The 105,911-nt window shown below is 48.3% G+C and overlaps 6 protein-coding genes across 10 annotated transcripts; 2 read left to right on the top strand and 4 right to left on the bottom strand.

The window, feature by feature from the left end:
* Nucleotides 1–6,805: 6,805 nt before the first annotated feature.
* LOC149331387 (Golgi-pH regulating cation channel) lies at nt 6,806–21,947 on the top strand. 2 transcript variants are annotated; one of them, XM_089556510.1, is made up of 17 exons: nt 6,806–7,016; nt 7,276–7,339; nt 7,402–7,505; nt 7,574–7,708; nt 7,783–7,798; nt 10,854–11,015; nt 12,066–12,127; nt 12,197–12,317; nt 13,639–13,801; nt 13,872–13,965; nt 17,038–17,224; nt 17,315–17,477; nt 17,970–18,052; nt 18,833–18,897; nt 20,108–20,160; nt 20,935–20,965; nt 21,093–21,947. In XM_089556510.1, the coding sequence occupies exons 1-17, from the start codon at nt 6,918–6,920 to the stop codon at nt 21,132–21,134; spliced, it is 1,644 nt and encodes a 547-aa protein (XP_089412636.1). In that variant the 5' UTR covers nt 6,806–6,917; the 3' UTR covers nt 21,135–21,947. The 2 variants fall into 2 exon arrangements, with proteins under 2 accessions (XP_089412636.1, XP_089412635.1); XM_089556509.1 differs by having other exon boundaries at nt 6,807–7,016; nt 7,780–7,798.
* Nucleotides 21,948–27,300: 5,353 nt separating this feature from the next.
* On the bottom strand, nt 27,301–46,436 carry LOC149331386 (E3 ubiquitin-protein ligase PHF7-like). 3 transcript variants are annotated; one of them, XM_089556511.1, is made up of 10 exons: nt 46,311–46,436; nt 45,806–45,864; nt 45,605–45,735; nt 45,437–45,541; nt 45,243–45,367; nt 37,508–37,664; nt 37,294–37,400; nt 34,967–35,083; nt 34,771–34,886; nt 27,301–27,940 (listed from the first exon to the last, which is right to left on the bottom strand). In XM_089556511.1, the coding sequence occupies exons 1-10, from the start codon at nt 46,358–46,360 to the stop codon at nt 27,678–27,680; spliced, it is 1,230 nt and encodes a 409-aa protein (XP_089412637.1). In that variant the 5' UTR covers nt 46,361–46,436; the 3' UTR covers nt 27,301–27,677. The 3 variants fall into 3 exon arrangements, with proteins under 3 accessions (XP_089412637.1, XP_089412638.1, XP_089412639.1); XM_089556512.1 differs by having other exon boundaries at nt 34,967–35,026; XM_089556513.1 differs by lacking the exon at nt 46,311–46,436 and adding an exon at nt 45,975–46,096.
* A 2,366-nt stretch (nt 46,437–48,802) lies between these two features.
* Nucleotides 48,803–59,054, top strand: LOC149331385 (uncharacterized). Of its 2 annotated transcripts, none has more exons than XM_089556508.1 (6): nt 48,803–49,131; nt 50,866–50,935; nt 50,994–51,124; nt 53,152–53,326; nt 56,478–56,598; nt 58,114–59,054. In XM_089556508.1, exons 2-6 carry the CDS (start codon nt 50,874–50,876, stop codon nt 58,390–58,392), a joined length of 768 nt encoding a protein of 255 aa, XP_089412634.1. In that variant the 5' UTR covers nt 48,803–49,131; nt 50,866–50,873; the 3' UTR covers nt 58,393–59,054. The 2 variants fall into 2 exon arrangements, with proteins under 2 accessions (XP_089412634.1, XP_089412633.1); XM_089556507.1 differs by having other exon boundaries at nt 48,805–49,337.
* Nucleotides 59,055–70,046: 10,992 nt separating this feature from the next.
* LOC149331383 (uncharacterized) lies at nt 70,047–98,614 on the bottom strand. Its single transcript, XM_089555489.1, has 3 exons — nt 98,502–98,614; nt 70,626–70,888; nt 70,047–70,505 (listed from the first exon to the last, which is right to left on the bottom strand). Exons 2-3 carry the CDS (start codon nt 70,815–70,817, stop codon nt 70,254–70,256), a joined length of 444 nt encoding a protein of 147 aa, XP_089411615.1. The 5' UTR covers nt 70,818–70,888; nt 98,502–98,614; the 3' UTR covers nt 70,047–70,253.
* Nucleotides 84,208–86,604, bottom strand: LOC149331384 (endothelin-converting enzyme 2-like). Its single transcript, XM_089555488.1, has one exon. The coding sequence runs from the start codon at nt 86,602–86,604 to the stop codon at nt 84,208–84,210; it is 2,397 nt and encodes a 798-aa protein (XP_089411614.1).
* A 114-nt stretch (nt 98,615–98,728) lies between the features above and the next one.
* LOC149331382 (disintegrin and metalloproteinase domain-containing protein 10-like) lies at nt 98,729–100,863 on the bottom strand. The gene has a single exon (XM_089555487.1). The coding sequence runs from the start codon at nt 100,802–100,804 to the stop codon at nt 98,729–98,731; it is 2,076 nt and encodes a 691-aa protein (XP_089411613.1). The 5' UTR covers nt 100,805–100,863.
* Nucleotides 100,864–105,911: the final 5,048 nt, after the last annotated feature.

Here is a 105,911-nt window from a genome sequence, read left to right as displayed (position 1 = left end):
TTTCCTGGTGCCTGGTGCACCGCCAAGGCGTGCATGAACTTGTGACTTACTGTATGTACTACATCAAGTGCAAGCATGGATCCACCTTTGTTTTCCCGAGACCCTGCGCACTCGTTTTCCTGGACCAACTTTCAAACTTAGGGCATCCGCTGTATGCCTCTTGGGTGGCCAATCAGAGTGAATTACCGCGCCTTTTCTTTTCTTCTCCTCCAAATAATGACGTGGAAAGGTGGTGGTAAATTGTTGTTGTTGTTGTCCTCTAAATAATGGCGCGTACCCACTGGGGGATTGGCCAAGACACAGGCGGCGTGGTGGTGAAGATAATTCTCTTTCTTTCACTCCAACAAATTTCCTCTCTTCCCTTACTGCGCGCGGTTCGGGTGTCCACCGAGATGTGAGAGACTTCCTTTCCTCAAAAAACAATTTGAAAGCAGTTAATGAAAACTTTTGAGCTCACCCGCATCGGTGGCTCAGTGGTAAGGCGCTCGTCTATCGAGCCGGAGTACCCGGTCGGAGCAGAAAACCAAAGTGGAAAAAGTAGTGACGCAATATGGCAGGACACAACCAACTAGACATATGGCAGTGGAACTGCAGGGGATACCGGCGCAAGCAGGGACTCCTCCAGCAGTTCATTAACACTAGACACGCAACACCAGACATGATCATGTTACAGGAGACTAACATAACACCCACCCTGAGGGGCTATACATGCCAGGAAAGCGGACGCACCGCCACCCTCATCAGCAACAAGCTGGTCACCATAGCACACAAGGAGATTGAGGGCACACAGATAGAACATGTAATAACAGAGATTATACCCAAAAAGAAACACAAGGCCAAAAGCACTTTCATAGTTAACCTTTACAGCCCCCCCAGACAAAGGGATGGCGATTTTAGCAAGCTTTTTTCGGAGGCGAATAAGCTAGCCAAGACGAACACCTTAATAATCGCGGGTGACTTTAACGCAAGGAGCTCGAGCTGGGGATACCAAAAAACTGAGAAAAAGGGGCAGCAGATATGCGTAGCGGCGGAAAACATAGACTGCGACCTCCTAACGGATGAAAACCAACCAACTAGGCGAGGTAACAGTGTGAGTCCAGATACTTGCCCTGACCTCACCTTTATTAAGGGAGCAAAGCAGGCCGAGTGGGAAAATCTGCTGGAAGACTTTGGCAGTGACCACTACATTCTAAGAACGACAATCGAAGCAGACAACGTAAAGAAGAAGATCGGAACGGCCCACCTTACCAACTGGGACGCCTTCCGCAAGCACAGCGAACGGCTAAAAGGGGAAATCACTTCCATAGAGGAGTGGAGCCAACAGCTGAAACAAATACAAGAACTCTATACAAAGGAAATAGATAGAACAGAACAAGCACCGCAGGTGGACAGGCGGCTACTCGGGCTATGGGAGGCAAGACGCGGGCTCACCAAACGCTGGAAAAAACAAAAGCTAAACAGAAAACTCAAAAAGAAGATTGCGGAAATCACGATGAAGGCAGAGGAGTATGCGACGCAACTGGCCAGGCAGGGATGGCAGCAGTTCAGCAGCTCACTGAACGGCACGCTCAGCACAGCCAAGACGTGGCGCATACTCAAGGCCCTCATGGACCCAACCAAGACAAAAGCAGAAAGTGGCAAGGCAATTCAGAAATTGGCCTACCAGTACGAAGGATCGGACGAAGAACTGCTAGAAGCAGTCCGCATCAAATGCTACGGCAAGGACAACCCCCAGGGCTACAACGGGGAGTACCAAGGAGCAGAAAATCCCGCAATGGACAGGCCGATCACAAGAAAGGAAGTCCAGGCGGCGATAAGCGCGACAACAAGAAATACAGCAGCCGGCGCAGACAAGATCAAGAACGCCTTGATCCGCAACCTGAGCGACGAGGCGATCGACCAGCTCACGGCGCACCTCAACATGCTGTGGGCAGAGGGAGTGGTGCCGAAGGAATGGAAGCACGCTGTCGTGGTTATGATACCCAAACCCGGCAAGAAGCTTCAGATTGAGAACCTGAGACCCATTTCCCTCACGTCGTGCCTTGGCAAATTGTACGAAAGAATCGTCACCAGGCGAATTCAACAATACCTGGAGGACGAAGAACAGTACCCGCACAGCATGTTCGGCTTCCGGGTGAACCTGTCGACTCAAGACGTCCTGCTGCAGATCAAGGAAGAGATCATAGACACGGCACCTAGAACTGGCGAAAACATTATCATGGCCCTGGACATCAAAGGGGCCTTCGACAATGTTAGCCACGAGGCCATTATGGAAGGCCTAAACAACGTCAACTGCGGAAGAAGAACCCACGACTACGTAAGATCCTTCCTGTCAGAACGCACAGCGACTGTGGGATTGGGAGACCTGCGAAGCGACACCTTTACCACCCCACGTAAGGGCACGCCGCAAGGATCCGTAATCTCACCAGTGCTTTTCAACCTTGCAATGATCGGACTGGCCAGAAGACTCAGCAAGATCGATGGCATCCAGCACGCGATGTACGCCGACGACATTACGGTCTGGGTGAATCGAGGCTCGCTAGGACAAAAGGAAGAGAGACTGCAAGAAGCAGCAACGTGTGTAGAAGAGTACGTGAGGGAAAGGGGCCTAGTATGCTCCACGGAAAAGTCGGAACTTCTTAGGGTAGGGTCCAACCCTACCAAGGAGGAACTGACAGTAAAGTTAGAAGGCCAAACTATACCAGAAAGGGATATGATACGCATCCTGGGCATGTGGATCCAAGGAAGCAGGAGATGTACCTACACAATTAGCCTACTCAAGAAGTCAACAGAACAAATAAGCCGCATGATAAAGAGGGTATCACAGAACAGAAGCGGGATGAAAGAAAGCGACACGATCAAGCTCGTCAGAAGCCTGATAGTCAGCAGAGTCACGTACTCGCTGCCATACCACCGCATGACCAAGAAAGACAAAGAACAGAAGGAGGCGCTGCTAAGAATGGCGTACAAGACGGCACTCCACCTGCCAAGAAACACATCAAATGAAAAGCTGCTACAAATGGGCCTAAACAACACATTCGAAGAACTAACGGAAGCCCAGCTAAGTGCGCAAATAGCCAGGCTCCAGCAGACAGCCACCGGCCGCAAGCTCCTAAAGAGATTAGGGCACAATGTAGAAGGGATCGTAGATAGAACAGCTAGCATTCCAGACGAGGTCCGCCAGACACTGGACATCAGCCCTCTGCCGAGAAACATGGATCCCAACCTCCATGCCGCTAGAAGGCAGGCCAGGGCAGACTATGTGAAGCGGAACCTAGCCACAATGGAAAACACAGTATACACAGACGCGGCCCTCTATCCATGGGACCACAGGACCAGAAAGTTCCGAGTCGCGGCAGCAGTGGTAGATTACATGGGGGAACCAATTAGCAGCGCGACATTAAGAAACTGTACGGTAACGGAGGGGGAGGAAGCTGCCGTAGCTCTAGCGGCGGCCGAAGGTTACCGTAGGAACAAGTCTTTGATAATCCTGACAGACTCCAAAGCAGCATGCAGGAACTACATACAGGGCAAAATAAGCAAGGAAGCGCTGAAGATCCTCCTCGAAGCAAAGCTTAATTCCAAATAAGACCTTAAGACACAGGATTTTCTGGATACCGGCACACACCGGGATAGAGGGTAACTCGAGGGTAGACAGCCTAGTTCGCGAGATCACGAGCCGAGCAGGGCAGTCGGAAACCCTGGAGGACCCCATGACGGTGGAACCGACGTATGCAGAAATATTAAACTATCACAGAGGGCGGAGATTCAAATACCCACCACCGCACACATCATTAACACAGCACGAGGCGGTCTGCTGGCGGAGACTGCAAGCAGGGACTTTCCACAATTTATACATACTACATAAGATGTTCCCTACACAATACAGGGACACATGTCCGTGGTGCGGAGCAACCCCCACGCTATATCACATCACATGGGAATGCGAACGTAACAGAACATTTCACAAGCTAAATGACCCGAATGCGGAACAATGGGAGGGCCTGCTGACCAGCAGCGAGCTCACGGCCCAAAGGGCACTGGTGCAGCACGCCTGCGAAGCAGCAAGACTCAGCGGTGCCCTGGAATAGGGGCGCCGACCTTGTGAAGAGGCCGAAGACATGAAGACATCGGCCCACCGCTAAAACCTGATTTTTGGAGCATTAAATGTTTTTCACTCACTCGAACCCGACCGCGGCGGCCGCGTTTCGATGGAGGCGAAACGCAAGAGACGCCCGTGTGCTGTGCGATGTCAGAGCACGTTAAAGATCCCCAGGTGGTAGAAATTATTCCGGAGACCTCCATGAGGAAAGGAAATGGCATATCTCTCACATATCTCGGCGGACACCTGAACCGCGCCGTAAGAGAAGTTAGGAGTGAAAAAGAAAGAGGTGCCGTAGTGGAGGTCTCCAGGGGCGGTATTACGGAACTGTCAAATCAAAAACTTGTCAAAAACGCGTCAAAAACTCGTCAAAAAGCCCCGCCGTAGCCGCGCTCCTATTGGTCGGCCGTGGCCGGCGGCCATGTTGCTTTCTTGCGTCATGGGTGGCTGTCGTTTACGTCACGGACATGACAGAAGTGGTGACGTTGCACGCCTAATTATGCAGGCGCATTTTGACGATTTTTTTTGACGGCTTCGAGGCGGTCAAAATTGGACCGTTCCGTTTTTGACAGAAAATGGCGGCGGCGGCAGCGGCGTCGTATGTGGCTGAGGCGGCTGCGGCGACGCGAGCAACGGCGAAGGAGGGGCGCACGAAGACGCGTTTGACTACGTTTGACTTGCCGGACGAGCTGTTCCGACGCCTTTTTCGACTGGAGAGGCAGACTGCGGTGAGGCTGTGCGACGAACTCGCCGATGAATTTGGAGGTTTGCGTGCGAATGCGCTGTCGGTGCAGCGGCGGGTGGCAGCGGTTATTTGCTACCGGCGGCTTTCATGCAAGCTTCGGCAGCCGACGACACCTCTGTGCCACAGCTACGTACAAATAAAACATGCTTATGCTGGAAAATAACTTTATTTTCCCCTGCAAATCGCACTTCGTGGTCGTCCGGTCGAGGAAAAATAAACAGACGACCACACATCACATACAACGCTTCACGCTTTGACACTTTTGTCATCGATCGTAAGAGCCGAACAACACAGGCCTTAACAAGTTGGCTTCGTCGATTTTTTCGCACTTAGATCAACCGCACAGTACCTTGATTTTCGACGCCGCGTAAGAAAACAGTATCAAGGCGTGGAACAGCTGTTTCCGTGCAAAGCGGCTTGTTGACATTTTACCGCCGTCTGCGCACCCCCGCGGCAGCAATAGTTACCCACTAGCAAATTTAATAGCCTAACTTCTTCCGCTTCTTGTTTTTCTTGATATTTTTCATCTTTAAACATATTTTTTTGGCAAAAGAAAATAATAATTATTTTTATCGCTGTGCATTTCTTTACTCTTTTAGCAAAAATTTAGCAGACGGTCCCTCGTCGTGCAGGCAAATGCTTCGGGGCGCCGCTCTGCTGTAATTGGCTGATTCCTCGTTGCGTCAATTTTGCGTCAAGCGTCGACGTCACATTGTTTCGTCATTTTGACGTCACTGTCAATAACTTTTGACAGGTTTTTGACAAAGTTCGGTAATACGCACCCAGAATAATTTCGACCAACTGGGTATCTTTAACGTGCACTGACATCGCACAGCACACGGGCGCCTCTTGCGTTTCGATCGAGCCCAGCAAACCAAAAACCTCTCAGAGACGTTCTTGGTTTGCTGGGGTAGGCGAAACGCAAGAGGCACCCGTGTGCTGTGCGATCTCAGTGCACTACTATGGTGTCTGGACCATAGACACCATGCATGTAGACGGCACCTAGCTCTTCCTTCTTTCACTCCCACCTTCCTCCCTTCCCTTACGGCGCGGTTCAGGTGTCCGCCGAGATATGTGAGACAGATACTGCACCAATTCCTTTCCTCAAAAAACCAATTTATTTAACTTTTGACCGAGAGCTTGAGCGAAAAATGAACTAAAATTTTTGATCATGATAATATTTGAAGGCCTGTGTCGTTTTTGAACGCAGAACTTTAATGCTCTATTTGATAACTTGTTTGAATCATGCATGAATCATGACTTGTTTAGTTAAACGTCATGGAGGAAGAAAGCTCTTGCTTTTCCTCAGTGGAAGTGCTTTAGCACACGTGGTATTTTCCTCCGACCAATTGTGCTCTTTCAGTTTCGGTTTTAATCATATAGTAAGAAACTCTATGGTTTTAACAGCCAAACGATGCATAGAGAAATGATAACTGTGACGTCAGAAAAGTTATAGGTCACTTGAGACGTAAAAAAAAACAAAAGCTGCAAAGTAATTGGCATATAGCTATTTGAGAAAGCACTGTCTTTCTCAGCACTGGATAGTGAATAAAAAGGATGAAGCAGCGATTATATCGCAGTTTTCTATGTCTCATGTGACCTATAACCTCTCTTTGACGTCACAATCATCGTTTGATTGTTGAAACGAAACCGAAACGACATGACAAAAAATTCAATTATAAATTATTTAGCGATTGCAGGCGAATACCACACGGTAATCCATGCATGTAGTGTCTCTCGCATCATTACAGAAAAGAAAACATGCGTCCAAAATTACAACATACGCATCCCCTATGGGCGGAAAGCAACTTGTCAGACATAAATAAACGTTCATTCGTAATGTAACTAAGTTAAAAACAATTTTTGTACGTATTGACAGATTACACCGCTATTTTCAAGTTAATAAAATTGAGTCGATGTTTTTTTTTTAACAGGGCTTGGGAAGTTTCGTACTGATAGCTGATGCTCTGCGTTGATGTGCGTGTCGTGTGTGTGTGTGTCATGTTGTGTCCGGATAGGTGACCACCCATGGAACTGTGTAAAACGTAACATTTCGAAAGTTCGGAGAAGATGTATATTGACTTCAGATTGTACCTCGGCCTTTTATTAGTGTGTGTTCCCTCGAACTGTTTCCCAGACCAGGGGAAGTGGACCTTCAAAGCTGATAATGTGCGTGTCCTGTCGCTGCCTGTCACTAGTTTTGGGTGTTCGAATCGGCGACTCTCCTTCACCGATCGAGCGCCGCGTGGAAGTGTTGCGTGCTTCTCGTTGAGATGTTTACGCTTTTTTTCGTGTATGCGGATCGTAGCTAAAAAAAAAAAAAAAATGCGCTGCCGCTGCGGTAGTGAATGCGTTGTGCGGAATCCATTCGAAATGCGTGGTAAGCACTTGTTGACGGCGAACTCGTCCTACCGTTTGCTGGTCGCAGGTGTCAGTCCATGAAATGGCGGTTCAGAAGAGCCTCTACAGCGGATCTACGGCGTCCGTGACAAGTAAGCACGTCCGTTGTGAGCGCTTCGTGGCGAAACCATTAAAACTGCTCCCCGCTGTGCAGTATCCTGCGAGCCGAGCAGACCGGGTGAGGCGGTGACGCTGCTGGTCGGCTGGAAGCTCTACCGTAGCCCTTGCTTCCAGGAGTTCCTCGACGTCGATCTCCTGGTGCGTAAATGGTTACCGGGTAATCGGTGTACCGATCCGATCGGTTCTCTGACCCCCGGCCATCGCAGTCGCAGGAGCAGCTCGGGGGGCTGGATATGGGGGCCAAGCTCTTCGAGACGGCTCAATTGTACAGCCAGAGCGCCGAGGAGACCCATCAGTGCCTCCACCTTATCGACCTGGGTGTTCTGCATCGTCCCACACTGGTGAGCCCGTCCGTTTTCGACCACCTGGTCGGACGAGCCCCCTAACTCCTGGCCCTTCTGCTCTCTTTCAGAAGACCGCGGCGTCCAAGGGTGAGTCGCTGTGCAGTACTTCTTCGCGGCTTTGTAGTGTTGATCGCCTTGTTTTTCTCAACAGCATAGTTCGTATTTCGTGCTGCGTTAGCAGGCTTCGCATCAAGGCGGCTTCAGTGCGCCAACTTCAGTGCGCCAACTTCAGTGCGCCAACTCCAGTGCGCCAACTCCAGTGCGCCAACTCCTGTGCGCCAACTCCAATGCGCCAACTCAGTAAACTCCAGTTAACGACTACCAAAAGTCACCTAAGTAAACTAGATACTCGCCCAAATACTGTGCGCAGAGCAAAGTAAAGTACTGTTTAGATACAGATAGTATGCTTTCACAGAACATCTATCTTTAGAATCTATGCTGCTCTGTGTCTTGTTTGTAGTAACCTTGCACCATGTGTGTTCTAGTGCCGCCTTGGTCGTGGCACTAGTTCTTGGTGTTTGAATTTGCGATGCACTCCCACCAATCTATCACCATGTAGAAGCGCTGTGTACTCCTTGTCGAGGTCATTATGGACTAACCAACTGATTGAAACCAGTACAAAAATACTGGGCTTTGTCATTTTCAATGCAATTAAGTTCTGGTATGTACGATAGCATTTGCCACAAGTGTGCAGCTAAACTCTTATTTGAATTGTAGTTTCATGGGTTTATCCTGAAAGCAAGCTCTGGACAGTTTAGTGCTTACTACGTCTACCAAGTGTAGCAGAACAATGGATATATTTAACAAGCAAAGTATAATAACTAGATGCAAGAAAATTGATGGATCATGCAAATGCCCACTGAATTACATCACCTTATCACCTTAGACAGTGGAATTCTATTAATGAGAGTGTGCCTGGTGTATCTGTTCCATGCTTCCATAGGTGCCCATTTGTCAGTGCCTTGATGGCTTTCCATTTGCTGAATTTGGATTGGGAGGTTGTGCTGCTGTCATGAACTGTTATGATTAGACAATAAGTGCTTGCATTCAATGCAATATATGTCGTTTACGACTCTTAGCGGCTGGCTGGGTCTTTACAGTCAAATACCATTTTGTTCTTTTTTTCTAGTTACGTAGCACTGCATGACTCTACTGCATCCCTTTCTAGAAAGAAAAGAACTTTTGTCAAAATGCTCACATTTTGTTGCTTTTTGCATCAGGCACAATTTTAGCACAGGTCACTGCCATGCAGGTGCTCTTATGTGAGCACGAGCAGATCTGTCAAGTGTAGTCCTGATAGCTGAGTTAATCAAAAAATTGGAATGCACACTTGGTAACAGCCCCATTGTTAACTGGATTGGGGACTACCTCTCTGGTCACTCCCAATACGTTGTGATTAACCACCAGCCTTCCTCATTAGAACGTGTAACATCAGGAGTACCTCAGGGTTGCGTCTTAGCTCCAGTTTTATTCTTAATCTTTATCAACGATCTGCCCTCATATGTCAATGTTAATATTAAACTCTTTGCTGATGACTGTATAATTTACCGCGAAATTAACACACCAGATGACCACATGGCCCTAAACCTCGCTGCAGAAGCCGTATCTAGGTGGTGTAAAGACTGGCAGATGGCCCTTAACATTAATAAGTCCGCTCTCCTCACAATAACCAGAAAAAAACATCCGTCGTCCTACACTTACGTTGTCAACAATGCCCCCCTCACTCGAGTTAACAGCTATAAATACCTCGGTATAATAATATCCCATGATCTCAGATGGGATTCACATATCACCTATGTCACATCAGCCGCCGTTAAAAGACTCCTGTTCCTCAAAAGGCATCTTCAACAAGCTCCTCCTCCAACAAAACTAATTGCATACAACGCTTTCGTACGATCGGTACTCGAATATGCGAACGTTGCATGGTTTCCGCATACTAAATATCTCATAGGAAAATTAGAAGCAATCCAAAGAAAGGCAGTAAGATTTATGTTTAATAAATACAGGCCTACTGACTCACCCACCGAACTACTCAAGACAGCCGGCATTCTCACTCTGGAAAATAGAGCTAAACTTGCACTACTAAAAATACTTTACCAGTTACTCCATAACCAGCTTAACCTTGATAAAACTAGGTACCTTATGGCCCCAGAGACAAGACCTACACGTCACAGACATTCAGAAACATTAAAAGAGCACACATTTCGTACTGACTGCCTGAAATACTCCTTTTTTCCACTTACAATAAGAGAATGGAACACCCTTGACCACTCTATTACCCGCAGCACATCACTAGATATCTTCACTCAGTCAGTAGAAAATTATCTTCACTCGTAAACACACTTGAATTCTGAACCTTTGTTGAAAACTTCCTTTTTTGCCTTGCTATTTTTCTTACCAGTGCTTGTTCGTTTCTAATGTCATATATATCCCATGTATTGATTATGTTATCTTGTCTTGAACTAACTGTACAATCCGACGATCCTATTGCTGTTCCCGTGACTTTTATGTATTGAACCTTAATTAAGTGCGACACTCGTTTATATTGTCCTTCAATCCTTCTTCTTGTTCACTCTTTGTGTCCATTATTCATGACGTTGTTGTAGTTTTTACTTTGATGTGCCTTGTTCCAGCGCCCTTCCTGTTAAAATCCCCAGTGGATTGACAGTATCTCTAAATAAAAATGCATTGATGCATTGATGTGATGCATTGATGTGGGGATGCTTGCAAGGAAAAAATGAGCTTGCAAAAACCAGGTGAAAAGAACTGGATTTTGCGCCTGATTCTCACCAAGTGATAGAGTGATGTGGGGACACTTATGTAGCGAAGACGGGCTCGCAAAAATCTGGTAAAAACTGGACTGTGCGCGTGATTCCCATTAAGTGACCCAGTGATGTGGGGACACTTGCGTAAAAAAGACAGGCTTACAAAAATCTGGCCTAAAATACTGAGCTGTACACCTGATTCTCATTAGGCTTTCGTGAAAGGACACCAGGGGTCAGTTCTGTGCGTCAGTTTCAGGGAACGCCTATTTACTTTTTCATCAGGCACTAGCTTTTGAGCCGTATCCCTGTCATCTCCTTCTGAGAGCTGGCAGGGCTGTCCTTAGAAGTGAATTCACTGTGGTCTTGCCTGAAAACAGTTCCAGGTGCCAATGCAACAAAGAAGCTGCCGGCTGAAACAACAGAGCTACCACTTACAACAGTGGCACCTCATGCGGCCCTCGCCACTGTGAACGACGATGGCATCTACATGCTTCTGCTACACGTGCGCTCCAAGGGCTACGCCAACTTCTCCGTCCAGGGTGGGTAGGCACTCTGAAATTGTGAACCATGCGGTCTGAATGTAGTTTGCTGGTGCTGTATTTTACCCGGGAACAGAGTTTTTCTGAAGGGTTGGCGCGCAAGCTGCGGCTTTATTACAAGCTCTCTGTGGCGTGGAGTGGTGTTGCCCAGGAACTAGAGGTGTGTGTTTTGGCTATGCGATGCTACCATAGTGTGGAAGGTTCAGATGGAGAAGTGGGACAGAAGCAAGCAGTAGAACCTGCCATTAGAGTCTGACAGGAGCCTGCTTTCATAAAGGCATGGTCCTTCACACCAGGACGTTTATTTCAAGTCTCTGTGTTGCAGCATGTTCTGCTATGCCTCGAACATGAAATGGGTGTTCCACTAGGCGCTTACCGGCTGCTGAAAGATTTGCAGGAGAATTTGTTGCTTGGTTGCAGAACTTCCTATTACGCATGTATTATGTTGTCTGTCACATCGCATTTTTAGAACGTACTCATTTCATTATGTTATACAGATCAGCAGTTTGTATACTTACGCAGCCGACCTTTCACCAGGTTAAAATTGCCAACTCATTCTTAAACAGGCAGTCACATATGTTTACAGACTTGCGATGTTTCCTTAAGGAGTGTGTCTGATTTTTCAATTTGGTATTGAGCCAGATGCTGACTTATTACAGTTTCATATCAAGTAGTTTCATATCTTGTTTCAATTACAGATTTGGGTAGATCTGCATTCTTATGTTTGCGACAGGGCAAGCGTTTCCACATTAGTTCACAAGGCTCCTGTTGGGTAACAACTTGTCAGTGAGCATTTATGGATAACGCTTTAGTGTTGGTGAAGTCATTAAGGTTGCAGTGATGATTGGTATTTAATCGCTGTGATTTATTTGTCAATGTTGGAGTCACTGTAGACGTAGGTAGGTGGTCTCAATGCGTGAGTAGGTATGCTTAGGTGGGTAGGTATGCTTAAAAGAAAGGCTGACTGTTAAAAGTTCTTTTTTTCGAGTAAGTACAGAGCCAGTGTTGGTAAGCAACAAGCAAGCACTGTAACGCATTCTGCCCTTGCAGTGGACGTGGCTTTGCGAGGCAGCCATGGCTACCTGTCTGCGGTTGACTGGCCCTTCCTGCCTGTAAGTTAAACCGTCAGCATTGGTGCAGTGGTGCCACTTACAGCTGTGGTGGATACTATGTGTGCGCAGTTCTACGGGGTGATGTGCGGCGTTTACGTGGTGTATGCGGTGGTGTGGCTGGCCGTGTCAGCGCTGCAGTGGCGAGACCTGCTGCGTATCCAGTTCTGGATTGGCGGCGTCATCTTTCTTGGTGAGCAGCGCTGTCTGTCCCTTTGATTGTCTGGATTCAGTTTCAGTTCGCCTTTGTGGATTGGCTTGTCTGTATTCGTCCTTGTCTGTCCAGTATGTCATGTGATTCTCTTGCATAAGTAGAGCTCCCTGCCATGGACAAACGAGCTCGGTTCTTCTTTGCATACGTGATTGTCTACGTCCGGAGCGTACGTAAATGTAACATTCGTTGGATGCTTGTCGATTAACAAGCAGGTGCAAGCAGTGTGGGTAGCTGTCATGGTTCCCGTGCTTTTTATACATGCACAGTAATGTGAATGGCACTCATGTGGCCTTCTGTTGCACTGGGATCTAACTCCACCACAGTCTCCTGCATTGTCGTTCCCATCAGCGGTCAGAAGGGCTGTTGGAAGTGTTTGACAGGCAGCACCACACACTGCATTGGTGGAGGGGGCTGGTTTGGTGCACCAACTTGAAAGGTAGAATAAAGTGGCAGTTTCTGCAGTGGTGGGGTTACCGTGCCAATTTCGCCAACCAGCACCATTGTGTTCAACCTGCTACATGCTGCTACAAATACCGTATTTACTCGCGTAATTAATTTGTGCACCCCTAATATATCACGCGGATTGATAAAAAAAAAAAAAGAACTTTTACTCGCATATTTTGCTCTCCCTGCTACGCAAGCACGCCAGCCTGCGCGTTGTTTTAATTCGCTACAACGCTAAAGTCAGCCTGGCCCAAGAGCCGGAACATGAGTGAACAATCAGCGATTATATCGCAGTTTTTCTCATGCTTCGCGTCACCTAAACACAACTTTGACATCACAGCCATCGCTCGACTGTTGAAATTGAATCCGAAACAGGTGCGAGAGGAAATGCTATTATAAATTATTTAGCGGTCATAGGCGAATACCACATGGTGATCCATGTAGAGTAATGTCTTGCGGATGATTAAAAAGAAGAAAACACGCAACAAAAAATTTAGCTGCCTACAGTCCTTTAATATCACAAAAGGTAGCTTGGTTATCTTAGGTAATTGGTAAAAGGCACATTAAAAAATGCAGGCCTGGTCATCACAACTGCCTACAGCCCTGCACTATTCAGGTCTTCATGCATCCAACGTGTTTTTTTGAACATTGGCACCAGTGAGCTGAAACGACCTGTATGCATGCACTTTTACCTTATTTCACAGTATCGGGCTCCTGCTACAAAACACAAGGAAGCTGTGCTCCAAACTGAATTTTTGCCCGCTACAAAGCCTGGTTCAGAATGCTTTTGGGCATTCCTGCCACTGGCTTCTGTTGTCAAATGAGACTCACCCTATGCTCACTCCGACTGGTGCAGGCATGCTGGAGAAGGCGGTCTTCTATGCCGAGTACCAGTCCATCAATGCCACCGGCCGCTCGGTGCAGGGGGCCGTGCTGTTTGCGGAGGTGCTGTCGTGCCTCAAGCGGTCCCTGGCCCGGTTGCTCGTGGTGGTGGTCAGCCTGGGCTTCGGCATTGTCAAGTGGGTGTTGCACCCCTCCCTCCTTCATTCCCGAATCCCTTATGACTGACGAGCTACGGTTAATGTGCAGGCCCCGGCTGGGACCCATGCTGCATCGGGTACTGGGACTTGGCGGAGCCTACTTTGTCATGGCCTCCCTGGAAGGATGCCTGCGTACGCTGAAGGTAAGCACGGCCCATGTCTCAATTCATGGCCGGGGGTGCGCCGATTTCAAGCCCCAGGGTATGCTGCTGACATGTAGACCTTTCCATAAAGTGCTTACAAAAAGGGTTCAGCTTAAGTTAAGGACAGCGCAGCGAGCTGTGGAAAGAAAAATGTCAGGTGTAACGTTAAGGGACAGGAAGAGGGCAAAGTGGGTGAGGGAACAAATGCAGGTTAATGACATCCTAGTCGAAATCAAGAGGAAGAAATAGGCTTGGGCAGGGCATGTAATGCAAAGGCAAGATAACCGCTGGTCCTTAAGGGTAACGGAGGGGATTCCAAGAGAAGGCAAACATAGCAGGGGACGGCAGAAAGTTAGGTGGGCGGATGAAATGAAGAAGTTTGCGGGGATACGGTGGCCGCAACTGGCAAAGGACAGGGTTAATTGGAGAGACATAGAAGAGGCCTTTGCCCTGCAGTGGGCGTAGTCAGGCTGATGATGATGCTGATGATGATAAAGTGCTCGCTGTGTCTCGTCATGTTCCTCAGTATTCTGTCCCTGGTGCACTTGTGTAGTAGCACGATTTTTCTGCACTTGTTCGCAGTGGTTCAAGGAGCAGGTGTTTTGAACATCTGCGTGTACACAATGGAAAGGTCTATACAGTTAAACCCATGTGTAATGAACCTTCAAGTAGCGAATTCTTCAGTATTACGAAGTTCCTCAAATTCGCAATGTCGCCCCCATTGAAGCATGTGTATGTGTGTGTATATTTGACCATGATGTAACGAACTCACTACACCAGCTGTCTGTTAGCTAGTGTGGAGTGCCTTGAAATTTGGTCATACAATGCGAAGGTTTCATGACGACAACACACAAACCACATCGAGCGAACGCAGTTGACACAGCGCTGTGCTTCAGCGGAATCGGCACCTCTCCGTAGCAAACGCAGCAGTGTCCGCACCTTCCGCTTTTGTAGCACCGCAACAAGTGGAACAGCTTACATTCAGAAGTGGTGCAAAGCACCAGGAGGTAGCAAAGAAGGCACAGGACAACAAGCAGTGCAACACCCATCGCCACTGCTTGTTTGCTCGCGCGATTCCAGCGCCAACAACAGAGATGCACAGCAGGAACCAGGACAGTTGAGAGTGCCAGCAGGGCAGGGCAAGGACAGGAGTCCGTTTCCTAGGAAAACGGTGGCTGAGGACAATAGGAGAGGGGTGACTAGTGGGAAGAAACATTTCCTTCCAACTCCTGCCTCCCCTACTCTCCCTACACTGCGTGTGATCGCATTGGGCAAGCCACGGCAGAGGTGGTGGCGGCTGCTACTGCAGTCGTGTTAGCAATGCAATCGTGAAACGTTTATCTCTGTTTACGACTTCAAGTAATGAGAGTTTGCTGCAAACGTTTGCTATGTGATTTCATCTGAATTTAGTTGTGATCATAACGCGATAGCATTAAAGTTCCCATTCTGCTGAGGATCCAGCGTCACTGGCGTCTCCACATACAAGCAGTGTTTGCTTTGAGTGTGTTGTCATACCATGTTTATATGGTGGTTAAAAAGGTGACAAGTTTAAATGCAGATTCACCCCCTAGACCAAATCACTAATTTAGCTTGTGAACGGCATATTGTATCAGGCTGAAGCCTGTTTCACTGCAAGCGAAAATGTTAGCGAATCCTGCTGCCGCAGCAGAAAAACCTGTTTTGAGCCATAACTTCGGTGAGTGGAGAGGTTCCAACAAGTTGGAAATTTCTGTTGCGATGCGCCGCTCAATTGCTTGCATGTGAACCAGCCTTGAGTCATGGATTTATGGCAGCTGATTTTTATTCATGGTGTGCTAGCAGAGAAAGCAAGTCGAGATTGTTCTGGCAGTGAACTAACATATCGCAAAAAAAAGAAAAGACCTTGCCATCTGGTGAACAAGGTACCCACATTTCTGCTCTTGGGTGAAGGCACATGGAAATATGCGTAAAGGTTTCACAAATACACAACTTGGTTCATAGCTGTTAGGACAATTCAGATAGCACTCAATGCCTGATGATGATTTTCTCTCAGTCATGCTGTTGTTCACTCTCTGTTCAGCTGTTCTCATTGTTCTTGTGAAGAACGCTTTTCAGCAGGTGGATGGTCGGTTATGTCGTCACCACCTGTGGGTGGCTGTTGTAGCTGGGAACCAAACCTAAAATGTCGTGCTCAGCTACCGAGTTATTCCAGTGCATACCGTCAGAAATTCAGTATGAAGGTAGTCGCTTAGGCTTAACCTACCTGGAATAATGCGCTCTAACAAGGTTTATTCGGCAAGAAGGCTGAACAAAAAACGTGCATAGATTGCGCTGTGGTTTCCCTATTGTGCACCGTCACATTTAAAACGGGATTGAGTGACTGTCACACCAGGAGAAGTTTACTGGTTTTGGTTGGTGGTGGTGGTGAAAACTTTTATTTTGGGAAAAAGAGTTTGTGAGCCACAGAGTGGCCCCGCTACATGGTCGGCGTCCCTAGTCCGGGACACCGCACGACGAGGCCCCGTCTCTCGCCCGTTTCACCAGAGCCCTTTGGGACTCAAGCGAGGAGCAGTTGAGGAGGGCAGTCTCCCATGCCTCTCTGGAAGGGGTAGGGGAAGGGGGGAGGTGGGGATTTTGAGTACATGCCCACACCATGTGGAAGATATCACAGGTCTCCCCACAGTGTGGGCATCGCCCATCCGTGTTAGGATCGTAATGTTTTATTATTGCAGGACAGAGTAGAGTACCTGTCTGCAGGCGCCTTAAAGTTCGCTCCTCCGTCTTACTCAGCCCTTTTGCAGGGGCCGGGAAAAGGCGGTGGTTGTCGCTATAATGTGTTAATATTTCCCTGAATCGCAGCAGCGGCTGGTTAGTCTCCGAGCCAGAAGAGCTGGGATGAGGAGCCCGGTGAGTAAGCGCTCGGGCAGCCGCGTCAGCGGCCTCATTACCTCGTAAGCCCTGGTGGCCAGGAGCCCAAATGATTCGTTTGGGTTGGCTGACGCAAGACCGATCACCTTCGTGTTGGTCGTGACTGTACTAGAGAGAAGTGTTTGAGTCTACCCGTATAGCCGCCCCTCCTCTGTGTGGCCGCAGCCCAAGAACACCCCCGACCGGCTGCTGACGGTGCTGGGCATTGGGCTGGCCCTGCTGGACAGCGCCATCTGCTGGTGGATCTTCAGTAGCCTGAGTCAGACAACGCGCACGCTGCGGTTACGCCGCAATGTCATCAAGCTCTCCCTGTACCGCCACTTCACCAACACGCTGGTGTTTGCCGTGCTGGGTGAGTGGCCCGACTTGGCGTCAGTACCCCTTCTTTTCCTCCCCATTTTGTCGCTCAACCGGGTTCCCCTTCCCTCTTCTTGTGGCGCAGCGTCTGTGGTGTTCATGGTGTGGGTGACCTTCGATCACCGCACAGTCGAGTGCCTGACTGACTGGAAGGAGCTGTGGTTTGACGAGGGTTACTGGCACCTGCTCTTCTCGCTTGTCCTGTTGGTCATCATGTTCCTGTGGCGGCCCACAAACAACAACAAGCGGTATGTGTGCGCACACTGCCTCCCTGAGGAGCCCTTCCTCATCTGTCCATTTCGCGTTGGTGTCGGAAAACATCCATGAGCATGTTCTTGACACGAGACTGGTGAAACCACCCACCCAGACCGTGGTGTTACACCTCTCGGTCACCTCACTCAAGCCCGTGTCTAATCTGGGTGAACTGCCTAGGGTTTTAGCGAGTGTTAGCAGGCATAAGAAGGGCAAAATGTGGGTGGTAGTGCAAGCATATATACTGTATATCCCACACCATCTCTTCGTTTTTGTACTTAAGCTTGAGCAGGCTCACCAGGCAATTGCCTAGCCTTTCTTGTTGCCATCCAGGGCAACATTCAGGGCATGCATTCAACCTCTAGTTCCATATCCTGTATTTGCTCCGATATTTCAAGCTTGCATCTTCTTCCTTGTGGCTGTAGTTAGCGGTGACAGTGGGCTGTTGGCTTTTGAATTTTGTACAGTATGGTACGTTGTCCTTGCAGGTATGCCTTCACGCCGTTGCTGGATGCTGCAGATGATGAGCTAGACGAAGAGGAGCTTCAGCAGCAGCCACACGACGCGTTCGGTTAGTGCACTGCCGAGATACTCTTGCTTGTAATTCTGTCCATACTCTGTCCCACACCTTATATCTTTACCCCGATTCCCATGATGGTTGATCCCCAGCCATGAGCTCTGGCTGACTTGAGCAGCTGAAGTGGTTGTATTGATTTATTGACAACAAACTTTCTCACCATCTGCGCATCGCCCTTCTCAATACAAAACGTGGAGCACATTTCAAACTCGCCACATTGGCTCAGTGGTTGGAGGGCTCGGGTTCAATCCCGGCTGTGGCAGCCACATTTTGGTGGAGGCAGAACGCAAAGGGCGCCCATGTGCTGTGCGATGGCAGCGTGCATTAACCCCAGGTGGTGTAAATTGATCAAGAGCCCTCTACTACTGCACCTCTATAGCCTGTGCGCCACTTGGGGATAGCAAATGCCAGAGTTCAGTTCAACTTAGTATGCTTCATGAGCCACTTCTTTTGAACGAATGCAAAAATATTCTAAAATTGGATCACATATCATAGTCAGACACATTATAGAATGCCATGCTCAGGTGAGAAGGTAATTTACTGGCCACAGTTAGTGCCCTCATTACTGTACATTTAACCACTGCTATGATGCATCCAAATGAGCAAGCCACCATCGTTTCTGGTATTTTAGCCAGTCAGTGCGTGCTAATAAGGATCAAGCCTTGCAGGGGTTGAATCAGAATGCAGATGCTACTCTTCTATACCTTTTTTTTTTAAATATGTTGGTCCTTTCTTGTGCCATGAAGTTCCTTTCTCTTGTTCTCTTCCCCCCAGAGGGCATGAAGATGCGAACCACTAAGCCGGCAAGTGGCCAGCCAGCAGCCAGCAAGGAGGATCCGGTGTGTACTCCATGCCTATCTTTTGGGGCAGAAGTCGTTAAATGTTACGGGTCTGGCAAGAAAGTGCAGTTCAGCAGTGAGCGCCTATTGCCTCACAGAGGCCAGCATTCAGAACATCAGTGCTTAGAAGCAAGTAGCAGCATATGTGGTGTTTGTATAAGGACTATGCTTCTGTAGTCGATACAACTCAAGAACAAAGCGGCTTTACCCCGTCAAATGACCCCCGTCCAGCCAATGGTGGCAGCTGATTTTCAAGAACCTGCTAGCATCACAATGCAGGGAATGGTGTAACAATGCAGAGGGGACCATCATACCCTTTTATTTGCCATTCTCATATTGTCACTCTAGCAGGGCCATGAGAATTGGCCGACGCCATTGGCTGGAGGGGGGGTCCTGTGACGGCGAAAAGCCGCTTTGTTCTTGAGTTGTATCCGTCTGTAGTATCTCGAGATGTGTTCGGCTAAGCAAAGTCCAGAATATTCAGATAAAATGACTTGACTTAGCGTGTAATTGATCAGCCGCATCAAGGTGCCTGTAAAAACTGACCATCTTTCACGTGGCTTGCACATGACAGTTCGTTGAGAGCAGCGAGTTGTAGGCATAGCAGTGGGTGCTCATTTCTGGATACATTCTGAAAAAATGTTTGCATGAAAATGTGGAAATGCATTTCTGTGCTTTATACCAATCACAAGTGTACGGTGTTGACTTCTTCCAGTCTATACCTTGCACAAAACAAGGAAAGGTTGTTGGTTTTTTTTATTTCTCAAATTAAGGGTGCACTGTTAATGTGGCCACCAAGTAGTCTGTTTTAGGGTGAGCTGCAAGAGTTAAAGGATGTGGTCTGGCAAATTACCAAGCTTTTGCAGTGACTGCTTTTTACCAGTGGCAGTCTGAAAAGCTTATGAACGTTGCCCCAAGCATCCACTGCTCATTAGCTGTAGATGACCTTCGAATAGCTTCACCCATGTCCTGGATAGATGCCCGTCTAAAGGAAATGAGGGACAGCGATAGGGCAGTCTTCAGAGGGCTTGCATGCAACCCACACATTGAACGCGCTTGGGTCCGTTCATCCAGAGACAGCTAGGTGTCCATTAGCAGCGTGCTGGTTGGGGGTTATCCTTAGCAGCACAGAAACCATGCAGCTGTGTCCCATACCCACTGTCAAGAGGCTGGATAGACTCACTGAAGGGTGCGCTGTCTTTCATTGCAGGAGGATGACCTCAAGTGGGTTGAGGAAACCATTCCCTCGTCACTGGGTGAAACGTAAGCATCCAACCATAACCATAGAAGCCTTGCTAAACTCGTGAGGACCAGTGCCTTAGCCAACTGTCCATTACAGTGAACTTAGGACGAGGCCAGAGCATGTTTCCTGCAATTTCTTTTGGTTTTACTTGTTAAAGAGTAATGGTTACTATTTTGAGTTTTACTGCATTAAGGAGGGAAGAAATTGAGGAAAAGGCATGCTGCAATAGCGCCCTCTAGCAGGAGCAAGAGGAACTAGTGCTCATGTTGGAGCCGCCGGAGCAAGGGAGGGAGGAGTGCAAGAGGGAAAGGGAGAGGAGGATCCGCACAGCAATAGCGCCTCTTGCGGGCGACGCAGTCAGAAAGACACAGTCAGGCGCCTGCAATGGGATGTTGCAGGCGACTATCGCAAGTGGACTCATGATAATCGCTTTATCGTGAACTTTTGTCACTTTTTAAGCGAGGCTAGTTTACACTCCTTCTTATAACTTTCTTTCCCTCGAATAAAAAAAAAGGCAAATACTAAAAGCAAATTTATAAAGACAAAAATTAAAGTTATACTGGTGATGCAGAAACACTGCATCACATTGTGTGATTGCCTGTCAATTTTTTTAATTATTTTGTTATTGCTTGGCAAAGGTACATGTATATTTTGTGTTCAAGAAAATGTCAGTTATCAGTCGACATCTGTTCTGGCATTCCTGCCTAAGTCATCGTCTCTCATCCTTCGTATTGCCCAAGAAACAAAAGTCCATGCTGTCACTAAGAAAAGTGTGGAATCCTTTTCTATTACAGAGCCCTGCCAAGCCTTTTGGATTCAGATGAGGTGAGTGGATCAGGATCAATGGTTTGATGGACTATGGGAAAAAGGGGGGGGGGGGGGGGGGGGACAGGGTTGTCTACCAACACCCTCTTTTTGCTTTTCTTTATTTTGTTATTATTTTCTTTTGCAGGAGATTATGACTGTGCGGTTTGAACGGAACAAGATGGAGTGAGCAGGTGGAGGAGGGACTGTGTACATAGGTGAATAAAGTGTTGCTTGGAATCCAGGGTCAGCACAGGAAACCCCCCTGCATCGGCAATTGACGGTCCGAAGCGAGCGCAGTTGGGTCTGTGCCAACGGGGGAGACAAGGTTGTGGGACTAGAGAAGTGCTGACACCGTACCTTCGGTTCAAGTCCTGTTTTGGTTTACTGCACCTTTGTTACTCTGAATCATTCTGTCCTTGTAAGCAGACAATCGTTCACACCACTCGGCTTATGTGCTGTAAAATTTGCCCACAGTAACTTTCCTATTTATTTTGAGTTGGCCAAAGAGGACGGGCATACCTTGTGCCCAGTGAAATGTCGTGGGATGGCAGAGCTATCGAGTGCGTTTTGTGTAATGCTCTGCACAGAAACGGTGACTATATTCTAGTCTCCGCAAGGAGGTGCCACAGTTTGAAGCCCGGAATCCTTATTGGTGTGCACAAGCCCATTTCTCTCATTCGCTACTCGTTCTTGGGAACAGTATGTGTGGAGTGAGTAATATTCAAGCGGTGGTACATTTGAAAATATAAGGCAATATGCATGGAATTTACAAATTGCAAACTTCAAGTAACCGCACACGTTTAGTTATCCTGGTTTGATCATGTCCACCCTGTATACATAACGATACATTGTGGAGCTGCCTCGTTGCCTGTGCAAGTTACTGCCTTGTTATTGTTTGTTCACCTGTATTTCTTTAGATGTGTAAATGTTAGGACCAGTTTTCAGTTGCCCTGTGCGTAATAAAAAAACCAAACTTTAGCAAAGCTACCTTTATTAAGAATTAGTGCCTTCGAACCACAATTCTTTTGCTCTGCTTTTGTTCATGAAAATTCAGAATTTTCATTTCTGCTCACACTGGAGCAATAAGTTGCCATGTCACTGTGACTCGAAATGTGCATGCTCATTTCGCTCATCATACTCCAGTAATCTTCAGCGGGTAAAAATCGAATTTTATGTGAAATGTTGTGGCCTTAATCCCTTCCCTGTTGTTGGTACGCACTTGGTATTCTACTATCTCAGAGTTAACAGTCGTGATGGGCCTTGCAGTAAGCAAAATAGGTCTTCAGAGGGCCCAGCTGCCATATTCAGAAACAGCCATTTTAAGTAGATTGTTCACACTGAAGGAAGCTTCTTGGTGAACATAACTGCATGGTGGTATTGGTTTGGTTTTTGGGGGCTTAATGTCCCAAAGCGACTCTGGCTATGAGGGATGGTGTAATGGAGGGCCCTGATAATTTCGACAATCTAGGGTTTTTCAATTTGCACTGACATCGCACAGTACACAGGTCTCTAGCAGTTTGCTGTTATCAAAATGTGACCGCCGTGGCCGGGATCAAACCCGATTCTTTTGAGTCGGCAACCAAGCACCATAAACCACTGAGCCACCGCGGCAGCTCTGATGACATTGGCATGAAGTTGTTGTTCCATGTACAGTGTGTGATCACACAGCAGAACAGTGTCTGACTTGCACCTTTCTGAACGGTCAAACGGTCGCTTCATGTTCGGCGTCTGCTACACCGCCATGCATGTCGCAGCAAACATGCCGACGGAATTCTGCCACCAGGATTCTTCTAGTATTGACTTCAGCACGCTGCTTCGTAGCGGTGCCTCGGACAACAGTAGTCAAAATAATGGCAATTTGAAGCCATTGTGCAACTGGACCTGGCTGTGAGTACTTTCGGACATACTTGCCACACCCGAGTAGTCATGGTAGTAAACCGTGGAATACAGTAGCCACCATGACACTGTGTGCTATAGTCTGATACAACTTAAGTCTGCAGTGAAGCTCTGCCCACATTTAGAGCCGCCGCACAGCATTCCTCCACGAGAAAAAGTAGTCCGTTGTTAAAGCTTTTCTTGGCATCTAAAGAAGCCAATAAAAAAAAATAAGCTCTAAAATTTTGAGAAATGGCTCATTTAGTAAAGTCTAACATTAAAAAGCAGATTTCATTTACTGTTGTGATTGGCTAGCGGAATACTACAAGACTCCGGAGACCGTGGCCCAGTGTTAACAACTGCCGTTTTTTTTTAAGGTGTATCCTACTATACTGTGAGCACTCGTTGTGCCCTTTGCCATGATGTGGCTGAAGCTTCACAGAAAAAATGACAGAGAATGTTTACTACATCGAATCAGTGTGAAAGATTTGTGCTACACAGAAAACTACGATGAGCGGACAGTGCCGCGGAACGGAGCACTAGGGCTTCTCGGACAGGCAGTCGGCAAGAGACGATTTTGCTCGGGTCAGAACCAGCGGATTAGTGCCACATAGAATACGTAATAAAAAGAAGCAGCGCGAACAGACGAGGACGAACACAAGACAACAGGACTTGTCTATTAGCGCTGCTGCTTTTTATCATGCATTCTAACCAACAAGTCCAAATCAAGACTCTAGCCACATAGAAGGCGACGATGAGCAGGTCAGAGCGCTAGGGCTTCACGGACATGCAATCGAGAAGAGACAATTTTGCTGGGTTCTGAACCTCCGGATTAGTCCTTTCGCACTAAACGTCATTCGCCAAGTTTAGCACAGGGAGCATACAATTGGCTGTCAAAGTTATGTATCTTGGACATCGGATGTATGCTTCGGTCTGTTGAATCGTGGAAATGCAAATTCAAAGCACAGTCTAACAGCTGTTGATAGCTGCAACACAAAAACTGGCCATGTTGCTGATGTTTTTAAGTCTAAGGGCTGTAATGTGGTGAACAGTCGAGTTTGCGTTCTACAAATAGATGTGCATGAGAATTGGCAGCTGTCCACTAGATTACAGTGCTTCAGAAGCAGTACCCTGGACAAGCCATGTTTCAGCCTGAAGACTGCAAAGCCAACAATAATGGTGCCTTTCATGAACACTGCACAGTATCACTCGGTCCAGTGGAAATCTTCAGAAAGAGGTCATATCAGTGTTACCAAAATGCCTTTTTCAGGACTGTTTAAAAGGCTCGTCTCGTAAAAAAGTGGGAAAAGAGGCTCATGACAAAGCCGCCGAATGGCCACAGGAAAAAAGATTTGGTTGCCCACCTTTGTGGGTGCTGCTTCTTGGACCTTGGATTACTGTAGGCAAGTAACAAATCCAGGCAAAAGGGAGAGACGACCTTCGCTTTGTCTTGGCAGTTTTGCCTAATGACGGGATACTCCCATAAGTGAAGGAGGCCAGAGTGCTCGCATTTTTTGATAAAGCACTGTACGTCCCTTTCTTTGACTAGGCACACTGACCTCGTGCAGTGAAGCGGAAAATGGTTACCAGGCTGAAGGCAAGATTCTACGCAAATTAATTTTACGTATGAAACTTTAGCCTCCGAGGAAAAGCCATATGTAACGGAACAAGGTGAAAGAGAGATCCAGAAATGGGAAATGGCCTGCGGTTGATGCTTAGAAAATCCAACAAATGGAAGAAATGGCTCTGGCTACAAATTCTCTTAAACCAAAGTACTTGTGAAAGCCAAACAGAGCTTTCACATCATTTTCAACTCCCGTTACTTCACATACTGAGAAAAGCAAACTGTCCCATAATGGAATTCTGAGAAATCGCATGATGAATGGAAACTGCACGAGACCCGCAATAAAGCACCAACTAAATGTACAAGTTCAATGCCCATGCTCTTCTTCATAGTAACAAGAAAAATTTTGGCCTTAATGGGGCCACCATGCAGAAGCTGAAACTACTGAGTAGCTGATGTAGGAAGAACTAAGATGACAACAAGAACATAATCTGATCGCAGGATGAGTATAGGTGTCTGCAACTGCCAGTAGCTCATAGCATGGGGCAAGAAGTAACTTGTGCTGTGCATACCAAAGCTAGAATCATTAGTGAGCAAGACTGTGCATTTAAAGGGGCCCTGAACTCTGCTCAAAAAAAGCTGCGGTATGTCTGGAATGCTAAGAACACCACTTCACAAGTATCTTTCAGCAAGAATATTTTTACAGAGTTTCGTAGGAGCCAAGTTATCTGTAGTCAAAATTTGAATTAAGCGTTTTCGTGCCTTTCGTTCTCCTCTGAGGGTCACGGTTTGCATTCTAAAAGGTTGGAGCTCCTCCGCCGGCTGCCAACGAGCACAGAGATTTGCTGGAGGGGCAGAGCTTCCCAACCCACTGGAGGATGTGGCTGACTGGCCACAGCCTTGGTAGCTGCACGAGGTCTGCAAGAGCCTAACCAAGCAGCACTAGTAATCGCCCCAATATTGGTAATGAACGGCTTCACTCTGGTTCCTGGTAGCACCGACTTTTGTTAATGCATTTCCAATATTGGGCCAATAATCTATGCCTCTGGGGCAACCAACAGCCTCTTTTTAACTGGCATATGCAGATGCGCAACACAGAGGAGAGCAATCATTTCAAAAAGTTGCCATTGTAGGTTCTGTGATGTATAGAACTTTACTACTTGGCTCAGGTGTTTGTGACAACATAACATAGTGATTAAGCGAGTGTATGTAATCGCCCCAGGAGGCGTTTCAGGGCGACCTTTAAGCTGTAGTCTAGACGAATTATGATTCCCAAGCGATCTAGCCTTTTTTGGATATGTATGTTCATCGAAACCATATATGTTCATACAAGAATAGAAAAGCAGAGAAACTAATAAAATGGCAACGGTGTACCTTTCACCTTTGTCTTGCCTGCCGCACTCCTGTTAGCATAAATATCGAGATGCTTTCATACACACAGTCAATTTAGTCAGAGGCTGCGATTTGGGCTGTTGGATACCAGTTCAAAACTAGACGCAGTACGATAGCAGACTCGCAACTGGCTTCATTGTTCAAAAAAACTCAACTTGAATACATTTTTGAACATGCAAACGAATAAAGCACTACTCATCATACGCTTGAACCATGAACCACTGGGACTTTTTGGGTTCAGCTGTGCGATGAGTAGCCTTTTTCTTTGTGCCTTATTCATTTTAAGGCTCAAAAAATGCACACAAGACATTTCTTCGAATAAGAAAGCCAGCTGCGAGGTAGCACTTCTGTCCCGTCCGTCCTCACTGTATTAAGCAAACAAATCAGCCACATTTTTGAAGCAAACACTGCTACAAGAAGGGCACAAAATGATTCAAACTGCAAGTCTGCCTGTAGTTTATATGCCAGAGTTTGTAAACTGTGTGATAGAGTAATAAAGAAGGTGATAATGATGAATCTTAATGACGATGGCGAAAAGACATTTTTGGCTAAAGAGCTCCATGATATAACGCCATTTCCATCTAGCCCAGGTGGGGTGGCAAAGACCCATTTTCCAAGCATTCCACCCCAGAGAAATCGAGCACCAGGCCACAAAAAAAACCTGTTGCCATTTGAAACCGATGGACACCTGGCGACACTAGGGATCGAACCCCGCACCTCCCGCATATGAGACGGATGCTTGAACCACTAGGCCACTGCTGACATAGAGTTTCTTACTATTACCTAGAGGGAAAGCTGGCGACCCCTCTATGGTAGTTTGCATGGAGACCCCTCGAGGCCACTTCAGCCACCATGGGCGCTCAAAGCATCATGGGGCGGTGAGCTACTTGTGGCGGAACTGCAACTTTTGACCAAAAAATAATAGAAAAATAAAGCTGTTAGATAACGAATGTCGTAACATTCAACATCTTGTCTAATGATTGCCACAAACGAGCAGAAAAGCATTTAAGTGCAAAGTTTGCCCAAAATAAGAGACGGCTCGCTCTCCTATTGGCCAAGTGATGAACACTAAAAAAACTAATATTGCATAATTAACAGGCGCACTTTTAAAAGTAAATATGTTTAAAAAAAAAATGTTGTTGCTTAGATACTTTAAGAGGTTTTTTAATGGCATTTCGGAAGAGTAAAACCTTTTATTGGCGTCGTGTGTCGTTGCGTTTTCACTACTATGGCTTTTGCACACTGCGTTCGCGCGAAAGTCGTCTGCGCACACACGGACAGAGTTTTCGGAATGAAACATCTTAGTAATGACACTCCGTGTTCCTGAAAAACTACGACTGTCTCGCAACAAGTAGCTCACCGCCCCATGATGCTTTGAGTGTCCATGGTGGCTGAAGTGCAGCGCCGCCAGCTTTCCCTCTAGGTAATAGTAAGAAACTCTATGACTGCTGAGGTCCGACAAAAAGGATTAGTGGCTGAATTCTGAGTCAGCTGACAAGGTAGAATGAAATCACAGGGCAGGTATGTGAAAGTGACATGAAAGAGCGAGGATATTTATTTCTACAATGAAACATGGATATATGAGTATGTTGAAGGTAGTGGGCTATGGAGGTAAACAGTTATGAACTCTTCAGGATGAATGAAATCGAAACTGGCAAGTTGTATATGCAATGAGTGACAGAAACTTGTCCAACAACCGCCATAGTGAAACTACAAGTGATGGTGGCAAGCAGTTTTGAGCACTTCAGGTTAAAAAGGAAACTAGCAGTGAGCCACCTTGTATGTACGCATTAAGAGCCAAAATCTTGTGCAACAACTGTCTCAGTGGCACACTGGTGAAGGTAGCAAGTAGTTGAGGGCAAGATGGATGCATATACAAGCAGGATTACTGCATACGCATCAGACGCCAGGCTCTTGCGAGACTACTGCCACAATCACACTGCCGGAGATTGTTTCGAGTGTGAGCTGCAACGTGCCGCCGTCAACATTGCTGCTTCCCCCGCGCATGGCGAAGTCCAGGAGGTGACAACCGCTGCCGGGCGCCGACTTGCGGGCTGTGCGTTGCTGAGGTATCTCGACGTCATCATCGTCGCTGTCAATCTCAATGACCTCGATAGCTTCCGCCGTCTCCTTGGGGGCCTCGCGTCGGGCGGCAGGTTGCGCTGCAAGAAGGAGAACCATAGCTGGCAGCTAGGCCCCCACAGTGGGGGGGGCAAACAGAGGTCTTTAATCGCACCAGTCACAAAACTCCAGTTTGACAAAATCCGGATGTCCCCTGTGGCCAGTCTTGATCAAAGGGCAAGCGGACCGTGAGCTCCAGAGCGTGCTGTCGGCGGCCACCCATCACCGGTCGCAATAAATGGACCACGACCACAAGCGTTCCATTTTGTTGCCACGGGTGACAAGACTTCGTCATCCTATCACCCTGATGACATCCACTGCACGACGAGAGCCTCTGCCACTGATGCCCAATTAGCCCTCTACTGCGCCAGCTGCGGTCACCCTATGCCCACAAAATTTTGAATGTCATCATCTGCCCACCTGACTTGCTGCCGCCTCCTGCAATACTTTTTTTCTTTGCAATTAACTGCTTTGCTCACGTGGACCACCGCATCCCTCCACTTCAGATGTACCGTCCAAGTCCCTTCCTTCATGTTGCTAATGCATGCAACTAACTCTCTTCTTGTATCAATGTCAGCCGACCATTTTCCTGTCCACCCCTAACTCCGCTCTCATCAAGTTAATTTCAACCCTTTTCCTTGGAATCCTGGTTCCTGCCCCATAGGTGAGCACTAGCCAGATACAACTGTATTTACATGTACAGTCGCCGTCAAAAGTAAACGGAAGGTGACTTTGTCAAAAAAGTTTAATGTCTTTAAATCTCAAGCACAATGGTCCATGTTTGTTGGTGCAGAGTGCAATGCGCACAATCACAATTAGTCTGCACATATGTATTCAAGCATGCATGAATTGAGCGGGCAATGATTAAATTTTTTCGTTAATATTGCCTTCCATTTACTTTTGACGGCACCTGTACATATAGAAATTTGAGACTTCGAAAAAAAAATTTTTAAATATTAACGATTATAATGCAATCTCAGCCTGTTCGAGCCAACTAAGGCCGAGGGCTTGGAAAAAACGGGGACAGTATGCAAGACAACCAAAGCAATCGATAAGTAAAAAAACTACAGAGAATGTTTATTACATTCGGATCGGAGCGAAAGCGCGGATTTTTGCAACGTAGAAAACGACGATGAATGGGCAGAGCAGCAGGACGGAACACTGGCACTAGGCCAGCTGCGGACACTCGAGAGACGATTTTGCTTGGGTCAGAACCACCGGATTAGTGCCACATAGAAGACGACGAAGAGTGGGCAGTACCGCGAGATGGAGCGCTTGCGCTAGGCGAACAGACAACAAACGATTCCAATTCGGGGTTGGCACCCATCAGATTAGTGCTTACACGCACTAATATTATCTGAGAGGCAGCACTTCAGAAGTGCGTGCAACATCACTGATAGCAGCAAAGCCTCGGTAGCGGTAATGCAAGCAGTCTCCCACACAGCAGCAGCTGCTGTCATCATCGTGTCACGGCTGTTTCGAGTTTAGTGCTGTCCAGTCTTGTACCCGCTTCTCCTTTTTTGCTTTCCCTACTCCACTTAACGCTTTCAGTACCTTCTCTCTCTCGACAGCCCTCAATGCCTTCTTTCCACATTTATAGCAAGGAGAGGGCTGAGTCGGGCTGGTTGGTTCATGTTGAATCGTATGACGAAACAGCGCTGACGGATGAGACGGAAGAAGAAGATACAGACACATGCGCTTAACTAACAACCAAATGGTTTATTGCAAAAGAGGGAGGCAATATAAAGCACAGAATGGAAGCAAATGCGGGACAAATATGACATGACATACATACGGGAATTCATCGCTGATTAAGAAAGGCGAGCTCCCATGGGAATAAAGCCACTGATGGTTGGCTTACACATGAGTTGCCTAATGCGTGAATGTGAAAAGCCTCTGATATCAGGCGCGAGGTATGATCTCTATACTTGGCGATGATAGTGATTCAGTTCAGAAATGCCTCACGTTCATTGCAATCTGCGGAATGAAGGTTTCGTTTGGTTTGGCTTATAGGGTTTAACGTCCCAAAGCGACTCAGGCTATGAGAGAGGCCGTAGTGAAGGGTTCCGGAAATTTCGACCACCTGGTGTTCTTTAACATGCACTGACATCGCACAAGCACGGGCCTGTAGAATGAAGGACAATGTTATTTCGGCGTGACTGGTTTTCAATGTCTTTGGCGTGTTCGCGTAGCCGTTCATTGACGCACCCTCCAGTCTCCCCGATGTAAAAATGGCCGCATGGCAGTGGGACCTTGTAGGCTACACCGCAGCAACAGTTGAGAAATTTGTTTGTGTTCTTTCTGACAAGCTTTCTTTCCACTTTCCTGGTTCACTCTCTTGCACAGGCCTCACAACATGTTCCTGGCGGAGAAAAGGAGCTTCACGCCGGCTTTGTTCACAACCTTTTCCGGTTGTGCGATACTTGGTGAACATATGGAATACATGTGATGTGCTTATTGTCTAGCTTTCATGTGACCTTCTGGATTCTGCATTCTGCTAGTATCGACTCTGCTACGCTAGATAAGATATTGGTCGGGTAGACTGCAGAGGTAAGCCCAGTAACCTGCGCGTCAAACCTGGCTTGGGTTTTTATGTGCACATGGTCTAAACAGAACGACTTTCATGCATGTTTTTGCTATTCCGCGCTTAACTATCTTAGAGTGGGCCGACTGGAAGGGGAGGAGGCTCTTCTGGGAGTGCGGGGAGTACATCCAACAAACATGGTCGCCCGACTAACAACAAGCTAAGGTTTTTAGATCTGGAACTTGTGCTATCGTTCGACCATGTTTGTTGGTCGCGCTCCCAGAAGAGCCTCCTCCCCTTCCAGTCGGCCCACTCTAAGATAGTTAAGCGCGGAATAGCAAAAATATGCATGAAAGTCATTCTGTTTAGACCATGTGCACATAAAAACCCAAGCCAGGTTTGACGCGCTGGTTACTGGGCTTACCTCTGCAGGCTACCCGACCAATATCTTATCTAGTGTAGCAGAGTCGATACTAGCAGAATGCAGAATTCAGAAGGTCACATGAAAACTAGACAATAAGCACATCACATGTATTCCATATGTTCACCAAGTATCGCACAACCGGAAAAGGTTGTGAACAAAAATAGATCGTGAACAAAGCCGGCGTGAAGCTCCTTTTCTCTGCCAGGAACAAGTTCAGAGGCCTGTGCAAGAGAGTGAATCAGGAAAGTGGAAAGAAAGCTTGTCAGAAAGAACACTGAAACAAATTTGTCAGCTGTTGCTGCGGAGTAGTCTACAAGGTCCCACTGCCATGCGGCCATTTTTACATCGGGGAGACCAGAGGGTGCATCAATGAACGGCTACGCGAACACGCCAAAGACATTGAAAACCAGTCACACCGAAATAACACTGTCCTCCACAGCGCAGATTGCAATGAACGTGAGGCGTTTCTGAACTGAATCACTATCATAGCCAAGTATAGAGACCATACCTCGCGCCTGATATCAGAGGCTTTTCACATTCACGCAATGGGCAACTCATGTGTAAGCCAACCATCAGTGGCTCTATTCCCATGGGAGCTCGCCTTTCTTAATCAGTGATGATTTCCCGCATGGATGTCATGTCATGTTCGTCTCGCATTTGCTTCCCTTCTGTGCATTATATTGCCACCCTCTTTCGCAATAAACCATTTGGTTGTTAGTTAAGCGCATGTGTCTGTCTCTTCTTCTTCCGTCTCATCCGTCATAGCTGTTTCGTCGAACCATTCATTTATAGCAACCCTCGCTTTTGCTCGTGCGCACTGCACGGCCCAAAAGTCATTGAAAATTTGGTTTCTCCTACAGCTGACGAGCCTGGTGGTAAAGCTTGCTGTAGCTATCTTGTGGAGCACTGAGAAAAACATTCGCATTATACCAGATGTTTCAGATAATTCTCAAAAATAAGTTTTTAGAGGTAAAAATATTGCTTTTTAAGCACAGTATTACTAGTGTTGGCTGACACCAGAAAATCGGTGATTTGTCTTAAGTAGTAAGCTGGTTAACTCACTTTTAATAATTAACTTTCTAAGTAGTAGAGTTAGGCATGTAGATGCAGTTAGAGATTTGTACCCGGTTGTTAGAAATAAACATATCAGTTTTTAGGCTTCATGCAGGTTTAACGTCCCAAAGAGACTCAGGCTGTGGGATGCCACAGTGAAGTGCTCCAGAAATTTCGACCACCTATGGTTCTTTAAAGGGACTATGCAATAAATTAATTGAGATTACATAAAGCAGATTGGAGGTAAGCATTCCATGTCTCGTCACCCCAGCGCAAGAATTTTTGAGCTAGCCTCATAACAACAAAGTTATAGATGATTAAAAATTATGCTCCTCCTCTCCCCCCCCAACTCATACACGCGGGGCACCCGAAAAAATAAAGAAAACAGTTCTGAGACTGGGCCCCACCCATGAATACATCATTCGCTGACGTTCGGTTTGCGACTTCCGGTTGTCGCACACAGCCCCCTAGCAGCAGCGTCGGCAGCATCTCTTGTCAACGCCAATGCATGCAGCCCACATCTGTCACCACCCTCACATACCTCAAAGCAAAAATGAGTTGTCCACTGACCTAGAGAGCCATAACAGTCATGTGCAGCCTATTGCTCCAGTTCTGGGTTTCTGGTATCAGTCACTACCACCACACAGCTCAAAGCACGATTGAGGTGTCCACTGACCCAGGGAGCCTGTCTACACCAACTCCAATGAACACCAGAAGCCTATTGCTCCAGTGCTGTCTTTCTGCCACAATGTTTCTGCCACAACACTGCATGCAGCCCACATCTGTCATCGCCCCACATACCTCAAAGGGCAAATGAGGTGTCCACTGACCCAGAGAGCCATAACAGTCATGCGCCTAACACTGGCAGCCTATTGCTCCAGTTCTGGGTTTCTGGTATCAGTCACTACCACCACATAGCTCAAAGCACGATTGAGGTGTCCACTGACCCAGGGAGCCTGTCTACACCAACCCCAATGAACACCAAAAGCCATTGCTCCAGTGCTGCCTTTCTGCCACAATGTTTCTACCACAACACTGCATGCAGCCCACATCTGTCATCACCCCACATACCTTAAAGGGCAAATGAGGTGTCCACCACTGACCCAGAGAGCCATGATAGTCATGCCCCTAACACTGGCAGCCTATTGCTCCAGTTCTGGGTTTCTGGTATCAGTCACTACCACCACATAGCTCAAAGCACGATTGAGGTGTCCACTGACCCAGGGAGCCTGTCTACACCAACCCCAATGAACACCAGAAGCCATTGCTCCAGTGCTGCCTTTCTGCCACAATGTTTCTACCACAACACTGCATGCAGCCCACATCTGTCATCACCCCACATACCTCAAAGGGCAAATGAGGTGTCCACCACTGACCCAGAGAGCCATAACAGTCATGCTCCTAACACTGGCAGCCTATTGCTCCAGTTCTGGGTTTCTGGTATCAGTCACACCACCACATAGCTCAAAGCACGACTGAGGTGCCCACTGGCCCAGGGAACCTGTCTACACCAACCCCGATGAACACCAGCAGCCTACTGCTCCAGTGCTACCTTTCTGTCACAATGTTTCCCACAACATTGCATGCAGCCCACATCTGTCACCACCCCACATACCTCAAAGTGCAAATGAGGTGTACACTGACCTAGAGAGCCATAACAGTTATGCCCCTTTCCTTTCCTCAAAATCAAGGGAGTCTACAAGGTTGTACCACAGCAGCAACCAGTCACATCCATCAGTCAATACTATTCCATAGCTCAAAGTGTGCCTGAGGTGTCCACTGACCCAGGGAGCCTGTTATTCACCCTTCCATTCCGTAAAATCAATTAACTTTGTCAACCCTAGCCAGCACTGGCAGCCTGTTGCCCCAGTGCTGCATTTCAGCAGCCTATTACTGCAGTGCAGTTCAGCGTTTGTCGACACCAATGCATGCAGCCCACATTTCTCTGTCACCACCCCCACATACCTCAGAGTGCAAGTGAGATGCCCACTGAAACAGGGAGCCATTTATGCACCCTTCCTTTCCTCAAAACCAACAGTCTACAACCTTGTCAAGAATGCCCTTGTCAACACCAGTGGACACCAGTAGCATATTACTACAGTGATGTGTTTCCGCCACAAAGTTGCAACCCCAACACATGCAGCACACATCTCTGTCACTACCACCATGTAGCTCAAAGGACAATTGAGCTGTTCACTGACTCGGGGAGAGTTGTGTCTTTCCTTTCGTGACTCTCTCAGAGGCTTTAATGCAAGCAGACCGATTTCAGAGTAGGAGGCGCCATAAATCTCTCATTAAATTTATGTAAATACGCTAGTACTAATACTGGTAACCTGCTACTCATGACCTGGGTGTGCCTGCAAAATGTACTCCTCTGTTCATTATCAAAGTTTTTGATAATGATAATACCCCACCCCATTCTTATTCTCCTAGTTATTTCTCTCTCTCTCTACTACGCTTAGTGATGCATGCTGTTCTTGTCATCGCCACCCTAGCACTAAGATTTGAGCTCTTGCGTACTGGTATTGCACTTCATGGTCTTAGTCCTTTTAGTTTGTGTTCTCAGAGCCTTCTTTTTAGTGTTTGTCGTGCTGTCGCAAGGAGGCTTACTTCTCTGTTTCCTTCCCGTTTCTGCGGCAAGAAGGCATTGTTGCCTGCTTTTGGCGGCAGTTGTCAGCGCGTTCCTTTTCCATTCCCCGCGTCCATTACAGCACCAATACCCATTATTCCCCTCACCCATGATGGAACAATAGAGCTCCAAATCTGGAGCAATCAGTGAGCTGCTTTCTGAAGCCGGCGCTTAGGGAGTTTCGCAACCGGCGGGATTAAAGAGCTCTTGGGCGCGGCAAGTGGTCGGGCAGGCCGCTCACGTCGGCTGATGACCTGGCGGCAGTCGGGGCACAGCCAGTGGATGCCAGCCTTGTTGGCGCAGCCCAAGTGCACACCCTGGGAGCCACAGCCGTTGCACACCACGATCCTCCAGCGACTGCGCAGCAGCGGGACAAAGAAGGGACGGTTAGGTTAGCCACGCACTCAGCTTCGGCGCAGCACCACAGCCACACTCACCCGCTTTCCTGGTGGTGGTTAGGCCCCGATGGGCAGCGGCAGTGGGGTGCATCGCAGTGCCTGTAGCGAAAGAGCAGATCCTCGAAAGCGTGAGGCTCCTGCTCCCAGGAAGCGTCCCTGTGTGTGCGAGGGAAAGAAGAACCTATCCTGCAGCTCCAGTCCTACCTCCCACCACTTAAAGGTGCACTAAACTGGAATCCGAACTCGTCTTTTCTGAACACATTCTGAGTATTCTCAGACACTTCGAATTATTGTCCTGTGCAGCCAATTTTCCTAATTTAAATCAGGTTAAACATCGCAGCTCCCGCCATTTTTCGAACTCACCGTAGACAGTAGGAGGAGTCAACGTATCTTTCAGGCAGTCCCGTGGCAGCTTGCCGCTCTGCCATCGGCAGAGTGATACGTAGCGATCGGCGAAAGCAAACAGTCCGTGCATATTTTTATTTCCGTGGGCCTAATTTGTGGCTATGTAGCCTCTGACTGGATCTGTTTATTCACGACAACCTAAAAAACAAAATAAAAGTGAAAGCAAAGCCGCCACGCGACTGACTGAAAGGCACTGCATGCGTCAGTTGACTCCTCCTACAGTCTGTGGCGAGTTCAAAAAAAGGCGGCAGCTGGGCCATTTAATCTGATTTACATTATGAAAATCGCACAGGACAATAGTTCGAAGCTTCTAAGAATGCTCAGAACGTATAGATCGAGTTCCCGCGGTAAAAAGACGAGTTCAGATTCTTCTATAGTGCACCTTTAAAGGGGTGGAGACAACAAATTTGTGGTTTGCGCATTCTTTGTTTCAAACGTTTTCTTATTGCTATAGGAAGCATAATACATGCTGGAAAGTTCACATAATCCCAGTGAATAATTTATAATACCGCATTTATATGTGAATGGTTTTCAGCTTCAGTTTTTGGCCGCCGAGTTGAGCAGTGACGCCACCGTCCAGGAAGCTCGACAACTCTGCCTGGTCACGTGGGCCCACAAGGCTGCAACGCACTTACTGCTGCATCATCTGCTTTTGCACACAAATCGCGCACGAAAACAAACAACGGCATGGCTAGCTCCAGCAGCTCAGATTTCGACAAAACTGACTGCGATGATTTTTATGGCAGCAGCAAGGACGACAATGTCACTTTAATACGGTATGACGTCATCAGAACTTTGGTTACTCTTCTAACACAGTGACGTCGGTATCAATCGCACTAGCGATGGGTCTCGATCCCGAGAATGAGCATTTAGGCATTCTTTGAAACCGAATTCAAATGTTTCTTAAACGTTTGTTGAATCCAACACCTGGCTGAAAGTGCTTTTACAAACAGAGGAAGCCCATAGCAGGCTTTTTATAGCCTCAAAATTTGGTGTCTCAGCCCCTTTAAAGGGACACTTGGGACAAATTGGAGTCGGCCCGTATCAACAGATTACCGCATTCTAGCGAAAAAGACGCTAGTTTCAAGCTAGAAAAGGCCAGGAAGAGAAATATATGTTCCACCATCACCACTGCTTTCGCAAGCAAACCGTTGTGCATCGTGCAGGTTTTTGGCAAGAATTTCTGGAAGCTTTTTTTGGATTTTTAGATTTTGAGTGGCACCACCACTCAGTTCAAAAAGGGGGTCATCAAGCAGCCCGTTTCGATGTAGGCGTTGCAAGTTTGATCGAGTGGCGGGAAAATTTTTAAGTGAAATTTTCTCATAAATGCATCTCTTATTGACAAACATTAATGCAGCAAGAAAGAGCCACTGAATCAATTTTCACAGAGATCAGTACTCATGCTTGTGGCCGGGCTGACATGCATGTTTGCACACGGGTTTCTGTTTTTAGCGGCAATGCTGTACTGGATCAGTTAGTTATATGGGGTTTTATGGCGCATAAGCAACTAGGGCTATCATGCGCCAAACACAAGGTTAGATGATGTTATGTCAAGTGTACAGAGGTTACATTATAATAGATTTAAAACATTGGCTTTCTTTAGAAACTTACGAACAAGCGAAAATTCGACAAGTGTTTGGTCGCCTAAAAGCAATGCGGGATGAAATGGAATGTGTTCATTGTAAAATACCGTAAAAATTTTTTTCTAAGTTCTTCGAGATGTGAACAAGAAATTAAAATGTGATTTACTGTGAGCTCCTCACCACACATTTCACACAGAGGTTTGTCTTTTTTTGTTAATAAGAAGTTATGGGTGATGTGTGTGTGGCCTATGCGTGAACGACATAAAATTACTTCGATAAAACGTTCTTTATGGCGGCATGATTTCCATTCTTTTAAAATGGGCTTTATGGCATGCAGCTTTGCGAGTACAGTGCCTGGATGGGCAGCAGTTGCCTTACTGTTCAGGCACGTAGATGCCATGCTCCTGCATCTCCCTCTGAAAGGCCTCTTGGTTGTTGCAGTGGCCGCAGCGGAAGAAGTGGCTGCCAGCACTCATGGCCTGGCGCTGTTTGCGGAGAGAGGGTGGTGAGATTAGCGGTGGCGAGATTAGCGGTGGCGAGATTAGCGATGGCGAGATTAGCGATGGCGGATAAACGCATCATCTACACCGACCTGGATGCACGCTCTGTGGAACAGCTGCCTGCAGCACGGTGTCACCAGCACATTCACCGACGGGTGCACCATCTCCTCCGAGCAAATGGGGCACATGCCGCCACCGGTCACCATTGGCACCACATTCTGGCGGGGGCGATGCGCGCCGCAGTACACCCTGTACACAACGGAGGAACGGTATGAAACCGTGGTGCAGTTCAGCGAGCATCAGTTGTGATTTAAGTACTTAAGGCACGCACTGTCCCTTATCACCAGCTGCCTTCCACACGTTTGGGAGCCAGCAGGTCAACATGAAGGAGGCATGACAACAAAAGCACTGCCACAAGAAACAGCGTTACCCGGACGTAGTCGGTGCAGTGTTGCTCCCTGTCGACAAGCCTCTTCCCAAACAAACTTTTCCACCAGATATCGGATACCGTATTTTCCGGTGTATAAGACGCACCCTTGTATAAGACGCACCTGCCATATATGCAAGCTGTCACTGAAAAAGTTCGTATATAAGACGCACCCGTGTATAAGACGCACCCCAGTTTACCCAGTTAGGCTAGTGAGGCTTAATTAAACATGCTTGCGCGACTATCGCGAAATGCATTTGTGAGCAATTCTTAAGCAACGCTAAGTGATCGAAAAAGGCAACACTCACGCCATACCCGTCCACGTTTTAGCAAAAAAGAAAGAAAAAACGATACAGCTCCCCATATGCCCATAACAACATTTTATTTCTACTTGAAACCTTCGAAGTCTTCATCTTCAGATGCGCTATCAAAAGGTTCACCCATTTCTGGAAGCAACTCGGCTGAAACATGTACTACGTACACGGAGCAAAAAAAGTTGCAAAGGGTGACTAAAAAAGAACGCCGGCTTGTCTTGACAATGGCGAGAAGCGCGATTGTCACCATCTTTTGGCGCTTCTCATTACTTTTGCTTGGGGACTCCGAAACAGCCGCGCGTTTGTGATCCCGGAAGTCGTCATACCCGCCGTTTTATGATAAAGATCACCTAGAATGTCGCGCACGGCGGTCCCAGTATTGAAGTATTAACCGTGTTACAACCGCGTTATTGGCAGTGATTTTTTTTAGGTGAACAAAGCTTGAGCATGAACCGGAGTAATCGATGAACTCGCAAAAAAAGATGAAAAATTCGCATATAGGACGCACCCGCGTCTTATACACCAGAAAATACGGTAAGTCGGTACATGCAACCCGTACTGACGAGGACAAGGCACATGACACAATAGGCAAGCACCAAATGCACCAGTCTTGCGTTTGAATTCACAAGTGCACACGATAACAGAAGCAAACGGGAACAAGTTGGACAAATACGTAGATACCTGCACCAAAGAATGCCCAGAACTGCATCTGGTATCTGAGAGAACTTTTCTGCAACCCAAGGGTGCCTCTTTAAAACAGAGAAGAGCTTTTCCTGGGAGCACCTGTGCAGAATTGTTGTCTCTCTCTATGGATGCACATGTAAATTTAACCGAGAGTTGTTAGCGCCAATCCAAACTACTTCCTCTCCTTGTGTTGTTTGTATGTTGTGCAGTCTCTTCCACAAGGTGTAAGCCAAGTAACAAGGTGCAATTGTGACCAGAACATTCCCTCTTTGGCCATTTTTATGGCACGTTGGCACAAAGCAAGTTCAGGTTTGCAGGTCAGAAAAACTTTTTGGGTCAGTAGCAACACCTCATGTGCATTTTCAGCAATCACTGTAATAATCAGTACACCATATTTATTTATTATTATTTAAAGATACTGTCAATCCACTGGGGATTTTAACAGGAAGGGCGCTGGAACAAGGCACATCAAAGTAAAAACTACAACAACGTCATGAATAATGGACACAAAGAGTAAACAAGAAGAAGGATTAAAGGGCAATATAAACGACTACAGTGTCGCACTTAATTAAGGTTCAATACATAAAAGTCACGGGTACAGCAATAGGATCGTCGGATTGTACAGTTAGTTCAAGACAAGATAACATAATCAATACATGGGATATATATGACATTAGAAACGAACAAGCACTGGTAAGAAAAATAGCAAGGGAAAAAAGGAAGTTGTCAACAAAGGTTCAGAATTCAAGTGTGTTTACGAGTGAAGATAATTTTCTACTGACTGAGTGAAGATATCTAGTGATGTGCTGCGGGTAATAGAGTAGTCAAGGGTGTTCCATTCTCTTATTGCGAGTGGAAAAAAGGAGTATTTCAGGCAGTCAGTACGAAATGTGTGCTCTTTTAATGTTTCTGAATGTCTGTGACGTGTAGGTCTTGTCTCTGGGGCCATAAGCTACCTAGATTTATTTCCTTCACTATTAAACCAAGTGTCCCTTGTTATTCAGAAAGACTGCCTGGGTAGTGTGTGTGAGACTAGTAAAGAGCAGCAAATAAAAGCGCAGAGTTTTCAATCTGCTGGGGGTTTGGGGGGGGGGGGGGGGGGGGGCAACTAGCACCTTCTCTCTTTTTCATTCGTTCCTTCCCTCCCCCTGAGCATGCTCCTTGGCAAGATACACACAGGCGGAGAGACTATATATGTAAACATCCGTTTTATTCATCGTAGTTGAGTGAATATGCCAAGAATGACTCCATGGGTTCTAATATTCTAAAAAAATAAATGAAGAAAACAAACTGAAAAATACCTAAACTCTTTAGAGAAATTTATTTATTTATTTACGCATACTGAAGACAGAGACGAAGCAAGGAAGGCAACATTCGAAAAAATACAAAACCACTTCACAAATCCAAAACTCTGAAACAGCAATCAATGCAAAGACACAGGAATGGAATGTATGGACGACATTAACTTGACACTTAGGATAAACCACCTTTTTTTCAAAAGAAGCGACATCTCGGGCCAAAAATATATCTGCAGGCAGTACATCCCGTGCTGTGACACTTCGTGGAAAAAATGAGCATTTGCATGTATTGGTGCGTGCAAAGTATGAAGAAAGGTTATGGCTGTGGCTAAAGCAAGTCCGTCATGTGGACTGGGAACTTGTGCAAGGAGCACGACTAATATTTAATTGGCTAAAGTACAGTGAGCAAACAAATGTAATTCTTGCAAGTGCTCACCTGTTTCCTAAAGTGGATGTGATGTTGGTAGCCCTCAGAAGGGAAGGAGATGCTGAGCTACCATAAGCATTAAAAATGAAGCGAGTGGATTTTCTCTGTGCCATTTCAATTTTCTTTATATCTTTTTCAGGAATGGATCCCATGCAACACAAGCACACACTAGTTTTTGGATGAATTAAGGAGTTGAAGGCAAGCAGTTCGAGTTCAGACGGAGTGTGTTTTATATTTCAGAAGACTTCGCGTACTTAGTAGAAGTGAGAAAAAACAATGGGCAACAAAAGCATTTCCACAATAGCCTCAAAATTCAAAACCTAAAAAGAATTCAAACTCTTTGTGTCTAAGAAACACTGGGCCATACAAACATTCCCACAATAAGCTAACAATTTAAAATTTAAAGACAGAAAATAATCTCTCCATCTTTAAAAATGTAAACAAAAATGCAAAGAGGAGTCAAAGAGCAGAGGTTGTCATGATGAAGCGGAAACACGGGGGGAATTGAATGCCGATTTTATGGGAGGGGGATAATTTGAGCTCAGGGACTGTGACAGCTTGAAGAAAGCTGGCTTATTTTGCTGTGATTAAGTTCACTGTCCTTCATATTACACAAAGGCTACAAAACAATCAAGAATGTGTTTATTCGCACAGTAGACCTCTGAATAAAATCATCCGCGATGTCACCGAGGTTTATTTTGTGAGCGGACTCTTTGTGCCCATGGAGAAGTGCTGTGCGATTTTATTGCACTTGTCCCATTGTTGACCTCAAGCACGTTATGTGATGGAGGCATGAAAACGATCTCTCAGATGTGTGCAACCTAACTGGAATAGTTCAAAACAATAGATTTCACAGCTGCTCACTGTTATTGAAATGTCTTGAAGAAATGTTCTCAAGGGTGTATTGCACTGACTTGCTATACCTGAGCATATTATGGTGAAGGTAAAGCCGTTCAGGCTCAAGATCCTGCCCGTAGAACTTCAATGGGTATGTACTGTCTGTATCATTGGTTGTGTCGGCAGAGTAACAGTCGGGACCAGTTCCACACAAGAACATCGGCGTGGCATTTATTCGTGCCCGTTTTATACAAACAAAGGGAAAGGGCACACAAGTTCCCAGCAGGCGCGCCGCAGACAGAGAATGCGAGTGCGCGTTGCACTCGGGCTACAAAGTATGTACACAAAGTATGTACATGTAAGTATGTACACAAGGCAGTGTACATACAGTGTTCACGGCTCCTCCTGCTGTATTAGGGCTTACAGCCCTCTCCAATTTGCAGTGCCATATTAGCATTGCCCATGGAAAATGTCAATGCTAAGATTAAAACGGCAGAGAATGTCCTTGAGAACAGCACGACTGGCCACTCTGGTGTCCACAGTGTCATAAAATCCACAGAACCGCTCGTGTTTCGAACTTCTTTTGAACAATACGAAAGCACATCGACAATCTCTCCTTGGCAGGTATGTCTGCTGTCTCGTCCATAATCATGGCATAGTGACGACCAGCTTCACTAACTTCATTTGTGAGTGACTAGAGAACATCACGAGCCATAATTTTCAACATTTTGTTGAAAGTATCATGGGTACTTGGTTCGAGAAAGCCGTGATTGCAGTTTTGGAATCTCACTGGTGCAAAGTTCAAGAAGCTGTCGTATATTACTTTCTGCATCACCATGACCATGTACTGACAGTCCCTGGCATGCTAAGCACTGAAATGAAGATAATGTCGCTATCAGTGCTTTCCTCGAGTCTTTCATTTAATTTTGGTTCCCAATCACACAAGCAGATGCTACATTCACCCCTGTTTTCACAGCTGCAATTCCGATCATGGCCTCACGGTGCAGATTCGAGGCCTCATAACTCCTAAATCTTACAAGAGTTTACTTCCAGTTAGGAAACCTATTTTGCCCAAACATCAAGCGACAGGTCTCACAGAATACCTTGTCAACTGACACATCATAAAGAATCCATTTGTAAGCCTGTTTTCAAGTTGGTTGCCAATGTCACCCCGGTTATGCTTTTACATTAGGGGCTGGATCCTCGCCAATTAATCTGCACGTGTGCGGAAACAGTGGTTAGAGTGATAGATGTCGAGCCTGAGGCACTAAGGTAAACCTTGGCAGGTTGAGAAGCACTCGCTGAAGGTCCCGTGCCGGGTGAATTGTGTGTCCTTTCGTCATTCTCTTTAGGAGGTTTGTTCTTCTTGATGAGATATCTGCCCACTGTTTTTCATGGCTTCCTGCAAATGAAATGCCAGGAAGGTAAAACAACCAAAGAATGAACCATCAAAAGTGTGTTCCACATTTAGGAGAAAAAAAAAACTTAAAAAAACCACTGATCGCTTAGTTGTGCTAAGTATCACAGTCTGTAAATCAAACAAATAGGTTACCCTTAGCGTCAGCATTGCCATACCTTTCAGTGAGCAGAGCAGGAGTGACGTCAATCATCCACGGAATACGCAGCCGTCGCTCGTCGATCATTGCGGATGTCGATGAAGCACTTGATATTTTGTCCCGCAACGGTTGCGATCCCAACAGTTGGCGGCAGATTTCAATTCAGTTTCAATTGCTCTGGTTCACACATACATAAACTTCTGCCCAAACAGAAACGCGTCACCGTGGTGAACAAATATAACTGCTGTCTTTGTAACCACTGTTGCGACTCGCGTCCGCAGTGGTGGCTCCGCAGGAGCAAGGACGAGGAGACATTGTAAAGTGGAAGAATGAAAAGATGTTACATTGAGGAAGACGACGAAAGAAGGAATGCAAAGAACGAAGGAGGCAGGTGCTCTTAAATAACATAGTCTCCAACTTTCCACCTTCTTTCTGCCAATGAGCGCTCACACACATCTTCAGCGCTGCCTTCAGATAGGTCGCTGATGCTGATAAGCCCAAACTCGCTAGTGAGAAGGACTCTTTTTCGTTGCGTTCATTGGGTTACTTTGGCCACTTGGCCAGCATCACGCATGATCACAGGCCGGTACGCGGAGCCTCGTTGGGCCACTAGGAACGCCAGCACGGAGGCCGCCTTAGCTCGAATAGGTGTCAGGTTGCATCTGCCATCTGGCACAACCACAACTCTACGGGAGAAAGCCCCACAACAAAACACTTCAGCGCACACATGGCAGTATCCTATACATGCACTGTCTGCATGGCATTTCCCCTGGCATGGCATTTCCCCCGCATGGCAGTTCCTCGGGGCGAGCCAACAGCCAACATGATCAGGGCTTTTTGATCCATCTGTAAAAAAACTGCTGTGATCCTTATATACTGACATGGCGTCCACTAGTTCCTGACGAATAACATTTGCAGCGACAACCTTCTTGTTATATTTTTTCAAGTCAGGTTGCACGGTACGTCTGCCTCGTCCCCGTGGGTTAGCCTTTGCTGAGCTTCAAGAACAGAGGAAAAGATAGCAAAACTGTGCTATGAAGCACTCTTCGTGCAAAAAGCAAAAGACTGAGTTACAGATGACTTATTTTGAAATGTGCGCTCATATTTTGAAAGGTAGTTCAAGAAAAACCTGCGCTTATCAAGTGGCCATTCATTTGATTCCGCACAGAGACTTGGAAAAGGAGACGTTTGGAAAGTTTCCGCTGCCAGTCAGATCCCTTTAAGAGATGATAAACTGGATCTAAAGCTCTTAGGGTGGTCATCCTTCTCCTTTGTTGGCGCAAGACAAATCTAAGTACCTGCAGCAGTTTCAGGCTGTGCTATTCTTCCAACTTTTCGGCAACTGTAGTTCTTTATAGTCGATCTGTCCAAAGTCGTATGAAGGAAGATATCCTGCCCCCAACAGTCGGCACCTATGACAACAAACACTCTGAACAATTTTTGCAATGAGCATCAAATGGAGATATATGTCACTCTTGATTTGTGGTCATCAGTCCTTCCTCATTTCCTTGCTTAGTATTCTTCATGCCTGCTTGCAAAGTTTAATACTACGGTTTGTCTCATGTCACTCTAAAACCCTATAAGATAGCATCCCATCACTTTCTTTTCCCATGTGATAATTAGCACTGCTAGCATTGCAGCATTTTGTTTTCATAGAAACCACACTGTGAAGACAACAAAAAGGAAGCACTGCCTCATCTGGATACATGAATTATTCATTCCAAGCATTGTTTCCTGTTCCATCCACTGTGTTCAGATGTGCAAAGTGAATTCGTGCTGTTCGTACAAGACAATGCGAAATGAACTGCTCAAAGGCTACCCATGCAACACATTCTGAAATGCAAAGCTTTTGGTTTCCCTCTTGGCCATGGTTAAAACAGCAATAACTTGCACTGCAGCATGCAATAATGCACTGCAAACAATGCACGGTGGTGTGACACACAGCTGGCAGTGATGTAAATATGGAACTATGTGAAAAAAAAAATAATAAACGATGGGACAGTGGTGGCATACTTGCTGAGGGGTTCACAGTGCAAAGAAATATGCACGCGCTGAAGGCTGCCAGAGCTGAAAAAAAAAAAAAAAAAAAAGCTGGCGGCTATAGTAAAGATGTGACACGACAGTGAATGTGCACCTGACTCGCATTTTGGATGATCAACTGAAATGAAAATACAGAGCGTGAACCTGGCACACGTATACTCATGCCAAGAAAGGACGCCGTCACGGTCGACTACACAAAGGTGTCGAGTACCGGCTACTGCCACTTGAGGACAAATTGGCTCACCTGAAGTCGCCAAAAAACTGCAGCAGACAGCCATTAGAAGCACCGCAGGGCATGTGGAAAACCTTCTTGCACGCCTTGAGGCAGCAGCCGACCGTCGCACTTTTGCGCTTGCAGAAGGAGCAGCTCTGCGCCAGAGACGCGCACCATGGTAGTACTACAAGGCCGACGTGATACCGCATCTCGCCGTCACTTACCAGCCGGGCACCCCTGCGCAACTCTGCCCTGACGTCCCCTTCAGCAAAGCCGCGCAGCGGATCTGTCTCCACCTCGCCCCTCTGGTGCAGGCCGCTAGAGAACAACTGCGCAAACAAGTGCCACAAACATTGCTCTCCACAATGGCACCTGCGGCGGCGGCGACTCACCATGCACATGTAGTGGACGTGAAGCCCGCCACTAGTCAGCAGCTCGCCCCCTATCTCATTGTCGTTGTGCGGCTTGTCGCAGAAAGCGCAGGTAGGCGCCGGAGCCGGGGTGGCTGGTTGGCAGCACGTAGCTGTTTAAAACCACAGCCACGTTACGAATTTGCAGAGCCACGTTGCGAATTCGATCCACGCCGCGCTCACCTGTCTTTCGCTGTCTGGCTCGCCTCGATCTCGGCGCCATGCTTGAGTAAGGGGCCGGTCTGCGGAGACGCAACCGGAGCATTAAATGCCAGGCAACAACGCCGGCCGACGCTAACGCTTCGCAGACGTGAAACCTCGTCCCAAACGTTTTGTTAAAGGCCCGACTTACCAACTTCCCAGGCTCTTTAACAACTAACATTTAACCGCGCAAAGTCGCTTACGATAGGCTGTTTAGCCAGCTTCCTACCAATCGGAGAACGGCGGTGTGTGCTTGTTTTTGTTTTATTTCCGGGAGCGCGATGTTGCAGACTTTCCAGAGTAAAGGCTAGACCTTTACATTTTATTTTTATTTTCTCGAGAATAATTTGAAAAAGAGCGCGTTCATTGCGTTTGCTGCACAGTAAGCATTATTCGATGTACATCTTAATCATGATTCTAATTACGTTTCCGCCACACCGCCTGTTTCAGGTCGCTCATTTGGCGCGATACTTCCAAACACTTCTACCTGCACTCCGTGAGTTCGGAAGAAGACGGTATTCGTAATGTAGGCGGCATGACAGGACAGCAAGCAGCTTGAAGGAGCGGAGTGCGGCGTCAAACCTTCCGAAGAAATGCCGGTTGTTGTTGTTGCCTTAATGCTTGGTCGTGGCGGGGGCGTCGCCGCGCCGCCATCGCCATGAATTACACGTGACTCTAGTCGTGGCGGCATATTCAAATAGGAATATTTGCTGCAAGCATTTAGCCACCTATGATCACATCTTGTGGGACTGAAAAATAGAACCACCTCCGGGTGACCTAGTTACTGCTCCTTCTCTCGATCGGTGGGAGGCCGTGCTGGCTAGCTCTAACCCCAGAACGCAAGTTTTGGCGGTGGAGTGGGCTGACAAAGTCGTCGAGGGCTGCGTACTCTCGACCACTTAACGCGACCTTTTACCAAGCTCTTTCCGGCGAATATGTTTTACAATCAATTTAGACACATAAGAAAAAAAAAATAAGAGACATCTGGGCTAGTTGGTACAGTGACATAATGAACAAACAGCGCTAAAGACGAGGACTAAGAGCAAACAGGACGAGCGCTGACTCGAAGCTAACGTTAATTGAGGAAAACACAAAATATATCCAAGCCAAGCAGCACCAAACGACACAATCATCAAAAACTAAAAACCATGTCATGACAACCCCCTACACATGCCCTGTTCAAGAAATCTAACCTCATTATCTGTTAAAGCAATAGAAGGATCATTGACACGTTCTTCGCCTAGCTAATATCATGATATGTTTGGCCTCTATGATTTGCCGGTTGATCTTTGCCGAAAGATCAACTTTCAAACGCGCAGCTACAAAAAAAAATTAAATGAAGATGATGACACGAGTGTGATAGATCTGGGGAAACAATATTGAACACCTCATACTCCAATGTGATGGTATCCATCCGGATGTCGATGCAGGCACAGACACTCTTCCTGAGGCCCTAGGGTTTAAAAATAACAATGGTCAGGTAAATAAATCTGCAGTGGAAGTTAGCAAAAAGCGATTGGAGGATTGGTGGGTGAAAAGCAGAGATGTGACATAAGGTTACAATTAAGTTTGGTTTGGTTTATGGTGGTTTAACGTCCTGAAGCAACTAAGGCTATGAGGGACACCGTAGTGAAGGGCTCCGGAAATTCCGACCACCTGGGGTTCTTTAACGTGCACTGACATCGCACAGCACACGGGCCTCTAGAATTTCGCGTTCATCGAAATTCGGCCGCCGCGGCCGGGATCGAACCCGCGTCTTTCGGGTCAGCAGCCGAGCACCGTAACCCCTGAGCCACCGCGGCGGGTTAAGGTTACAAGTGGAGGAAACCGTAGTGAAAGAAGATGGCGAATCTTAATGAGAATTAACAACACAGTTGAATAATGTAAGAAAAGCTGAGCATGATGGCAATTGCCACCACCCCGTTTCAAAGGGGGCGCTCCTATCCATCCATCCGTCCGTCCGTCCGTCCGTCCGTCCGTCCATGGCCTCATTACTGCGATCCTTGGAGGAAGCTACGCTCACAGCCACTGCTGCGCACGGCAAATATGCCGCTGCGCACGACAAACGGAACAACCACCGGCTTAAACAGCATCGCTATTAAAACACTGGAAGCAATTGGAATGCCCAATTGGTTGTAATTTGATTTTCCTTTTGGAACCAATTGGTTCCAGTTGTGTTTTTAATTTCCTGACCGATTGGACCCAACTGGACTCATAGGCCAGATTCATGGTGTACCGCTGCAGGCGAAGTTATAGCCTTTGGGGTAGGGTTGAAATTTTCTTCTGTACGCCAATCAGTTGTTTGTGATCCGAACAGACAGTGACTTCTTTAACATTTTTTGACAGCTAGTGGTTTGTGATCCGAATAGGCAGTGACTTCTTTAACATTTTTTTGACGTGCAAGCACTTCGATGAGCTGCTCTTTCGATTTGTGCCTGCAGATACTGTTTGGCTGTCAGAGGTAATAAAGCGCAGATTTTGCCTTTAGATCTCCTTTAACAATATCTCTTGCCTTATAAAAGAGGGTGTTTCCGCAATAAACTCAGCTGGTAGTAGGCGCTCTTTGTGTCATCCCCTATTTTTCCTGTGTGTGTGCCTTTTGCGCCATTCTGAACTTCAATCATGAACCAGCAAGTTCTTCTGCAACGCTCTTTCTTTCACCGTCCTTATGACTGGCATACTTACTGGTTAGTTTTCTAGTTCTTATTTTTTCCACACCCCCTAGGGCGCCACATATCTTGTGGAAAAGTGGATTCAAATAAATGTACGCATACTTTCTTTTGATTTCGAAATGAGCGGAAAGGGGGCGTGCCTGCCCGCCACTTGGTATCGAAAATCGAAAACCTATGTTTTCGCTCATGTTTAGGAAAGTTTCTGGTTTTCTGTTTCCCCACAGAATGCTGTGGACCAAATGCCACTCACTTTTAATATATTTTGTTAGAGGAAGCGCTGGTTTCTAAACTCTGTGTTTTGATGAGCAAAGCGCGAAATTTGCCTGTTGAGCCAATCGAAGTCAACGATCACGCCAATGGTAGCCAATCGAAGACAGACGCAGCTAGCAGCGTTCTCGAAGTCGTGCTCGTCGGGCATCTATTCCTATCGTGACAGTCGACTGAGGATGCGTTGGCTGCTGAGCTCAGTCTGCGATTCATCCGCACACGCGGTCGCTGCTTTGCAGTTTCTCGAAACGCGACACAAACTTTACCACCAAGAAATTCGCAGACACCAAGCAACGCAAACATTCTGGCATTCAGCGTCGCTTTTTTAACCTCCGAGATCACGACGTGACCTGTTATTTACTTTTTGTGGTGTGTGCAGTTTTAAGGAGGGATGTGTGTGGTGCACTGTGGTTTAGAGCGCCGACAGGTTGTGAAATGTGCATGTCACTGCGGCACTAGAACCGCAGTGCCACTGGTCTGCAGGGAAGATTGGTGTCTTACCGTAGCGCCGCCGAGTAACCCCATGTAAAGCCACTGACAACGAACGAAACGAGTCGACGCCTCTGCTGGAGCATGTATGCTACCTGTAGATCCCGGGCTACGTGCTCATTCGTTCTCTCGCTTCGTTTTTTGCACAGCCAAGGTGGCCGTTGTGACAGGCTTTACGACGTGCTGCACCTTTTTCATGATTAAAAAAGAAGAATGAAGGAAAATCGATGCATCTGCGTGTAATAACGCGTAGTTATTACGAATGTAAACAACGCTGAGGTTATTATTGAGAGAAGGCATCTCCTGACCATGCCACTTCAGAAAACACATTTGAATACATAGGTGCTTCTGAAACTGGTCGAAGCACTGAAAACTGATTGAGAAATCTTAAAAACAGTTGCAGATTTTCAAACTTTCCTGCGCAAAGTAACATTAATCGGTTTTTCAACTATTGGCATTGTAGAGTAAAAACAGTTGAAGCTGTTCCCACTGTGTGTTTAGTATGTGACACAGTACAGCATTGGAGCCAACAATAAAATTCGCACTGTCGAAACCAGCCATGATAAATGCCTGTGATGTAGAACTGCTTGAATGTGAGCTAGTTGTTTCATATTTTGTTTAGATGCCAGCAGAACAATATGACGGGCAGAAGAGTGATGGGACTAGTCACCCACCCGCCCCCCAAACCAAGTTTCTTGAGTTGGTCATGTTATGAACTGCGCTCCCAATGTGACCAATGCATGAAGTATGGTTCTTTTATTAGAGGGAAACAAAACAAAAGTTTTTAGCATTCCTGCATGTATACACACATTCCTTCCGGCATTAAATCTTAGTGTCGTGTTCCGTCTACCAGTCTTGACCAATATTTCATTGTTTGGTTGAAATCCAAACGGGACACTTATATGTCTAGTTTTGCACATGTAGACATATAAGTGTCCCATTTGGATTTCAACCAAACAATGAAATATTGTTTGTATATATATTCTGTATACAGTCTGTACCTAACCGCTTCCTCCCTCGTCATCTTCGTCACTCGTTCTATTCATTTTACTGCAGAGGTAGCGCTACTGTCACTCTGCGAAAATGCCGGTCTGGGTCGCAGAAGCCTCTGTGGTGGCCCTCCCACCCACTTTTTTCGATCCAACCCTCCTGCACCCACCTGCATCCTCCAGGGGTGCCATTCATAACCCAAGTCTACCCTACAGAAATTCCAGCCACCTCCCCACCCCCCACCCTTAGAAAAGGGGCTGCCCACCCATCCATTGCCGCTCCCTACCCACCCCAACTCTGCCCTCCAGAAGCGCCACCCACCTTCACCCGCCTTGAGAAGAATTCTGCCGTGTGTGTGAAGCCTCGGCTTAGAGTAAAATCATTCATTAGAGTGAAAGTATCAAGGCAATATCGAGGGTAAATCCACCTGCTTTCACAGAATTGTTGCATCAGATGTCTTATCGACCTGTAATTTTTTACTCCTCTGCCCTTTCCCAATGGCCGCTGCTCAAGTGCCAGCACTCGGTAAGGTAGTTACGGCAGCCAGCACTTTACGCCCCCTGTGACCCTTACACAACTAGAGTTAAGCCTGATCCCGTTCCTCAAATGGTGCCACTTGTGCAGAAACCAAGATGGAGCTCACAGTGCTGATGGCCATCTGTGGGTGCCTGGCAGTTCTGTACATCCTGTTCAGGTACGTGGGTTGTGGTCTGGGCTGTGCAGACACCACCTCATGCCAGCTCTGCACGCAGGTATGGGAGGGACGCCCTGGAGGGCAGTGGGTCATCGGTGACCTATGTGGCTCACCGGAAGGAGTGCCGCCCCATGGTCCAGGTGCAGAACCCTTTCTGCGTTGCAGTCTCCCACAATGCTGACAATCCAGGTAATGATGCTTTGTGGAGGCTGCGCAGTGGGGAGTGTGTAAGCACTGGAATCGCACTAGCCCATTGAGGAAGTGGGGGGGGGGGGTAGTGGTTCTGAATAAAGACACGATAGCTATCGTTTTCTGTGAATAGCAAGAAGCGAAGGCACAGTAACTGTCCCGCTGTCTATGGACACTTGAACAATGCTGTGAGAAAAGGGTGAAGGTGGTGGAATAAGGGTGAGAGGAAGTGTAGCAGCAGAATAACACAAGAATGATGCAAGTCCAGAGCATGGAAATTGCAACCGCCACGGTGGTTCAGTGGTTAGGGCGCTCGGCTGCTGAGCCGGAGTTCCTGGGTTCGAACCTGACCACGGCAGCTGTGTTTGGATGAAGGCGAAACATAAAAGACCTCAGTGCACCTTAAATATTCCTTGGTGGTCGAAATCCCTCCACTAGGGCATCTCTTTCTTCCTTTGTACTCTCACTCCCTCCTTTATCCCTTCCCTTATGCAGGTGTCCACCAAGATGTGAAACAGTTACTGCGTCATTTCCTTTCCTCAAAACCAATTTTCAGTCTTCAAGTGGGAGGTGTTCTTAAAGGCCAAGCACAGTTCTGCACTGTAATAAAACTGTTTGTGAGGTTAATGTGCTGTTCTAGGCTGAGATAGAGGTAAAACAGGGGCGGAAGAGTGCAAACATGGAAAAATGAGCATAATTAGGCAGTTGGGCACTGCAGGAGTTTGTTACTTGGTTTACTGTGTAAAAACAAAGAAATTTTGTCTTTTTCACTGAGGAGGTTTGAAGAGATGACAGTGGCATCATGTTTGTGCAATGCAAGCACAGTGTCTCCTCCAGTCAGATCCTTTCTTTTCTATTTGTTTAGCACTCATTCTGTGCCTTCTACCACTTGCTTCTGTAACAAATTATGCAACTTTGCATAGTCTTTTCACCCTTTGTGGCCCCGACATCTACGATTGTGCACGTGACTTTCCAAGCATCTAGCGCTGTTCTCACGAAATCTGTGATGCCAGCTACATTCGACATCCCTTCTGGACAGAATGACGGGGCCATTTTGTGTCTGGAAAAAGGAATCACTTTTCCAAAGCAAGAGACAAACACGGATGTCACAAAGTTCTGCGCATGCCTAGAAATTGCTGTCTGGTGCCGTTACTTCTTTCTTCTCTGATGCGGCATAAAATTTTACTAAAGGACACTGTAGCTGGATTTTCATTGTGGAAACAGCTTTTGATGTTAAGGAAGATTATTAATTGGGCATAAATGTGTTTTATTAGCGAATACGGCTGCAATTCTGCGAGCGAGGAAAAGTGCGAGGTCTGTGCGAATTCCTAAAGAGTCTGAGCCATTCATGTTGTTTTTGTTAAATAGGTGGTACGAAATGTAGCCACGCGTATTTTCAGATTTTCCTCGATAGTAGAGCATGTGTCTGAAGGAGTCAAGTCATCTTGTCACAATTTATACAGCAGTAGTTGTTAACACTTGAACTGAAGTCTTAGTAGCAGTTGGATATATGTGCAGACAACAGTAAACACATTTCTCTCATTCATTGTGAAACTTATCTTCGGACAGCGCACACTTTACTGCATAGCATTGGCTTCAGCTGCATTGCTTTGTATGGAGGGCTGCCCTGTATGCTAAACCTCAAAATTACATCTGTTCAATAAAATATAACAGCTACTTCACTTGCTCTTAATTTTAAGAGTGTCAGCTCTTACTCATCACGTTTCGAGATTTCGTGGGGTCTGCTACCAGCCTGAGACTACAGCGCCATCTGTGGCAGCAACTTGAAAACAGCACATCTTGCATTGAGTCTTGTAGCGCCACCTAGAATAGCATTGTAGAAACAACCACCTGCCGCGTGCCAATGATGACGTCACGGTCCAACAGCTAACGCTCATTACTTTAGCGTCTTCCAGACTGTGGCGGCCTTTTTTTTTTTCACTGTGCACACACCTGCCCCCCAAATGGGGACTGAAATGTCCTTTTGTCAGTTGATTGCCATTTAAGTTGGTTTGATGGTGGTGTAGGTCACCTCGAGCTACAGCTGTGGAGCGAGTGCCCGTGCCAGGTGTGGCTCTACTGGGGCCTTAGCTACGCGGCATTGGCCAGCTGGCCACGGCAGGGGTGGCCCCGGCTGCGTGAGGCGGCTGCAGACAACCTCTGGGAGCAGGAGTGTGTGCGACGGGAAGAGCAGCCCATCAGGCAAGTGCGCGGTTGCTCGCGCTGGTGTGGAACACTTCCTTGCGCAGCTCGCGTGTGACAGGTGCGGCATATATGCTGACAGAGAGAAGTCAAGATCACCCATAGGGTTGCACTTGTTGGGATACTGTCAGTGGCAGCCCGAATAGGGTATTTTAGGGAAAATGGGGAATTATGAGGATTGGTTTCCCTTTGTTTCAGGGCACTGATTATTCCAAGAAGAAGCATTGCACCGAGGAAATGAAAATAATTAAAGTAGAGCAAAGCACATTAAACAGAACGAAGCAGGCATAATTGGTGAATATGGAGTTAACCCATTAATTCCCATGCATTGAAAACATCAGGTAAAATTTCCAAGACTTCATCATTAATGGCTCCTTTATGGCAAAAATGTAAAAGCTGGGAGCTTCATTATGAAATAATTAATTACATAGTAGTTGATTTGAGCTGAGGCATGTGTAGGAGTTCAAGTGAAAAATTCAAAAGTGGTCTATCATCTGTGAATGCAGCATTACGACCTCAAATTTTTGGCTGATTTGTGTTAGGGTTAGTTTTTGCGCAAATTTATCTTTTCGTGGGGTTCCTGCATTTCTGGTAGCCTATACTTAGGCCTTGTGTTGATAAATATGTTGGAGAAGAGCATTTCTTGAAGTATGCTAGCAATTCAAGCAGATATACGGGCAGAAATTAAAATTGTTCACATTTTAAAAATTATTCACATTTTAACGCTGGGTGTTACAGGATGAATGTATGATAAATAGGGCGTGACAAGAGCTTGCTGGAGCAATGACTCTTCCAGAATATTCATCAAAACTTACAAAATGCAGTTAACAACCAGTGTTTTCTGTGGAGAGTGAAAGCAAGCACAAAAGAACGAGTATTGATTTTAATTCACCATTTTGAGATGTGTTAGGTTATTTCATAGAGTTTTGGGAAGTTACCTGGCGATGGCCTGTCAGTTACATATGTAGGAAATACTTAAAAGTTGGACATAACTTCACCAGCGAAAGAACGAGACACGAGAAGAAGAAGAACACAGGACAACGCTGTCCAGCGTTGTCCTGTGTTCTTCTTCTTCTCGTGTCTCGTTCTTTCGCTGGTGAAGTTATGTCTGATGTACACCAACTAGCCCACATGGGTACCTTGTTACTTAGAAGTTGTTTTTAAGTACTATATTGTGTTTGTGTTTATCCTACTTCTGGTTCAAAAATGCATTGGAAAATTGCTGTTATAAACTTGTTACAAATCAATTTCTGCAGAATTTTCTGCCTGTCAAAAATGGTGCACAGTTGTAAAATGTCTAATCCAATTTGTTGATTACTTCTGTCAATTACTAGGTTTCTGCTCATTATTGGATGAACCTTATAGCCTTCCTGTGTACCCCAGCTAGTTTCTTGGTTACTTCATTAATAAAAGATAACCACATGACATTTGTGTACTCAAGTTTAGGTTTGATGAAAGTATTTAAGCTTGTAATTTATCACTTATCGCACTTAAAAGAACTTTCTGAGAAAAAAAAAACTTATTGTAGGTGTTGGAGCGAAGTTAACATATGGGTTTTATTTTGAAGTAGTCTGGTTTCGATATTTATGTGCTGTAACTGCTGATGTTGTAATTTCTGTAACATTTGGCTGCGTGGTTGTTTGCAATAAAGGTGACTTTTTACGTAAAGGCTAATTTGCCAGTTTATATTCTCCCTGGTATCGGCTCCAAAGACTTCATGGAAAAGCTTTGGGAGAAAAAGAAGTTTGGTAGGTAAGTTGTGCAAAAAAAGCAGACATGGCGACCGTTGTCCTCTTCGTGGCACCTCTTTTGCTTCCATATATGTCACCAACTGGCCCGTAATTCCACCCTTCCTGTGTTTTTTTTTTCTTCTTTTTTTAGTTGCTGCAGTCATTGTCGCAGCCATAGTATATACTCCATGATTACTTCGCTGCTGGTGCGCTTGCTGCGGAAGGTGCCATTCAGCTTTTTCACAATTGTAAATTGCAAATTAAATTGTAAATTATAGGGTTCAGTGCCCCAAAGCGGCACATGGGCCATGAGGGACGCCGTAATGGAGGACTGCCTCCAGATTAATTTAGACCACCTGCCGTTCTTCAACGTACATTGACATCACACATCACGTGGGTGATTTTGTATTTTTCTTTCATCGAAACATGACCTTGGCTGGGATTGAACCCGCGCCCTTGGAATCAGTAGCTCAACAGCAAAAACACTGCACCATTGTGGTGGGCTCATTTTTCGTAATTAGCGTCAGTTGTTTACTACTACGTGTACGCAACACGGGAGCCTAGAAACAGCACCAACAGATATCGTGTTCATGTTGTTTCTACTCATTGATGTCTTCGAGTCTTTCTTACCCTGTTTATGTCGTTTATATATACCAGAGCTTTCTGATCATACCAGCTGCAAAACTCTTTTTAGCGCCCATTCGGCGCTCTGATTTGTGCAAAATTTCGACAGCTGGCAGGATGAAGCTTCATCCGCAGACAGGATGGCTTTTGCGCTGCTAGCACACTAAAATGAATTCGGTGTAAGTTTATTGCGATTTTTTTTTGCCGAAATTTTCAGCCCTTAGCTATAAGGGACACCAAATACAGTAAATGGCTCGTATTTAATTATGACCACCTGGGGTTCTTTAGCGTCCGCTGACCATTGCACAGCACCAGGGACGGCGCTAAGATGTTTGTGATGGGGTGGCGTGAGGGGGGCTAGCAAATTTTGGTCAGGTGGGATGCTTCTGCGGCACAGTTCCTCACAAACATAAAATAGATGAACAGAACGCAGTGCAAAGAGCTTTAAGTACTCAATTAACAAGAATTCACTCTTGGGTTCTGAAGGAAGCGGTTGAAAAATGTTTGATGTGGTCCCAATAAATGTTTGGAGCGGCTACTGTTGCCCGTGGCCTTCCCTTGGTGCCATCACGGCACCACCCCGTGTTTGCATCTTTCCTCCATTGAAACATGGCTGCGGCGGCCATGTTTCGGGCGCTCAGGCGTCCAGTGCTCACGCTGAGCTGCCGGACGTGTAGATGGCCAGAGGTCCCTGCCGGATTTTGATTTGGAGCAGCTTGTATGTCTCCATGCCGCGGGTGGTGTTATTCGATCTGTACCCACAGCATTGCGCTTTTGAAATGGTTGTTATCTTGTAGTCTAGATGGCGGCGAGCGGCGTACGTGGCGTGGTGCGGTGCCCGTCATGGAGCCCGGGCTGCGGGTTTCGCTCGGGGTGCTGCTGGTGCGGAGGGACGATGAGGCGGATCCCTCGCAGGTGGTGAGTGCGGCCTAGCTGCTTTTCCTCTGGACAGCCTGGTTACCCAGTGCCGCAGTTCAAGTCAGAAGCAGCCGCGCCATTTTGGTACTAAAACACTGTTTCGTGCCTCAGCGGTAGGCTGTATACAGGGTGTTTCACCTAAGACATTGTACTGAATAGTTAACTTTTTATCTATTACTGTAAGGCTCCTTAATTATTGAGAGGCGTGTAGCCCACCGTAATTAATATCCATATCTTGTTTTTAGAATTTCGAAAACGCGATTACCCCCGGCCCTGTGGCCCAACAAATTTTGGCTATGTCGATGAGTTACGTGCACTGGAGAGGTTGCTTTGCCTGCAAGCGTCCTGAGAGTGCATGCATTTTGGCGCGATGTAGCCAGAATTTGTTGGGCCACAGCGCTGAGGGTAATCGCGTTTTCGAAATTCTAAAAACTGATATGGATATTGCTTACGGTGGGCTACACGCCTCTCAATAATTAAGGAGCCTAACAGTAATAGTTAAAAAGTTAACTATTCAGTATTAGTTAACTAGGCGGCTAATTAGCATGCTTTAGCTGTATTTTGATGTTCTTCACCCTTGACAGTGGTGATATGCCGAAAAAAGCGCCCTTCTAACTCAAAAAAGCCTGTTTTTAAAATTTGGGTAAAATCTTACGTGAAACACCCTGCATATGCGGGTCAGGACTTCGTACGTGGCCAGGTGTTCAAGTCTTATTGCAGGCGCCACATATGTCGGGGGTAATCAGTATAATCTCGCCTGAAGGGCAGCTGGAGTCCTTCGATATGGTCATTACCTTCCACAGATGTTTGGTGTGGGTACAGAAGCACCTGTTAGGGGTACACCTGTGAATTGAAATATGGCAGCCAAGCCGCACCGCCACTGAAGTACAGTGTAGTGAAGGTGTAGTGTACTGTACTGAAGGGTTATGGCAGACGCTGCTCGTTTAAAGCCCATTTGTGTTCGTTTCTGAGATTTGCTCGTGGGATCATTGGCAAGTCACGTCTACGCTCTTCCGGCCAGGGTGCATGCACGTTGGGCATGCTAACGGGGCTGTGTGTCTTTACAGTAGCTTTGTTTATTTTGTAGGGGAGGAGGAAGGCCATCAAGCTGGCTGCCAGCTTTTTTTTCCCACCCTTCCCTCATGGACGGGATGAAAAATAAATGCCTTATTTTCATTCATATTGCATAGAAATTCATGTGGTTTCCTTATGTTTTCTGTATAATTTTTATACCCTTTCCACATTGCTTCTACATGATTTGCGTATGGTGGGCATGGCGTAATACGGTGCCGATATGAATTTTGGCTTTTCCAATTGCATTGTTTATTAGCCCATGTATGTAGGCTCCGTTATGTTGCGTATGGTTTCCGTGTGAGTCATATGGAAGTCATGCGGAATTGTGGGAATATGTTGGCAATCGCCATATGGAACGTTTCATAGACCGTTCAAGTGAGGCTGGTGGCGTCAGGTGAACACCCCCTGTAATGAACACGTGGTGCGGTTGTCGCTCTGCAGGTGGCGCTACTAGCGGCTATGGAGGCGGTCCCCAATGGGGTTCGCCTGCTGGCGCAGCACGTGAAGCTGGCTGGCGGCCAGAGTTGGCCCCTGCGCAGCCTGTTCGCACCTTCGGGCCCCGTGTGCGTGGTGTGCCAGGCGGAGCCTGCCAACTTGGCGCTGCTACCCTGCCGACACGCGTGCCTCTGCGAGGCCTGCTTCGCCCGCGTACACAGCTGCCCCGTGTGCCGGGCGCGCATCGTGGCCTGCTTCCGCGTAGACCCCGACACGCTGCAATGACGTGTGTGTTTCAATATCCGCGACTCCAAAGTGCTGACTGTGTGCTGTGTTGGCTTCCAGCGGCTTTGTAAACGATGCGCTGCTCAGATTTATTGTTAAGCCGGGTGAACTGTGCTGTGAAATAGTCGAACGGTGCTGGTCTTCATATCTACTGTCATAAAGAGAAGAACTTTGCACAGAAGGGGCCACATACTGGTAGCCCTACGAGGGCTGCGTGGCTCTCCATCGATGGCAGGCAATCTCTGCACGTGATGCGCATAGACCACGTCTGTGCTGCCGTGATACATCCAGGAGGAGAGATTCCACGTACCGTTGGGTGGCGTAACTCTTCTAAGTGAGCGGGAACCCTGAAGGAGCTTTATTGGTTCCCGTTATGCCTGAAGGTATTTATATTCGGTGTCTATAGATGAACTCATGTGGTTGACCTGTGAACAAGACTGTTGGCCTGGCTCCGTGCGAACTTGTACGGAGAGGCCGGAGCGTAGAGACAGCGGATGGGACCAAGAACACCTTTAGCCCTCTGCATCGACCACTGCAAGATAAACAGAGGGCATCGTGTGGAAATATTCTAATTTGCCGCGTGCATGCGAAATAATGTTTCGCAGGTGATTGTCATATGCTCTATATAGAAATAAGGGAACAACTATTGTTCCAAAGAGGAATTCTGTGCTTGTTTTGTTGGAATTCTGTGACACAAACAAAAGAGCTTTCTCTGGATGGAAGGACAAGCTGCAGCTACTTTAGTTTTTTCCCCCTAAAAAGGAACCACTAAAGTGCGCTTATTTACAGAATACCTTTCCCACTTCTTTTCTTCTCATGCCTACCCCAGCCTCTTTTTTAGCGTGCAGCTCCTGTGCTAATGGAGTGCAGCTAATGCAGCTAATAGAGCGGACCAGGTGTTGCCACCGTAGGCCCATAAAGTCAAATGCAAATAAGGTAAGAACCGCTTCCACTTTCATGGAGCTGAACACACAAAAAAAAGGGATGAAACATTGCTGCTTTAGTTTTTTTCAGGAGCCTTTTCAAGCAAAGCTTCTAATTAATTTAGTGTTCAGACCTTAGTGCTTGAAATCACCAAAGTGATCCATGCTCTCAAACAAAGGTTAGCAAAATGAAGAGAAAGCTGGGTGCAATGCTGTCTTGATCAGAGTGGCAAACACTGGAGCAATGGGCAGTAAGTGGGCATCCGTACAACTATTCAAAAACTTTGTTGGTGACTCGGTGCTCCATCCACTGGCGGCCATGTCACTTTCAGATCAGTCTGTCTGGTGTTCTACTACCTCACTGTTGGGGTATATGCCGCCAGGTGGCGCAGCTGTATCTTCAGAACTGACCAAAGTTCGGTCAGCCAGCATTATTCATAACACATTTCTTATGTCTAGGTGTTCCCACGAGCGTGAACAAAAAATAGTGCAGCTGTAAGTCCAACAGTCCTGTCTCGGCACACTCTGTACTACGAGTCTGTATGCTTTCATGAGAAACGTGCAACAACGCTTATGAGGCATATTTAGATTAATGCATATTTGACGGCATAGATATTTAAATAAAAATCTGATAGTCTCACGATGAAAAAGAGAGAAATTTGGGAGTAATCTGAGCGCTGGAAGGCAGGAAGCCAATGCAGACAAAGCAACCAACTGGTAAAGCCGCGCGCCGCTTGCAATCGGAGCCACGAATGCAACTGGCCACGTGAGCTGGTCTTATCACTTCTGTGTTTCTCTTTCCCCCTCGAGTGGCTGCAGCTCTGAAGCGAACGTACTCGTCAGAGGGAGCTCAACCAGGGTTTCCTCTGCGTGCAGCCGGGCAAACAAAACAAACGGAAAAAATTGGCACTGGTTTTAGCTCTGGTTGAACCTGATGGATTGCGAAAGCAACGAGGAGAGAGGGAGAGCAGAGGCGATGGAGAGCGCGCGGCAGCGGCGGCGGCCCCGGATGGCTAGCTATGCGCCGCTACTGCGCATGCGCAACTGGCAAGCGCGGTGGCGGCACCTCTGAGTCACCCGCGCAGCGACGGCGGCGGCGCGCCAGCTGTGTGCCGTGTGACGTCACTGCTCCTCGCGCATGCGCTGTATGGCCTTTCGTCAGCTCCGCGAAATGGCTCGGCGACTCGCGTAGGGTTGCTTTCGCAACAAAAATTGCTGCCTCTCCCGAGGGTGCATGTAAGCATGAAATGGTTACGAGTGTCTTTCGCTGCCTGTCGTGCCGCTTTCTTCAGGCGCTGTTCTAGCTGGGCAGCGCTCTGAGCGCCTATCGAAGGTTTTTCTTGTCACGTCGAAGCGATCGCCTGTAAATATGCGTCCTTGGGTAGGCAGTCGCGGTCCGTGGCGCCCTTGTCACATTCGCGAGCGGCCATGGCGTTGTCAGCAGGGACAAGCATGCAGTCTTCTGCTGTGGCGTTAAACTCTCAGAGTAATCGATCGGTTTCCGCAAGACGCTTCCTACCTCTGCTTTCACCACGTTCCATATTTCTCGGCCTATAGGCAGCAGTCACAGTGACAACATTTAAATGCAGAACGATGTAGAAGCGTACGCGGCCACGACGCGACGTAGGCCTGACAAGAATGTAGGAGAAGCAGCGCGTTCAAGTGCTTTCCGAGCATGTATACACCTGCCTGCCAAAAGGGGAGGAGGACAAATTTATTTTGTCAGAAGCATGTATGTGTAGATGGTTCCGTGCTAGACGGCATCCTCGACTGATGGCGACCTGGGCGGCCCACTCCACGGGGACCTGGACGGCTGGGTCTGAGCTGGCTAACACGACTTCTCACTGCTCGAGAACGCCACGAGCTTCCGCCGCAGCACAGTGAGACTTGTTTCCAAATACTACCTGAATGCGCTTCAAACTGCTACCGCCTCGACCGCCGACATGGGGCGGTCTTCTACGTGCGTGAAGGACCTATGTGTGCGGCACCGTGGCGCCATCCTTGGGAACGTCGCGGAAGCCGCTGTTCCGCGCAGAGCCCCGCTCACACCGGGGCCCCCTAGCTCTTACCCTGGAGCGGCCCCCTGTGAATAGATGGAAAACTTTATCGCGCAAGCGAGTTTGGACACTTCAAGGGCCCACGGCCACCGCACAACCCTCACATTACGAGCATTTGTCCAGGCCACGTAGGGCCACGGCACTGGCACGCCGGTTCACACAGCGAAGTTGGGTGCCCGGGTCCTGCGACACAACGAGGGCCTCCCATTCGTCCCGTGTTCAGATGGCGGGCTGTCCCTGCGAGAGAGGATTGGCAGGGCAGGCAAAGAGGATGTGGTCCAGGGTGGCTTGCGATTCTCCGCAGAGACTGCGCTCTGTGGAAATGGGGCGTTAGTAGGATAGAACGAAGCTCAGGGGTGGGAAGAGTTCGGGTCTGGAGTCTCCTCCAGGGGATTTGTTGGGGAGTGGGATAGGCCGAGTTGGGGAAGGGGGTACGTAGAGTCGACGGGCAAGGCGTGCTTCTTTTTTGAGGTCTGAGAACGTGTTGCCCGCTCGCTCGAGAAATCCCGGCTGGGGACGCCGTTTGCGCGGCAAATAAGTCCTCGGGCTATGTTATCGGCGGCCGCACTTCCGGGATTGCCTGAGTGAGTCGGCACCTATACGAGCTCAATGCGCTTATCAGAATTTAGGGTGCACATATTCTTAATATTTATTTGCCTCGCAGGGAGTGTACGCGTTGGCGGGCAAAGTTAAGAATGGCTGTTTTGGAATCGTAACTATGAAATCCGCGTTGGTTTGGGCGAGTTCTAAGGCTATAGCAGCTTCATCTGCTTCTTCTGGGGTACAGGGGTGGGGGCTGCTGGATGGCAAGTCATAGCTACTGAACGGGCTGGACCGCACTCGGCGTCTACCTAGCGTACATCCTCTGAAGTTCCATATTCGTTATGGGGAGCTTTGGCTTCCGCGACTTGGCGGGATTGATGACTCTCTGGGTGGAGCGGGAAAGTGGAGTCTTCGATTGCCATTAGTAAGCGGTAATCTACTGATGCGGGTTAACTGCTGTTTGTCCTCAGTTTGTCTGTAATCCTGCGAGCATCACGTCGCTGCTGCGCCAGCTCATATAGTGCGTTGAGCTGTGCATTCATTCTCTTGAAGCATCACGATCGGGGAGTTATGCGGGGAAGACAAGCGAGGGCCTTCATAACCTCTCGATTCACGGCTTCAAGGCGATCCCATTGTGCCCTTGTCAAATGCTAGAACTGGGTTTGTTAAACTAGGCGTAGTTGCACAACCGCTGTCACCAATTTCCGTGCAGCATATGAGCGAGCACCGCCTGTGTTGGGGGCAACACGTGTAATTACACCCAACTACTCAACCGTCTGGTTTTCGGCCCGAGAGAGCCAAGCAGTCCCCGTTCCCGACTGATGGGTCGTCAAGACTGGAATTTTTCTCTCCAACGTTCTTGAAGTGGGGTGCTGGATATGGATGTCTCCGAGATGGATGCATAAGAGAATGTGCTTGGGGCACTGCTTAATGAAGGCCAGCGCGGATGAGCTCCCTGTAACAGCTTTTCGCTGAAATAGGCTGGAGCGCCAAATTTGCTGTTGAGAGCGCGTGGCCGCGATAATGCTTCACCGTCATGTCTCATCCTGCAGATGGCGTCACGACGTAATCAGAGGCGCCCATGGAGAAAGAAAAGCTTACGAAAGGCCCTCGCTATCCGAGCTGCATGAGAAAAAAAATGCGCCGAAAGTCACGTGTTTTCGCAAGGACTATTGGAGCCTTGGCCGATGACACAGCCAATAGTAACGTTGGGCGCAGCGGCTTCGTATGCTTCATTGTTTGCTGCGCGCTGAGGCAGCGGCCAACTAACGAGGAAGAGTCGTCAAGTCTGGCGTCAAAAAATGACGTAACGGCCTCTCCTAAATTCTTTCCTTCCTCCACTGAGGCGCCGGTAGAACGTTCCCGCCCTCTCTGCCACCGTTCGCAGCTGCATTTCGTCTCGCAGCAATGTCGACAGGTGGCGCGATGGTGAAAGGAAAAAGCGCACACAAAGGCAAGTCAGCGAGCGAAGAAGAGAGCACAGGGAACGCTGAGTTTGTAAAGCCAGCGTGTCATTATCAGTCTACGTCGAATGCATTGCAATGCACTCACTTCCGCGTTGCTTCCCAGTGGGCATTGAAACTCTCTTGGAAGTTCAGGATGTCTGCAGGACGTCCAGTGGAGGTTCAGTGCCCATCGGGTTGCTCTGTGCTTTAGAGACTCCGTTCTTATTTTATAGACCTGACCGCGCCAGGCGCCACGCAGTAGTACGCCCGCAGAAAACCGTGCCGTACAAATCGGAAGCACAGTAGGCGCACACTCTATGAACAGGGCAATGCACTCAAGTCTAAAAGGTTACCAAACATGCCAGTTGCCATCAGGAAGTGTAACAGGGATGGTGAAGCTACTGAGCTTCAGGTTACGAGAGACCTAGTCCTATACAACGACCTAAACGCCATAGACTTCCCAAATCCAGCCGCTGGCGTAAACAATCTAGGATTTTCGGCCGCTCCGCTGCAAAGTGGCAGCAAGAGCTGCATGCACCACTCCTCTCTCTCTCTCTCCCCGACAACCAACCGGCGCAAAACAAGAACAAAGGAACTCGCTGCCAAATGGGAGGATTGAGAGCAATTTCTGTATAAACGTGCCCGTTCAGACCCCGGAAACTAAACTATGAGGATGTGCATAGGCTGCTTCGTATTTCTTCTGATCTCAGCGCAGAAACCCACGCTAACCTTAGTAATACCCTTAGTATCATGCAATATTGGCTGTACAGATGTTCATATTTTTTTCCCTCCCGCAAGTATGCGGCAAATATGAGTTACTATAAGAGAGTAAAAACGGAGTGAGTAGTCCTCTGTATGGAATGCTTACTGTTGGCAACGGAGGCGTATTAACTGCATAGTGAGTGGAAGCAGTTAACTTTTAAACGCGGCACCGGTCTTGAGGTCAACAAATAGAGGCGAACAAAATCTTGGTTAAAATCTTCGTAACTGCGATAATTTCGCATGTTTTGAAGACAGAATCAGTTTCCGTTACCGACCGTAGGTATTCCGTATTTTTAGGGATGTAAGTCCCCTTTTTACTCCCTTTTAGGATAATGCGCATGTAGAGAGTATAGGATTTACTTTGTGTGGAAAGTCGCATGCGTTTTCCCCTAATCCGTGTTCTGTGTATAGCGAGCACACTTGAAGGTCTTTGTAGAGAGCAGGCCGGGATTTGAGCCCGGCCGAAGCCCCGACTGGGCCGCTTAACCGATTAGGTGCAGAGGAACGATGTGCATAGAGCACTGCTGCCTATGGGGCACTGCACGGGCTCGGGCCGGCTCGAAACCCCCGGCTTAAAATTGCAGGCTCGGGTTGGGCTCGGGCCGGGCTCAGACCTGTCCATAGATCGAGCCTGTCTCCGGCTTTTGGTTCATTGTTTTAGAATGAATGAAGTACAATTGGGGCGTTCTAGCAGTCACAAGGATGAAACAGGGCCATGGTGTAGGCTGAGAAAAATGGTTACTCAGTGTTTATCTAATTATTTTTTTAGTGTCTGCTCTAGTTTTATTTTTTTCACGCGAGAAAAATTACAAACAATACAGTTTCTTTTTTTGGCTGCCTGCTCGGAAATTTTTGAAAATGAAATAATCCCGGCGCTAAATTCTCTCCCGAGAGTTTTTCATTGACGCGGAATGAGAGAAAGCTTAACTATACGTTATTTGTTGATCGAGTTCAATCAGTGTCACTCACAGTGCAATGTCTGAGTAATTTCGGGCGTACACGCCCGACTGCGTTGAAAGCTACAAGAGAAGTTTTATGACACTTTTCAGTGAGTGAAGAGCAACAGCGAAAGACCGATCTCGCTGGTTCTAAAGCGAAAAATCGAGCAACTCACATTGGCTTGGGCTGTTTCAGCTATCAGCGAGCGCAAGCCGTCGGTTCTACCAAAAGGCAGTGCGCATTTGTTCGATTTTGTCCTGCCGATTTTGGGCAGGACATGTAATGCGAAGGCAAGATAACCGCTGGTCCTTAAGGGTAACGGAGTGGATTCCAAGAGAAGGCAAGCGTAGCAGGGGCGCCAGAAATTTAGGTGGGCGAATGAGATTAAGAAGCTTGCAATGATAGGGTGGCCGCAACAGGCAAAGGACAGGGTCAATTGGGGAGATGTGGGAGAGGCCTTTGCCCTGCAGTGGGCGCAGTCAGGTTGATGATGATGATATGCTACCGCTCGCGACTGGACATTCGAAGCCTAGTGAAAACCGCGCGATGAAGGCCTCCCTCATTCGAGTGCTCGACGGGCAGCCGTTTGTTCCAAGATCGTCACTGATTGTGTGTCTCAACTTCCCCAAAAAAACATGTGTACACGCACCCTCCTCGTGTTCTCTTCATTTTTGCATTTGCCAAACTAAATTCTTCAGCGTTATTGAGATTCTAGCCCCATTGCCAGCAGCTTCTTTACTTGTGTAGTTGGAATTTATTCGCACACAGTGAGGAATAAACCCGTTGCGCTCCTGCGGGAGCTAATACGGCCAGTCCCTAGCCGGTCCTCACGCCGAGCTTGACGACCCGGTCCGGGATCAGTAAAGGGATAATTTAGCGGGCCTGGGCCACGCTGGGGTTTGAGCCACGGGTTTGGGGTTCGGGCCTCAGAATGAGGCCCTTTCCCGGAAGAAAAGGAAGAAAGGAGAACAGTTTCCTTCCTTTTGAGGATGGAACTTTTGAGGCGTGCGTTTTCCCGTTGCCATCGACGACGTAAATGGATGAAAGGACATGTTGCTGGAGCCATCAAATATTTACTACACCCTGCCCATAACTCATCCGTACTGAGGCTACAGCTTTTGTTCTGCACTCCAAATTGGAGTAAAAGGGAAGTAAGTTGTCCTCTAGGACACTCTCTTTTGTAGAAGGGAGTGTTCTAGAGGATAACTTACTATTTACTCCCATATAGACGTAGTAGTGTTGTAGCTTGAGCTCCAAGGCCGTTGGTGTTCCTTTCTTCTTCAATCTCATCGCTGCACTCAACCCGCTGCGAACGTGCTATGCAGTTGCGTTTGATGGACGCGAAACGCGAAGGCGCTGGTGTGCTGCGCAATGTCAGGGCGCGTTAAAGATGCCCAGTGGTCGAAATTATTCCGGAGACCTCCACTACGGCACCTCTTTCGTGTATAGGAACCAGACCACAATACCCTGCGGTCTATAACTATTCTGGATTTGAAAAGAGCGACGAAAAACTCCGAGGAAGGAAGAGAAAAAGCACTCAGTAGTAAGAGGAACAATTGCAGCTGTTAAGAATCTCGCTTCATAACAGATATGCAGTTAAACCTCGTCATAACGAGGTCGAAGAGGCCCCATGATCTATTCGCTGTAGCCGGTGCTTCGTTGTAGCCGTTCGTGACCTTGAGTGCAGTTGTCACATGTGAACAGGTTCATGTGCCACCGTGTAGACTGAGGACAAACTAGTATTTAATATGCCATCGATATGTGCTTAGAGAGCCTTCAACACGCACACCGAGTGCCGAATACAGGTACACAAACCAAATATATCAGCTTCCCCAACGCGCGTCTGTTTTTTCCATGGCCTGAATGAATGTCAACGTGTAGAAATCGGATACTGTGGGCTACCCTCGTAGACGACGATAAGGAGTGATGTAATGAGAATATTTAGCCTTGTTTTCTAGGTGCTGAAGCTGACAAGGGGTAGTGACGAACAGAACACGAGGCGGCGATTTCGATGCCAGTGCCCGTTATGGTTTGCTTCACCGCATGACGCACGAGCTGCACACCCGCAATAACACTTCACTGCATAACGGTTATGTCTTGTGAAGAAGAAGTACGACAAACCGAAGGCGATAACGCTTCACTGCATAACAGCTATGTCTTGTGGAAAATGGTCACGACAGACCGAAGGCGATAACGCTTCACTGCATAACAGTTATGTCTTGTGGAGAATAGGTACGACAGACCGAAGGCTAGTGAAAAACCTCTAGAAAAGAAATCTCAGATACTTAGAAGCCAACGTATCTCAGCTTCTTTGCAGTTCCTTTTCCACACCGCGATTTTGGACAGCATGCTCAGAAGTGTGTCGAAATTCTTCGGAATATTTCTCTGCAGCCGATGCAACTGGTTCGACTATGACGGCCTTTTGGTCACCGGAAGCTGTCGCGCTCTCATTTTCCACCGCTTTCACAAGTACTAGTCTTGTGTAAGTACGGTTATTTGGACACGATCGAGCACACGAAACGCACTGTCGAACTGCCAAGACGTGCGCAAACGGTAACCACATCCCATTTAAGGATTCCCGACTAAAAAAAAAAAAGTTTTGAGGAAAGGAAATGACGCAGTAACTGTCAAACCTTAACCCATGTACAGTCCCTGTCAAAAATATGCAGCCCAAGAGATTTGCTTCCAAGCCGTGTTGCGGGGCTCCTAAGCATATTTGACAGTCCTAAGCTTGGGAGGGTTAAGAACTTAAGTTCCTCCCGCATTCGTGATGTTAGGGTCCCTGAGTATGTCAGAGGAGCCACGCTGCAGGGCTCAGCAGCAGACCTCTTGGGCTGTATGCTTTTGACAAAGACTGTTCATTTTGCAGGATACTGGGACGAGTGCACATTTTGGTCTATTTAGTTTCCCACTCCCCTATTCGGGTTATTCCATGCCCTCACCTTGTTATTTGCGTTAGTGGAGGAAGGTAATAACAAATATTTAATATATTTCACCAAATCAAAAAATTCAGGCGGCACTTTGGCTCTCTAAAGCGCTGCAAGGCGAAAGCGTTCCCTGGCGCAGTATTTGTTTTTATTTTTTATTTTCACATTTAATTCTTTTTCATTTCATTTTTTATTTTTGTTTCTTTTCTTTTTTTCATTCCTTTTATTGTATTTATGAAACCCATGCATTCACTAGATGCGCCTTTATTCATGCTCAAACCTTGAGCCTTCGTGGCGGAGTGGTAGCGTCTCCACTTCAAATGCCAAAGGCCCTGGTTCGATTCCCAACCTCGACACAGTTTCTTCTTTAAGTAATGACGCCCAAACGCGGACAAATCTGCCGACACGGCTGCTGAACAGTATGAGGCATTAAAGGCTTTCGCCTTAATACCAATTCCGTGCTTTCTCCCTGGAATTTATATTGTAGTTTTCTGTACGTATTTGCTCGCCTGCTTTCTCTTTTCTACTGCTTTCGAAATTCAGGCCGCCACTCAGTACAGCATACTACATTTTTACTTCATTCATTGCGAATTCGGCATCTTCATAAAACCTTCCGGTTATGCTGTCATCGTGACAGAATGTCGCTGCACAGCACTGTATAGCCTTCATGCTGCACCATGTATTGTAAACGTATACACTTGAATACAGTGACTTGCACCATGTGGATTATGCTAAATAATTCGTGTATTTATGGACAATGAATGCTATGCCAGATTCTGAGTCTCGTGTTTGGAAGGCTCCGGTAACAGATCAGCCCCGTGTACACCTCATCGGTCCTCCTAACTTTGCTGTGCCAAATTGCGTACCGTTGAATGCTTGACAGCTCCCTGAAGAGCACAGCGCAGGGCTCATTGTACAAGGTTCTTGCTTGAAACGTTGCCAGGTTCAGTTTTTGATGGAGACCCCTCTGGATCCGTAGATTAAATGCTCCGTTCGCTACGGTACTGGTCTGAACGAAGACTTGGCTAAGCTGTAAAGAGTTCGCGGTCGAAGGTTAGCCGAAAAATCGATCTAAGACGTGTCTGCCAAGTGTACTGCAAAAGGGTAGCCATAGCTCTCTGTTTTCTAGAGGAAGCAATTTCGCTATTCACCCAGTGATCATCTGTGGCGTGGTTGCCCTTTGCAATAAATATAGCATAGCCTCACTGTCCGTCGAAGTGGCTTGACACAATCCTATAGGCTTAGTTTACCAGCAACGTGCACTAAAAGCTCTCGCGTTAATATTTCCAACTTAGTCTCTGGAGGGCTGTAGGAAAAAAAAAAATCTAGAGGAAGAGTTGGGAATATTGATGATCGACGAAATCGTTTAGAACGGCGTCTAACTATTCTGCATTGAGATGAACTTCAGTGAAAGCGCTCATGAATGCTTTCCCGTGCGAATATACTCCTGTGGCATCTAGGCTTGGGTGCCTCCTTTAATGGGCGATAAAACGAGGAACAGCGAGGGCCTTCGTATTCCGTAAATGAATTGGTCATCTTTGAATTGGCTTTTGATTGGTCAATATTGTAGACACATTGTCGAAACGCTCGCTGTTCCTAATTTGCCTCCGCATACCGGGTTAAGAGAGGGCTCCTTTTTCTGAACGCTCCTCGCTTAACTGAGAGTGGAATGTCTAAGAACACTGGGCCTTAGTTCCTTGAGCGTGTTTTCTAATGCTAGTTTAGTTGTTGCGTCTCTCTCCAACGAGCAGCCACGTCGTCACCTTGCCGTATTCAAGCTACCAGAGCCGCATATCTGTCTCATTTGTGTCATAAGATGGCGACCGCGCGCCCAGTCGAACATGACGGAGCCACTACAAGAACGAGCACGACGACGATCGACTTTATTGAAAACAAGTGTAGCGGCTTGCACGTTGCCCGCAACTGAGCCTTCCCCAGAAGGTCGTCATTGGCGAGCATTGGGCTCTTGACGAGGAAACCTCTCAGAAGGTGATGCATGACTTACACCGCACACCTGTGACCTGGTGCCTCTTTTGACATAGAATCCTTGCGTTATGTCTAGCTCCGCTGGATCTTTAGATTTTGTCAGGTACCGCGGTGCAGCGGAGAAGATCCTTGCGGAGCCGATTAGACTGTGTCGACAAGAATGCTCGGTTGGTTGATCGGATAGCCGCGTTCCACGCGCAGAGAACGGCGAGCGAGAAAGTTTAGCGTGAAGAGTTCGAGCTGTCTCTTCGGGGTTCCCAGCCTTTGACGTCGTTCGCGTCACGTTGGGCGGGGCGGCGCAGTGGAACAGCCTCCATCGTCGTGCGACGCGTGGACGCCGAAGAGGCGCGACGCCTCCGCCACCCTCTGGTCCTGCATGCCAACCAGCGTTGGGCCAACGTCAGCGCCGCAGCACGACAGCAGACCCAGCACCGACGACGAGGACACCGAGGAGGGCTGTCTCCGGGGCAGTTGCTGCTGCTGCTGCTGCTGCTGTTTTCGCCACTTGGCCCGGCGGTTCTTGAACCACACCTGCAACGGGCGGGCCTCCTGAGCTCCGGGTGCGAGAGGAGGAGGAATATTGGGAAATAGAGGATGAGGGAGAAAGTGTAGGAGAGAGGCGGGGGGAGGGACTGTCAGCGACAGGCGCACCTCGACTCGTTCCTCGCGCAGGTGGACGCGCAGGGCGAGCTGCTCGCGCAGCGCCACGTCCGGGTAGTGGGTGCGCGCAAACGCCGCCTCCAGATGCGCCAGCTGCTGCTCGGTGAAGATGGTCCGGTGGCGGCGCTGCCGAGGCCTCCGCGGCGGATGCTCCCCTGCCGCCGAGGCCGAGTCGAGGACCATCGAGGACCGGCGCGGCGGCAGCTCTTGCTGCTCCTCCGGCGCCGGCAGCGCCCCCGCCTCTGCAGCCGAGCCTGCGGAGAAGAAGCAGGAGCGGGGCCCGCCGCTTTTCATATGAAAATGGCAGCGACGCGTGCGCCCGGCAGCTGCGGAAATCGAATCTGCGGCATTTTCTGGCCGCTGCCGCCGCGCCGCCCTTTAGCCGCGCAAATCCGCGCGCCGGCTAATCCGCGCGGGAAGCCCGCGCGCTCAGCTGAGAAAGCCACAAAGCGTGCGCGCTCGCTTTCCCGCTAAATCTGCTTACAAAATCTTGCGCGGATTCCCCGGGGCTGCCGCTGGTGCTGAGACCCCATCGCGGTCCAAGCCTTCCCCCCCTTTCCACGCAGGACCGATCCGGAGGCCGCTTTAGGTCCCCCCTCACTTTTGCGACTTCGATCCGCGTTTGTAAATCCGCTCTGTGGCCGTGGCGCTTAGAATGTGGCTGCCGAAGCGGATGGCGACAGAGGGCTGAATGGTGCCATGGTTTCGGCCACCGCGTTTAAACCGAAAATCCCGCGTGATGTTGGTGTCGCCTCAGGGTATAGGGACATCGAGAGACAAGAACAGGCGTACAGCAGTGGACGTCGAAATGACGCGTCGGATTTCTGTTTGTATCCGTCGCAGTGGCTCAGTGGGTGTGGCGTCATTCGGCTTTTGAGCACTAGCTAGCAGGTTGGATTCTTGTGGTGGCGCGAACGTGTTTTTCTGCTGGTGATGCGCAAAAAGCTTCTAGCAGATTCCGACGAGGACCGCCCATGGTTGCGATTCATATTGGTTTGCGTAACAACGTACTTGGTGCCCTTAGAAGAGCACAGTCTATAGACACTTTGTAGACTCTATTGCCTTCCTATAGATATTTCTTTTCGTCTAATCACAGTGTATAGACTGACTGTAGAAAAAAGTTTAGCAAAAGTGTATGGCCGTAAATCTATAGAATGTCTATTGACTCTCTATAGGATTTGTATTGTCTATACTATATCCAGTCTATAGACTTTATAGACAAAAGCCTATGGAGAGTATATAGACTAAAGAAATGTTTGTAAGGGTGGAAGTTGTTTATTAAGGGCTTTTGATAACTTTGGCTAGTTCCTATGAAATGAAATGGTGGCACAATTCGTGTGGTAACGCCATATCTTGTATGTGGTCATCATAATCGTGAGTCCACTGGCGTCCACAGCAGGGCAAATGCTTCTGCTATATCAGTGCAATCAACCCTGTCGTTCTCCAGCTTTGACCAACTTATTCCCGCTAACTCCCTAATCCCATTCCTGACCCGGCCGGCCCCGCTGCGCTTTGTCTTCTTTTGGAATCCACTCCGTTATCCTGAGTCCATCGGCTATCTGTTTGTCGAATTAGATGACCTGTTCATCCATGGTTTCGTCTTCTCAGCTTCAGCTACACCCGTACTGATTTCCTGGCCAATTCCTTTATCTTCCTGTATATTAAGGTTGTGAAGGACTGCGTACGGGAGGCCTAGACATGGCCCAAAAGAACCCTCCATCGACTAACACCAGAGACACTGTGTCTGGCTCAAAATTATCGCCCTGCTCCGTCAGCGAAGGCGGTTGTGTAGAATGCAGCGGGCGCAACACAAAGACGTGCGAAATAGCCAGAGGGCAAAAGAGGAGAGGCCGCGCGCGGAGCCCTGCGCGACCACACGCATCCCTGCGGCCCGTTTTGCAGCGCGTCCCCAACCCCCCCCCCCCCTTTGGCACAGAGACAGGCACGTTTGTGCGTTTGTGTGTGCGCGCATGCACGCCTGCAGACGGCCTTGTTGCGAGGGACGGTCTGTGGACTCGGAGGAGGCTGGGAGTTGGGTCTTTATTAAGGGAAGTTAACCCAAAAGAAAAGAGGGCCCCATGCCCTTGGAAAACAGACTGTCTCCCCGGGCAGCTGCTCTCTTCCGCTACTGAAGGAGGACTCCCTTTGTCCGTTGACGGCCAAGTTTTCGAATGCCCTGATCACGTGTCCAAGCCGCGGTTCTTGGAAGAGACCACCCCGGGTTCCGATGCGAGAAGAGAGAGGACAGCCGTGACCCTCATAAATATGTCAGCTTCGAGAGGAGTGCGTCTTCGGCTGAACATGAGCTCCGCGTTCGCGAAGAGGCCGGCACCCTGCGGCGCGGAGGGTAGGCCGGAACGCTCGCGGCACAAACAGCTTCCCGGAGTTCGCGGGCCCACTGGCCTGCATTGTCTTGCAGCGCGACGGCCTTACTAATGGCTCGAGGTGGCGGGAGAGGCCGGCAAGTTAGCACCAAGAGGGCTCCCAGCAGAGGAGGCGAGGAGGACACCGAAGGAAAGAAAGGGAGTCCTCAGAGAGAGGCGTTGGGGACAGATGAGACAAAGAGAAGAACGGGCAGAGACGGGCGAGGTGGACGGAAGCAGATCGCGCTGGTCTGTAGTCGGTGAGGCCGGACCCGAGGGCATCCGTTGCAAACTGACCGCCAGCCGAGACGCCCAAGAAGCCGGACGCCACAACCCGTCAGAGTACCGCCAGCCGAGACGCCCAAGAAGCCTGACGACACAACCCGTCATAGTCACCGAAACGTGGGACCATCACCAGGCTGAGCGCCACCCCCGCCAGAGCAGCCGAGAGCGAGGCAGCGGTGACGGCGATGAGCGGAAGACAGCGGTGAGCGGAACTCCCAGTTTCACCTTCAGGCAGAGTGAGAATAAATTAGGTTGATTCGGAGGCGTTGTGTGTTGGCTCATTTCTCCTCGCTTCAGCAGAACCCGTAGATAGCAACAAACAACTGTGTTGCATTGTGACTGACCCCCGACAGGCGGGAACGTCACAAGTGGTGGCAGCGGTGGGATCTTGCTGAAGTTGTGGTGCGAGACATTAACCCTCGTACCCGAGGAGAAGGGGGCCAACATGTCGCTACAGGAATCACCGAGTCTTCACGAAGGGATGATAGGTGCTAATGAAATGCTGTTGGGAGCTGTGATTCCATCATTCACGGGGGGTGACAACGGTCCCAAGATAAGGGATTTTCTGCAAATTTTAGAGCAGGTCGGTAATCTGGGCGGATGGCAGGAGAAACAGTTAGTCGGGATGGCGCGCTGTAAGATGGTCGGGGCTGCTCTGGACTTTGCATGGTTGGATGAGGAGGTGGCAGGTGCGACTTCGTATAAATCGTTTAAAGTGCTCGCGCTGAAACGATATGATACTGAGCCAGCGTGCAGGAAGTTAGAGAAGTTTCTAAGTGCAAAGCAGAACATTGGTGAGAATATACGCTCGTTCGCGAGCCGGTTGCGTAGGCTCGGAACGGAGGCTTGTGAGCATGTCGATGGCGATGACGCGTCGAAGAGAGAAGCGAGGCGCGAAATCCTTAGGGAGCAGCTGACCTCTATTTTTCTGAATGGGCTCCGCGATCCGGTAAGAAGATTTGCTCTGTCACACGATCCCAAGACATTCGAAGAGGCAGTGGAGGTAGCGTCTAGAGAAGAGCAGTTAGAGGAAGTGACGAGCACGAGCGCCGCGACTGTCCGACTTGTAGAAAGCAGAGAGGAGACAGATGAGTTTTGTGAACGTCTGGATCGGCTGGAGAAACTGCTCGAAGAGGTCCTTCGGATACGTAAGGGCCCTCCATCTGGGCAGGTGCGAGAATTGAATCGACTCGTCAAATCAATCGCCTGCTTCTCGTGCGGCCGGTTAGGGCACATTTCACGTTTTTGTCGTCTGCGTCAGATATCGCACGGGCACATTTCAGGGAGCTTGGACCGCTCCAAGCAGCGTAAGAAGGAAGGCGAGGGGAGCCCTGAAGGTATCAAGGAGCTAGATAAAACATCTACTGAGAGCCGTCACGAGCGAGGGTGTTCGGAGGCGGTAGTGAGCCTATGCACGAGCAAAGCAGAAGGAGTTCGCGAGCCAAGGGAGTCCAATCGCCATTCAGACGCGCTCAGCAGCGCTGCGGACGCCAGGGTAACCGAGGTTCCCCCTGTGATTGGGCAAACCCGCCTGTACGAGGAGCAAAGGAAAGATTTGTCTCTGCTAAAATTGATAAACGAGTGCGACAGCTCAGAAGGAAAAGAGTTAGGATTGTATCATTTGGACTCTTGTGGTTTACTGCGTTTCCGAGACAGAGCGCACGGTGCCTCAAACCGAGTAGTTGTCCCTCTGCTAATGAGGAGTGAAGTTGTGAGGTTATGCCACGATATGGAAGGCGGAGGACATTTAGGATTTCAAAAGACCCGCCGGGCGGTTAGCAAAAGCTATTTCTGGCACGGACTGAGACAGGATGTTGCAGAACACTGCAGAAACTGCCAGTGGAGAAAGAAACCGAGGGTGAGCGAATTGCATGGACCACCCCCTGATCTTAGTGTAACTTTAGGGAAGTCGGGGAGTTGCCACGACCATTGAACTGTGCTCATGATTTCTGCGGTTGCGTGTTTTACATATAGAGTGCGGAATTGTCCGCCGTGTGAAATTTACTCCTCTGCCTGGGGGGACTGAGGGTCCGCCCACATTGTGCCGTGTTGTGAAACCAGTGCTTGTGCGCAACGACGATGTTTGGCAGCTTTGTCGTGCTCGAAATATGACTGCTGCCATAAGATTGAGTTGCGAACTTTGCGACGTACTGTTGGTTGTGAAAGTGCGGTGACCACAAAATTTTCATAGAAAATTTCTTTATAAGAAGAGGGGGTTGTGAAGGACTGCGTACGGGAGGCCTAGACATGGCCCAAAAGAACCCTCCATCGACTAACACCAGAGACACTGTGTCTGGCTCAAAATTATCGCCCTGCTCCGTCAGCGAAGGCGGTTGTGTAGAATGCAGCGGGCGCAACACAAAGACGTGCGAAATAGCCAGAGGGCAAAAGAGGAGAGGCCGCGCGCGGAGCCCTGCGCGACCACACGCATCCCTGCGGCCCGTTTTGCAGCGCGTCCCCAACCCCCCCCCCCCCCTTTGGCACAGAGACAGGCACGTTTGTGCGTTTGTGTGTGCGCGCATGCACGCCTGCAGACGGCCTTGTTGCGAGGGACGGTCTGTGGACTCGGAGGAGGCTGGGAGTTGGGTCTTTATTAAGGGAAGTTAACCCAAAAGAAAAGAGGGCCCCATGCCCTTGGAAAACAGACTGTCTCCCCGGGCAGCTGCTCTCTTCCGCTACTGAAGGAGGACTCCCTTTGTCCGTTGACGGCCAAGTTTTCGAATGCCCTGATCACGTGTCCAAGCCGCGGTTCTTGGAAGAGACCACCCCGGGTTCCGATGCGAGAAGAGAGAGGACAGCCGTGACCCTCATAAATATGTCAGCTTCGAGAGGAGTGCGTCTTCGGCTGAACATGAGCTCCGCGTTCGCGAAGAGGCCGGCACCCTGCGGCGCGGAGGGTAGGCCGGAACGCTCGCGGCACAAACAGCTTCCCGGAGTTCGCGGGCCCACTGGCCTGCATTGTCTTGCAGCGCGACGGCCTTACTAATGGCTCGAGGTGGCGGGAGAGGCCGGCAAGTTAGCACCAAGAGGGCTCCCAGCAGAGGAGGCGAGGAGGACACCGAAGGAAAGAAAGGGAGTCCTCAGAGAGAGGCGTTGGGGACAGATGAGACAAAGAGAAGAACGGGCAGAGACGGGCGAGGTGGACGGAAGCAGATCGCGCTGGTCTGTAGTCGGTGAGGCCGGACCCGAGGGCATCCGTTGCAAACTGACCGCCAGCCGAGACGCCCAAGAAGCCGGACGCCACAACCCGTCAGAGTACCGCCAGCCGAGACGCCCAAGAAGCCTGACGACACAACCCGTCATAGTCACCGAAACGTGGGACCATCACCAGGCTGAGCGCCACCCCCGCCAGAGCAGCCGAGAGCGAGGCAGCGGTGACGGCGATGAGCGGAAGACAGCGGTGAGCGGAACTCCCAGTTTCACCTTCAGGCAGAGTGAGAATAAATTAGGTTGATTCGGAGGCGTTGTGTGTTGGCTCATTTCTCCTCGCTTCAGCAGAACCCGTAGATAGCAACAAACAACTGTGTTGCATTGTGACTGACCCCCGACAGGCGGGAACGTCACAAGGTTACCCAAATCATTTTCCTTTCTATAGCTCACGGCGTCGACCACGAGCTTTGGAAGTTTTTCGCTTCAAGTTTCTGCTCCTGAAGTAAGTGCTATGAAAATACAACTATTTATTTATTCAAGTCATGTACCAACACGCCCAATTTTCCGCGTTAATCAAACTATTGCGTAATTTTCCTTTTGAGGCGTCTGGTAAGTTGTCATTGGCCGCAAGGGTGTACCTGACAAATTCACTCTACCTCACTCGTATTCTCGTAAATATTTCACTCTCATGGTCAGATCACTACCCATAACTCGCTGCCGGTCGTAAACTGCAGGTCCCCTTTTGAGGCGTCTGGTAAGTTGTCATTGGCCGCAAGGGTGTACCTGACAAATTCACTCTACCTCACTCGTATTCTCGTAAATATTTCACTCTCATGGTCAGATCACTACCCATAACTCGCTGCCGGTCGTAAACTGCAGGTCCCCTTTTGAGGCGTCTGGTAAGTTGTCATTGGCCGCAAGGGTGTACCTGACAAATTCACTCTACCTCACTCGTATTCTCGTAAATATTTCACTCTCATGGTCAGATCACTACCCATAACTCGCTGCCGGTCGTAAACTGCAGGTCCCCTTTTGAGGCGTCTGGTAAGTTGTCATTGGCCGCAAGGGTGTACCTGACAAATTCACTCTACCTCACTCGTATTCTCGTAAATATTTCACTCTCATGGTCAGATCACTACCCATAACTCGCTGCCGGTCGTAAACTGCAGGTCCCCTTTTGAGGCGTCTGGTAAGTTGTCATTGGCCGCAAGGGTGTACCTGACAAATTCACTCTACCTCACTCGTATTCTCGTAAATATTTCACTCTCATGGTCAGATCACTACCCATAACTCGCTGCCGGTCGTAAACTGCAGGTCCCCTTTTGAGGCGTCTGGTAAGTTGTCATTGGCCGCAAGGGTGTACCTGACAAATTCACTCTACCTCACTCGTATTCTCGTAAATATTTCACTCTCATGGTCAGATCACTACCCATAACTCGCTGCCGGTCGTAAACTGCAGGTCCCCTTTTGAGGCGTCTGGTAAGTTGTCATTGGCCGCAAGGGTGTACCTGACAAATTCACTCTACCTCACTCGTATTCTCGTAAATATTTCACTCTCATGGTCAGATCACTACCCATAACTCGCTGCCGGTCGTAAACTGCAGGTCCCCTTTTGAGGCGTCTGGTAAGTTGTCATTGGCCGCAAGGGTGTACCTGACAAATTCACTCTACCTCACTCGTATTCTCGTAAATATTTCACTCTCATGGTCAGATCACTACCCATAACTCGCTGCCGGTCGTAAACTGCAGGTCCCCTTTTGAGGCGTCTGGTAAGTTGTCATTGGCCGCAAGGGTGTACCTGACAAATTCACTCTACCTCACTCGTATTCTCGTAAATATTTCACTCTCATGGTCAGATCACTACCCATAACTCGCTGCCGGTCGTAAACTGCAGGTCCCCTTTTGAGGCGTCTGGTAAGTTGTCATTGGCCGCAAGGGTGTACCTGACAAAGTCACTCTACCTCACTCGTATTCTCGTAAATATTTCACTCTCATGGTCAGATCACTACCCATAACTCGCTGCCGGTCGTAAACTGCAGGTCCCCTTTTGAGGCGTCTGGTAAGTTGTCATTGGCCGCAAGGGTGTACCTGACAAATTCACTCTACCTCACTCGTATTCTCGTAAATATTTCACTCTCATGGTCAGATCACTACCCATAACTCGCTGCCGGTCGTAAACTGCAGGTCCCCTTTTGAGGCGTCTGGTAAGTTGTCATTGGCCGCAAGGGTGTACCTGACAAATTCACTCTACCTCACTCGTATTCTCGTAAATATTTCACTCTCATGGTCAGATCACTACCCATAACTCGCTGCCGGTCGTAAACTGCAGGTCCCTAGCTGCACAGACTTTAGAACATCATTTTAGGTTTCTTGGTATCGGTTCTTCTTGGCTTGTCTGCCATTTCGGGCCACATATTAGCGCGAAACAGCAGGCGTTGTTCGCTCACGCTATATACTTTGCAGCGTCAGCGCTTGACATGAAAATAGAAAGATTGGAGTTCCGTTCTGGAATAAAATCTTTCAATTAAGTGGGCGGTCCTGCTTAAGCCGAGTTAGCGAAGTTCATTGGGACACCAACTAGTTTGCAAGAATGTTCATGGGTGTCTACACCAGCTCCGAAGGTGGTTTATTTTTGGGTGCATCATTTCAAACGTCACGGGACATGCAACCAATATGAAACTGGGACAGGACGGAAGAGCGAACGGCAAAACAGCACAGAAAGAACAGCCCAGTGACAGAACAGCACAGCAATAAAACAGCATTGCGACAAAACAGCATGCGAAAGAAACAACACGCGAAAAACAACGCCGACATTCACCACTTACCGTGGGACTGCCTTGCTCTCAAGCCTACAAGGGTTCGGCAACTGAAGGCCGCGGGTCTTGCACCGCGCAGCCCTGCTTCATATAGTATTGCCTGGACGCCGAGACAATACCATCGCTCACAACTGGACTTCATAAAATCAGCTAACCTATTCCCATTACATTAATCATTACTGCATCCTCCATCACACTTTCGCCCATTGATGCCGTGAGGCAATAAATCTCGTTTAAAACAAAAACAAAAACGAAACTCCCTGCAGCAATTTAACACACTCCAGTATTCATCTCGTATACAGTCATTGATTGTTTTTTTCAGCTGTGCTGTTCTGCACGGTTTCATCCGATTCTTACACCCGGGGCTAATTCTTGAGAATGGAGTAAACCCGACTTCTACCCGCAAATGCAACATAAAGTAATTTGTTGGTGTGCAAAGTTGGAGGCACCATACGGAAACTAACGGACGTCGTGTACTTTCTTTAGAACAGTGTTTTAAGCTAGCTGAACATAACTTGAAACTGATTGTAATTTTCTTTATAAGTTCGAAGGGTAGGTCTTATAGAAGCCAGAAGCGAAAACACAGGAAATGACAGGGTGCTTCCGTGGAGTAAACGATCCTCACGCTTTAACGACGTCCTGCTCCCGGGCTGTTGGACATTTAAAATCACTGCTGTGATGTAAATTTTTTTTCAAAAGGTTTTTTTTTTAAATTTTTTTAAAGGTCTAGCTGTTTATGAAATGTGATGCGTAAAAAAATCAAGTTGTGAACGGAGCAGAAAAAAGAATTAGATAATTCATTGTGTGCAATCAGGGGAACTGCGCTGCCTCACTGAAGCAAGTAAGTTAATGTGAACGGCACGCTTCTGTAACAAGCGCTGTCGTACGCGACAGCGTTCTTTTCTTGTGTTTTTCGGCTTGTTTTTCGCCTGGTGTTTTTGGGCTGGAGGGAATATAGCGGTGAAAGTTGGATCAATTCTGAAGAAAAAATAACTAAATTTTGCGAGTCACAGCTAGTTCCATGGATCCATGGATTCCATGGAATCTCGGGAGTTTGCGCATGCTCATTGACCTTGTCCTGTACCCCCCCCCCCCCCTCTGTGTCTAATCGATCGAGATTCAGGAGAAATGATTTTTGCAGCAGGTGTTCTTCGTATAATATTTTACTCTGAGCTTCCCGCGCTTCGAACGAATACTGCGCAACATTAGGCTGGTATCAGGAAATAATAGTTATATTTATGACCATACCAGCAAAAATATTGCTCTATGTAAATTGGAGCAATCGGCGCGCATTACCCATACTGATGTAAGTAAACTCCTGTCCTCTGCTTTCACGAAAAATAAGGAAATTTTTATCGAAACGCGATGTTTAACTAAGCTAATCGATCTATGACAGACGCGGCGGCGGCGTCCTCATCTCTACTATCCTAACCTGGATTGCTACTGTATAACTTCTCACGATCATCATCAGCAGCCTGGCTACGCCCACTGCGGTGACAAAGGCCTCTCCCATGTCTCTCCACTTAACCCTGTCCTGTGCCAGATGCGGACACCGTATTCCTGCAGTCCGCTTAATCTCATCCGCCCACCTAACTTTCTGTCGCCCCCTGCTACGTTTGCCTTCTCTTGGAATCCACTCGGTTACCTTCAAGGACCTGCGGTTATTTTGCTTTCGCATTACATGCCCTGTCTGCATCCATTTCCTCCGCTTGATTTCGACTAGGATGTCATTAACTCGCGTTTGTTCCCTCACCCACTATGCACTCTTCCTGTCTCTTAACTCTGCACCTGTCATTTTCATTTCCATAGCTCGCTGCGTGGCCCTTTTCGTTAACCTCAAGGGTTCTGTCTTACAGGTGAGTACCGGTAAGATACAGCTGTTGTATACTTTTCTGTCGAGAGGCATTCGTAAACAGCTGCCATTCATGATCTGAGAGAACCTGCCGCCCCATTCTTATTCTAGTTGCTTGAGGGGATGCTTGTAGCGCGACAAAAACAGACAAGGGACAGAAGACGAACGGGACAAGCGCTTGTACCGTTCGTCTTCTGTCCCTTGTCTGTTTTTGTTGCGCTACAAGCATCCCCTCAAGCAAAATGAACCAACTCGCCCAGCAAAAACTTTTATTGATCTTATTCTAGTTATTTTGCTCTCGTGATTCAGATCTGCGATCACTACCAGCCCTAAGAAGCCAGCCTGCTTCAAAAGCCAGAATGACAAGGAATAAAGAAGCGGCGATCATATCGCAATTTCTCATGCCTCACGTGACCTTTATTGACCTTTGACGCCACAGCCATCGTTCGGCTTTTTTTCTTAAAACCGAAACAGCATGATAGAAGAATTTTAGTTATAAAATACTTGGCGGTCATCGGCAAAAACGGCGAGATGATCTATGTATACTAATGTACGTAGTCCAATATGTAATGCTAAAGAAAACACACTACGAAAATCTGGCGCATCTGTGCTCTTAACTTTCCCAGCGTTACTTGGTCTGGCCTCGACCTTTCAACATTTGCGCAAAATACCGAAAGCAATTGTGTTACAACACGACTAATGTTCGCGCTACCTCAGCTCGTTATCTCAGCAAAGGCGCACCATTCAGGTAATATATTTGAACTTGGACAGGCAACCCACCCCGATAACATTCCCTCACTCTCATACCTTGATAAAATCAGCGATCATAAAGTAATTCATGCGCATTCCGGTGCAAAATAAACCACGCAGTCGAAATCAGGAAAGCACTCACCGTATAAGACAAAATCAATTATCGCAGCCTAAACGAACAACTAACAAAATTTTGCGAATCCCTGCTTATTGATTTCTTACTTGCACGTCCTGTCGAACTTAATTTATTAATGCTTAAATCTAAAATGCACGAACTCATCGATACTTATATTCCAACTGTAACAAATAGAGAGCGAAACACCTCACGTCGGTTTAATCGTCCACTAAAACGCCTTTTTTTTTTTAAAGAAAAAAAAACGACAGTATCGCTCTGGAAAGATTAATAGCAGCTCGCAGACGTGGCTGCAATACCGCACTACGGCCAAGTTATTCCGCTCCGAAGTTGCAAAATCAAAGCGTTCCTTTCTTAAAACCACTATTCCTAACTTGCTTTTTACTAAGTCCACCCCAACACAGCAATTAATACTCAGCAAATAGATAAATCATACAGTATCAATAATGAATAAAACGGGGCAGTCCGTCCCTGTTGACGAGGTTGCTAAAGTACTGAACTCAATATTTTTTTCTGTTTTTACGAATGAACCACGCGATAGCCTCCCGTACTTCCCCTATGCCCGTTATGCCTCAGATAATCTTTTTTGTTCTTGGAATTTCGAAAGTCACCCAATCATTAAAACTGTTATCAAATTCAGCCATCGTTGACATAGATGCAAAAGCTCTCAAAAGAACACTAAGTGCATTCATCGTTATTTTGTCATACATTTTCAAGCTGTTACTTACTCCTGGCACCGTCCCTAACCAACGAAAATTTCCAGTCCCGAAACAAAGCTCCAGTGACTACAGACCCGTATCCAAAACCAGTGCCTGTCCAAAAATTATTGAACATATTATTTATTCATACGTCGTAAATTTCTTACATTCTGCCAACCTTTCCCTGCAAAACCAGCATGGATTTCGAAAAGGCCTTTCAGCTGACTTTCGACTTGCGTCAGTCTTCGTGACCTGAACAATAGTGTGTATGTATTAACATTTCGCATAATTTCACTTGGTGTACTCACGTCACGCGGAGAACTAACAACGCTAACCGAGTTCTTGGCTACCTTCGGCGTAATTTAAACCTAGCTTCTGCAATAATTAAACCACTATAGCTTATAAAACGCCCATCCAACCTAAGTTAAAATATGCGTCTGCCATCTAGGACTCCCCTCAACTTGTCTTAATTCTGCTGAACTCGTTAAAAACCATGCCGGTCGATTCTACTCAAATTATTCATACTTCACCAGTGTGACTTATCTCCTAACCTTCCTAAGCGCCGTAAAATTGCAAGACTATGTCACCATCTTAATATATATTATACATTCCCTTATAGATTTCCTTTCCAACCACTATTCGTTTTGCAGGCTGCACAAGTCAACACAAGGCCTTTTACCCACTTGGAGATCGCACGACCCACCTTCACTTCCTTTTTGCCAGAGCAGCCCAGGACTGGAACAATCTTCCCACAAGTGTCATCTTTCATGTATACCAGGTTCATTTCAAGAAAGCCATTGAATCACTATTTTGCCGACACCATGTTACAAGCCCATCCCGCATGTATTGGCGTAATTGGCCCTTGAAGTATCTTAAAACTACGGCCCACTGCGCAAAGTTATTAGAACGTGCAAAAAGAGCTCGTCAAGCGGTTGAACTTGGTTAGGTGCTTTAAAAATTAATCCTTTCTCAGAACTGCTGCTTTCAAAGCAGCTTAGTTCCTCGATAGAAAGATCGGCGCCACGAGTGGTGGGCCGATTTCGAGCTAAAGGTATTTGTGCAAGAACACGGCTTATTTTGCTGTCTTGGTTGGTGTTGCCTCTAAAGCAATGGCACATACCCGCGGTGGGGGTTGGCCAGAGCTCTATACAGATTTGTTCGGTCTTTCTAACCCCACCTCCTTCCTTCAGGCTGCTTCCTGATATTTGCTGCTCTCTTCTGTTTTATCTGCTTTTCTTCACTAATTGAAGGAATCCGCAGCAAGAATCCAGTCTTTCTCAACACCTATTTTCCACAAAAATTGACTCTGTTTTCGTCCTCTAATCTGAATCGTCATTAACACTTCTAAATCTTGCTCGTGCGGGCTTACTCTCACACTTTGTTTTTAATTGAGGGGGTAATTCTCCGTGCTCCACAGGTATTTCCTTTCATCAACAAGAAGAGCGCGCTTTACGGCGCGTGAGCTCTCCACGTGGCTGTCACGTGCGTCGCCATGAGGAAACCCGTGATCATGCGCCGTGGCCTCTTTATTGGCTGCTGCTCCAGATGGGACACCTGCGCTCCGCGTTCATGGGCGCCTCCTGCGTGCAGTTCCACAACGCGGCGAAGCTGGCCGAGTTTCTGAGCGGCTGGTTGACGCGCACGCGGGCCTCCTCGCTGGGACCCGCACACAGGCTGGTCGCCAGCAGCACGTGGAACAGCTGGCGCGTGGTCAGGCCTCTTCTCAGGCTGTCCCCCATCGGCACACGGCGCTCGCGCAGGTAGGCGGCGAACTGCGCCTGCGCCGGGGAGAGTGCCGCGTTGTCCAACCAGCGGCGCGCCGAGGTCACGTCCGAGATGTGCGCGTCCAAGCACGCCTCTAGTCTGTGCAGACCAGCAGTCGTGTTCAGCGACCACTCGACGCGGCCGAAAGCGTGGCTGCGCTGGTGTACAGCCTGGAGTAGGCTGCGGGCCAGGCGACTGGCCAGCCGAGGCACCTGCACCCCCAGCGACTCTTCGTCCGCCAGCTGGCCAAGGTCGAGCAGCGCCGCCGGCACGAAGACTGCGCCGCTGGCCCAGTCCCATCGCGGCCATGTGTCGAAGACCGAGCCTTTCCAGCGACCCCCAGCACTGAGGCGCGCGTTCAGGGTCGAGCGGCAGGCGTCGCGGTACGCGGTCAGGAGGCGTCCAGGCATGGGTCTGTGGTGCGCGTGTTGCTGCGCGGTCGGCCGCAGGTAGAAGAAGCGCACCCGCACAGCGGCCAGGACGTTGCGGGCACGGGGTCGATCGGCAGCGGCCATCCACGGCAGCGAGGAGAGAGAGGCCACCAGACGACCCTTCAACTCGGAGGCGAGGGCGGCGAGCGCGGACAGCTCCAGCTTGGCATCCAGCAGTCGCGCGAAGGCCGTCATGTACACGTCTTGCAGTAGTGGCTCCAGATGGCGCAGACAACGCTTCCAGCGGGGCCACGACGTGGAGGGCGTGCCGCCCAGTTGGCGCAGCCGCAAGTCCCACAGCTCGCGGAACTCTTCGCCCAGTAAGGGCGACATGTGTACGACCAGACGGAAGCCCAGATAGTTGAGCACGTTCGAACCGCGCGTCATCTGCAGCACCGAGCGCAACGCGCGAAGGTAGCGGTCGCTCTTAACCAGAAGGCGCGTCTGGTCGCGCACAGTCACCAGTCCGCGCAGCACGAGCGAGAGGAGCGGTTTGTACGCGGCGTACGAGGCGACGCTGGTTATCCGGAACCGGCTGGCCACGAAGTCTTCGTCGCCGCGACTGCTCGTTATCTCGGCAAGCTTCTCGGAGAAATCGCGCACGCCGATGCTGGCGTTGGACTCGGCCACGCCTCCCCCTATGCGGAACGCGGCAGCCACGCTGTCGGTGTACCACCGCGGTAGCCGTCGGTGCTGGCCGATGAGGAGGTCCGGCTCGCCCACGGCCACGAGTGTCTCCGCGGCTGGGTTGTGCAGCAGTTCGACGGACAACAGCGCTTCTAGCCCCAGGTCTCGCGCAAGTGTGGCCGTCACGCGAAACACGTCCACATGGTCGCGGTTGTTGCGGAACGGCCAGGAGCCCAGTCCGACGTCTTCCAGGAGCTCCCGTAGGAGGCGTCGCTGGACGCCAGCAGGCGGCTCGGGGTTCTTCAAGCACTGGTCCAACAGCGGCGGAGCACGGCCTCCACGGAAACCCTCGAGGAGCGCCCGTTCCGCATGGGCCACGAGAAGGGCGTCCGACGACTGGCGCCTTCGGCGGCACACGAAGGCATAGAAGTCCGCACATGGGTCTGCGGCCCAGTCCAGGTAGCCTTCTAAGTAGGACGAGTGCGCCAGACAGAAGCGGCTGAGGCACACACCACGCAGAGGTCTTTGAGGCGCTGCCGGCGCAGCCTCCGGCTCGGGCTCGGATGACTCTGTGGTGGATACGGGCAACGTGCCGTTGTCGAGGGTGGTGGACGTGTCGGTACTGACGCCGCTGGTGCTGCCGGCTTCCGCGCCGCCTGCGACCGCTGCGGCGTGGCGAGTGGCGGCGGCCACCTGGCCGAGCCGGTCGTTGGACCAGTTCACGTACAGGTAGAGCAGGGCTCCCGAGCAGAGCAGCACGACGGCCGTGCTGACGACCGCGAAGACGGAGCCCGGCGCCGGCGTGGGCTTGATGCTCCCTCGCCACCCAGAGGCGCTGCGGCCCGCGCAGGTGCTGCTGCTGCTGCTGCTACTGTACTCGGACTCCTCGCCGTAGTCGTCGGTCGCCGGTGGCGGCGGCCCGGCCATCAAGTGCCGCAGCTTGAAGGGCTTCCGGCGCGCCTCCGACACCAGCGTGTCCGAGGAGTCGTCCGTGACGCGGTCCTCGGACGACGCCAGGCGGCGCACCGCCCGCGGCGAGTAGCGGGTCCCGCGGCGGCCGGGTTCGTCCCAGGCCAACTCGACCGAAGGGCCATGCTGCATGGCTTCTTCTTCGGCGCCCGAGTGGCAGCGCCCAGTGGGCCGCAGCGTGGCGCTCGGAGCCGTGTATTGGTAGCGGAGGCCGCCGTTTTTCGACGCTCAGTCGTGACGAGTGGCGCTTGGCGCCTCAGTTGAGGTTGAGGTTGTTGTTAGCTACTGGTGGGATTACCTTTGCAACGGTACCTCAGTCAATGAGTCGATTGTTCGCATGATGGTGTTTTTTTGTTTATTCTCAGCGTTTTCAGTTCAGCTTTACCAGTTCTCGCGTAACATGTCCTGCACATGTCAGGTGGTGAAAGGTTAGAACCAGTGTTCTGGCTTCCGCGAAGTCCTACGCGTTAATTCTTAGGCGACACTATAGAAAACAATAAAATAGCTGAAGTTGTAGAAAGGCGCTTCTACTTCTTGGCAGTCCGAAAAAAGCGCACGTCACAGGAGGCACACAGGGTAGTTTATAGGCTTCGCTGGGATGTCATTAACTTCCTTTTTTGTCCCGAACAGCGGATGCGGGAAATAAAAAACTAGGGAACAGGGATTGTGGGTGGTTGTGGCAGTATCAAAGCATCGGTTAAGAACTGGCGCCGTATTTTGTTGGGATTTTTTTCCCAGTTTCATTCCCTTGCCTTTTTTTCCTCAGAGCCGCCTGCGATGCCATTTCCGGCCGCCGAAGCCGGTGAAACGTCTGGACACACCACCATACCATACCATACCATACCATACCATACCATACCATACCATACCATACCATACCATACCATACCGTACCATACCGTACCGTACCGTACCGTACCGTACCATACCGTACCAAACCATACCATACCATACCATACCATACCATACCATACCATACCATACCATACCATACCATACCATACCACCCCACAAAGCGCTTCTGCTGCCGACCACGCTGAAACGCAAACAGGCGCACACGCTAACGTTCAACGACACAGGCATGTAAGTTTAACGTGTCCCGAGTCAAACAACCTCATTTCAAGTTTTGGTTTCGCTCAGAAGCCAAAAGTTCAATTTGACTAAAGTCTTTCAAAACCTGATACTTCAGCACCTTCCAATCAAAGCTCGCACGTTGTGTTGATGCAGGGGCCTTACATATCCGTCGTATATCGATCCATCAATAAAACTGCAGAAAACAGCTCTATAGGCCAATCAGTTTGGATCGTCCAGAACACTTAGACGTTATTTGTTGCAAACAAAGTTATCTCATTTACGAGATTGTTGTTGTTATTGCGACTGAGAGAAGAATGAAAAGAAAATTGCACGGGCCTGTCAACTGGCTCCAGTCGAGCCACTACCGCTGCCACGTGCAGATAGAGGAGAGTTAAAAAGATCAGAGAAAAGAGTGAAAGAAAAGACGCGCGTCGCAGCAACAACCGCGTCCGCCGAAGCAGACGCTGGCTGAAAAAACAGATAAGCGGCCGCAGTCGCATTTTTTAGCCGTCCTTTGTCAGTAACATTATTACTAATCGGACCAAATTACCTCCATTTTCTCGTCGCCTCCACATTGACTCCGTTCATCCTCGCACGGAAGATACTTCCAACATTAGACAATTTGGCAACCGACGTCTTGGCTTTAGTGGTGTGAAAATCGAGAACATTTCCACCTCTCTCTAACTTTTACCTCACGTTATTGGGTTCTAGCTGTTAAAAAAATTTGTTCTTGTTTCATAGGTGTCCTATAATTACTCGGCTTGAGAGTTGTCCAGCATGTGTCCTGCTCTAATATTAAACTATTGGGGCGCATCTGGCAATTTTCTTTATTATCGCGCAACGTGCATATTGAGACGAGTCGTCGGCAGCTTTTCATGGGGACTGTTCAGATTCTCTTTAATAGTGCACACATCACAAAATGACTAGCATCTTTCAAAGCATTCGGTATTTTTTAAACTATAAAATAATCACCACCAGTGAAATTGCAAAGCAGTCGCGAAAAGGTGCAACTTTAATTACTACACCCCACTGTATGGATGCGACCGCCATATACTTTTCACCAATTTTGGGGGTGTGTAAGGGGGCTATAGCTATAACACGAAAACGCACACTTAAGGGCGAAAATTTCCTTACAGCGCACGTCCAACCAATGCACTGGGAACGTAAAGCTAAGGAAGTTGAAATGAGAATATAGCACGCAACAGGGTACATCGATCATAAAGACAAAGAAGAGTAGAAAGAAAGAAAAAGAAGGATGCGCAACCGTTTTAAGGGAAAATTACGAAAGGTTTGGCTTCCAGACGACGTTCGCGACATTCGCGACGTTCGCGACATCATTTAGACGCAGACATCACAGACGCAGAGGTCTGGTACGCAATTGGAAAACTGCGGACATCATCTGCGGCAGGACCAGACAAAGTAACAAATAAGACTCTCAGGAACTTAGACGCAACGTCGATCGCGGCGGTTACAGACCTTATGAACAAATACTGGCATGCAGGCAACATACCACCAGAGTGGAAACACGCGAAAATCACTTTTATTCCTAAAGCGGGTAAGAAACTCAGCACTGAGAATCTACGCCCAATTTCATTAACATCATGCCTAGGCAAACTCATGGAGCATGCCATCCTCAATAGGCTCCAAAACTATGCGGAGGACATGAACCTCCTACCTGAAACAATGTTAGGATTCAGGGCCCAACTATCTACCCAGGACATACTCTTGCAGCTTAACAAGGACATAATTGAGGCTGACGAGGGAACAGGAACGAAAGCAATATTGGGTTTAGACCTTGTTAAAGCTTTCGACAACGTCACCCGCAAAGCCATTTTGACAAACTTGTCAGAAATCAACCCCGGAGAAAGGACGTACAACTACATCCGATCCTTCCTCACTAACAGAACAGCAGTGATAACGGTCGGAACAATAGAGTCTGCCCCAATCACACTATAGGAAGTAAAGGAACGCCACAGGGCTCCGTCCTGTCCCCTTTCCTTTTTAACCTCTCCCTCATCAAAATTCCCCCCAAACTGGCACAAATACCAGACCTACATCACACGTTCTATGCAGATGACATCACACTTTGGGTAACCAAAGGATGCGAAGGCTACATAGAAGACACACTCCAAGCAGCAGTGGACATCATTGAGGCATGCGCATGGGAATCCGGCCTCACTTGTTCTGAGCAAAAATCTGAACTCTTCGTGATCCGTCGTAAACAAAGAGGTAGGCGTACCACGACATCCCCCCCGCAAATAAACGTCTATGTTAATGGACGATCTGTCAAAGAGGTACAGACCATGAGAATACTGGGGTTGTATTTACAAACAAATGGAAAGAATACTGACACACTCACTAAGCTAAAACGCACGGTAGAAGCGACGGCGCGATTAATCCGCCGCATAGCTAACCGCAGACAAGGGGTGAGGGAAAGAGATTTATGCCGCCTAGTGCAGGCCTTTCCGCTAAGCAGGATACTCTATGCCACCGCTTATCTCAAATTTTCGAAAGCAGAAAAGGACAAATTGGATAGCATGATACGGCAGGCCTATAAGGCTGCGTTAGGACTCCCACTAAATGCCTCAACCGAAAGGCTTATGAGGTTAGGAATACATAACACCTACAATGAACTGAAAGAAGCCCATTTAATGGCTCAAACAGCGCGATTAGCCAATTCCAGAACTGGCAGGAGTATTCTTACCAGGCTCGGAATTAACTTTCAACCTACGAATAACGATGCTAAAGTAGACTTACCCCGCGACTATAGGACGGCCCTACTAATCAAACCACTCACCAAAAACATGCACCCCTTACACCATGAGGGTAGAAGACAAGCACGAGCCAAAGCCTTACATAAGAAATACAGACAGTGCGCTGCAACACTTTATGTAGATGCGGCAGAATACAAAAATACCAATGCCTTTGCAATTGTGGTTGTGAACGAGAATGGTGACCACATCGTCTCGGCGACAATCAAAACGAAATCCTCTGAAACGGCAGAAGAGGCGGCTATAGCCCTCGCCCTAGCACATACCCAAGGGAGCATCATCCTCAGCGATTCCAAAATGGGTATCAATAATTTCGCTAAAGGGCGAATTACAAACACCTCCATTAGAATCCTTAACGCAACCAAATTCTCACCAAATTATTCCGAATTGATATGGGTCCCAGCCCATTCGGGGAATCCGGGGAACGAGGCAGCCCACAATAAAGCCCGAGGTTTCGTCGACCGGGCAGTGGATGAGTCTGGCTCCCTGAATTTCACGAAGGACTCAATGATCACATATCATGATCTCACCAATCATTTTAAATTAGAGAGGAGAATTTTCCCCCCTCCAGACAAAAGACTTACTAAAGAACAAGAGGTTACGTGGCGTCGTCTACAGAAGAGATCGATACGCACCCCATCACTCCTCGCGCACATTTATCCAGATCTTTACAACCCAAACTGCAAACACTGTGGCCAACGTGCTACCTACGATCACATCCTGTGGGACTGCAAAATAGAGCCACCTCCGGGTGATCTAGTTACAGCTCCTTCTCTCGAGCGGTGGGAGACCGTGCTGGCTAGCTCTGACCCCAGAACGCAAGTTTTGGCGGTGGAGTGGGCTGACAAAGTCGTCGAGGGCTATGTACTCTCGACAACTTAACGCGACCTCTTGCCAAGCTCTTCCCGGCGAATAAAATGTTTTACAATCAAGTTCGCGACATTTAGCCGAGAATGGAAATTAAAAGTATTTCATGTTTTACTGAAACTTATACTAAACACTAAGAATTCTTCTGCGGCACACGGCGATAGAAGAAGAAAAAAATCCATGTTTACTGAGGTAAACAACAACAACAACAAAAAAGATCCCCGTGTGCCGCAGAGGAATTCGTAGTGTTCAATATGCGTTTCAGTAAAACACGAAATGCTTTTAGTTGCCATTCTCGGCTGACTATCGCGAACATTGTCCGGAAGCCAAACCTTTCGTAATTTTTCGTTAAAACTGTGCCCAGCAGAAAAAAAAAGTGGTAGGGTTTTAACGTAGTTAAATCGAGTAAAACCGCCGCGGTGGCTCAGTGGTTACGGCGCGCGGCTGCTGACCCGAAAGACGCAGGTTCGATCCCGGCCGCAGAGGTCGAATTTCGATGGAGGCGATATTCTAGAGGCCCGTGTGCTGTGCGATGTCAGTGCATGTTAAAGAACCCCAGGTGGTCGGAATTATCCGGAGCCCTCCAATACGGCGTCTCTTATAGCCTGAGTCGCTTTGGGACGTTAAACCCCCATAAACCACAAAACCATCATCCCCCTGCTTCAGGACAGGTTTACTTCCGGGAAAGAGTTGCGCCCACACGTTTGGAGCACTTGATACGAATCTAAGAAGTCTATAGAGGAACACCGCGCGAGATTTGAGACGAGTACAAAGGTTTGGGTCGCTCTTCGAAGGAACCAAGTTAGGTTTGGTCCAGCCATCACTCGGAACTTGCCTCACTGCAAAGGCTTATTTCCCTACCCCGGGCTGCCCAGCACTTGTGCATTTCCTCAAAAAATGGAAGCCGACATCCCACATGAAGCGGGTTGCTCCGCAGTGAGACCAACCAGAACTGGGAAAACGGCAGCAACGGATGTCTCTCGGAGGATGGTATAGCGTCCTCTGCTGCCTATTAACACAGGAAGCCCACCATCGGTCCCTTCTGAACATGATTCATTCAGGAAACGTCTTTCTACTGAAATAATTATTCCTTTCATGCCTCGAGGCAATAATCACCGCTGAAAAAAAAAGAAGGAAAAACTACTGTTCATATCGCAAAACGGAAATGCCCGACCATCAAGGCGGTGCATGCTTTCCACGAATAACGATTTCCGCTCTTAGACAAATCCGTGCAGCGTTCTTGCAAACCATCTGTAAAGCTATACGGATAAACTGTGAGAGAGATGCAAAAACACAGAAACGAAATGGAACGAAGCGAGCTAGCGGGACTCTGCTACCTCTGACGGCACTCCGCAAATGAAAAGGGTCTGTTGGTCAAATGTTTAGGGGAATCCCCCAAGGTGGAGTAGATTTGTAATAAGGGAGTAATTACTCATTGGCATCCACCCGAGCGCAGCCATACGGCTACAAAGGAAAGCTATACAGCTTTCTCAGAAACTTCGTAGTGAAAGAAAAATTCGTCCTGGTCCGGGGTTCGAACCCAGGACCACCGCTACACCGGAGCAGTCGCTCTACCAATTGAGCTAACCAGGACGGCAAGCTTATGGTAGGGCGAGAGCGAATTGATCAATAACTCGAAGTGGGAACTGTGTTGGTCAAATGTTTAGGGGAATCCCTAAAATGAGTAATTACTCCCTTATTACAAATCTACTCCACCTTGGGGGATTCCCCTAAACATTTGACCAACACAGTTCCCACTTCGAGTTATTGATCAATTCGCTCTCGCCCTACCATAAGCTTGCCGTCCTGGTTAGCTCAATTAATAAATTATCACGTTTAGTCCGGGTCTTTCCTTGCCACACTTGTACCTGAGGCAGGTGGTGTCAAGATTTCTGTTTCTTCGAGATCAACGCGACCCTTTCCTGCGGACATTTATTCAAGTGAGGCTTTCTTCGGCTTTGCCAAACTATGTTATTTCCAGTGTGGACGGGATGAGATACAGTGCAAGTAGGTTTTTGAAAGAAGTGGTCTTTGCTTTCCGGTTTCTGAATGCGCGCTTCAGTTTGGAATATCTTTCTAATGTCACGCGTAAGAAATTGTTAAAAGATTTGCTCGACTCTGTCTTCCCGGAGCCAATCTATCGATCTATGTATAGTGGAGGCCAAGCAGGAAATGTTTTAAAAAGAGTACGAAAAATGTTGGTGCCAGCGGGTGTGAAGACGTTCTTCTTCAAGTTACACACTGGGACGTTGCCGGTTAAAACATGGATGGAGGAAAAGGGATTGTTTCTACCATGGGGTGCTGACTGCTTGTTGTGTCGCAAACCAGAGTCAATAGAACACGTTTTTATTGATTGCTGGGATGCGCTGCTCTTTTGGGACGTGCTCCAGCGTACAATAAAGAAAGACTTACCCCTAACGCCGTATGGGATACGATTCCTGGACATAGAGCCGGATCTTTATAAATATGATGTAATTTTCCTGCTTGGCCTGCACAGTATTTGGCGAAGCAGGATGGCTGTACGACACTGTGATGAAGATGCGCGTTCTGTCCGCGATTACTTCAAAGAAAGCATATTTAAGCTACGTGAAGTGTACAAGGAGCTATGTTTTGGAGATGAAGTTATCGAGTTGATGGGAGAGTTGTGTTCCCTGAAAAAGTTTTGATTTTCTCACGCGAGTGAAACACATGTCCGTTCTTGTTGTTTGAGTGTGCAGCGCAGAACATCTGTTTATGATCTGTTGTAATCTGTCAAAACAGGCAATAAAGACAAAAAAAAAAGTCCTGGTTAGCTCAATTGGTAGAGCGACTGCTCCGGTGTAGCGGTGGTCCTGGGTTCGAACCCCGGACCAGGACGAATTTTTCTTTAACTACGAAGTTTCTGAGAAAGCTGTATAGCTTTCCTTTGTAGCCGTATGGCTGCGCTCGGGTGGATGCCAATGAGTAATTACTCCCTTATTGAAAAGGGTCTGTATATGTACCGACGTATACCGCCGCGCGAACGGCTGCCGACTAGCGCGAGTACAATACACTGTGTTCTTTTGCCCTCGATCCATATGGCATCGCTGGGGTTGCCTGGTCCGTGGTGCTAGTTAGCACTCACGGCTCGGGAGACAATCTCTGGTCAAGACTTTTGCTGACAAGGAAGAAAATTCAGCAGTCGAAAGTACCTCCACCCTCTTCATTCCAAGGAAAAACAAACAAACCGCAAACTGAAGTGTAATTAACGTTAAGCATCAGATGTCCCGCCAACTAGCCTACGTCAAACCCCTACTAGGCCACGGACACCAAGTGCCTTGTGCACGCGCCAACCATATGTATACAGGTTCCGAGCTCCGGTTTGTTGCTGTTATGCCCTCGGCTTGCCACGAACGTTCGGGTCTCTCACTGGGTCGCCCATATCTCTACGAAATTTTCGCACAAAGCCGTTTAAACGCGTTATAAGCCGATGCCCGAAGGCTACCTCACTCGCCTGCACTGGAGGGAACAGTCGGGACGGAGGAGGGGGCGGTGAGTGTCAGGGCGGGGGATTAAGCGAGCTGATTACGGGTAACCGGAATTCCACGGCCCGCCCGCTTGTTGTTTTAAGTTTCTGCGTCTTTGTTCGTTTCAGATGTTGGGCGGGGTTTATAGTCGCTGGTGGTCGTCGGAAATCGGAGCGATGGCTGACTTGTTTTTTTCCGGGCCAAGCTCGTAATATGCCGTTATTGTCGTTGGCCTTAGAAAAGATGGTAGAAGTACTTGCTGTTGGACTAGATGGTTCGTAATGAATTTGAATGGCGCGAGGGAACGAACACAACATGAGCGAACACAGACCCTGTTTCTATCTTTCTATCTTCCCGTGTTCGTTCCCTTTCGCCATTCAAATTTATTAAAAGATGGCGCATACCCACACTGGGGGATCGACCAAGAACCGCGGGAGGCATATTGCTATTCATCTGCACATCACATTTACGAGTACGGCATGGATAGAAAGGAAAAAAAGATGAAAAAAAAATCAATAAATAACGATCAGTAAAAATTCAAGATGAAGTAATTCAAACAGAAAAGGAAATATTTTAAGATTTAGCAAGGCAGACGATGAGGTACTAGCTAGGACTTTTGAAGGGCGGAACAAACAAATCGTTGACTGACTCCAAATGCGGTGGCGTCAAACGATAGCAAGAGCGGACTGCTCAAACTAAGGCCAAGATGCTGCGAGGGCTCCTCCAGCAGCCTTCTTCTCAAAGAGGGGAAGCGGCGACAATAGGGCTAAAAATGATCTATAGATTCGGATGCATGGCAAAATGCGCAGACAGAAGAGAGCGCCCAGCTAGACCTGTGCAGAGAGAAATCTAGGGGAGGAATACTCCAGCGCAGCCTCGTCAGAAAGCCTATACAAGCTGTCGAGATTTTGTTGTCGTTGGCCTTACAAAAGATAGGGTTCGTAAACATGTCCTGCTCCGTGAGCAACGCTTGTCGTCTTCGTCTACCTCGATCTTGTCGTCCTAACTTCTTCGTACAGAAAGAACAACTGATAATTGATCACGATATGCCAAATTACGCAGCTAATTTATGTAAGGCACACATATCGATTACCACTTGAAGCTCAGCCGCTTTTGCGATGCAGAAAACTGAGAAATCTGAAATGACCGCAGCAGCTGCATCCAGTCAGTGATATGTTTTAATTTGTGAGAATTAAAAAAGTAATTTAAAATTGGACGACGCTTAACCTTTATTAAAGAGTACAATGCGAGGGCATTAGAGATACCTCACGCAAGTGTATTGCTTCTCTTTCATAAACTTATAGATCGCATGGGAGTCCTCTGTCCAATACTGGTGCACTGGTGCAGCGGTTAAGCGGTGCTCCACTACCTCGGCAGGTGGCTGTTTCAAACAGAGGCACCGATGGGGCTTGTGATACCCAGGTTTCTCTTCCCGATCTCCCGTAAGGCTTATTTTTGTGCACATATAGTTCTTCGGAAGTCTACCTCTCGCCCACTGAGCTGATGCGAAGTGCCACGGTGGGTAGGCGACAATTCCGTTGATTTTATTTGAATTAGTTTCATTTCCACCTGCCCACTGCGGCAGGCGGGACATCTGCTTTTTTTTGTGAGTCGACAGATGCCGGCTTTATTGTGAACGGGACCTCTAGTGAGAAAGTACTTTAAAAATAACTGCAATTACTTCCCTGAAGTGATTAGAACGCAATGTAACTGCTTTTTTGTGAGCAGTAATTGGTAATGCAACTTGGCTTCATGTTCGCAATTTGTATGAAAGTTAACAAATTATTATACTGAATGATGATGATAGTGAATTATTTATGGCGCAAGGGCATCTGCGGCCAATGAGCGCCATGGCACAAGGTATTTTCGTTCACTCAAAGTGGGGTCAATGACCCATTTCCCAAACATTTCACCCTAAAAAAGCCGAGCCCCAGATCAGGGGAAAGCTTGTACCCATTGCATCACCGGTGGGTACCCGACGGCACTGGGGATCGAACCCCACACCTCCCGCATGCGAGACGGATGTTCAACCACTAGGCCACCGCTGCGGTCTTAAAGTTAATAGTAATGCAATTTAATCAATTTTAAAAAGTAGTTTTGCCCTGTATGGGCGCCCGCAACTAAGGTCGCCTCAAGCGACAGATCTTCTTTTCTTGCTTTCATTGTTTCTGGAGAAAGGAGAGGACACGTGCGGCAGGGGCTTCGACTCGGCGACCGTTGCCCCAATGCCCTGGGAGAAACCCCAAGCCGATTAGCCTCGGCGCGCGGCTCGAACCATGGAGTTTGCGGGCTGCGCTGAGTACTGGGTTCGAACTCTCGCGTTGTGACCGCTGATATTGCTCATATCAGATATATGTGCCACTAGTAAGCGGCTCCTCAAGCCCCTGTTGTGCCGCTTAACAGCCTTCGAGTGCTTCTCAATGGCTAGAGAGCAGTTGTTAAACTTAGTACCATAGAACCGATACTACGTGACACTTCTGGTTGGGAACCGTGTCTCATAGTCAGGCGTGACTGTATTCAACAGTATAACGACCACGCGCAGAGCTTATCATTTTTGTGCGCGCATAATCTGCGCGCGCATGCTTTAAAGTGACCGTGGAAAAAAAAAAAAAACTATGTTTAACTGGAAGACTTAAAAAGCTATCCTCAGAATGAGCTTGGTTCTAAAGACTGTGTTTACCCACATTGGACACCAATGCTCTTTTGGCGTTATGAATGTTCCGTGAATGTTGCCAAATGATGTTTGACTGGAAGAAGCTATCCCCTGAATGAGCTTGGCTCTGAAGACTGAATACATTGGTCACCAGTGCTCTATTGACGTTATGAATGTTCCGCTATATATAAGTAAAACAGCGCTAGACACGGGACGAAGGAAGAACAACACAGCACAAGGCTTTACTTATATATGATGCACCAACTTGCCCAAGCCTCCTCCTTAACAATGTTCCGCTAATGTTGCTAAGTGCTGCACCTTCAACATTACTAAAAAGCATTGTCCTGACCATTCCTCGAGATTAAACTGAGCTGCGCGCATTAATTGTCGAGCGAGATTCAACAGTGTTCTGGGTAATAGATTTGATGTTTATTCAATGCGTGTACATCTTTTTATACAGGGTGCATGCATCAGAAGATAGCCCGCAAGCCTGTCACACTGTAGTTCACTTGCGCCACATATTGTAACTATTTCACGCCATGAAGAGAAAACAACTCTTTCTTTAATAGCAGCTAGTACAAAAGGCATGCTTACACATTTACTTTTTTATCTGTCTTGCCTCCATGATCTCTCTTGTTAGTTGTTTCGTGTTTCTGTTAATGTCTTGACATGCATTAAAGTATGGAGAGATCATGGAAAAAGACAGATAAAAAGACTATAAAGTAAATGTGTTAGCACGCCTTCTGTACCGCTATCAAAGAGTTTTTTTTTTTTCTTGATGGCGAGGAGAATAGTTAGAATGTGTGGCACAAGTGAACTGCAGTGTGATAGGCTTGCGGGTGATATTCTGACGCATTCACCCTGTATAAAAAGATGTACACGCATTGAATAAACATTCAGTTGAAAGTTGGCGCATGTGGTGTCGCCTTCGTATTGTCCGTGCTTCCGAGCACTGCAGACTTCATAATGAACAGCCAATTTTCCCAATCAGCTTGCCACATCTTGTAGAGCTAGTTGATTCATAATAGATGCGAAGAACTGCACGCAGTTCTTAGCGTACTAGTAGAGATCATATCGACATTTTAACGACTGAACTATACATTATTTAAGCTTTTCTGTGGTTGTTATAGACTCCGCAGGACTTTTAACTCTCACTTGAAACTCAATGTGCGCCCTTACCGGTCCACGAGGCGGGTCCCGGCCGGCGCAGTATGCTCTCGATGGAGAAGCTGAGCGGCCGCGGCGCGCTGATCTGCTCGCTGGCGGTTGTCGGGACGCCTTCGACCGGCCGGCGCATGCTGGCGCCGACTGCGCCCCGCCGAAGCCGCGCGCGCACGGGCCGGACCCGCGGCCGCGGCTCCGCCCCCAGGTTACCGCCCTCCGAGTGCGTGAGTGCGCGCGCATCTTTATTTTTGCCTCAACAAAAGCAGCAGCGCAAACACCGTCAGCGCTGGCCTCAGCCCCGCAGCCGCCGACGTGCTGCTGTGTGATATGGTGGGCGACACTATGCACATGCCGAACCCGTCGCACTGTCCGCGTCGGCCGTGGCAGAAAAAGTCCGAGCGTTGCACGTAGAGACGTCCGTCCAGCGACTTGAGGCCGTGCTCGATGGCGGGCAGGCAGGCACCCCGAGTCCCGTTGCGGCAGCAGATGTGGCACTCGTCGTTGCCGAATCGACCCTCGTCCACGCATACGCAGTCCATGAGGCCCCGGTCCTGGCAGGGTGTCGACTGGCACTTGCCGTGGCGGCAGGTCTTCTTGGTGCCGCGGCACGGGTAGCCGTCAGCACGCGCCGTCAGGGGCACGCAGACGCCCTTGTCGTCGCACATGCCCGACGCCATGCACTCGTCGAAGGGGCGGCAGGAGGCGTTGCGGCCGGCAGCCAGCACCGTGGCGCCGCACTGGTCGCTGCAGCAGGCCGACGATCGTGGCGAACACGTGGAGCCGCCCGATCGGCGAACCGTGCACGGCATGTCCCGCTCCACCAACGCCGTCTCGTGCACCTGCGAGGGCGCCGGCGCGCAGCAAGGGTCTAGCGTATCGCAGGTGGCCTCCGAGCCGCAGTCGCATTCCTCGCCGGGCTCGATGATGCCGTTGCCGCAGCGCGCTCCGTCCTCGGCCAGGCAGGTTCCCTTGGCACGCAGCACCTTGCGCATGTCGCGCACCGAGCAAGGCGAGAAGGCCCTGTGGTTAGGCAGCGAGCCGTCCACCGAGTACTTGACCATGATGAAGAAGCCCGACTTTCCAATGGGGTGGCAGGCCGGGTCCGCGGCGGGGTCGTGCGGCGAGCCGAAGCTGTGGCCGATCTCGTGCGTCACCGTGCCGAAGGAGACGCCGTGCGGCACGCGCTTCCGGTTCGACGTGCTGGTAGTGATGGAGGCGATGTTGAAGCTGTGTATGGTGTCCTGGTCGATGAAGCGCATGGGCAGCTCGCAGATGCCGCCCACGGGTCCCTCGGGGTCCGGGTTCGCCACGAACGAGATGCCCAGCGTGTTGCTCTCGAACGGCCGGTGCGAGAATCCCACCACGAGGCAGTGGCGCTGCACGTAGAAGGAGAAGCTGGCCAGGTAGTCCTTGGCCGACAGGTCCTCCTGGCCCAGGGGGTAGCCCTTGCTGCTGGGCTCGGTGAAGATGGTCACCTTCTCGGGAATCAGGCCCACGCGGAACGGCAGCTGGAAGTCCGTGTTCCGGAACACCAGGTCGGCGTAGTGTAGATGCAGAATCATCTCCTGCACGACCAGGTTCACGTTGCGGTTGCGCGAACGGAAGAACGAGTGGTCGGCCAGCAGCTCGATGCCGCACACGCGCAGGCCCCCCGAGTTGGAGGACGTTGAGGAGGAAGGGCGCATCCTCTGGGCGCTCATACGCGTCAGCAGGTCCTCGTCGGGCGACAGCCTCTGCAGCTGTTTGGAGGGGCCGACAGCGGCACGCGTCGTGTTCTGGAAGCAGGCGCGCACCCCTCCGCGCATGGTGACGCAGTCGGGCGCCATGACCTCCATTCCAGAGTAGACGACCGCGTCGTAGTTCTGCTTTTCCAGGAAGAAGTTGTCGGCCGGCTCGACGAAGTATACGTTGTTCTCGGTGCGGATGACGCCGTCGAAGACGCCGTCGCGGAAGTAGCCCATCACCTCCGAGCGCGGGTTGTCCTCAAGCCGGCCGATGTAGAGGCTGTAGTCAGTCTCGTAGGCGACCCGCGACACGCCGCTCGTGTTGTGCACGAACACCGGGATCCGGTTCACGTGTCTCGGGTCCTCGGCCAGCGACAGGTTGAAGAGCTGGCCGTAGGCCTCGAAGGAGACCCGGTAGCCGCCCTGCGAGTCGGAGGCCACGTCCATGGCGTCCACGCTGCGCGTGGGCGGCACGCTGAACGCCTGCATGCGAACCCGCTCGTAGCGGCTCACGAAGTCGCTCAGCTCGCCTCCGCACACGGCTCCCATCAGCAGCCATGGCAGCAGCAGCAGCTGCGACCGCCGCGGGCCCATTTCACCGCCCCCGCAAGCAACCCCCGCACCGGCTTCCTCCTCTGCCTCGTCGTCTTCCACTGCCGCGCGCACTGCCTCTCTGGTCACGTGGTAGCTTGTGGTGTCCTGAGAAGACGTCGAATGTTCACCTAACCGCGTGGGAGGAATGGGAGACCTTGGCGCGTTCGACGGCCCCGGCCAGGCAGAAGGTCGCCACTGACCGGGGCCGCCCACGTCATGGAACTCCATGAACCCATGGACGTGTAGAGCAGCGGCGTCGTTCAGGGACCCAGGGACCTGCGTGCCCGATCGCTTGGTCAAATATAGCTATTCCTCTTATCTTTCTCGCTATTAAATGTTGAAAATTGTTTTTTGAGGAAAGGAAATGGAGCAGTAACTGTCTCACATCTCGGTGGATACCCGAACCGCTCCGTAAGGGAAAGGAAAAGGAGGGAGTGAAAGAAGAAAGCAAGAAGGAGGTGCCGTAGTGGAGGGTTCCGGAATCATTTCGACCGCCTGGAGATCTTTAACCTTCACTGACATCGCGCAGCACTCAGGCGCCTTTTGCATTTCGCCTCCATCGAAACGCGGCCGCCGCGGCCGGGTTCGAACCCGAGAACTCCGCGCCCTACCCGCTGAGCCACCGTGGCGGGTTCTTAAATGTTCTCGAAAGCGTTTTGGGACCCTTCCGCAGCTGACAAGCACCGGTTCTTGTGCAAGTTTACGTTGCAAGCAAAATTTCAGATTCGGTGTCTTTTAACGCGACTAACCTCGGAACGGGAAAGAACGAGCGAATCGTCGTCCCATCCACAGTGAAATAAACGGTTATACGACTGTGTCACGATAACGGCGGCAGTCACATGAAACCATCAAGAAGGCCTTCGATGTACTGGTGGTCACTATAATGATGATCCTGCTCGCTCTTGTGGATGCGACCTCTGTCCACGCTAGAACCGCAAGCCACTCGTTATATAGGGTGCTCGAAACACTTCCCCACAGGCTACGCGAAATGTCCGGAGACCTTTGTACAGGGTTTGTCAATAGTTCCCACTTCAGGGCCCGCTTTAGAGTCGCGTTGTTGGGGAATTTATTATGATGCCCTCGATTCTCGTTATCTTTGTATTGGATAAAGTGTCATTATAACCTATAGTGACCCTTGGTAGCTTCACAGGCGTCTCAAGTGCTACAGTATACTGGTAAACAGCAGACCCTATAATTTGTTATATCTATTGCCCTACAACACATTTTTTGCATCTAGCTTACATTATTGTAATTTGGTTTGTGGTAATGACATCAAAAAGTTAGTTACCGTAATTTCTGGAATACAGTCCGCATCCCGAATACAGTCCACCGGACGAAATTCCGGCTGAAAAAAGCGGAGGCTATCAGTTGGATTGATCCGAAGAAAATTCGATAGCATTCTCCTTTCAGTTGCCAACCTACTCCAATTCCGACTACGCAACTATGCAAAACGTGTCACATAGATAGATCACGGCAAGTCCTCTTACCACATCCGGCGCAGTGGTCAAGCGATGCGACAATGTACTGTGGAAAGGTCGAATTGGTTTGGTTTGGTTCATTAGGGTTTAACGTCCCGAAGCAACTCAGGCTATGAGGGACGCCGTAGTGAAGGGCTCCGGAAATTTCGACCACCTGGGGTTCTTTAACGTGCACTGACATCGCACAGCACACGGGCCTCTAGAATTTCGCCTTCAAGAAATTGGCAGCCAGTGGAAAACTCGCGGCTACCACCTGACATCGGACTATAGTATAGTGTCGACGCGTGAAGGAGACCTCTGCAGATTCGTCTGCTGCCCTCAGTGCTGAGCAGTCACGCACACTTACGTAAATGCCTAACGCGTGCCGACGTGGTCCAACCTCCGTGACCAGCACAATTTAGTGCATGAGCGACTCGTTTCGATACCATTCCCTTTATATCGAAGTGCAAGTGATTAGAATAATGTAGTGCCTTTGCCGGGTTCGAATTATAGACGCTTGGTTCGAAATATAGACGCTATAGAGGTTCGAGAGAAGCAATTCGCACCATGTTGTGTGTGAGCGCATGTCCAACATTCTCGGATAAAAATTTTGAAAATTTAAAAATTGTAAGATGCTGTTATGGAAATATTGAAGGTAATGGTCAATCCTCCTGATATATAGCCGAATATTTATTTTAAACTGTTTTCAATCGCTTACATCGCACAGTTAAGACTGCCATAGAAAACCAATGGGGAACGCTTTTGACGACGGAAGAACGTTAATAGGAAAAAAAATTCGACTGCAGTCGGGAGATCTGCGGATATATTGATTGTTTTTGGGAAATATTACATTATATGAAAAAAAAAACTGCGTTAATCAGCGGTTTCTCGCTCAATAATGCTGTTGTTGTCCACAATTGTTGGGTATGATTTAACAACCGCATAATCTTTTTTTTTTTTTTGGAGACTTGAATCGACTTCGTCTTTATTAAGGTACCACAAAATCAGGTGTTAAAAGGAAATAATATTTCAATACTGCCAACTGAACCTCCAGAAAAGTACTCGTAACATTCATCATTTTGAAACGCGTGAATACACCGCAGCCACGGACAAGTTAGAGTTCGAACGCCATGTCGTCTTCTACCCTTTCGCTGAAACGATAGCAAAGAGGAGCATGTGGCGGACACCATCAGACGACGAAAAAGTCGCGAGGGTGTGCACGGGTCTTGCAGCAACGAGCATACATTTTGGAAGTTCCTCGCACTTACACCATGTACTGTTGACAAAATATACAGGGTGTTTCACCTAAGGCTTTACACAATTTTTAAATATAGGTGTTTTGAGTCAGAAGAGCGCTTTTTCGTCATAGCTTTGTCAGCGATGTAGCACATCAGAATACAGCTAAGATGTGCTAACTAGCAGGCTGGTTAACTAATATTGAATAGTTAACTTCTAACTATTACCGTTGTGCTCCTAAATTATTGAGAGGCGTGTAATCCATTGTTATATCCATATCACTTTTTAGAATTTAGAAAACGCGATTACCCTCGGTGCTTTGGCCCAACAAATTTTGGCTGTTTCGACGAGTTAGCTGCACTAGACAGATTGCTTTGCCTGCAAGCTTCTCGAAATCGCGTGTAATTTGGCGCGATGTAGCCAAAATTTGTTGGGCCGCAGCGCCAAAGGTAACAGAGTTTTCGAAATTGTGAAAAAATGAAATGTATTTTACTTGCGGTGGGCTACGCGCCTTTCATTGATTAAGGAGCCTAACGGTAACAGTTTAAATGTTAACTATTCAGTATTTGTAGCCAGCCTACTAGTTTTCACATTTTAGCTGTATTCTGATGTACTACACCACTGACAGTGCTATTCAGAAAAAAAAAAACGCTGTTCTAACTTAGAAAGCCTATTTTTTAAAATCGACTAAAGTCTTTGATAAAACACCTTGTCTGTCCAGATGGTTATTGATGCTGTTCTTTTAGGCCACTCAGATGGAAGTTCTTTATACTCCATCAAAAGGAAGTAGATAACCCTAGCCAAGCGTGAGTTTTGAGGAGTCGAATAAGGGTTTAGCCTCTGTCAAGTGATTTTTGTCTTTGTATGGAGAAGGGCGTATGCCCACCGTGGGCAATGGACCAAGTCTGGGGCAAAGACACTCCGGGGCTCAAACATATTTTGCAATCATGTAATTGACAGCAGGAGACAGATTTATCAAAACAAGTGGCCAATTGATTTTTGTTAGATGAATGAGTAACTGAATGCGGAAAGAGGGCTTTAAGACTAGCAAATAAAAGGATCTGAAAATCCTGCGCGTATGAAATGTAACAGAAATAGAGAAAAATTTAACAAGGAAGCTCTCTTGATTCAAAAGGAAAGTATTGTGAAGGATTACATTTTGAAACAGTGCAAGAAAGATCAAGATAATATGAAGGTACAGCAGCGGTGAGTGGTTGAACATCCTCCTCTCATGCGGTAGGTGCGGGGGTTCGATCCCCAGTGCCGCCGGGTACCCACCGGTGGTACAGTGGGTACAAGCTTTCCTCTGGCCTGGTGCTCGGCTTATTAAGGGTGAAATGCTCGGGAAATGGGTCTTTGACCCCAACTAGAGTAGGCAACTTTGTGCCTTGGCGCTCTTTGGCCGCAGATGCCCCTGCACCATAAATAATTCACTATCATCATCAGATAACATGAAGGTAAAATTATAATGCAGAATGCTTCAAAATAATATAACCTCTAAACTGCGGTTAGCTAGGAAACGATTTTTGAAAATAAATTTGCTAAAACAAAAGACAGATCGAAAAATACATGGCGAGCGTTGAAACAATATATGGGTGAGAAAAAAGAAACGAATTGTTGACCAATCAATTGAAGGCAACCTCAAGAATCAGCTTCATGCTGAGACCCTGGCAGGAATACGTTTGATGACCATTTTGTGAATCCTAAAGCAGAATTAAAGATACATAGCCGAAAGTGAATAATGGTGAATTACAGCCAGCTTCATGTTTTGCAAACAGATTTTCTGCCACTGATGACGAAGACAGATCTGTTGAATGTTGTACGTCAAATGTCAATCTGCAAACCTGCAGGCATATACAGAAAAAGTCGAGAGACATACTTAAAAACTTTAGTTCGGCAAATTATGCTTGAAATAGTTAATGGAAGCCTCACTGCGGGAACTTCACCTAATAAACTTAAAGTATATACTGTAAAGTCCGTTTACAAAAAAAAGGACAAAAATATTACATGAATTACAGCATATCAATATTGTGTGTAATTTTACACATAACGGAAACACACGCGTATAAAGTAGTGATAATCACCACTTGTGAACAATGCCGCCTACTTGAAAGGAAAGAACACAGCATGAAATCCTTAGTCTATAAATTTTGTGATTATGTTTAGGCAAAAATTGATCGGAATGAAATCGATTTCACGTTTTTCTTGCATTTGACGTGTGCGTTTGATACACTTGTCAGAGATAACTTTCTTATAACCTCAACGCTTGGGGTTTCAGGGACCGTTTTTATTTCTGGATAAAACACTGCTTTCAAAACCACCAAGACACAATAAAATTGAAGGGAAGTATAGTGACCCGAACGTAGAACGGCGTACCACAGTGCTCATCACTACCATTTTTATTCAATCGATAC

Source organism: Amblyomma mixtum, chromosome 8, assembly GCF_055824585.1.
Source record: "Amblyomma mixtum isolate Tamu chromosome 8, ASM5582458v1, whole genome shotgun sequence".
Classification (NCBI taxonomy): domain Eukaryota; kingdom Metazoa; phylum Arthropoda; class Arachnida; order Ixodida; family Ixodidae; genus Amblyomma; species Amblyomma mixtum.
Note: the sequence above shows the minus strand (reverse complement) of the source record. Positions and strands in the feature narration are given on the sequence as shown.

Bases quoted from the DNA above. Each gene is read 5' to 3' on its own strand.
- LOC149331382 (XM_089555487.1), bottom strand. From the start codon at position 100,804: ATGGGCCCGCGGCGGTCGCAGCTGCTGCTGCTGCCATGGCTGCTGATG.
- LOC149331387 (XM_089556509.1), top strand. From the start codon at position 6,918: ATGTATATTGACTTCAGATTGTACCTCGGCCTTTTATTAGTGTGTGTT. The intron at 7,340-7,401 runs GTAAGCACGTCC...CCCGCTGTGCAG, and splicing joins ATCTACGGCGTCCGTGACAA to TATCCTGCGAGCCGAGCAGA. The intron at 12,318-13,638 runs GTGAGCAGCGCT...CGACTGGTGCAG, and splicing joins TGGCGGCGTCATCTTTCTTG to GCATGCTGGAGAAGGCGGTC.
- LOC149331383 (XM_089555489.1), bottom strand. From the start codon at position 70,817: ATGGTCCTCGACTCGGCCTCGGCGGCAGGGGAGCATCCGCCGCGGAGG. The intron at 70,506-70,625 runs GTGCGCCTGTCG...CGCCCGTTGCAG, and splicing joins TGCGCGAGGAACGAGTCGAG to GTGTGGTTCAAGAACCGCCG.
- LOC149331386 (XM_089556511.1), bottom strand. From the start codon at position 46,360: ATGCCGCCTACATTACGAATACCGTCTTCTTCCGAACTCACGGAGTGC. The intron at 34,887-34,966 runs GTGAGTGTGGCT...GCTGCTGCGCAG, and splicing joins AACCACCACCAGGAAAGCGG to TCGCTGGAGGATCGTGGTGT. The intron at 27,941-34,770 runs GTGAGCGGCCTG...TCCTTCTTGCAG, and splicing joins CCGCCAGGTCATCAGCCGAC to CGCAACCTGCCGCCCGACGC.
- LOC149331385 (XM_089556508.1), top strand. From the start codon at position 50,874: ATGGAGCTCACAGTGCTGATGGCCATCTGTGGGTGCCTGGCAGTTCTG. The intron at 50,936-50,993 runs GTACGTGGGTTG...CTCTGCACGCAG, and splicing joins GTTCTGTACATCCTGTTCAG to GTATGGGAGGGACGCCCTGG. The intron at 53,327-56,477 runs GCAAGTGCGCGG...GTTATCTTGTAG, and splicing joins CGGGAAGAGCAGCCCATCAG to TCTAGATGGCGGCGAGCGGC.
- LOC149331384 (XM_089555488.1), bottom strand. From the start codon at position 86,604: ATGCAGCATGGCCCTTCGGTCGAGTTGGCCTGGGACGAACCCGGCCGC.